This window comes from Callospermophilus lateralis, chromosome 10 (assembly GCF_048772815.1).
Source record: "Callospermophilus lateralis isolate mCalLat2 chromosome 10, mCalLat2.hap1, whole genome shotgun sequence".
NCBI classification, from domain to species: Eukaryota; Metazoa; Chordata; class Mammalia; order Rodentia; family Sciuridae; genus Callospermophilus; species Callospermophilus lateralis.
In genome coordinates, this window is record NC_135314.1 from 125,619,865 (window position 1) to 125,764,043 (window position 144,179).

Below are 144,179 nucleotides of genomic sequence, written 5' to 3' on the forward strand. Positions count from 1 at the left end.
ATTAGAAGGAAGAACATTCGAGGCACAAGGAACAGTAGTGCACAAGCCTTGAGTAAGGACCATGTATGGCATGTTGAAAGACCAGCAAGGAAGCTACTGTGGCTGGAGCTAAGTGAGAAAAAGAGATAAGTTGGAAGGGAGGAAAGAGAAGGGTGACAACTGCCTTAACACTGCAAGAATTTTGCCTTCTGTTCTAGATAAATAGAGGAGCCATTGGTTGCCTGAAAGCTGGCAAGTGACATGATTGTGCTGATGTTTAACAAGATGCTGTGCTGGAGAAAGACTGAAGGATTAAGAGAGAAAGCAGGCAGGACAAGGACCAGGCACCTGCAAATGACCAAAGGAGAGATCAGAGCTGAGCTTTTCCCAACTGAGTGGCCTGCATCAGAATCCTGGTGGGCTTTTTAAAGCAGATTATTGCCCACAGTTGCTACCACTGTTAGTCTGGGTTGGGGGTCCACAAATTTGCATTCTAAAGTTCCTGGGTGATGATGATACTGCTGGACTGGGAACCACAATTTAAGAACCAGGTAGGGAGCAAGGTGTGGTGGTGCATGCCTGTAATCTCATAACCTTGGCAGGCTGAGGCAGGAGGATTGGGAGTTCAAAGCCAGCCTCAGCGAAAGTGAGGTGCTAAGCAACTGAGTGAGACCCTGTCTCCAAACAAAATATAAAATAGGGCTGGGGATGTAGCTGAATGAGTGCCTCAGAGTTCAATCCCAGTAACCACACTACCACCACCCCAAACAAACCAGGCAAGGTAGTACATACCTGTAATTCCAGTAGTACTACCTTCAGGAGGATAGAAGCTCAGGGCCAGCTTGGGCAACTAGGCAAAACCCTGTCTCAAAATCAAAAAGGACTGGAGATGTCAATCCGCAGTACCCAAAAATACAAAACATAAAAACAAAGACCCACTAACTTTTCCTTTATAGAACCGATGCAGCATGTTATCACATGTCCTCAAGGAAGGACTTTGCTTACTCCTATGTCCCTGGGGCTAGTATGATACTGGGTATTGAATGTGTTTTGAGCTCAGACTCACAGGCCAGGCTTGGTGTTAGTGAATGAAGTTCTTGAGGATCCCTGGTTAGAACTCTTTGGAGGTAACTGGTGATGAGACTTTTACAGGAAGTGGTCATTAGAGGGAAGGGATTCATTATAATAATAACAGGTGTGCGAGCCACCTAGTGTCTGCCCAGGTGTTTTTTTTAATAGCTTCTTCAAATAAATCCTGTAAAAGCCCTTCAAGTCAGGCATTAGCACCCATGTTTTATGAATGAGAAAAACAAAGCTTGGAGACAATTTTCCCAAGAACACATGATTAATAAGTACCAGAATCTTGCCAGGCTTGACAGCTCTGTACTGTTAATATCACAGACTGCCTCAAGAAGTCACTGGGCAGAGGAAATCTAGAAGCATTAAAGAGCTTCTAGAAGAAAGAAGCTTCTTACTTGGGAGCTATTGGCCTTTCTCAAGAATGCAGGAAACATGCTATCCTTTTGAAAAATGCCTCCTGACTGAATGCAAAGCCCTATTCACACAGCAAATGCCCACTCTCAAGTCCCTCCTGGCGGAGTCCCTAATAGACAACAGTGTCCAGCTGTCTTTTGTGTGTTTTTTTAAATCATTCTTAAAGCACTTTTTCCTTTGTTTCTCTTTCTTTTTTTCCCTTCCCCTTTCCTCCTTCCTCCCCCCTTCCTTTTTCTCTCTTTCCATGTAGAACTGAACCCAGAGGTGCTTTACCACTGTCAGCTACACCCATAGCACTTTTTGGTTTGAGACAGGGTTCCACTAAGTAGCTGGAGCTACCTTGAACTTGAGATCCTCCTGCCTCAGCCTCTAGAGTCACTAAAATTACAGGGTTTTGCCACCACGCTTGGTGGCACACTTTTTCTTTGGTCCTTACCTCTTCTTAGCCTTCTTCTGTAGGAAAATGGGCATTGTACTCTGTTCCACAAATCAAGGCAGTTTATCTCCAAATGGAAGCCATCCCTCTCACTAAAGTCCGGGAAAGTCAATTGTCAGGACTTTCCTCTTCATCATCCTCCCTTTCCCCACCCTTCCCTAAGATTAAAAATAGCTATCTTGCAAGGCCACACTGTGGATGGAGCAACTGCTCACTGAAACTGAGCCCCGAGGGAGAGCAGCTGATCTCAGGAGGAAAGGTCTGGGGTCAGTGCATGCTGACTTGTCATCAGGGACCTCAGGGAGGAGGTGACCTCGTGCAGGGAAGAGCAGGGACACTTGGGAGACTATCTGAGTGACGGCTCCTGAAGCAAGTTTAACTGTCCTAGTGGGCCACTCACAAAAATATGTCACGGGGGAAGGGGGGCACTCAGAGGTGTATCAGTGTGTCCCCATCCCCACCCCAGGTACTGGGGACTGAACCCAGGGCCTCTCAGCACTGAGCCACACCCCCAGACTTTTATTTTATTTTGAAAAGACAGGGTCTCGATAAATTGCCCAGACAGGCTTGGAACTTGAAATCCTCCCGCCTATTTGAATAGCTGGAATTATAAGAGAGCACATCTGTAATTCTTAACCTTTTTTTTAGGTGTGTGTGTGTGTGTAAACTCCCTAGAACAAATAATGAAATACACGTACCACTTCTGTTGCTTAACCTAGACACACACACACACACACAATGTGCACAGACACAAGCACACACACTTTTGCACACTATTTAATATAATTGGGGGGTTGTCGAGACCTGTCACGCACCACAGAGCTAATTCCAGATGTAGGTTGATCACAGTAACATAGAACAAGGATAAGAAATAAAAATTTGTAACCCGTAAAAATAAGTTGCTAAAGTTTGCTAAGATCTTTCTGGAAAGTACAAAGATGTATATAGTATAAATCCATGAGGATAGACACGTAAATGTTGAAGTTGACCTCCGACGGTGGGATAACTAACGGGTTATTTCTATTTATCTGCATTTTCTCACTAAACAGAAACGCATGTTTCTCTTTCGCAACCAGAGCAGAGCAGCGCACGCACGCAGGCATTTCCGTGGTCCTGGGGCGCCCACTCGACTGCAGGCGTGGTCTGTCGCCTGCACTCTTGACAACCAAGGAGGCTTACAGACAGTGGACTAGCAAACCCCAGAAGCGGGGACAACGTAGGGCGGGAACCCGCTCTTCAAGTTAGGGCGTCCCAAGAACCCTTCGCTCAGCCGGGGCGCTTTAAACCCCTACGCCCATTGCCCCGCCGCGTCCCGCACCGAGCCGGCCGCGCGTGCGTACGCGCTCCCGGGGCGGCGGCGGCGCGCACGGATGCGCCTCCGCGAGCAGCCCCCCGAAGTGGACGATGCCGCGCGGCGGCGCGCTCCGGCAGTCTGAAGCGGTGGCTGGCTGCCACGGGCCGGCGGCGCGATGAGCTGGGCGGCCGCCCCCGGCTCGGGGCTGTGAGGGGCTCGGAGCCGGGGGTGGGCGACGGCGCGGCGGGCGGCCGAGGCTCTTTCTCGGCGGCGGCGGCGGCGGCGGCCATGCGCGGGGCGGCGCGGCTGGGGCTGCTGGGCCGGGGCCGCCTCCCGGGGGCCCGCGGCCTGAGGGCCCCGCCGCCGCCGCTGCTCCTGTTAGCGCTGCTGCCGCTACTGCCCGCGCCCGGTGCCGCCGCCGCCCCGGCCCCGCGGCCCCCCGCGCTGCCGTCTGTGGCCGCGGGGCCCAGCGTGAGCCTTTACCTGAGCGAGGATGAGGTGCGCCGGCTGATCGGTGAGTGGGGCCGCCCGGGCCGGGGTGGGCACGTCGCGCGGCTTCCGGTCCCCTCCCCGCCCCAGCGCTCGCTAGCCCCTGGCAGGGCCGGGGTCTCCTCGGGGTCCCGGGACCCCGGCCTCCGCCTGCCGTGCTGGCCTGGAGGTGTGGTCCCTTCCTGGCCCCCGCCGGGGCAACCTCCCGGCCTCCCCCTTCGCCTTTGCTGCTCGACCGCCCTGGGGACCCCGGGCTGCCGCCAGAGCCCCGGATCCAGCCCGTTCCATCCTCCTGCAGCCCTTCATTGCCCCTGGCTCTCTGGAGTCCGGCGTCGGAACGTCTTTTATTCCCGACCGAGCGAAGTTGCCTTAAAGTGTGTGTCACTCGAGGGCCCTGGAGTTCGGGATACTTGGAAGTTCGCTTTTCAGACCAAACTGGCAAACCATTGGCTTAGGTTTTGATATCCCAGTAGGCCACGCTGTTTGCTCATACTTTCTGCTAACATACTTTTACAAAATGAATAAATAAATGCATGGATAAATAAAAGGGAGGGGAAGGTGGCACGAAATATGTCAGCCTCCAAATCTTGAAACCGATAAGAATATTTTTAAAGAGTAGGTGAATCGCCAGGTAGCAGATCTTTTCGCTTCTGCAGTATCCTTTTGGTGTTGGGTTCATTGGAGTTTGGACTGATCTGCCTTTCCAGGCCACTCGCCTGCTTTGAATACTTTGAAGGGAAAGGAGAACTTGGCTTTGTGTCGATTGGTGATTTTATTTACCTACTTAGCTTTGTTGTTTGGGGAATTACTTTGGAAAAAAACTGATGCTGTTCTCCAGTTGAGACTTTGTAGATTCTAGAAATACCCCTTGGAGGAAGATCTGGCCCCCGATGGAGTATGATATTTGCAGATACCTAGACTTAGCTTTCTTTTGTGTGTTGTGGCAATCCCTTCAGTTTGTCTCTGGGTGTGGTGCTTCTGAGTGTTTGAGGGGAAAGTTTTAAGTATCCATTATCCGTCAGTTTTATTTTAGTGTTTTTTTTTTTGTTTTTTTTTTTTTTAAGGTTAGAGTACTTTCTTGAGGTCTGTTGAGATCAACTCAGAATTGAAATGAGGTTGCTTTTAGCAGATGGTTTAGACATTGTTACATGTATGGGTTTGTAGCCTTTAATCAAATAATAATTTTGTTCGGTTCTTAATCCTCATTTTAGTCCACCTGAACTAGCTAAATTTAGTCTAACTGAACTAAAACTGCAAATTCGGTTAGTCCTGGAACATGAGACTAAGGCTGAGGAAAAATAATGAATGCTTGTAAGTCAACTCATATCATATTAATTAAAAATATTAATGTTATGCGTGCTTTTGTAAAGCTTTTTTTTTTTTTTAAATAAAATATATAATTTGTGACTTACTTTACATGTGTTTCTTCTCCCCTCCCAACCAAGGATAGAGGTAGGGGACAGAAAACTAGAGGCTGACATTGATTGAGTGTTTATATGTATCTGCCTCTACATACTTTATTTAAGGAATTTAAATAACTTGCTCAAGGTAACACTGTTTGTTTTTTGTATGTGGGTGTAAAAAACTTAGGTGCAGATGAAGTTTTATTGAATGAAATGAAGATACACTTATATAGAAGTTTGTGGAATGGTGGAAAATAAATAATTGCTAATTAGTATTTGAAATGATATAAATTTGTAAACCCAATTTTTGTATTTGTAGCAGAGGAAGCTCCTGATTGATGAGTATCCAGTAGCAGTATTTTCTCTAGTGTAAATTGAACTGATCTGTTACAGTGTTTCTAAACTCTTCATCTTGTCAGATTTAGATCTCTTCTTTCTGTCCCCATCTCCTTCTTACAGTCTACCTTAAAATAATTTCTTGGCTCCTCTTTGACAGAGAAGAGCAAGTGAGATGTATATCTGATCTCCTGAGTTATCAGAATACATATAATATTTTTGTGCCATATTTTTGAATTGTTATGGGTTAAATGTCTTCTAAATACTGGTATGCAAACTACCCATGATTTTACAGTATTTCTAAGGAAATGAGTTTAGAATTCCAAATAAGAAACTTACAAGTTAGGTTGATAGTGACAGTTACCAGTTTGTAATTGAACTAATTGTACTTGGTATGAGAATAAGTTGTTTTAATCCAATTATTATGTGTACATAGGTTTCTAAAAAATCGAATTGAGGCTTAAAACAAAAACAATAATAATCTCTTGCCGTTGGCTTTTTTATCCTCCAGGCCCTACTTTCCAGTGGTTGCTGCCATCTTAGCTAGTTTTTGTTTATTTTTCCCTTGTTTTTTACTTTCATATTTCTAAATCAGTGTAGAGTAAGCATTTGACTTCCTAATATCATAACTGATTTCTTATACTCTTTTTACCCCTAAACTCTCCAGTGTAATTTTTTTGTAAAACCAGAAGTTAGTATATATGATTATGTACATATATATGTTGCTTACTTCTGAGTTAAATAGGGACTTATGATTCAGTTTTTCTGCATGTTGTTTTTACCCAGAGCAAGTTGTGTTTTAAACTTTCTGATTAGTGTTGTATATCTATGCATGAATTCCCTCAAGTACCCCAAGAAACATGCTAAATGCCTTTTGATCTCCCCTGCCCTCCTCCTAGGTAGGCACATCTAGACATCTGTTAGTTCCACTGGATTTATAGACTTCTTGGTCTGGAGCCTTCCATCCTCTTGCCTCAGTCTGGACAGAGGACTTCCTGTCCCTTCTCGCCTGTCTTGAACCTCCTGTCTTCCTTTTTCTTGGTTTGCTTTTTTTTTTTTGGCTAATATGTATTCTCAGTAGCATCCTAAGAAGGGGTACATGGGAGATAAATTATTTGAGGCCTTGAATGTCTGAAGGCGTTCATCTTATCCTCAGTTTTTAAACGATTTGGCCGAATTTAAAATATTAGGTTGAAAATAAATTTTCTTTACAATTTTATTCATATTTTCACTCTGTTTGCTGTCTTAAGTGTTTCACATAAAAAGTCTAAAGCCAGCCTTCCCCCCCACCCCCCACCCCCCCATGGTTTTTTGAAGTTCATGGTCTTTCTGGCTGGCATTCTAAAGTTTTGAAGCTTGCGTGTGGTTTGTGTGTTTCTTTTGTCTTTGTGGGTCTTTTAATCTGGACTCATATTCTTCAGTTTTCAGAAATACCTGTTCCTTGTTTTATAATCTACCTTTATCTGTTTTTCTTTTAGAGACTTCTCTTAGTTTGGTTATTGAATCCCCTAAAATCAAGCTTCCTTTCTGCCTATAATTTATTTCTTTATAATGAAAGGAGTGTACAGGGGAGGATTTCTCAATTTTATAAGTTTTCATTTTTAAAATGTTAATGATTGTATTTTCAAATTTAAGGCTTTTTGTTCTTTATTGCCATTTTGTTGCATCTTATTTTATGGGTGTATCACTTTTATTTATATCTGAGGTGTGTATGTATTGTTTTCCCTTTTTATCTTTATGCTTAATATACTTTTAGTATTTTTTTGCTTTCTCCACTGTGCCTGATCATTTTAGGGTATTTTTCTTTATTTGTGTAGATCACAAATAACTGGTGATTCTTGACTCTGTGTAATGAAGAATAAGATGTTGAGAAGTTGATTGGGAAAGAGAGCACATCTGTGCTGGTGATATGATGACTTCCTTTGGTGTGTGAATAGACTTTTCATTGGGAATCTGCCTCAATATCAGTACCTTTATCTTCTTTGGCATTAGTCAATTTCTGCAGAGAACAAACTGCCAGACTCCTGTATCTGATGTGCTTAGTGATACACTGGCTACCAGGGTTTCAGTTGGGTGTCATCCTTCAGATTGTAAACTTTTACTTTTGGTTATAGTTTTCCTGCCTCTGTGATTCAGCTTTCTCAGAAAACACTTCAGGTGTCCTGCTGAACCTGTGCATCCAACTTTTTTGAGTCCTTGCTGTGGCTCCTATCTTGTCAGGCCTGAGCTTCAGGTCATTCAGGTCAATCTTTGGGACTTACTCCCTTGGTGTCTCCATGGCTGAGCCCCCTTCTCAGGGGACCAGGGGCAGTGACCACTCTGTCTAACTTCTTTCCATCTTGCAAAGTTTGTTGAAATGTATGCCCAGTTGTCTCTCCTATTTGTCCTTGTGGTTTGATGTCATTGTGATTCCTTTACCATCATTTCAGAAGAGTTTTGGAAGGAAACAGGGTTAAAAGCTGTGGTCATTCTGCAGTGTGTAAAATGGCAGTTAAGCTTGGACTTTATTGATGAGAATGTGCAGCATTGTATTAAAAGTAGCAATGGTGTTTGCAGTAGTAGTTGACAGTGCTATTGATGTGTGGTAGTGTTTTGCCTGTGTCAGACATAAAACTAATCCTTGTGTTAGGTATACACTATTATTCCTATTTTCTAGATGAATGTCTGAGTTTGTGCCACTGTAACAAAATATCATAGAGTAAGAGGCTTTTAAACAATAGAATGTTGTGTCATGGTTCCCCCCCCCCCCCCCTTTGGAGGCTGCAAAGTCCAAGATCTAAGCCCTGGTAGATAAAGTACTGCTGAGGGCCTGCCTTCTTGTTCGTGGACAGCCCTTCTTGCTGTGTTCCTGACATAATGAAAGGGTCAGATGAGCCCCGTGGGGCCTTTTTTATAAGGGTACTCCTTTTGCTCATACTATCACTTGGGGAATTTTAGCATATGAATTTGAAGATCATACAAAGATTCAGATCATAGCAATGAGGAAACAGACTTCGAGTGGGTCTGTAACTAGCCTGATTCTTTGGTAGTAGGCCATGCAGTACTGATGGAAGTTCACCTATTTTGAAGACTTCTAGAACTTTAGGAACTTTTTTTTTTTTTTAATCTCTTAGTGACTTTCCTGTGTCCCTAGGCCCTGCTTTATTGCTGTTATTTACTGTTCTTAATGGATTGCAAAGTAGGTTTCCACTTAGCTATTTAATGATTCAGGGTCTTTTGGACAGTGGGTAGAGATCCAGACCTTGATTCAGTCTTGCCTGAGACTGAAATCCATACTGCTTCCTGGTCAGATCTGTAGGAACTATAGTTAACCAAAGACTCAAGGAGTTGGATCTGAAAGCTGCCACATGTGCTTATTTGTGGTCTTGATAATTATCTGGGTCTTCCCATGTTCTCTATCTAATTGATAATTTTGATACCGAGTTTCACCCTAGCTGGGACAATGCCAGAGATTTGGGAATAAAATGCTGGTGGGTGGGAGGTGTGACCTAAATTGGTCTTTGCAACCCTGGTGGTGATAATAGGGGATTTGTGGTTGATTGGGGTCAGGGAGACTTCTGGGAAGACTCCTCACCAGTTAGAAATTCACTTTGAGTGACTTGCATCTTCTTTTAAAAATAAGTATACCTTCTAAAAAAGTGAAGTTTGTTCACATCTATTTAAAATCAGCTCATATATCATTGCTCCCCATAACAGTACAGAAAAAATATTTGAAGCCAGATCATGTATCATTTGTGGTAGAAAATTATGATAAAATTAATAGTTTTCTTTTTGAGAATTTTGTAGGGGGTACCAATTGTTATATCTACATCTTTACACGGTGTTAAGAATTATATTGCTGATTGATAGAAATTTTAAATATTTTTGCAGGAATGATAACTTTTGAGAAAGGCAATGGAGGGAAGGTGTCGCAGAAAAGGAAACATTGAGAGGCAGAAGAGAGGAGCACTTCATGCCATGTAGAGGAAATGGCATGAACAAGGGCATAGAAGTAGGGAAGCAGATTTGTGAAGTCCAAGGAGTGAGATAAGAAAAATTTGCAAAGCCTGGGAGTGGCAGAATATAAAGCCACAAGTAAAACGTAAAGATAGATTGAGGTTGAATTAGGAATTTGAATTTTATCTAATAGGGAATGAGAAACTGTTGAAGAATTTAGAAAAGGAGAGTGCATTGGCAGTATTGAGTTATAGAATTGATAACTTTGGTCCAAGTGACATGGTGCCTTGGAGACCGAAAAGCTGGATGGGGAAATGGGATAGTCAGCCTTGAGATGGTAAATGGGATCAATTGGGGCAGTCAGAGCTAAAGACAAGGGAAGGGTCACAGAAGAATCCAGGTTTCAGATTTGAGCACCTGAACTAAAGGACTCTTTCCTCTTGGGAGAAATGGTCGAGAGAAAGAAAAATGAGATGAGCCATGTGTTCCTGTCCTCCCAGCACTTCTGTTTCTTCAGATATCAGGCCAAGTATTTGGTGAAGGAGGGAGTTCTCTCTGCTGGTGTACTGGCATAATCTGACATAGAACACAGATCCTAAAAGATGGGATGGGGGCATGTTGGTGGAAGTGGATTAGCACCCAGCAGCAAACCCTTAACCCTGGGCATTTTGGGTAGGACTGTTGGTATTGACGCAGTATTAATTTGAGTCCATGTGTTCTTCATTGGGAGAGTAGGGATGAGACATTGTGCAATTGTGGGTTTGAGGTTTTTTGATTTTTTTTTCTTTTTACACATGTGGGGGAGAATTCTATCCAATTGTGAATTATGGCTAAACCTGTCCCTTGTGAGTCACATCCTGAGTTGACAAATGAGTCAGTTTTGAAGGTCCTGCCTAAAATGCTGTCTGGGTTTTAAGGATCACTGGAGGAACAAATGAAATGTGTGTATTTATTCCAGCACTCCAAATTGGAAAGTTTTATGGCATTACTTTTAGGGATTTGATGCAGTTACGCCAGTGTTCTGAAAAATCTTTTCGAAGATATTTCCTAAAACAAAATAAAAACTTGTACATTAAACAGAACTGGTAGTTACTCTGAAATTATATTAAAAGGATACTTTTTTTGTGTTATTCATGTTAATGTAAATCAAGTGTAATATTTTCAAATCAAAATGTTACTAACCAGCTTTCATTTGTGTAGGATTGCTTAAAATGTTATGTGCCCAAACAAATGTATATTGCTGAATTACATAATAAATGCTTACTGAATTGTTAATTTGGTGTTCCCTCCAATGATACTGCTGAGTGAATTTCATAGGTGCTATTCTCATTCTTTTTTTTTAATTTTTAAATTTTTTATTCTGATTCGTTATATATGACAGGAATGCATTACAATTCATATTACACATATAGAGCACAATTTTTCATATTTCTGGTTGTACACAAAGTATATTTCACACCATTCGTGTCTTCATACATGTACTTTGGATAATGATGTCCATCTCATTCCACTATTATTTCTACCCCCATGCCCCCTCCCTTACTCTTCCATCCCTTTACCCTATCTAGAGTTCATCATGGTCTCCCTCCCTACCCCACTATGAAATAGCCTGATACTGGTTGTTTTAATGAATTATAGTAATAGCCATTATTTATCACGTGGTTAGTATGTGCCCAATACTTTTAAAACACTTCATGAACTAGATTTCTTTTTATAGTCATGTTTGTTGAGATATACTTTATATATGGTAAAATTTGCCCTATTTAGTTTTATAGTTATATGAATCTTGACAACACAAATATAAAAAATGACTCTCTCTATATAGGTATAGATATAGATATATAGTACTACAGTCAAGACACAGAACATGTTACCTTGGTCTCCTTTACTTCTTTTTTTTAAACAAATAAGATAAATTAATTGTAATATATTTTCATTTATCCCAATGCATTACCAACATAATTTGCAAAGAAAATAATTGTTAGTAAGATATTTCATGTTCATTTTGTTTGTCCTAGTAATTCTTTGGAATCTAATGACTGTTTAACACTTAGCACACCTCTATTTAGATTAGACACATTTCAAATACTCAGTAGCCTCATGTAACCAATGGCTGCCATATTGGCTCCTTTCTCCATCTTTTACCTTTTGGTGAGACATATGCTGTAGGTTGCATGATAAGTCCCCTTGTTATGTGGTTTCTTGTTGAGTTCTGTCGAAAGGGACACCAAAGAGATGAACTTAGAATATACAAGAGTAGAGTGAGGGGCTTTATTCCTCCCTATAAGATTCTATTAGACTGTGAGTTGGTTTCATCATGCTTTTGGTGGGAATAACTTCAGTTAGGTCACCTTCTCCTACAAGGTTTTCATAATGGCTTTCTCTTTTTTCACCTCCTACCTGTCCCAAGTCTACAGAAGGAAAGGTGCTTCACAAAATTTGTTGGTTTCCCTCAACCTTGCCCTTACCTTTATAATTACCTTATTAAACAATTTTTCCTGATTGATCTTTTTCATCCTTGAATAATATACATCATCTCATATCACAGGCAATATATATACACATACCAGGTTAATTATATATTAAAATATAACATATAAAATGCTAAAACTTTTAAGGAAAATATTTGTGTAACTTTATGAAGAGAAATGGAAAACAAAAAAAATACAAAATAAACAAAGACCTGAAAAATTAGATGACTTAGTAGTTAAATTTTTATGTGTAAAAATTTATCAAAAAGGGGTGAAAGACACATGAATTGTACTGCTGGTCATTTTTGTTTACTTTTGGTATTTAGCTTGACTTGGTTTCTACTTTGGTTGACTTTTCCTTTATTGTAGTTCTTCTCTTTGCATATTTTCATTGTTGTTTTTCATTTCCTCCTTGTGAAATATTTTGCCAAGAATGTTCTGTAGTGTAGGCTTTCTTACTGTAAATTCTTTTAGCTTTTGTTTATCATGGAAGGTTTTTATTTCATCATCAAATTTGAAGCTTAATTTTTGCTGGATATAAATTCTTGTTTGGCGTCCATTATCTTTTAGAGCTTGGTATATGTTGTTCCAGGATCTCCTGGCTTTGAGAGTCTGGGTTGAAAAAATCTGCTGAGATCCGTATTGGTCTTCCTTTATAGGTAATCTGATTTTTCTCTCTTGCAGCCTTTAAAATTCTATCCTTATTTTGTATTCTAGGCATTTTCATTATAATGTGTCTTGGTGTAGATCTTTTGTAATTTTATATATTTGGTGACATATAGACCTTTTGTATTTGATTTTCCCATTCATTCCTCATGCTTGGGAAATTTTCTGATATTATTTCATTGAAGAGATTGTGCATTTCTTTGATTTGAATCTCTGAATCTTCCTCTATCTCAATAAATCTTAAATTTGGTCTTTTGGAGGTATCCCATAATGCTTGGATATTCTGTTCATGGTTTCTTACCATCTTCACTGTGAGGTCAACTGTATTTTCAAGATTGTGTATTTTGTCTTCATTGTCTGAGGTCCTGACTTCCAAGTGATCTAGTCTGTTGGTGATGCTATCTATTGAGTTTTTTAGTTGGCTTATTGTTTCTTTCATTTTAAGGATTTCTGTTTTTTTTTTTTTTTTTCCCAGTATCTCTTTCTCTTTCTTGAAGTAATCTCTTGCAACCTGTATTCGTTCTCTTATCTCTTTGTTGGGGTGATTGATTTTTGCCTGTATCTGCTCACTTAATTCCCAAATCATTTTAGTTATGTATACTCTGAACTCCTTCTGACATTTCACCTACTGCGCTATCTATGGATTCTATTGTTGTAGTATCTTGTTTTGTTTGGTGCATTTTCCTCCCTTGTTTTTTCATGATGTCTTTGTGTCTTCCTCTCTTGCAGTGTAGATCTGACACTGTTGTCTTATAGTGTCCCTATAATTTACTCACTTTTAAGGGAGAAATCAATATTACAGCATTCAATGTACCCAACATGCAGCCCTGTATTAGTTAGCTTCTATTTTTACATTTACAGTTTTGTTACTATAATCAGAAAGGATGAGTTCGGTTATCTTCATATAGTCAATAGGTTTGTGTAATGGTTTACAGTTTCTAATGGTAGAAGCGGGACTAGGAGGTTGGCTGAGATGTTTTTGTGGTAGGATGTGAGAATATAGAGGTATTAGATTATATGACAAGTGAGAGGGTAATCAATAAGAAGTTGACTATTAGTAGGAGAAACAAGAGACTCCCTATTCTCATTCTTATATAAATCTTTTAAAACATTTTTTAGTTGTAGATGGACACAATATCTTTATTTTTATTTATTCATTTATTTAATGTGGTGCTGAGGATCGAACCCAGGGCCTGATGCATGTGAGGCAAGCTATCTACCACTGTGCTACAACCCCAGCCCCTTATATAAATCTTATGTAGTAATGGAAAGCACACAGGTCTCACCTGGTGTGGTAGCACAAGCCTATATACCAGTAACTCAGGAGGCTGAGGTAGGAGGATCACAAGTTCAATTTAGAGCAATTTAGGGGCTGGGGATATGGCTCAAGCGGTAGCGCGCTCGCCTGGCATGCGTGCGGCCCGGGTTTGATCCTCAGCATCACATATAAACAAAGATGTTGTGTCCCCTGAAAACTAAAAAATAAATATTAAATAGAGCAATTTAGGGAGACTCTGTTTTGAAATATAAAATAAAAAAGGGCTGGGATGTAGCTCAGTTGTAAAGCACCCCAGGTTCAATACCCAGTACAAAATAAAAACAAAAATAACCAAAGAACAACAAGCTCCCTTCCCACCATAGCTCTCTATTTAGGACTAAACACATTTTGCTATATACCAGGTATTTCATATGTATTCTTTTTTTTTTTTTTTTTAAATCAGCTGTAGGAAGTAGGTTTTATTTGTTTTACAGATAAAACTGAAGCACTGGCTGGGCGCTGTGGCGCATGCCTGTGATCCCAGTGGCTTGGGAGGCTGAGACAGGAGAATCACGAGTTCAAAACCAGCTTTAGCAATGGCAAACGCTAAGCAACTCAGTGAGACCCTGTCTCTAAATAAAATACAAAATAGGGCTGGGGATGTGACTTAGTGGTCGAGTGCCACTGAGGTCAATCCCTGGTACCAAGAAACAAACAAACAAACAAACAAACAAACAAAACCAAAACCAAAAAAATGGAAGCACTGAGAAATTATAGCAAATGCTGGCGGTCTCAGATGCATGGGACTATGTGACTTCAAAGTGCATGCTTTCTTACTGTGCTGTCTTTGAAGATTAATATTAGTCTTTTTTTTTTTTTTTTTTCGTGGTGCTGGGAATTGAAACCCAGGGCCTTATGCATGCGAGGCAACACTCTACCAACTGAGCTATATTCCCAGCCCCTTAATATTAGTCTTTACCAAACCAAAATCATGAGGAATTTAAGCAAAATACGAATTCTGGGGTGTAACTTGAACAATTTGTGTATTTGATTGGAGGTGGAACTTAATTAAATCAACCTTTTGAATGCCAGGCTTAATTTATTATAAGATAGTTTTTACACATTTTACACAGTTCTGAAATTGAACTTGTCTTATAATCAATGATGAATCATCAGTTAATTGACATCTTTTTTTTTTCTTTAGTGCCATAGAAATGATATACTTTAATTAAATGAAGGTAATATTGTAGCAGGACCTTTACACAATTTACCACCTTTTTATGTGTGTTTATGTATGCCTGTCAGAACTTTCTTTCAGTTGTAAAATTGACTAGAGGAATTTAATATTTGTTAATGATAAATGGCCGTGTAGTAACGTTCTTGCAGGGATGTCATTTGCTGTATGAGATAGTGTAATTAGGTTAATAGCTTTTTTTGTGTGAAAGCCTTGGGCCCTTTCCATAGACAATGGCATGGATAGCCACATGTGTTAAGTTATGCACACTGTACCAGTGCTTCTTAGACTTTCGGGACATTGCAGGAGAGACCCACAAAAGCTGGATCTGTCACGTTTTGTATTCTGACCTCCTACATGAATTTTTAGAAACTTGAGTCCATTGAGATTCAGTCTGTTGTAATACTGTTTGGGTTTTGACAAATGCATAAGGTACTGTATCTACCATGTTATCATCAGAGTAGCTTTACCTCCCTAAAAATGCCTGTATTTATAAATACCCACTTTATATTTTAAATAAGTTTGTTTTCAAAATGTATTTATTATGGAAAATTTCGAAGATTTCAGAAGTAGAATAGTATAATGAATCTGTAGGATCCATCATTCAGCTTCAATAATGGTCAACTCAAAGCCAACTTTATTTCATTCATCTGTACTACTCCCCTCACTTTGCCTTCACTCTCCTCATCCCTTGCTTAGATTATTTCAAATAAAACGAGACATATAATTTTGTTAAAAATTCTTTTCAGTATGGTATGTCTTAATGATAGGGACTTATAAATAATTTATAGTAACCATTATTATACCTAAGGAATGGAATAATAATTTATAAATATAAAATATTTAAAAGGTTCACATTTTCCTGATTTATAAATCAATGTCTATTTAGAGACTTTTACCTGTCATGTGGATCCTCTTTTATCCCTTTCCCCCCAGTACACTGCCTACCTGCTTAATTCCCTTGGAACCAAACTTCCTTATCATGTGGTCTGCATTAGATGCTTACTCTGCCTCACACGTTTTTCCCAAATCTTAACAGGGCTGGAGTCTTCTAGATCTCAACTTTAAATGTCACTACCTCTGAGAGCTTCATTTTCCCAGGGTTGACCTCAGTGCCACTCTGTTCTATAATACCTGATACTTCCTTCTTGTTGTTTGTGTCTCCCCAGTAGGGAAGTAAGTTCTGTTTGAGACCTTTTATGTTATTCCACTCTATATCTCTAGCACCTAAAACAGGACCTGGCCGTGTGGTAGGTGTTCTGTAAAAGTTGAATGAATTAATAAATGAAAAAATGATACTTTTAATTTTTTTCAATTTCCTACCCTGTGCTGGGCTCATCATTCTCTTGATCATTTCATTGCTTTCTAAGTTATCTTAAGTGGAAATTGGGCTGGAAATTAAATTATACATGTTAATAGAAGTTTAAATAGTTTTTGATAGCTTATTTTCCTTGAAGTTGCCTAATTTTCCTGTCTCTGTTCCATTGTACCCACCTTTCTGGGTGGGTAAGGTGCATCCCATGTTAGCTTCCATAGCTCCATATCCCGTGTAGGTGGACTTGTATTAGTGCATCCATCACATTCTCTCTCCCTAACTGTACTGAGGTCATCTCAAGACTTCACACATAATAATCTCAATAGACTGTTGGTCCACACTGTGACTGAAGAATATGAAGTACTGAAAAGTGATTCTGGCAAAAGCATTTTCTAGGGCCAGGGAAATAGCTCAATAGAGTGCTTGCCTCGCATGCACAAGGCCCTGGGTTCAGTCCCCTGCACTCCCCACCCTCCCCCCCAACACACACACACACACACACACACACACAAAAAAAAAAAAAAAAAAAGCAAGAAAAAAGAAAAAGCATTTTCTAATAATTAAAAGTTGAGAAATAGACTTTCCCATCTTGTTTTTCATAAAATACCTAGCCTGCTGTAAATCCTATCCCATGTATTTTTTTTTGTCTCATACATTTTCATCTTTAGAAATTTGATATATTCTGACCTCCTATATGAATTTTTTAGAAACTTGAGTCCATTAAGATTTACTTTGTTGTAATGTTATGTGGGTTTTGGTAAATGCATAGTGTCCTGTGTTTACCACATTTTCATGTGGTAATGTATAGAGCTACATGCCCAGCCCTTTTTATTTTGAAGCAGGGTCTCACTAAGTTGCCCAGGCTGGCTTTGAATTTGCTACCTTTCTGCCTGTCTCCCAAGTAGCTGGGATTGTAGACATGTGCCACTGTGCCTGACTTTGTTTCTTTTACTTACTATTCTTGGATAAGGTTTGGGAAGCATCTTTAACATCTCTGCAGTTGTGGTACAAATGTTGTCTTTAGTAATAACATTTATCCATTTATTATACAGTTATTTATTGTTTCTACTTAACTTTTTGACCATGTAGAGTACTTGTATTTGTTGTTTCAGAGTTTCCTTATTTATTCATTCTAACGTATTTCTCTCCATATATATGTGTTTTCTTATTTCTTTGCATACCTGGTAATTTTAGACTGGGTGGCAAGCCTTGTGAATTTTACCTTGCTGAGTGCTGGATATTTTTGTATTCCAATAAATATTCTTGGGTTTTGTTCTGGGATGCAGTTAAGTCACTTGGAAACAGTTCAGTTCTTTCAGGTCTTTCTTTTAAGACTTCTTGGATGGAACAGGAATAGTGCTCATTGTAGGGCTAATTATTTCTTGTTGCTGATTCAGGACCTTTCTGTGTACTTGCCTTAATGAACTCTGAAATGTGAAATCTTCTATTCTGGCTAATAAGAATAGTTCAGAATTCTATGTGACTGCTAGGCACAGTTACCTTTTTACCTTTTTCGTGTGTGTGTGTGTGTGTGTGTGTGTGTGTGTGTGTGTGTATTTTTTTAGTTGTAGATGGACACAGTACTTTTATTTATTTAATTTTATGTGGTGCTGAGGATTGAACCCAGGGCCTTATACATGCTAGGTGGGCGCTCTACCACTGGACCGCAACCCTTGCCCCTGCCTTTTTCTTTATTGAGTAGTTTCTTATATGCTTACTGTGATTAGTACTTAGCTGAATACTGGAGGGCAGCTCTCTGCAGATTGTGAATTTCTCTTCAGATCTTTTTTCTAGTTATTTGTGCTGATAATCTAGCTTTTCTTTCTTGACTTTCCCCTTTGTCTTCTTAACTCTTCTGTGTACCTCAGTTGTAGAACTCATCTATTTGTGATCCTCTCTTTTGGTATCAATCACTGTTTTCCATTGTTCTATGTTTTAAACAAGTATTTTATATGTTTTGTCTGTTTTTGGTTATTTCACATGATAGGATAAATCTGGTCTTTGTTATTTTATCTTATGAAGTAGTAGAAATGACCAGGAATTGTATTTTTATTGTTTACATCTTCCCTAAAATTGTTTAACTCCTTAAATTATTTATTGAAGGAGAGAACCCAGTCCAATCTAAAAAAAGTGTTTAGGTTTGTATATGTGCTTGCATGTACATATAACATTCATTGGGATATAATAGATAACATGATGTGGGAAAGTATTGGATTTAGAAATCTGTATGTTTGAGTTTTCATTCCATCTCCTTCAGTTGTGTGTGGGTAGACGCATCACAAATGTTTCTAAGTTTTATTTTCTTCATGTATTAGATGGGTTGTTTTTTAGCGTACAATAGGGTTGCTGTTAGCACAGATAGTAAGTATCTATGAGAGTGCTACATAATCCTCAAAACTATTTTAATCATTGGTGGAAATTTGCATATTTTTGGATTAAAAAATGAAATTACAGGTTGTTATGTCATTTAGGTATCATTATTTGATTGATTGCCTTTAATAACAACATTTATTCGCTTTTACAATTATTTATTGAATGTATGAGAGTTATTTTAGGAACTTGAGGTCAAGATGTCACCTTTGTGGAACTAACTTCTGGCAGAGAGCTGGGTGATTAGTCTTAGAAAATAATTCAGGTAGCTTTTGAACTGGATTCCCAAGATAGCACTTTATAGTACATCCTCTTGCTGTCAGAGAGAAGTGATGTTTGTGGATTATTCCTTATGCTTTGAGTTCTTGGACATAACAGCCAACTCTAACTAATGGCTGCTGAGACTGACTGGAGGAGAGAATGTACTCCCCTTAGGACTTGGTTATGAAAGAAGTTGAATGGTGACGATGTCAAACTGAGTAAATTACTCCATCTTTGTTACAGTGCTGTGGCACACGTATAAACTTATCAAATCATTTTCTTCTTTTAGGTCAGGGACCAATGACAAGTTGGAGAATTCTGGCACTTTGGCGGGGGATGCCTCATATTTTATATTGTAATGTTAGAGATTATGGGTTTTGTTCGTTCCCTCCCTCCCTCTCTCCCTTCCTTCCTTCCTTCACTGGGGATTGAACATGGGGTCATTCTACCACTGAACTACAAGCCCAGCCCTTTGTATTTTGAAGCAGGTTCTCACTAAGTTGCTCAGGCTGAACTTGAACTTGCCTTTGTCTCCCCAGTAGCTGGGATTGTAGGCATGTGCCACTGTGCCTGACTTTATGTTTCTTTTACTTACTATTCTTGGATAAGGTTTGGGAAGCATCTTGTTAAAAGATGCATCCCCCTGCATTTGTGGTACAAATCACTTTGGGGGAAACTTTTAGGAAACTTTTTTAGTTGACATATATGTTCTTTGGATGTGAAATTTTGTTCCCTGACTGTATGTTATTGTCCAGCTCTTTATAAATTCTTAGCTATCTGCTGTAGTATTTTTAGATTGGGGAAGATATCTGTATCTATTTGAGTTATCCATGTAAAAATCTAATGACTATATTCTTGCCTTGATTCAATATATCTTATTCCAAAGGTACTAGTGGAGGAAAACCTGAGCACAGCTTTTTTTTTTTAAATTTTTTTTTTAATATTTATTTTTTAGTTATCGGCGGTGAGCACAGCTTTTGTAATGGGTTGCTTTGCATTTTCATTTTCAGGGATCACAGAATTACAGTGAAAGTTAAGTTCTGAGGTGGAATCTCGGGAGGATGGAGGAGAGGAGACCTTTAGTAAGTGGATTTTTCTACCTTGTAGTTCAGAGCATTGCCAACTAAAATTCACACCAGTGATTTATTTTTAAGTGGATATTGATTTTGACCACACATATATATATATTTTTTTAAACCACATATTTTCTTCCTGAAGTGTCACTGAAGTTAGGAAAGATGCTCAGAGACTGAAGATGGGCCAGTTTTTCTTCAGAAGGTCAGGAGTTTGCTTTTATGTCTCCTTGTAACTGATTCCTGAGCCCCTTCTCAGTATCAAAAGGGTGAGCTTGACTTCTTTCCTTGGTGGAGGCCAGTCTTAATTGGAAAGGAGACCTATTGAAAGAAAGGGTGTAAAGAGTGGGGGCATGTTGATATTGTTGATCATGCATATCTTTTTTTTCTTAAAGGCTGTCTTTAATCTTTATATTCTCTGTGTACAAATATACACTGTCAACTCAGTTCTATCAAGACACTTAATGTTGCAGGAGAAATATAAGGAAAATGCTGAACGTGGCAGAGAGAAGTTAGTGAACAGATTATTTAATATGCAGGATTATTGCTTGAACAACCATGAGGGTTGAAGACTTATTTAGTTTTTTAATTGTGGAGAAAAAAATACCCTTATCCTGTAATTAACATTTTGTAATTCCCTGTTTTAAGACTTAGTTAAATATTAAGTCTCAGCTGATTTTTTAGGTAATTTGATTATAGCTTGATTAATTAGATTTTGATGAACAATCTATTATTTATTTATTTCAGCTTATTAGTTTCTATAAGTTAGAAACATTTGAAATAAAAGCCCCCTATTTGTTTTCTTTTAGCATCCATTAAAGTATATTCTATGGTTTAATATGTATTATATGATTTCTTCCCTCTGATTAATGCCTCCTTTACCAATATCCTTAGAACCTAGAAGATTGTCTTGCCTAAATGAATTTTTAAAGTTTTGACTGGCATGTGGAAACTGGATGATATCATAGAATGTTTTGTGTTTTGGCTGGCATTTAGAAACCATGCATGATATCATAGAATAATAGAATTTTGTGGTGGAGGGGAGAACATTAACATCATCTCTTCTAACTCCTTTGTTTTATAGTTGAGAAAATTGATGCCTAGAGAAGGTGGTTAAGTAATTGATTACCAAAGGTAACTCAGCTACTTAGAAAACTAGGAAGAGAAGTCAGAACCTTGAACTTCAGTTCTGTCTCAACACTATCACTCTTGTTTTTCTTGCCTTAACTGATTTCTGACATTTCCTTTAAAATCCATTTTTTTTTATATAGTCAGTTTTTATCAACAGCTAGCCATTCATGCATCATACATTCAGGTATCATTTGAGTAAGTACAAGTGTAATAAGACCCTAGCCCAGTGAGTGAGGTGTGCAAGGCAGTGGGAAGATAGACATGCTAAATACTATAAACATGACCCTTTACAAAGGTGGGGGGCAGTTTGCTGATTTGGCACTATTTAACTATAATTGCAGCCTTGGGGAAACCATAGCTGATTTTTAAAATCATCTGTAAAAAATGTTTGAATCATTGAATTACTAGCACGTGGGTTAGATAGGTCAGGTCATAAAGAATACAGGATTTGAATTGAAGTTTGGACTTTGGACTATATAGGGAAAATGGATTTTTCTTGATAGGTCTTGAGAGTTTTGCAGGAATACTAATGTTTCAGTGTGGAATTTGAGTTGTTTAAAAATAAAATTATGAACAAATGTTATACATTCTAATGAGAGCAACATTCTTACGTTCCTGGAATTGGCAGTGAGAACTTTATGTCTGGTTAATGTAATTAAGCAGCTGAAGTGTTTTTCATCCTAAGAATAAAAATATCCTGTGCATTCTAATATTAGCCTGCTACTTCTTCAGTGCATGGCTGTTTTCACCCTTGCACACCTTCCAGCAGAACCCATTCTACAATTTAACCGCTCTGCTTTGCTTTGTCTTTCTCTTCTGGTCCTTTCAGTTTTGTCTTCTGGAGCTCCTGTTCTGCTTTAAGGTCTCCTCTGACTCTTTTCATTGTATTTCTTTATTTCTTCAACTTAACTAAAACTTAGTTTTCTGGTGTGATGGTTTCCTTATAACCCTTTTCAGTACCTAGAAAACATTTTTTATTATGGTATCTTCCCCTTTGTGATGCAGGGATCAACTCACATTTTTTGTTTTTAAATGGCATTTCACTGTATTCCCCAGGCTGGCCTTGAACTCTTGGACTCAAGTGCTCCTCTTAGCCTCTCAAGTGCTGGGATTATAGCCATGCACTATAGTGCTCAGCTTTAATGGTAATATTTGTTGAGGTAAAATTCACATAACACAAATTAACCTTTTAAAAATGATGAGTTTAGTGACATTGCACACCACCTCTATCTAGTTTCAAGACATTTCTATCACTCCAAAATAAAACCCATTATCTATGAAGCAATTTCTTCTCATTTTTCTCTGCCCCAATCCCTGGTGACAAGCATTCTGTGTTCTGTCTCTATGGCTATATCTATTCTGGATATTTCATATAAATAGATTCATATAACATGTGCTTTGGTGTCTGGCTGTTTTTACTTAGCGTAATATATTGGAGGTTCTTCCAGATTATAGCATGTATCAGTACATCATTACTTTTTATGGCTGAATAATATTTCACTTAATGTATTTATATCACAGTTTATCCATTCATCATTTGGCCTGTGAACACATTTTGACTCTTACAAAAAATGTTGCTGTGAATACGCATATACATATACTTGGTTTGAGTACCAATTTTTTAATTTGAGTATATACCTAGAATAGAATTTTGGATCATATGGTCATAACTAGTTTAACTTTTGAGGAACCACCAAAATGCTTTTCCACAGTGTCAGAAACATTTTTGCATTCTTTCCAGCACTGTGCAAGGGTTCTAAATTTTATACATCCACACCAACATATGCTATTTTTGCTTATGGCTATCCTAGTGGGTATGAAGTGGTACCTCATTTTGATTTTGATTTGCATTTTCTTAGTGACAAATTAGATTGACCATCTTTTCATGTGTTTTTTGGTCATTTGTATATCTTTTGAGAAATATCCATGCAAGTCCTTTGCCCACTTTTTAATTGAATTAATTGTCTTTTTGTTGTTGAATGTTGTTATAGTTTGGATGTGAGGTATCCCCCAAAAGCTCATGTGTGAGACACTGTAAGAAGGTTCAGAGGAGAGATGATTGGGTTGTAAGAGTCTTAACCCAATCAGTGATTTAATCCCTGATAGGGATTAACTGAGTGGTAACTGAAATAGTAGGGTGTGGCTGGAGGAGGTGGGAATTGGGGCGTGGCTATGGAATATATATTCTGTGTCCAGAGTGGAGACTCTCTGCTTTCTGATCACCATGATGTGAGCTGTTTCCCTCCATCACCCTCTCTTACCATGATGTTCAGCCTCGCCTTGAGTCCCAAAGAATGGAGCCAGGCTTCTATAGACTAAGACTTCAGAAATTGTGAGCCTGCAAATAAACATTTCCTCCTCTAAAATTGTTCTGGTCAGATCTTTTAGTCACAGCAGTGAAAAAGCTGACTAAAACAAATATTAAAGGTTCTTTGTATATTCTGGCTACTTGGTGCTTATCAGATATATGATTTATAATATTTTCTTTCATTCTGTAAGTTGTCCTTACCTTCTTGATAATGGTTTTTGTTGTATAGAATTTTAAAATTTGTATGAAGTTCAATTATTTACTGTTTTTAAGTTGCTGCTTATGCTTTTGGTGTCATTGTAAGACTCTTTTGTCAAAACTAAGGTCATGAAAATTTACTCTTTTTCATCTAAGAATATTTTGTTTTTAGGTGTTAATATTTTGAGGTTGTTGTTTCATTTTGAATTATTTTTTGCATATGGATATCCAGTTGTTCCAGCACTGTTTGTTAGACTATTCTTTTTGCATTAAATGACCTTGGCACCCTTGTCAAAATTTTACTAGCCAGAAATATATAATTTTATTTTTTGGAATCTAAATTGTATTCCATTGGTCCACAGGACTATCATTATGCCAGTGCCACACTGTTTTGATTGAAACAGCTTTATAATGAATTTTGAAACTAGGAAGTATGAGTCTTCCAACTACGTTGTTTTAAAAGATTGTTTTGGCTATTTGGTGCTGCTTTGCAATTCCATATTTTAGGATCTTCTTTTCCACTTTTGCAAAAAAGGCAGTTAGAATTTTGATAGAGATTGCACTGAGTCTGTAAATTATCTGGAGTAATATTTAAATCCTAACAATATTAAGCCTTCCCAGGCATGAGTATGGATGTCTTTTTGTTTACTTAGACCTTCTTTAGTTTTTTCAATAATGTTTGTAGTTTTCAGTGTGTAAGTATTTCATTTCTTTGGTTACATTTATTCCTATGTATTTTATTCTTTTGGATCCTATTGTAAATGGAATCCTTCCTTCCTTTTTTCCTCCCTCCCTCCCAGGTCCTTGTGCATGCAAGGCAATCACTCTTCCAACTGAGCTATAGCCCTAGCCCCTTGGTTTCCTTTTTGATTGTTCACCATAGAACTGGCTTTTACCATATATTATATCTTCCCTTCTTTGGTTGTTTTGCTCCAGGATAGTGACTCAGTATCCTCTTCTCCTGATTTTTGTGATTCTTAGTTATATAACCTTGGACCTATTGGAATTGTAGGAGTCATCAGGTCTCTACAGATCCTCAGTTTCTTTACCTTCAGATTGACTTTCTTTATTTCCCTCCCTTTATTCCAAAGGGATATCAGAACCTACCCTGATTTTCTCTCAGCTGTTACTCCTGGGGCCATGCTGGTCTCAGTTCCCAGAAATCTTTCTCATAGAAGGCACTCATTGGAATGACCACTTTAGACTTGATTCTCTTCTAAGCCCTTGGAACTTCTTGTTTTAACTTTGGCACCCCCTCCCTTCCTTCACATTCACTGTCTGGAACTAGGCTCCATTTCTGGTTTCATATATGCTACTCCTGACTTGCTGAGTAACTGACTTAGTAAAGCCTTACTGAATAAATTATTTAACTCACTTCCTTTCTACAACCATTCTTCACTATTTTACTTCTATGATGCCTACCACAGCACTTCCTGCTGTCCACTACCCATGCATTCACTTTGCATTTAATTACTTTAATCTTATTTGGTGGACTAATAATTCATAACAATTAGAAAGGAATAGATTATGTAGATCTTATCTTACTGTCTTAAATTTTTTTCAGTGTATATTGAAGGAAAGAGAAAGGAAATTCAACTCAAATTAAGTATGATATTCTCTATTTTATATAACGCACAAAATAAATTTGATTAAAATTATTTTTATTGATTTTATTTCCTGGTTATAATATGAAACATACTCCTTATGATAACTTGGAACATGTATAAGACCATAAAGAAAAAGAAAAGTATCATACATTATTCAACCATGCATTGCCAATTTTTGGGAAATAATCTTTCCAATCATTTTTTCAAGGTTATTTTTTCTCTTGTTTAAATCTCTCGTAAGGATTAAGAGTATAGGTGACTCTTTGAGGTAGATTGCACGTCAGATTGTACTTCAGAATCTAAATGATATGTTTCCCCTTTGACTGCTTCCCATTGTGCTGTGGTCAGATTGGGGCCTACATATTTTCTGACTTAAGAAACTGGTTGTTGTGGAAGCTAGAGAGGAAAAAGGGAAAGGATGGAGATTTCATGAAAATCAAGGGAGATCGTTAGAGGAAAAGGACCAGCAGGTAGGTGAAGTGCTGGGGAGTGATATTGGCCGAATCATATTGTTATATTGTGTGCCGTGTACAAATCTGTAACAACAAATCCCACCATTGTGTATAACTAGTAATGCACCAATAAAAAAATGTGGGGGAAAACAAAAGGAATTGGTTGTGCTTTACTCTTATTTCAAAGAAGATGAATTTTCTACAGAGTACCATCTTGGTGTGTGTATTAATTATGGCCATATTAATTATGGATATATATATTCATATATCCTGTACAAACTAGTTTTGTACTATTACCATAATTGTACTTAGCATTAGGTTCTCTTTATAGTTCTGCTTTTTTCCCCTATGCTTTTTCTTTTGATTTAGAGCAATAAAAATTTATGATTATTATACTTTCATCATGAAATATACTTCTTAGTAGAAAAATCTCTATTCCCTGTTAAAAACAAAAGTTTAATTAGTCTCAGTATGTTTTACAGTAACTCTTTTGGGAAAGAATATGTGATTGGTATGTTTTTTGAGACCTTCTGAGACTTTTTTTTTTTTTGAACACCTGATAAGAATTTGTTGGTAATGGAATTCCTCAATTGCTCCCTGTTTCCTTGAAAATGATAGCTTTGTTCTTTCCTTGACATCTTTGGGGTTTTCCATGTTATTCTCATTTGGATAGTGAGAATGGGTAATCCAAGAATTTTCTCCTCATGTCAGCCCCTTTGCCAATGATGAATATGCAGATTCTTTTCAAATTTTGGTGTTCTCTTTTGGTCTTTCTTTTTATTTCATAGTATTTTCTCATATTTTGCTTTTTTATGTATCTGGATATTTTAAGAGCAAGTTGGAGGAAAGGGATTTTAGACATTTATCTTTTTTTTTTTAAATTATTGTTAGTGTTAACCTTGATATACCAAACATAATGCCTTTATAGACGTGATTTTTTAAAAATTGAATTTGGTTGTTGGAGGAGGGACTTTTTCTCTCTTACAGCCTTAATGTGTTTTTTTAGACAGTAATTGGATTTTGTTTTAGTGAATTGCTGTGACCTGTATGCATAATCCTTTAAACATTTTCTTGTAAACTTTTTTCTAGTTATATTTCATAGAAAACTTAAGAAAAAGAATAAAAGCATGTGATAAAAAAATCACTCATAATCTACAATTTATAATTAACTACTATTAACAGTTTTTGGTATTTCTTTTTTAAAAAATGGAGCACATGCAATGTGCATATTTATATATATTTAACTTTAATTCACTGGGGAGTTATTGAAAACTTGAAATAAACATTAATCATTTAGATGCTACATATTTTTAAAATTTGGTGCATATAGTTTGTATCTTGTGTTTTTTCATTTAACTGTTACATTCTAGGCAAAATCCAAATCATCAAAATTTACTTGTATCATCCTTATTCATGGCTTCATAGTCTTTTTTCAGTGTTTTTTGTCAGTTTTTGATCATTAAAACCTGTCTTCAAAAGAGGTACCATCATTTGATTGGAAGGCTATGTAATTTCTTAGAGTATCATCTATTTCCTTTTCCAAAGAAAGAAAAAATGTTGAAGAGCATAATTTTCTATAATGGATGTATTGTAGTCTATTAGTCATTGCCCCATTGCTGGTAATATATATTTTTATCATTCAAATGATAATTTTAACATTAGTGTCTGTACATAAAACATTTGTGTCTATCTTTGATTTCCTTAGGATGAGATTTTTAGTATTGGAGTTACTGGGTCAAAGAGTATAAATATTTATAAAACTTTATATGTAGTCATAAATTGCTTGCAGTATCCTGCTCGTATGCATAAACATTTCAGTTGTAATATCAAATGCACTCTTTAAAAATCTTCCAGATTGCTTATTCACTAAAAATAACAGGATTTATGGGAAAAATAAGGTAAAGGCAGACTGCTCAAGACCTCTGCAATTTTGAAACCAGAGTACTAACAGAAACATAATTGGTACCTTATGAGATAACTTGGGTAGCCCAGTCAAACCACTTAGTGTGGCCAAGGCTGCCTCAGAGGAAAGTTAAATCTATTAAAATTTAAGGGGCTGGAAATCACAGACCTATATGATCTAAGACAGTGTAGATAAAAGTAACTTTGTAAGCCTGTGGGACTGCCATATAGGTGGGCATACGTGGAAGTGGAGCTTGCTGTGGTTGTGGAACTGTGAGAGGCTGACTGTGCACCTGAGGAGGGAACTGTGGGTGCAGATGATCTTTTTTTTTTTTTTTTTTAAAGAGAGAGAGAGAGAGAGTGAGTGAGAGAGAGAGAGAGAGAGAGAGAGAGAGAGAGAGAGGGAATTTTTTAATATTTATTTTTTAGTTATCGGCGGACACAACATCTCCTTTTTGTATGTGGTGCTGAGGATCGAACCCGGGCCGCACGCGTGCCAGGCTAGCGCTACCGCTTGAGCCACATCCCCAGCCCCCAGATGATCATTTTTAATATTCTTGAAATAGAGCTAAAGGGTTCTTGCTTGGCAGTATCTGAACTGAGTGAGGGTTCTTTCCCACTGGAAGTTATAGTTTTCTACCTGCTCTTCCAGTTCCTCTTGCCTGGGGAAATTCATATGTGAAATGGCACATCTGCCATGTTATACTGGCACTATTATTTACTATGTGAATCAGTATTGTAGGAACACGTCTTAATGATAGGACAGACTATTTTCAAATTTGATAGGTGAAAATTTGAGTATAATTTGGATTCTTCCTTCCTTCTGTTGAACCCAGGGGAGCTCTACCACTGAGCTACATCCCTATCCCTTTTTAGTTTTGATTTTGAGACAGGATCTTGCTAAATTGCCAAGACTGGCCTGGAACTTGAGATCCTCCTGACTTGCTGGGATTACAGTCATGGGCCCTCAGCTTGAATGGTTTCATTGTATTCCAATTTAATATCTCCATCTATAGTAGTCAATTTCAAATTTTAAATTTATTTTGGTGATCAGTAGATGTTCATGGAGATTTGGATCACAGGCTCCAAACTTATCAGCCACTTATAAATGTTATTTCTTGATGACAGAAGCATCATTTTGTTGTAAGTCATTTGTAGCAGTGGCTTCATTCAGGCTTATACAGCATTTAGTTACAGCACCTAAAATGATAGGAGGTAGGGGAGTTGGTTCATGATTGGAGTGTTTTCTGAGTGAGGTATGTATGTTGACAAGCTGGGGGAAAAAGACGACCATGCTGGTGGAGAAGTAATGAAGTAGTTGGAAAGTAATTAAATAATTGAAATAGTTGTAAGGAGGTGAGGAAATGATTGGTATAATTGAATGGGAGAAATAAGAGGATTTTAGATACCTTAGGTGGTCTGAACTCAGAAAAGCTGTGAAAACAAAGAAATCAAAGAGCTACTAGATACTGAGATAATATAGTTCAAGAGTTTGGAGGTAGAGTAATTTGCATATTGCTGCAACCCAATAGAATGGTTTGTAATTTGCATATTGCTACATTCCATAAAAAATGGGTTATTTTGGTATGAATGAAGGTTGTTGGAGTTGAGGAATCAAAGGAGCATTGAAGGGCAGGTTGGGAATGAGTTGGTTTCAAGGAATTTGGGAGTTTGCCATGATGAGTCATAGGATAGGGATTTATAGAAGTTTATAGATGGGTGTGGTGCCTCATGCCTGTAATCCCAGCAATTTGGAAGGCTAAAGCCAGAGGATCGAAATTGCCAGGTCAGACCACACAATTTAGTGAGACCCTATCTCAAAAAATGCAAAAAGGGTTGGGGATGTTTTGGATCCTTCCTTCCTTCTGTTGAACCCAGGGGAGCTCTACCAGTGCTAGAACAACCCTGGGTTCAATTCCTAGTACTGCCCACCTCCCTTCCCCGATTTACAAATTAGTTCTAGAGTCCTCATTGAATGGGGGTAGCTGAGATATTGGGAAGGAAGGATAGAAGGTGTCACAATTGGATAGCATGATCCCACAGGAAACAAAACTTTTGACAAGAAGGCTCAGTAGTCATCCAAAGTGGTCATGGGGATCCAGAGCAATGCCCATGGAAGGTGGGAGAATGGGCTCTTTGGGTTCCACAAGGCCTAGAAAAAGTTTCACTTCAGTAATGTGAGGAGATTGGTAAACAGAGTACTTTCAGGGGATGACAGAACACAGAAAGGTTCTGTGATTCATTGAAGGGGAATCAAGGATGGATGGACAGGGTGTTAAGTGTGCCAGCACAAGTTAAGGTCTATGTAGACTTCAGAAGTCTGAAAAAGTTAGTTGACTATATTATTTACTATCTTTATTCAGTCTTCATTTGTAATTTTGTAGAGAAGTCACTCTGGTATCTGCCAGGAGAATGTTCTCTGCTTAGGAACCCGGTTTTTGTTGAAATATTTGATTTAATAAAACTGGAGAAACCAGGGGCAATGTAGGGAGGACTAATGGGAAGGGATTGACTATGTTCCTTAGTTTCATTTTATGAGATAAGAATTTAGAAAATTCTTAGTAGGACTAAACCACAAATTGTTAAGTGACAACATGTATGGCTTGAATTCATGCTTGTATTTTGTTCTTTATTTCTTGTCTAATTGTTAACAGCTATTTTTCATCTAGCTTTATATGGAGTTGAATTTGCAGAATCCCTAGATATTCTTGATATTTTGAACTGTGTTCTAGAAAACCTAAATACTCATACATTGTTTTTGCTATTATTACTAGTAATGACATTAGAAGTATTATTTATTAGGAACAGAGTTTCTTCCTTCTCTGTGAAAAATATTTGAAGTATAAATTTGGAAGTTGTTGATCATTTAAGGTTAATCTTTTTCCTAAAGCTTTTTATGTTAGTGCTACTGCTGTTCTAGGACTTTAAAGGTTTTTTCCCCTTTGTCTTGTTTTTGTGATTCTGGGGATTGAACCCAGGGCCCCTCTACTGCTGAGCTACATTTCTGGCCCTTTTTAGTTTTTATTTTGAGATATGTCCTCTGCTAAGTTTCCCAGACTGTCCTAGAACTTGGAATCCTCCTGCTTCAGCCTCTTGATTCATTAGAATGACAGGTATATGCCATTGACCAGCTGTCTTACAAAGTTTTTTGACATTTTAGAAGAGAGGTAAAACTTGAAAAAGTTTTTTTTTTTCTTTTTTCTTTCTTTTTTTTTTTAACTTCTCTTAAAAATATTAGGTAAACTTTACATTTAGATTTAAATGTCCTGTTCTTTGAGTTTTGAAAAAATGTATACACCTATGTAACCAGGACTCCAATCAGATTTCAAACATTGTTATCACTCCAAGAAATTCCTTGGTGCCTTTTTGTAATTCACCAGTCTCCCTTTCACCCCTTTCTCTTTTCATGCTACCTTAGATCTGAGTTTTATCACTGTAAATCAGTTTCATCTGTATCAGAACCTTATCTAAATAGAATTGTATAGTTTGTATTCTCATGTGTCTAGTTTCTTTCACTCTTAAGAAATTCCTCCTTGTTGTAGAGTCTTAGCAGTTGGTTTATTTTCACTGCTGAGTAGTATTCTGTTGTATGAACAATTGATTGTCTATTGGTGTATGCTGATGGACATTTGTGTTGTTTCCAGTTTTCACTATTATTAATAAAATATTTGTTAATATTTGTGCACAGGTCTTTCTGTGGACATAATGTTTTTAGTTCTTTTGTATAATTATCTGAGTGGAATTGCTAGTTCACAGAGTAGGTACACGTTTGGCTTTATAAGAAACTACTAGCTTTTAAAAGCAGTTGAACATTTTTACACTCCCAGCAATTATGAGTGTTGGAATTGTTTTATACCCTTGCCAACATTCAATTTTAGTTATACTCTTAGGTGCTTAATGGGTCTCACGTTTTAACCTGTTATAGTCCATCCTCCTATATATAGGACACCTATAAAAACCTAAACAGAACAATCTTTATGAGTGTCCTATAAAACTTCATAGGTTTTTATAGTTGACTTGTATATAGGATGAAGGGACATAATGGATTAATTTGTGTTTCTTTAATGACTAACTAATGAGGTTTATCACCCTTTTATAATATGCTTATTTGGCCAATTATATATCTTATTGTAAAATGTCTGCTCATATCTTTTGTCCATTTATTTAATTGTTATCTTTGAATTTTTTCTAGGTCTTGATGCAGAACTCTATTATGTGAGAAACGACCTTATTAGTCACTATGCCCTCTCCTTCAACCTATTAGTACCCAGTGAGACAAATTTCCTGCACTTCACTTGGCATGCAAAGTCCAAGGTAAGAGAGTGGTCAGCAGATGTTATGATAGGGTCACCCAGGACTCAGAGGCAAGGACTGTATTTGAGTAGTTAGGCTTTCATTTCTACAGAAGGGTTAGTGGGTGGTGCTGGATCTTTTTAGGTTTATATTTTAAATCTAGAGCCTATTCCTTTAAAATCTCTTAAATCCTTTACAGTGAAGGAGGCCATCATTTAGGTGATTATCATATGACAGACATTTGCATCCTTTCAGACTTTTCAAATGGGGTCTGCATCTAGCTTGAAAAGAGGACAGTTGGACCTGAAAATGACCTTGGTGTTATGGTGAAATGATATGTGTTGGGGCTAGGGTAGGTTGGGAATTAGGTCTTCTTGATGTGTTTGATAAAATGGGTGTCATTTTTTTATTCATGGTGAACATAGGGGATGGCAAGCATATGCCTGTGATCCCAGTGGCCCAGGAGGCTGAGGCAGAAGGATTGCTAGTTCAAAGCTAGTCTCAGCAAGTTAGGGAGACCCTTTCTCTAAGTAAAATACTTTTAACAAAGGGCAGGGGATGTGGCTCAGTGGTTAAGTACCCATGGGTTCAATCCCTAATACCACCCAAAAAAAAAAAGCTGTGGCAGACAACCCACCCATGTGTCTGTGGTAAGGCTGCTTAACATCAGGGGCTAAAAACCAAATACTTAAGAATCTCTTGACTGGCTCACTTATTGCTGAATTCTTCACATTTCCTCTGACTGCCTGGGTTCCTCAAATGTATGTTTTCCTTTAACTGGGAGACTGACTAAGTGTGGTTTCCCTCCCACCCACCAACCCACCCACCCACCCACCAAACAACCAACCAAACAACCAACCAACCAACCAACCAACCAACCAACCAACTTGAGTTTCTCTGATCAGCTTTCTGTATAGGCTTTTGAGTGGGATATTAGTTGAGGGAAAAAAAAAGTCTTACTATTAAAAATAAGTAAGAGGGGCTGGGGTTGTGGCGCTTGCCTACGTGAGAGGCCCTGGGTTCGATCCTCAGCACCACATAAACATAAATAAATAAAATAAAGATATTGTGTTCAACTACAGCTAAAAAAATAAATATTTAAAAAAAATAAGTAAGAATACCTATTATAGCAGTTTTTAAGAATTATAAGGTGATTATGCGTTCTGATATTTGCTACTGGTTGTTTAAATTTGCCTCACTTTAATATAGACTTTTAAAAATTTTTTTCTACGTAACAGTGCAATAATGCTTATTGGGGAAGTTCAAATATTACAGAAAATTGTTAAAAAGTAACAACTTTGTAGTTTTATACCTATAAGCAGTCATAGTTTATAGTTTGGTATAATTTCTTCAGGGTCCTCTTGTTCTTTCCTTTTAAGTAAAAAAAAAAAAAGATTTTATGATATGTCTGTTCAGCAGTGTTTTCTCCCACCTAGTAACAATATATCATGATGTCTTTCCATTTCTCTGTTTCACTCATTTTCTTTAATGATTTTATGATATTGAATGAATAGGTGATGTGTCATTATTAAGTGCCCCATTGATGGAACAGTTTTTTATTGGTATTTTACTATTTAAAATAATGCTTCCCTTTACTGTTACACAGTTTATTTCACTTCATTTGCTGGGCAAAAGCTAACGTAAAGGTATGGTGAAAACAATTGGTTATTCATCTTTTGTTGATAATTTACTTTACTATTTTAAATTTTTTAATTAAAAATTTTTCTGTCTTTGCTATAGATAAATATAGAAACAAAAATGTGCATATGTTTATAAATACATTAAGAACATCTTTATCAGAAAGCACTGTATGGCATTGTGTCTGAATAGTAAATTATCACTGAGAAGTGAAGTGGCTGGGTCCAGAAGTGTATGTTTATAATTTTGATACGTATTGCAAAAGTGTTTCTTCCAAGATTGTACCAGTGAATAAACATTCCTTACAAAGTGAATAAGGATACTTATTTTTTCTTTTCATTTCCAAACACTAGGCATTTTAAATATATTTGTTAGTGAGGTTAGTAAGAATGATTGTTATAAATATACATCTATTCATGTTATTATTATATAAACTCATATTCATATTATTATTAAATATACAAACACATACATTAAAATGTAGCTTGAGGAGTGATATGATTATAGTTAAGTTATCTTGGATCTTGGGTGCAGCTTGTGTGTATTGCTGTTGGGAACATCCCAGCTGTCCTACTATTGCCTCAGGGTATTCAGATATGGGGGGTGCTTTGCAGCAGTATAGAGATTACTGTCGGAAGCCATTCTCACACGTGACTGGGTGACTCCCGGTTAGGGTCTGAGGCGCTCTGGCTGTGTCGGAGCTTTCCCGGCCCTCTCCTGATGAGAGAACCTGTCCATGTGGGGGTGTAACTGACCACTGACCCCGGAGGCCCAATCACTGACCCTGACCTTGGAGTGCGGCTCCCTCTTCAACCTTCATTGGATGGAATTATCCCCTGAATTTCTTGCTCCCCAATAAAAGGCTACTCCCTGGCGTGCTCGCTCTCTCTCTCTCTCCTGCTAGCCCTGAGTAATCCTTGCTGCCCTGCCGGGCGGTTAGAGGAGGGAACCAGAGAGGGGAGCCGTCTCGGACCTGGTCATAGAAAAAGGTAACTGAGTCTGTGTGTTTATTTCGATCTCGCTAGCTAACTTTTATGCCAAGAACCTCATTAATGAAACCATTGCGCTGGCCGCATGGTAGAATTGGCGCCCACGAGGGGGGCATTCTAGATTAGCTAGATTGAGTGGGAGCGCGCGCTATAAAGATAAAGAAAAAAGTAAAGATAAAGGAAATAGTGACAATTTGGGTCACAAAAGGAAGTGGTGACAATTTGGGTCACAAAAGTACCTTAAGATATTGAAGGAAAGAGACGTTAAATTAATTAAAATGGGAAATTCAACTTCTACGGATAAGGAAATGTATCTGACTATTTTAGACAGTATAATTAATCAGAAAGGAAAACAGATAAAGAAAGCTCAGTTATTACAATTCTTAGAGATTGTAGGTAAATATTGTCCTTGGTTTTGTGAACAAGAGTCTCCAAATTTACTTACTTGGGAGAAATTAGGAAGAAAGTTACAAAAGGTCTGTCTTTCAAATGAATTACCTGGAGGCATAGATAATATTCAGAGAACCTGGACGGCCTTGGAAGTTTGTCTTTTTAAATATACGGGCCAGGATTCGTGGCCCCCTGAGGACCTGCTAAAAGACATTCAATGGGCTATCAAGTCTATTCAAATGGAAAATCCTATGTTAATTCCTTTTCCTTTAAGCCCCTTAAAAACGAAGGCCCTAGGGGCCAGGCCCAAAGTTAAAAATGTAAATTTAAACTTGCAAAATCAGGCTACTCCGCAGGAAGATTATGGAGAGCAATATCAGAGAGGAGATACCTCCAAGGTCCTAGAGAGCCCTCCAAGGGAGGTAGACGATCTTCCTGGAGAGGAAATTGCGGAAGAGATTCCTAGAGGGGCTCAGAGTTCCTCTCAGCCACGTGACTTAGAAGCCCAATTTCAAAATGGCGACAGCACAGAACCTTTACCAGCTAATCTATGGGGGAGAGATATTTTAACCAAAATGAGATTGTTATTAGTTACTCCTAACTCTATGAGATCAGTTGAGGAAGTTAGTCAGAGATATTTTCCTGGAGATGATAGGGAGACCCTTCAGGAAGAGTATCTGTTTACAAACCAGTCTCCACGACAAAGATTAGTAAATGCTCCAAGCCAAAATTTTTATTAGGGGCCCTGAGTACTTCCCCGATCCCTAAGACAGCTGAAAAAATCACTTGGCTCACAGAGGAGCCTATATGGATTTCTCAGTGGCCCATCTCAGGGGAAAAGCTTAAAATAATTCACAGACTAGTTGAGGAACAACTTCAGGCTGGTCATATAGAACCAACGCTTAGTCCTTGGAACACACCTATTTTTGTTATTAAGAAAAAGTCAGGAAATTGGAGATTGCTGCAGGATTTAAGGGCAATAAATCATGCAATTCAGCCTATGGGATCCTTACAGCCAGGACTTCCCTCTCCCACAGCCATTCCTTTAGATTATAGCTTGATGGTAATAGATTTAAAAGACTGTTTTTTCTCTATAAGGTTACATCCTGGAGATTGTGAGAGATTTGCTTTCACTGTCCCAACAATTAATTTTAAGGAACCTGTTAAAAGATATTGCTGGAAAGTACTCCCACAGGGAATGCGTAATAGTCCTACTCTGTGCCAAAAATACGTAGACCAGGCGATAGATCCCATAAGAAGTAGCTTTCCTGATGCATATATTATTCATTTTATGGATGATATATTATTGGCTCATGCTAATCCCGAGGTACTTTCAGAAATCTTTACTCAGTTAGAGACTTCGCTTGCAGCAATGGGTTTATGCATAGCTCCTCAAAAAATTCAAAAAGTGTCACCTTTTCAATATCTAGGTCAGATAATTCAAGGACGTACAATCCGTCCTCAAAATCTTCAGATAAGAATTAAGGAGTTACATACCCTTAATGATTTTCAAAAGCTATTAGGAGATATTAATTGGCTGAGGCCATCCTTAAAACTAACTACTTCTGAGTTAAGTCCTTTATTTCAGATATTACAAGGAAATCCTTCTCCAACCTCTCCACGTCAGCTAACTTTAGAGGCTAAAACAGCTTTAAGGAAAGTTGAAAATGCAATTAAAAATGCACAGCTTACTAGAGTTGATCCTAAGGAAATGGTGTATTTATTAATATTTCCAACTTACACCAACAGGAGCCATATGGCAAAAATTAGGAGTTATTGAATGGATTTATTTATCCCACTCCCCTCAAAAAACATTAATTCCTTTTCATGATTCTATAGCTCAATTAGTAATTAAGGGTAGAACTAGGATTTTACAATTAATTGGATCTGAACCTGATATCATAATTATTCCATTTTCTGTTCAACAGATTAATTGGCTTTTTCAAACTTCTAGCCCATGGCAAATAGCTTTTGCTGATTTTCCTGGCCAGATAGATAGTCACTATCCTCGTGATAAGATTATACAATTTGCATCATTAACGTCACTTATTTTTCCAAAGATTGTACGTGCCCATCCTATAGATGAAGCCTTATCAGTGTTCACTGATGGATCTAGTTCAGGTAAAGCAGGATTTTATAGTCGTGTTCACACAGAGGTAATACAAACTTCTTATACTTCTGCCCAAAGAGCAGAGCTTCAAGCTCTGATTTGTGCCTTAACTTACTTTGCAAATGAGCCTATTAATATTTATTCTGACAGCTTATATGCAGTCGGAGTTACTAAAAATATTGAAACTTCAGTTATTGGGTATACTTCATCACAAGAGTTATTTAAATTATTTCATAATTTACAAAAGGCAGTGCTAATGCAGAAATATCCATGTTTCATAGGACATATACGAGCTCATACTAATCTTCCAGGACCTTTAGCTTCAAGTAATAACAAAGTTGACAGACTCGTAGCTTTTTGTCAACAGATGTCTTCATATGACTGTGCACTAGCTTCCCATTCCTTATATCATCAAAATGCTTCTAGCTTACGTAAAAAATTTAATATTACTAGAGAACAAGCTCGTCAGATTGTAAGCCAATGCCCTAAGTGTGCTATTCACACTCCATCTCTGCCATCAGGGGTAAATCCCCGTGGATTAAAGCCAAATCAAATCTGGCAAATGGACGTAACTCATATTCCTCAATTTGGTAAGCAGTGTTATGTGCATGTCATAGTGGACACTTATTCTAGATTTATTTTTGCCACAGCACGTACTAAGGAAAATTCTCAAAATGTAATTTCTCATTGCCTAGCAGCTTTTTCTGTTTTAGGATGCCCTATGCAGATTAAAACAGATAATGCTCCAGCTTATGTGAGCTCTTCTTTTCAACAATTTTGTCAAGAGTTTAAAATTAATCATAAAACAGAAATTCCTTATAACCCCCAAGGTCAAGCCATTGTAGAACGAGCTCATTTATCTATTAAACTTCAATTACAAAAATTAAAAAGGGGGGATAAGCTTATGACTCCCCAAAATAGCCTTAATCATGCCTTGTTTGTTTTAAATTTTTTAAACTGTGACGCAGAAGGTCACACTGCTGCTGAGAGACAAATGTCTCCCTCAGTAACAGGCCCTTTAGGCAGAGTTTTGTGGAAAGATTTACAGACCGGTCAGTGGAAGGGCCCAGACCCGGTGATTATATGGGGCAGAGGGCATGCTTGTATTTTCCCAGAAAATTCTTCTCGTCCTATTTGGGTGCCTGAACATGCTATCAGACATGGAAGAGATAGAACCCAGATTCAAGCGACTGAGGATCGACCCAGAGGAGCCCCCATCCAGAGGAGGAGATATCGGAAAAGGATGAGGAAAGACCAGATTGACCCAGCCAAAAAGCTGATTTCATGAAAAGACGTGAAGAAGCTAACAACCCAGGCTTCCCGACTACTTCGAGACCTAGGAGAAAACAGGACCCCAATGATGATGGTAACAACAGTAATTGCCCTACTGGGCTGTCAGGTAAAGGGGGATCAAGTAGACACTTACTGGACATATTTCCCAGATCCACCCCTGGTACACCCAGCTGTGTGGACTGGAGAATCTATTCCAGTATTTACTAATGACTCATTCATGATGGGAGGATTTACAGATACTCATATTACTCCCAATCATGTGACTAGATTTAATTATTCTGGCTATAGTGCCCAATTACCCTTGTGTTGGTCCCATGATAAACATGCTGGCTGTCTGAAAGTATCATTCAAAAAAAAAGACAGCGATTGGTAGACCTAGACTGACAAATAATTCTATTTATGGAGATTTAAAACCTAATACTAGATCAGTAATTAAGATGGGACTTTCCCATAATAAGCCAGTCATTTCTGCAAAACCTCCACAGATACACCACTGTCCAAATAGTTCTACAATTGAGATTGGCACCTTTCCTAAATGGATGGATTGTATAAATCCCTTTCCTGTACAACATAAGGTGTCTAAAGATAGTGGGTATATTTTAGACTGGTCTCCAAAAATTGATAAGAGACAATTACGAAGAAATTCTGCTATGACACCTGCAGGATTTGTTAGTAATATTTTGACTTATAGTAAAGGTGGTGTTCAAAAAGATATTTGGCGTTTAATTGCTGCCTCAGAATTCTTACATTTTACTGACAAACCCTTACCAAGATTTATTGGCAAGAACTGTAAAGAGGGATCTTGCTATGGCTTACGAGCTTGTGTCCAATCTCCTTATGTTTTAATCATTGGAAATGTAAAAGTTAAATGGATAGATGACAGATATATTGTTACTTGTAATAAATGTAACCTAACCAATTGTATTACTAGGTATAATGGAGGAAAAGGAGTGCTGATACTTCATCAGCCCTCTTTCGTTTTATTACCTGCTAATATTTCAGAGCCATGGTATGCTGATGCTGGTTTACAAGTCTTACAGCAAATTCATGCCCAGCTGGCAAGACCTAAACGTGCTATTGGAGTTATAATTGTTGGTGTTTTGGCGCTAGTCTCTTTTATTGCATCAACTGTCTCTGCGTCTCTGACATTGTCTCAAAATATTCAGCATGCAAAATTTCTTAATAATTTAGCTCAAAATACTTCCAAGGCTCTGCGTAATCAAGTAAATATTGATGAAAAGATTGAAACTAAATTAAACGCCTTAGAGGCAACTGTTATTAACATAGGTAATGAACTTTCAGCCTTAAAATTTAAAGAAAGGCTTAAATGCCATGCTAATTATAAGTATGTGTGTGTTACAGCTGCCAAGTACAATGCTTCTCTCTGGGATTGGGAGAAGGTTAAAAACCATTTGTTAGGTATTTGACAAAATAGTAATAATAGCTTGGATATTCTGGAACTTCATCACCATATCCAAGACATTCAAAATAATAGAGCTGATTTTTCAGATCCTTCTTCTTTGGCTAACCAAATATTAAAGGAGTTAAATGGATTCAACCCTGGAAATATTCTCAAACACTCGGCCTGGTACATTATTGGATTATTCTCTTTGCTGCTAATTCTCTATTGCATTATAATTGTAGGATGGCAAGTCTTCAGAACAAGAATGCAAAAACTCCAGAGAGTGAACCGCCGCCTCATTTTTGCGAAAAGAAAGGGGGAATATGTCGGAAGCCATTCTCACACGTGACTGGGTGACTCCCGGTTAGGGTCTGAGGCGCTCTGGCTGTGTCGGAGCTTTCCCGGCCCTCTCCTGATGAGAGAACCTGTCCATGTGGGGGTGTAACTGACCACTGACCCCGGAGGCCCAATCACTGACCCTGACCTTGGAGTGCGGCTCCCTCTTCAACCTTCATTGGATGGAATTATCCCCTGAATTTCTTGCTCCCCAATAAAAGGCTACTCCCTGGCGTGCTCGCTCTCTCTCTCTCTCCTGCTAGCCCTGAGTAATCCTTGCTGCCCTGCCGGGCGGTTAGAGGAGGGAACCAGAGAGGGGAGCCGTCTCGGACCTGGTCATAGAAAAAGGTAACTGAGTCTGTGTGTTTATTTCGATCTCGCTAGCTAACTTTTATGCCAAGAACCTCATTAATGAAACCATTGCGCTGGCCGCATGGTAGAGATTACTTTAGGGTGAAAGCTGCAAAATTAGAAAATTCGTGTGAACTAATTAAGAACATTTAGTACGTGGTAAGCTGGGTATGTGAAGTACCAAAATAAATGGTATAGATAATTTGGAAAAGGTCAAGTGTCCAAAGATATTGAAACCAGATATGTCAGTTGCAGTGTTTGAGTACCTGAACTCTTAAAGGAAACTGAACTCAACACATTTTTTTTTTTTTTTTTTTAGTATTGTTACATAATATTGTGTGAACTTATTTTTTGGATAACTTGTCATTTTCATGTAACACACACACACACACACACACACACAATACACACACATACTTTCTCCCCTTAAACTCTTTGAAGGTGAGTCTCAAACATGTCCCTTTACTCCTAAATATATCAGTATTTTCTAAGAACATACATAACCAAATATAGTTATCAAAATCAGAAAATGTAAGTTATAATACTGTTACCTTATCAATGGTAATGACATTTCATAAGTAACCCCAATAATGTTGTTTATTATTATTTTTTCACTAGTTGGTGTTTGTTTAGTTTCTTATTAATCTGAAACAGTTCTATAGCCTTTCTTTGTGTTTTTTGACCTTACAGTTTTAAAACACACAAGCCAGTTATTTTATAGAATGCTCCTCAATTTGAATTGTCCAAGGTTTTCTCTTGATAAGATTGGAGAATGTTTCTATGGCAGTAATACCCACAGAAGGACTGTCCTTCGAGGCATGAGAGGTGTACACCTGATACCACTGTGTTCAGTGCTGGTTTTTGTTAACTCTGAATACTTGGATGACTAGATTTCTCCACAGTAAGGTGTATCCCTTTATAATGAATAAGTAATTTGTTGGGAGATAATTTGAAAGTATGTAAAAAATCTCCCATTCCTCATTGCTTTTTTCCACTAGGTTTTACCTTTGTTTAGAACTACGTTGCCCTTTTCACCAGTACTGAGGGTGATACATCCTCTCTTACCAGGGAGGTCAGATCTACACTGAATAGCCAAATGGTGGGGGATTGTAAAAGGAATTTAAGCATTTGCAGAGTGTCTGGTCTTGAATTTTAAGTTCCCTTGCATCTCTGAGACCCAGTGTATCTATGACATGTCTTTCAGGTAGAGAGGCTTCTTACTTTCTCCAAAACTTGATTGTAATTTTTTGTTATTGTTCCTATTTTTGATGTTGACAGTTATAAAAACAAAAAGTGCATTTTGAAATAGTGCAAAATGTAGTTATTCCTTTCAAAAGCTACGTCTGCTGACCTTGAGCAGAATGAAAATATTTCTGGGTACACTCAGGAAAAAAGGATGCTGATATGTCATAAGAGTGTTTGCTGGGCAGTATATGGGTTGTAATTTATGAATAAAAAAGGTAATGTAGGAAGTTAGATTTAAACAAAATGAAGCCTTTTGTTACTCATTCCTCTTTCAAAATGTACATACACTGATGTTTTTATTTGAAATGAGTTGCAGTGCTGTGATGTTGTTGTTGGTGGTTGCTTGGATCTTGGGGTCCTGTCACAGGAGGAAGTTAGAGTAGAAGATAGAAGGGTCTCTGATGAATCTCAGTGGCTGGGTACATTGTGAGTCAGGAGGAGCCATGGTATAGCTTTTTCCATATTGTTTATTTTATTTTGTGGAGCACAAATTTTAAAGTCCATGCTTAGCAGACATCAAATGATATCATTAGTGCATATTTGGACTGCTGCTGCTGATGGGAAGTGCCTGGTAAGTTGGGAGTTCCCTGACTTGTTGTGGAGCCATCAGTATCTATTTACACATGCAGGCCAAAAGCCTTATCTCCTTTTTCTGTACCTTCTAAATCTAAGAGGTTCTCTTTCATAATTATATCATTTTTTGTGGTGCTGGGGATCGAACCTGGGGCATTGTGGATGCTAGGCAAGTGCTCTGTCACGGAGCTACATCTCCAGCTCTTATAATTACATCTTAAATTTCTACCTCTCTGGAAACCTTCTGCCGTATCCTTAATTTTGGTCTTCATTATTTCTTCCAGGATATGGACAGTATTCTTAACTCAACTCCTTGCCTCAAATTGGCTTCTTCTTGTACCATCCCCATAGCCACAGTAGGGACTCTCTGTTGCCACCAGAATGAAGTTTGATTTCTTGAGAGACCTTCATTATTTTGTCCCTGCCTTTCTTTTCTGCCTCCTCTTCAGCCAATCATTAGTGCCATTGTTGTCTGTCTTGCAATTTCTTTTTCCTTTTTCTTTCTAATATGTGAGATTGAACCCAGGGGTGCATTACCACTGAGCTTACCCACCCTTTTTATTTATTATTCCCTAAGTTGCTTAGGGCCTCTCTGCTTGCCTCAAACTTGTGTTCCTCCTGCCTCAGCCTCCTGAGTTGCTGGGATTACAGTCATGCACCACCTTGCCTGACCTGTCTTGCAATTTCTTGATCTATCACTTTGATGCTGACTGCTCTGCTAGAAATATCTTTTATCCAGTCAGTTCTTTTTTACCTGATTCAGCTGGTGTCCCCTCTCCTCCAGCTGTAGCAGGTGCCTTTTCCTATCCTTAGTGCCCTTCTCCTCTCTCATAACCCTAGTCATACTCCCAAGAATATTGTAAGAGTTGATTTTCTTTTCTGTCTCCCTCCTAGCTGCAGAACACCTCAAGATCATCCCCTGTGCCTGGTGTAAGCACCTAGTACTGACTGCAGAAGAAACAGACAGGTAGCAGCCACAGGGCACAGCTCCACAAGGAGAACCTCTGAGGTGTTAGAGCTTTTCAGAGTTGCAATGTGCTGCTTTAGGAGAGGGGACTTTCCTGGTTCTGAAGTGTAAGGCAGGGTACATGAGACAGTAGGTAGACACATAGGATTTTTCAGGTATTTTACTCTGAAATTGAGTGAGATCAGTTTGGAAAAATGAATGGAATTTATAGATTGAATATGTAGTTGAACTTATTTGAAGAGTTCATCCGTACCAGGTATAAACATTTATGATAAAAAACTGGAATTTGTGTGTGTGAATCTAGTTTCAGGCTTCAGCCACCATCTCAGCTCCTAATTCCACTTCTGGGTCATCATGTGTGGTGATTTGAGCAGTTGATTAATTGCAGTTTGTTCATTTTAAAAATTAATTTTACAAGTAGGCAATGTATGGACATGGTACATATTCAAAAGTTATAAAAGGTATACAGTGAAAAATAAATTCCTTCCACTTTCCTAGTACCATCTCAAGCAATCCAGCCACCCCATCCCCCTTCTCTGGGTCACCCATTATTGCCTGATTCTTGTCTCCTAAAGATAGACCTTTATTTGTGTGTATATATGCAAGTGTATATGTCTATATATTTTAAACAACATACTCTATATTTTTCTGCAGTTTGCAGAGCGCTGAACAATGTGTCCTGGTAAAAGTGCTCTGCACCTTCATGTAGAGTTCCACTTTCTTTCACCTTCAGATGTCCATGTCACATTTTTTTATATGATTGTAGATTTTGGTTCATTGATCAGTTCCTAGGAGAGGAGATAAAGACCCATATTTGGGAGTGGCCTTGCTTAAAGTAGTAGCAGGGGCAGAAAGAGGCAGAGATGACTTGAAATGGGAAAGTCATCCAACATGATTCAGTGATAGGTTCTTCACCTGATATTTGGCTCTGAGATGCAGTCCTGAACTTTCAGAAGGAAGTCTGTAGCTCCTGAGCTCTAACACTATCACAAATTCAGTTCTTAACTTTTTAAGTCTTGCTAGAAGATGAAATATTTGCTTCCAAAGATCTCCAGACTTGCTGATATGGCAGAGATATTTTAACATTAGTTTTCACACATCAAAGCTTTCGCTAATAGTGTTATTCTCCAGTGTTTACATAACTGTTTTGTCTTGCCAGATAGATTGTGGTTTCCTCAGAGGCTGGAGCTGTGTGTATCTTATTCTTAACATGTATGTCACATATGCTTTAGTGAGTGAGTGGAAAAGACCATTGTGTAAATTGCATTTAGAGATGGGAGTAGAATCTGGTATCGTTTCTCTTTTACAAGGCCATGCAGTTTAATTTTTTTTTTTTTTAAAGCAGACTACTGTGTGTTTTAAACAGATATTTAGTTTCTTCTATATTCTAGAACATTCCCAAATGCATCTGTTAAGTGTCAGTAGATATTTTAGATAGCTAAAAAGCAAAATATAGTAAGATGTCGTGGAATACTTCCACCACCCCAAAGCTGTTCTTTGGTTTCAGGAATCCTTCCTCATTGTTGGGAGAGACTGTGTGAACTTGTCTGAGTTCCAGCAGCAGCCCCTGGGGGCGAAGCGAGCAAGCTGTGTCACCTGCAGAGTGAGGTTTCTATGACAAAGGCAGCTCTGGTAATTTCAGAGAAATTAAGAGGGCTGTTTGCTGTCTGGCAAGCATATTCACTTTAAATGTGTACTCTGTGGGTTCCAGAAGGAAATGGCTTTACTCATCAGCTGCCTATTTGCAATTGCCATTTGTTTCCAAGTAAGGGAAGATTACCAAAAATGTTTATTTTTTAGCTTATTCAAATATTTATATTTTCTCTAGCTTCTTTTCTGAAGTATTTTGGTTCATTTTTTCCCCCTGATAAACAACTGCTGTTCAAAATTTTTCATTCCAGTATATTATAAATTTAGTCTTTGAAAAGGTATTTCTTCAAAAGGTGTTTGGTAAGTGAGATTTCTTATAGATCAATACATGCCAAAGTACAGAAAATTGGACTTCAATAATTGGCAATTCTTCTCTGATCTTAGAAACTGCAATTTAAAAATTGACATCCTAAGGACTCATAGTCTTTCAAAAAGGAAGCCTTGGGCAGAAGGCAGGCTCCATGCTATTTTATACTCCTCCAGACTGTGGCGTGGGCAAAGAGGTCACTTTCTCAAACCTCCTGGCTAGCTCCTTGTCACCTCTTTCCATGCCCTAGTCTGCCTTACTCCATCAATTTCATCTCCTTCCCTCTCCCTTTCTCTCACCCTTACCACACTGAGGTGCTTTGGTGTTAGTCTTGTCCCTTACTCTCAGCACTGCAGTTAGGGCCTTTGATTCCTTTCCTTTTTGAGGGCTCAGGTTCCTGGTTAGCTGCTCTTCTGTTTGCAGGAAAAGAGCTAGAATAAAGCAGACTGAGTTTGGCTTTGAATCTCTTAAAATTGAGGGCCATAGGACCACTAGGTAGATGTGTTTAATAGGTAACTGTACATGTGGAAAGACTGAAGATAGACACTAGTTGATAATGAGATCACATTGTGGTAAAATTGGCTAGGACCTAGTATACTATGAGAGAAGGAATTTATCATTTAAAGAGGACAATGGACCTTTCCTTGGAACCGGGGTACAGAGGATGGATGGGCCCTCCAGCAGATCTGCTTGGTGCTGAAAAGAAAGCAAGATGGTTCCTCTGTTGGCTGAAGAGACAAGAGCATTATCTGAGAGTAAGGAAGAAGGGAGGGCAGTAGTGAATCCATAAGGCTCTGTGAGGTTTGGAGTGAAAAACAGTAGGGAGGAAAGGGACTGAAGAAGGGATTGCTGAGCAGGATAAAGGCAAACCCTAAGACTGGAGGTCATCCTGGTATAAGACCACCTTCTCTCCAGAATGTGATTGCTTGCAACAGGCTGGGCAACAGTAATAGAGTAAGGAACAGTCAGGATGCTGGCATTGCCTTCTAAGAGTGTAGAAGAGGAAGTAAACCAGTTCAGGTTGTCAATATCACTATGTCAGTAATGCCCTTTGGGAGGCACAGACTGTGGGAATGTGGAAATCAAGTGGTCTTTTCTGGGCTGGAGGAGAAGGAAGTAGTTTAGTTGGTCACTGTATCCCAGTTGTAAGCATAGCCCCTTGCTCATGTATGTGCCTCATAAATATTGACTGATTTCCAGTAGCAGAGATGAAGAGTTTTGTAGGAATCGGAGGTGGGTAGTCAGAGATAATAAGGGGATATTTGATACAATGGTGTTTTTGTATTTTCTTTGGTTTTGAAGATGGCAGGAAACAAATGAGTTAAAGGCCAAGGCCTCTGTAGAGTTCTATGTGTCATTGGTTTTAGCTGACGTGAAACCTAGCCATTAGGAGAAGTTGTGAACTTCAGAGCAGAGGGGGCTGTGCATATGAAAGAGATGTCTGGAAAGGACATATGATCCTGAAAGACACTCATCCCACTGCGAAGCCCCGCCCATTAGGTATTGTAGAAACTGAATGCTGGGTAAGAGAAGAGGTCACTTCTGAGGAAAGTCAGATTGGGGAAGAAGGTTAAGAGTCTGAGAGTGTGGGAGGCTGTTCAGAATAGTGAGGTTACCCAAATGGAGGGTAAAACAGGAAGACTGTGACTTGCTATCAGTAGCACAAGAGGGTTTGTGTCTGAATCCCTGGGTTTGGCAGTAGGTTGATGGGAAGTATAGCATGACTGTAGGAGAGCTACTCTGGAGTGACTGGGGTCTGCGTTTATCAGAGGGAATCTGCCAGTTTAACAGGTACATAATATAACAGGTGTGGTCTGTTATCCTGTTTGATTCTCATGTTGTATTCACATTCTGCAAAGCTTGAAAAGGGTGCTAATTTATGTAAGGGTCCCCTGGTACCATAGTTCCAAATCTATTTTTTCTGTGTTAATTTTTGTACCTTCCTTTGATAAGTGGTTCTCTTCAGAGATATCATGGTATAGTGATACAGTCAATGATAAATAGTATAGAACAGTAAATGCATTCTCTTCATGTTTTCGGGCTCATTCCTGGCCCTTGACTATAGCTCTGTATCACCCCCTGGTGGCAGCAATATTTTTGTGACTATTAACACTTCTAGCCAAGGTATCACTGATTCACTGATATGATGCAGGGAGAACATTTGTTTTGGGCTTTTTGTTTGTTTGTTTGTTTGTTTTTTCTCAAAGGTATTGTCATGTTTATTTAGGAATGTAGATAAATACTCTAGGGAGAATGAGATCAAGAGGGAGAGGCCTTTGGGGTGTGGCAAGGAATATACACTCAATGTGGGCTATCTCCAGAGGGAAAGATAGCCAGTATTCTTTTGTGGTCAATGTGCTACCAAATAAAGATTTTAACAGTTGTTTGTGTACCTACCTAAATAACAAAGGAGAGTTTGATATTCACATCTCTATGGTGTTTAGCTCAGGGACCCCCAGATAGTACGTGGAAGGAGAAATTCAAAGGGGGAACCAAATATACTGGGTTGATTGAGTTCCCCTTCTTATCCATGGGTGACAGCACCCACTGCCTTAGCTGATACCCAGGGGCTGATACTCTGGGATGATACTTTTCCTCTTTCATCTTTATTAGATACACCATTTCATTGACATTTTAAAATATAATATAAACATATTTATCTCCTTAAAAAGAAGATAGAAAAACTCTGGGACCCTCCTTTCCCACCTGTCTTCCATTCTTTCTAGTTAAGTTTTGTTTTTTAAAAATTTAAATTAAATTTATTTTAATTGATATATTTTTATATCAATATAAAAGTTGTACATATTTATAGAGTACCATGTGATGTTTCAATATGTGTATACATTGTATAATGTTTAAATCAGGGTAAACAATATCTGTCTCCTCAAACATTTATCATTTATTCATGGTGAAAACATTCAAATTTTTTCCTTCTAGGTTTTTGATGTATGTAGCACATTATTGTTATCTGTATCACTCCACCATGCAATAGCACTCCTGAAGTTTTTACTTCTGTCTGTCCCCCAACCTCCATTAATGACCTTTATGCTCTGAACTTCTATGAGATTTACTTTTTTAAATTCCACATATGAATGAGATCATGAAGTACTTGTCCTATGCCTGGCTTATTTCATGTAACATAGTTTCTAGTTCGTGTTGTTGCAAATCACAGGAGTTTACCCTTAAAAAACTTTTTTTAATGGCTGGATAATATTGCATTGAATATATATAGTACATTTTCTTTATACATTTATCAGTTAATGGACACTGAGGTGGTTTCCCAGTGAATATGAGAGTACAGATATCTTTTTTGTAAGCTTAACAATGGGTTCTTGCATTTTTTTCTTCACACTCTTTTTCCATCCCACTTCTTTATAGCTCTGCCAGTCATAGCTCTCCACCAAAACCACCCTATGACCGCTGAATGGGAGAAGGGCACTGTAGTTACAAAGATTCAAAGGCAGGACAAAGAATATATGAAATGTAAGACCTCATTGAATGGAAGGAGACCCTCAGGGTTATACAAAATTACATACAAGAGGAAGCGAGGGGAAAGGGAAAAATAATACAAGGGGGAGATATGAACTGCAGTAGAGGGGGTAGAGAGAGAAGAGGGGAGGGGAGGGGAGGGGAGGGGGGATAGTAAAGGATAGGAAAGGCAGCAGAATACAACAGACACTAGTATGGCAATATATAAATCAATGGAAGTGTAACTGAGGTGATTCTGCAATTTGTATACGGGGTAAAAATGGGAGTTCATAACCCACTTGAATCAAAGGGTGAAATATGATATATCAAGAACTATGTAATGTTTTGAACAACCAACAATAAAAAAAAAAAGAAAAAAAAAAAAGACCTCATTGAAGATCTTGAAGGTTGGAGCAGTTCAGAATTTCAGCTATTACTTTGCAATTTGAGCTGCTTTTCCCATGAATTCTGTATAGCAATAGGGCTATATTTATTGTTGTTAGTTGGTTCTATTAAGCCAGGCTGGTATGCCAGGTTTGATAGTTACTGGTGTTCCAGGGATGTCTTACTGGTCCCTTCTGGATTCTGAGTCACTTGAGAAATAGATCCAGAGATTAGATAGGGATTCCAAATATGAACTTTCTTAGCCATTGTTAGCTTTCCATTACTGTAACAAAATATCTGAGACAATAAACTTATAAAGAAATTAGGTTTGTTTCAGCTTATGTTTTTAAAGGTTTTTAGTCCTTGATTGAGGGCAATGTTGCTTTAGTTCTCTGATAGCATATCATGGAGGGACCCTGTGGTAGAACAGTTGCTTACCCCCTGGCCAGTAAGCAAAGAGGAAGAGGAAAGAGCCAGGATCCCACAATCCCTTTTCTGGGAATGTCCCCAGAGGACCTAGAGACCTCTCACTAGGCTCCACCTCCTTAAGGTTTTATTACCTTCCAGTAGTGCTACCCTGGGAACCAGACCTTTAAAACATGGGCCTTTGGTGGACTTGCAACATCTAAACTACAGCAGAAGGAAAAGCTGTACTAGAGAATATGGCTTAGATATTCCATGAGAATGCCATGCCTTGGAATCTGTCTGTTAGGTGAGTGTGTGTACAGAACAGACCTCCATCCACCAGGCACATAGGGGCCCTCAGAGCTTGACTTGTATCAACTAGACCAGGTGTTGGAAAATAGTTATGATCTGTAAATCATATGTCTCCACTCCTTGGTTCTTCATATCTTGCTCTCCAGGAGTTCTCTTTGATGACTACATAGTCTTCAGAAGGATTTCTGAATCCTAGATTGTAGGGTTTAGGGGAAAGGATTTTGGGGATACTATTCTGGACATCAGATAGAGATGACTGATTGGGTTGAATATTTATCTAACTGAAAATTCCCAGGACTGCTTCTGACTATTTAGATTTTTTTGATAGGTGAATTCTTTGTACATATGAAAAGCTCATGCATTGATTAATAAGCTAATTAATGAAATCAAACTATTGATGTCCTTTCTGTTATCATAGGTCTAGTGTGTTTGTTTCTTTCCATTTACAGGTTGAGTATAAGCTGGGATTCCAAATAGACAATTTTGTGGCTATGGACATGCCCCAGGTCAACATTTCTGCTCAAGGGGAAGTTCCACGCACTTTATCAGGTCAGTAAGTCTCAAAGGCTGCTTAGTATTCTGCCATGTCCTGCATCCCCCAAAAGACATTTTACTGATGTATATAGTGTGTCTTAGTTTGATAAATGTAGCACATATAAGTACTTTGAAAGCATATTTTGTGAGTACTTTTTTCCCACTGTGTTCTTAAGTTGTTCCCTCTTTTCCATCCTTCTAGAGCTATCTGTACTCAGATCTTCCCTCTTTTTCTGAATTGCTGGCACTGGCCCCCACATGTCTAGTCTTGCTTCTTTGTTTAATGCTTACATCTCACACTGTGGCCTGGATGGTCATTGCACACTCACATCTGACCACATATTGTCAAGCCCTCAATGCTACCTGCTCCCATCAAACAAATACATTCCAGACTCCCCAGCTTGTGTCCTGGATTGTTTATCCTCTGCCCCTGCCTGCTGCACTTGCCCAGGCATTCCAGCATTTACATACAGTTTTCCATCCTTGTTGCCAAGCCTTAAACCATCATTTCCTTTTTCCCCCCTGCTTCTACTTCTACAAGACTCAAAATCTGCACTGTTCTTTTTCTGCCTCCTTCTCTCCAACTGTTGAGTTTTTCTTCTGTTCTCCCTTACCGTAGAACCTTACATTCAATTGGTCTTGAACTGCTTATAGAATCTGACAGTTCCTAGGTGCCTAGCATAATAGCTGGTGCAGGATAGATGCTAAGTACGCTCAGCTGAATGAATCAAAAATGTGTCCTACTCATACCAATGTAACTGCTTTTGAGGTAACTTCTTAGAAAGGCTTTTGAAGATGTGAGGTTTTAAGGAATTGGAAATATTAAAAAATGGAAAGTATTGGCTACAGCAGTGTTGTGAAACTTTTTCTGGCCATCTTACTGTGATTAATGACATGCATTAATCTAAGCAGAGGAAGGCTGGTTAACTTTTATAGGTCTGTAAAGAAATTTCAAAATGCTTGAATTTATGGTATATTCTTTTAGATGGAAGAAGGATATATTCTAAATTTATAGGAAAAAAATCTTAAGCTGAAAGATTAAAAAAAAAAAAAGATGTACTAAAGTCTGTTATCCCATCGTTACAATTATTGGTTAAAGCCAGTTTCTAGAGCTCAGGCTGTAGCTCAGTGGCAGAGCACTTGCCTGTCATGCCTGAGGCCCCAAGTTCAATCCCTAGCACAGGGGTTGGGGAGCAATTGCTATTTAGAAAAGTGATCTTTTAAATTCACAGTTGAGAACTTATCAGATTTCTGTGTAAGTTTATATTTGATGTTTTCATTAGTAGGAATACATAATTGCATTTTGGAATTGAGTTGTCTTTACTTTTTATCATGTAATTTTTGTTGTTTCTGATGTTGATGTGAATGATAAAGTCAGCAGGGTTTGTCTTAAGATTCTGTAGTTTTTGTGTATTCAAATAGCAGAATTTATAAATCATGAGCTGGGGCAGTGGTGCACATCTGTAATCCCAGTGGGAGGCTGAGGCAGGAGGATCACAAGTTCCAGGCCAACCTCAGCAAATCAACAAGGCCCTAAGCAACTTAGTGAGACCCTGTCTCAAAATATAAAATAAAAAGGGATAGGGACATGGCTCAGTGGTTAAGCGCCCCTGGGTTTAGTCCCCAGTACCAAAAAACAAAACAAAACAAAACAAAACTCCTCCATGAACAAAAGTTAAAAGTAATTATCTCTTCATTTGTGTCTTGATTTGTTCTTCAGCATTAAGTTTTTTTTTTTTTTTTAAAGAATGAATAAAATAATGTCTTAGAACTGTGGGGGTCTCAAAGTTTCTATTTAATTTATTTAAAAATGTGTTATTTTTGTTTTATTGCAGCAAAAATACAATTCTAGAATGTTGATTTTTTTTTCTTTCTTATTTTTCTTAAGACAGTTAAAATAGTTTATTTTATTTCTTTAAACAGTGTTTCGGGTCGAGCTTTCCTGCACTGGCAAAGTAGATTCTGAAGTTATGATACTAATGCAGCTCAACTTGACAGTAAATTCTTCAAAAAATTTTACAGTCTTAAATTTTAAACGAAGGAAAATGTGCTACAAAAGTAAGGAATTTATTTTATGTATATGTGAAAAGGTCAATAAGAAACTTTGTTGTCTTTGTACACATTTAATTATGACCAAGTCTTAATTTTAGTTGCAAATGAGAAAAGAAAGTATACTAATACATATGAAATTCTGAGATAATCCCCAGATAATTTGTAGCCAGGATCTCATTTAGGCCCTACCTTGCTTTCTCAGAATCTTTTGTCAGAATTGCTAGGGTATTTTCCATTAGGAATATGAAATAGTATTCAAGTGTCTGAAGAGGTCAAGAAGTAAGATCAGTCTGACAGGAGCCTCCTAGTAGCTGAGTGTTACTTCTTTCCTTTACAATGTACTTTTATGTATGAGCAATGCTCTGAGCTTAGATAGACCTGGATTATAATGACAGCTCTGCTTCTTTTAGGATTTTGGGATAAGTTATTTAACCTTTCTAAGGTTCAGTTTTTTCATCTGCAAAATGGAAATAATACCTATTTCAGAGGATTTTTTTTTTTAATAAAAAGGTTATTTAAAGGTAACCTAATACATATAATATTGAATGTGGGTACTTATAAATGTTAGTTTTGATTTTGAATTATATTAGCTGTTATTCAGGAAATTACAGTAGGGTGGTACAAGTCTGTAATCCAGCTACCTGGGAAGCTGAGGCAGGACGATCGCAAATTTAAAACCATACCATCCTGGGCCAACTTCATGAGATACTGTATCAAAATAAAAAACAATAACAAAATAAAGGGCTGAGGCTGTAGCTCAGTGATAGAGTGCCACTTGATTCAATACCTAATATCACCCACCCACACACCCACACACACAAAATTATAGTAAATATGAAAGAGTTCCAGCATGCTAGGTCATAGATCAAAGAGTTGTCCTTAAATTTTATCTAGTCTAACCCACTCACTATAAGCTGCAAAAAGGTAAAGTGACCTGAATTTTCAGGGTCACAGTTGGTTAGCGTCTAAGATAATATCTAAACTACTGAATGCTTACTGTGTCTCACTTGCTTTATATTATATCCAACCCATTTAATCCTTAAAACAGCCCTAGGCAATTTGTTCTCCCATTACTTCCATTTTTAGAAGAGGAAGCTGGGAGTCAGAGAATTTGACTAACTTGTCAACATCAGACAGCTAAGTGGTACAGCTAGGAGGCACACCTGTGCTTTTAATCTCTTTGTTACATTGCCTATTATCAAATTTCCTATGAAATTAGTACTAAGTGTTTTAAACATCTGAAACCAGCAAGTGGGTTATAATGGCTGATTTTAAGATGCATTCCAATAAAAAAGTTGTACAGCATTAAAATAGACATTTTTGAAATAAAAAGCATCTTTAATTTTAATGTTAATATATTCAGTTGTAATGTACCTACATTCATGCAATTTTACAGTCAAAGGGGACTATAGACTTTCCAGTCTAAACTGGTTATTATATAATTGATATGAGAAAGCTGGGCCTTAGAGAGGCCACCTAGGTTTACATAGCTAGTTAGTAGGATGTTGAACGTCCAGTTCCTGATCCCCAGGTAGGTATGCAGTGACTCTATCATAGCGATTCATCTGTTCCTTTTAAAGACAGAATGATGGCTGAAAGTGGTGTGGTCTGTGGATCCCACCACTGCCAGTATCAGCTAAGGTTAATGATTCCATATGGGCGTAATTTTCTACTCTATTTTAAATTTAATATAATACCACTGTGTTATTTGGTGTTCATTCTTTTGGCCACTCCAACTATCCGATTCATGTTCATGAGTATTACTTATTATGTGATCTTGATGTGATATAGGTGTTACTCCCTAGAAAAGTTCCTTTATCATATGGGTGTGGTAGTAATGTATTTCTCAAATTTTGTTACTCCAAGAGTCCTTAGAGCCTCTATATTCTGCTGATGTGCTCTATGAACCCCCATAGAGACAATATAGGATGTGGCCAAGCTTCTTGACCATAAAAACACTTTTCATTGTGAGTGTATATGTAACACTGATATAGACTTTTTGATTGATGACTGTAATGATGATTATCAAATACTAAAGTATTCATTATTTTGCAATAAATACCCTTTTTTACTTAGTACAGGCAGTGTTTTGATAGAGCACAAAACTGTTGAGGAAATTCAGAAAATCTTAAAGTATTTAAGGATTACATGGAAAATAAAGAATCTCTAAACTATGTTTTATCTCCACCTTCAGAACTTGAAGAAGTAAAAACTTCAGCATTGGACAAAAACACTAGCAGAACTATTTGTAAGTGTTATTGTGTTATCTTTTCTCATTATCGGGGTGAAAAATTGTTGATTGCATATGAACATGATTGTACGAAGCCTTATGAGTTCCCAAAAGTTTGTCAAATTAATATTGCTATTTATTTTGCTGATGTTTATAAAGGTTAAATGAAACTGCTAGAATATTGAATATTTTGAGAAGCAAATTCATACCTATTTTATACAAGTTAGCCAAAAAGCGTTTAGAAGGAAGAATTTATATTGTGCCTTTTCAAGTGGTTATAATTAAAGAATGTATGTGAAAATATATCTAAGTTCTTTATCTATTAGGACATGATTGGAGATACGATGTGTGGACTAGACCTGAACTATAGCTAATTCCATCCAAGTAAAATGCAGGCTTAAGGATAGTGCATTATTTAAACCCACAGCAGAGACTTAATGTAGAGTTTTATTGTGGGTATTGGTTTTGTTTAGATGCTATAAGTTTGTTTATTTTTTTTCCTTTTTTTCTGATATAGACACCTCATCAAGTCTTATTTTTCCTGAGGTGGTGTTAATGGAAATATCTTTAAAGGGTACTAGATTTTTTTTCCATGAAAGTAGTCTTTAAAAAATTTTAAGTGGAAAATTTCAAATACACAAAAGTTCAGGGTATGCTCTGATGAACCTGTGTGCCCACCACCCAGTTTTAATAATGGTCAACATTTTGTTAGTGTCCTGCCTTTGATCACCTATTCCTAGGGATGGGTTAGAGTTTTTTTTTTTTTTTTAATTTATGGGTTAGAGTTTTTTAAAAGCACATCATAGGTATCATATCATTTTACTAATAAATATTTTAGTGTAGCTCTCTTAAAAAGGTCTTTAAAAAATAAACCCCCAAACCCAAATGACTTACTCATTTTAATTTATCACATGAAAAAGTTAATTCCTTGATGTCTTCTAATAGTCCATGTTCCAATTAAGAAGTGTCTCTCTCTCTCTCTCTCTCTCTCTCTCTCTCTCTCTCATGGTAGGGGGATTGAACTCAGTGCTTCACATATGCTAGACCAGAAATTATCTCTTCGTAATTTTTTCCTGAGTCAAGATCCAGATGAAGACTATACATACTGTGTTTGGTTGATATGTATTTTATATTTGTCAGAAAACACCTCCTGTCTCATATAGAGTTTCCTGGTGTATATATTTTTTTTTCTTTTTTTTACAACTGGTAGTTAGGTTTTATGTGTGACTAGGTTCAGGATGAACTCTTCTGGCAAGAATAGTTCATGGGTGGTTTTATGTTACTTGCTGTTTCATCTTTTCATCACCTCAGGATGCATGCGGTATCTGAATGTTCTAAAGTAGATCTTTTTCTAAGGTAAAATATGAGATTGTCTACCCATTAGAATGTTTCAAGAATATTTCATTTGAATTCATCTCTGAGAAGAGAGAAAACATTTTTTTTTTTTTTGAAAAAATGTTACTGCTTCCAAAGTTTACTTTTAAGATTCGAGTTATTTTACCCATTTTTTTTTTATGCAGGTAGGATGTTACTTCTTATGATAAGCAGTATTGCATCTTCTTGACCTGTTTCTGAATGTCTGTGTCTTCCTTGCGCATTCTCATCTTCCTTTGCATCTTACATAATTCATCCATTAAACGTTTACTGAGAAGCTAAGATGTACTTGGTTGTGTGACTGAGGTAGAGGATTATACTGTGAGCAAAACAGACCCTGCCCTTAAATGCTTACTGTATTGCAGTAGGCAGCAGTAATATCCCCATCCTATGGTGGGCTCTGTGGTAAGGTGAGCACTGAGGCCTTTGGGAACTCCAAGGAGGGGCACATAACTTCCTCCGAGGGACATCTTAGTGGGGAAAGTGACAGGAGACCTGAAGGGTAACAGGGTGGTTAAAAGTGAAGTGTCAAAGTGTGGGGATGAGAACAGTGCCTATGGGAGCCTGGGAAATTGGAGGTAGAGCAAGAAGTGTGTGGATGAATCTGCCCAGTAGAGCCATGTCCTCTGCTCTGCCCCAGGCAGAGTTTGGATAGCACTGCCAGCACATGCTGCAGGTCTCAAAATTGAACAGCCCTTCTGTGGCATACAGAAGTTCTTGAGGGGAGTTATACTTTCACTCAGACTACAGCCATGACCAGTTGTCCTAGAAGCCATTTGGTACTATTGCATTAATCTGTTTGGAGTTTTTATTTGTTGATTTAAAGTTAAGCTAGGCTGCAGTGGTGCATGCCTGTAATCCCTGCAGCTCAGGAGGCTGAGGCAGGAGGATTGCAAGTTCAAAGTCAGCCCCAGCAACTTATGGAGGTGCTAAGCAAGTTAGTGAGACCCTGTCTCAAAATTTTTTAAAAAAGGGCTGGGGATGTGGCTCAGCTATTAAGTACCATTGGGTTTAGTCCCTGGAAACACCCCCACTCCCAACAAAGTTAAAAATTTTGAAAGCACTTTTGTTTCCCTTATTTCTGTTTTTAAAAACTATAAATTTTATCTTTGTCCTGACCTATCCCAGAACTCTATACTTGTGTCTCAATTTGACGTTGCCACATAGATGTATTAGGTAATCTAACTAGGACAGTACAAATCTCTTGATTCTCACTTCTCCCAACCTGCTTCTTTTTATGTTTGTAAAGGCACCATTATCCAAGAAATGCCATTAGCCAAAACTTGGACTTTTCTTTGTTTCTTTAATATAATCTCTTAGCAAGGTCTTTTGACTCTGCTTCCCAATCTGTTCACTTCTCATCTTCACTGTGACTCTGGGCCAAGCCTCTGCTGTCTCTTAGAATTCTCTAGTAACCTTCTAACTTGTTTCCTGCACCTGCTCTTGCCCCTATAAACAGCATTCTTCATCCAGCATGCAGTCATCAATTTTTGTGTCATTCCTTTGCTTGAAACTTTGCAGTGATTTCCCATTGACATGAGCACTCATCAAAACTTACAAAAATCTCCAGTTTTTCTTGTTCATATGCCTTCACCTTTGGTGCCCATAATGCATGTATGTTTGTTTCTGTGTATTTTTTTTCAGTTTGCCTCTGTGTACAATATCTGTTATTAGATTATTTTTCCTATTGCTGAGCCTTCTTTATGTTTCTCTTGTTAAAACAATATAAAGCTGATTATAGTTTTATTTAATCAAGAGTCTTTAAAAACAGAAAAGCAAAATAATTTCTATTACTCCCAAAGGAACCGTGCTCTCCAGCATGGCAGCTACTAACCATATGTGACTTTTTAACTTTAAATTACTTAAAATGAAATAAAATTGAAACTTCAGTTCCTTAGTTGTTCTGGTAGCTACATTTTAATGCCACATAGCCACAGGTGGCCAATGGCTAGTATGTTGGAGAGCACACTTCATAACAGTTCTATCACTACAGAAAATTCTCTCAGCACTATGGTATATTTTATGACTGGTATATTTTATGTGTACCAATTGTGACTAGTGTACTTACTAGCCAGAAGTTGTATTTGAAATCTCTTAAAAACTACAACAAAGAAAGAAAAAAAATGTATGTCAATTTGACGTTGCCACATAGATGTATTAGGTACTCTAACTAGAACAGTACAAACCTCCTGATTCTCACTTCTCCCAACCTGCTTCTTTTTATGTTTGTAAAGGCACCATTATCCAAGTAATGCCATTAGCCAAAATTTTGACTCTTCTTTGTTTTTTTAGAATAATCTCTTAGCAAGGTTTTTTGATTCTTGGTACACTTTAGTTAGATGTAAACTTATACTAACCCACTACTGGTAACTGATCTTATCAAAGAACAAACACATGAAATGGAAATATACAAATAATAGATTATTCATTGTACATATCAGATCTCAGAGCAATCAGTTACATTGATTTTAAAAAGCTTAATGTGCTTTTCATTTTTATTTCAGATGATCCTGTACATGCAGCTCCAACCACTTCTACGCGTGTGTTTTATATCAGCGTAGGGGTTTGTTGTGCAGTAATATTTCTTGTAGCAATAATACTAGCTGTTTTGCACCTTCATAGTATGAAAAGGATTGAACTGGATGACAGGTATTGTATATATTTTGGGAAAGGAGAAAAATAAAAGCAGTTATTTGCATTGTGTAAGAGCCCCACACACTTAAGCACACGGGTAAAGGGGAGGGAGGGAAGATGATCAAGCCCTAGCTAAAGAAAAACCAAGATGTTCTAATCACTGTCTTTGTGATGTTTTCTGATTTTATTTTTTATCTTTTTATTTTTCTGAAGTCAGAAATCACAGTTTATTTCTTGCTGGGGAAGAGTAGAGATCAAATATGCTTTTCCCCATCCCCAGTAACATGATTCCACTCCAGTTTCCTTTTTCCTTAAATAAAATGCCCTGTTTCTTTCTTGTAGTTCCCCTCTCCATCATTCTCTATCCATCTGTCTATTGAAGACACACTTACTGAAAGTCTGCTGTGATTTTAACCAGAGTCATGGGGAATCTTTTGAATTAAACCAGTATTTAAGTCCTCCTTCCAGAGATTCTGATGCACTTGGTCTGGGGTAGTGTCTGGACATCAGTATTTTTCCTAAAGCTTCCTGGATGATTCTATTGTTAACCCAGTTTGTGGTGCACTTAGTTAGATGTTATGCTAAGTGTTGGGAATATAAAAATTAATGATGGTGTCAAGGATTTGAGCTTTGACATTAACCCATTATTATAAAAGAATAAATTTGATGATTGTGATGTGAATAATATAGTGTGAGAATACAAAAGTACTTGCTCCAGCCTGAGTGAGTCAGAGATGACAAGGAGGAGGACTTAATAGTCAGGACAGAGTGAGAGATAAAGATGGAATGGTAAACAGGCTTATTTCACAATCTATATTTCTCTTTTTCTTCCTCATTGATTTCCAGGTTCTGACTTAAGATATTTCTGGCTTCATGACTGGGCTTTGAACCTTTAAACTTTTCCTCTTCTTCTTACTGTGTCCTTTCTTGGCACTGTTCCTCAGTTTGCCCTGCACCTTGCCCTTCAGGACTTTTGAAGGGCTCCTTGTATTTGTGCAGTCCAGTCCAGACCCTCCATTCTTTAATTCTAGCTCCATTGCCATCTTTTTCATGAAATCTTTTATAAGCCTTTCTATCATCCATTCCCCTCTCCCACCTATGACAGTTGCTGTATCTTTTCCTCATGTAAGTTTTATGTACTTTTCTTATCCTTCGTACTAGAATATAAGCCCTCTATAAATAAGAGGGAAGACTGCCTTTCTGATTGCTGAATCCCCTGCCTTAACACAATGTCTTACATATAGTGGGATAAGTCTTACATTTAGTAAGCACATTCGTGGCATAAATAAGAACCTAAGGGACCAGGGAGCTGACTGGAGTTTGTACTCTCTGTCTCTATTGTGTTACTTTTCTTTCTTTTTTTCTTTTTTTTAATATTTATTTTTTAGTTATAGGTAGACACAATATAGTTATTTTATTTTTATGTGGTACTTAGGATCAAACCCAGGGCCTCACACATGCTAGGCGAGCGCTCTTCCTCTGAGCCACAACCCCAGCCCTTACTTTGCTTTCTTGAGTGGAGAAAGAAAAGAGAATAAGAGGGAAGTACACAAGTGATGTGTTTCAGAATGTTTTGTGTACATGTGGTTTTGAAGCTTAGATTTAGATTTTACAGAGGGGAAAACATGCATTAGGAATCAATTGAAGTAACTAACATTTTATATAGGACTTTGAGAGACGATGTAAGTGGATTTACCAGTCACTAAATAGCCATTTTGTTATACTAATAATTCTTTGCATTTTCAGTGCACATCGCCTGCTCATGTCGGAAGCAACTATCCTGTCTGGCTTATGTTTTCTGTTTCATGAAAGTATTCTTTTCTTTGTCATTGGTTGGTTGACTTAGTGTTTTCTGAACTCTCATTGGGGCTTTATTGGGCCTTCTTGGGGCTCATTGCACCAGGCACTGGCTGATGAGTAAACAGGTACTTTCCTGTCCCTGTAGAGTTTATATTGTCTCCTTCTATAGAGAGACAGACATTGAACATTCCCTACTGGAATGTAGGGTAGGAAGCTTTGTTATGTTCACTGCTGTATTGCCAACACCCAGCACAGTAGCCTGGCATATAGTAGACACTTATTAAATAATTATTGAATAAATAAATAAATAAGCAAACAGAAAAATAACAGAAAAGTACAAATTGTAATGTGTTTTGAAAGAAAATCTTGATATTTGCTTGAAGTTTTAGCTTTGTTCTAGAACAGAGTTAATATCTCCACAATATTTACAAATTAATTTGCTGGTGAAAATTAAATTTATCTAGACTGGTCTTAATTTAAATGTAAGCAAATATACATTTTCATCTCATTTTCCACCTGCTTTGATGCAGTTGTAAAGGTCTGAACTTTAACATATGTCAGGGGTAGGTCTCTAAACTGCTCCTTGCTTCTCTTGTAACAGTAAGTCTTGGGTCCCAAAGAAAGTTTTTCATCCACTTAGTAAAGTGCTTTGCTTATTGCTTGTTTGGTCCTCCCTTTCCATTTAACATCTGTCAAGCATACAAAAAATTGACTGATAAACCCATAACTCTCTGACTGTGCCCACAAGCCTCTCAGAGATTCTAAAGTGGCACAGGAGTGCCACCTACTGGTCAGTTTATGGGGGAAAAGGGGTTGTTCATTTATTCAGCCATCATTATTGGTTGCAGGTAATATACTGTGCTTTAACATACATAAATTTTAGCTTCACAAAAGTCCAATGAGATAGGTTTTCTTAATTCCATTTTATGGGTAAGTCATTTATTTGAGGATGGCAGTGCTTTTCTTCTCTCCCTGTTACTGAATACTGGATTTCTAACAACTTTGATTTCTGGTTTTATTCTTTAGTAGTACTTAGAACTGGAAAACACATGCCTTTATCATTCTAAGGAATGAGGATGCATAATATCCATAATAATAAAAACAGTAATAATATGAAATGTATGTCTGAAGGCCTCATGTAATCCTTTTAGCAATCTTATAGTATTATGCTCCTTTTATCCATGAGGATTTGAGGCTCCAGGAGGATCTAATAGTTTGCCTAAGTCATGCAGTTAGTATTGGTTGTACTGGCAGTTGTGATTTCAAGGTATATGCCCCATTTGTTTACTGCACTGCACCAAACCCACTGCATGTATAAACTCATATAGACCAATTCTTGAATAAGCTCCAGCCTTAAAAACTCTTACAGAACTCTGACTGGATGATGGCCTTGTGAATCCTTGTTATATTTTCAGAGTTGCTAAGTATTTTCAGCAAAGGTGCTGGGAAAACAGGGCTAACTGTAGCCCCAAGGAAGAAGCAGATAATCTGAAATGACGGGCATCTCAAGGGAAGGCATACTAAGGGGCATTTCATTAGGCAGACAGGCATTTTCAATACACAGTGTGCTGAGCAAAATGGCTTGTAGATGTGCTCTAAATGTTTATTGGGGGACATTCCTATCTTCATTTTTACTCTGTGACTTTTTAGGAGTATTTTAGTTATAATAGCAGATAATAGTAGATTGTATTATTGGTGATTAAAAAAACTACTTAGGTGCTCATTGTGTGGGTGTTATATATTTACATTTTTCAGACGTACATAAAAGCTCTCAAAATTGATAAGATACAAATTCGTGTATAAAAGTTGCAGATTATGTGGCAGCCCTTTGTCGTCATGTATTTTTTTAATTACCAGATTTTGAAAATACAGAGCTTTTGTGTAGAGAGTTAGCTTAGGAAGGTTGGAGCTTTTGTTGGGGCTCTACTGATTCTGTAGCTCAGATTTGTAAGGCCTATCCTGCCATCTGGTTTTACTCTTCATTCTTAATTTCTGTGCTTCACTTTTGCACTGCTGCAGAATTACAAGGATATTGAGACTAGAGTATGCCCAGGGGTGACCTGGGACAAGTTGCTTTACACTGAAAAGACAAAAGGACATGCTCGAAAACGTTAATTTGTAGTCTCAAACACGATTAGCAATTATTTGAGCCTTCTTCTTTTAGATCTTCTGTCTTATTTAGAGAATATGGAGTAATATAATACTTCAGGTTCTGGAAATTTCTGGGAACTTCCATAACATCTAAAAGAGTGGGATTGGGGAATAGCAGAAACAAATAAACATTCATGTGTTTATTCACATTCATGTAAATATGAGCCAGATTTCATCTTCCATCCCAAGCTTTGATGATGTTGGCATATTTTGTTTGGTTTGATATTCCCTTATATCTAGGCTGTTTGATTTAGGACCATCACTAAAAGAAACCTGTCTTTCTACTCCTCTCCTAAGAAGCAATTTACTTGAATGGCATGGGCTCTTTTCTTGCAAGATGAGCTATAGTTCTCTAATGTATCCTTTTGTGAGGTTCAGGACTACTGCTTGAGAACTAGTACCCACATTTCTGAATAATTTTAGTAAGAGTAACCTGCTCAATGAGTTTGGAGGTAGAAATGAAAGAAAAAAAAAATAGAGCTTTACATTGTGAGGCAGATTAAAATTTCAATATGGAATATGTTATAGAGATTTATGTGTATTATGATTGTCATCAGGATTTTAGGCTGGTTATAATGCTACAGGCATATTGTATGTATGAAAAATAAATTTTTCATTGAAGCTGACTTGTCAAATATTTCTCTTTTTAAAATGATTTCTAGCATCAGTGCCAGCAGTAGTTCCCAAGGGCTGTCTCAGCCATCCACGCAGACGACTCAGTATCTGAGAGCTGACACACCCAACAATGCAACGCCTATCACCAGTAAGAGTTAATATAATTCTAAAGCTGTTTCCAAAGTTTTCTGTAGTCTGTCTGTGTCAATAGTTCTTCATGATTAATATACTTGAGGGACATGTGTACCATGCTGTGCACATAGTGTCTACCTTGTATAAAATTAGATACGATTTTCAACCTTTGCTTTCTAGAGCATTGAATAAAACATTCTAAAATTGGAGTATTAAAAAACAAAGTTAAATTAATTGCTAGAATTAATTTTGCTTTGGGGAGCTTTCCATAGTAAAATCAACTCTATAGAAATTAAGAAGGAAGTTGTTTAAATATTTATATGGAATAAGTTATTCAGCTGTATACAGAGAAAACCTTTGGATTTTAATGAATTGTTCGATGTTCTTATGGGCCATGTAAAGACTTTACATTGTTTTTGTTGTTGGGCCAGTACCTGGCACATTCATGCACTCTACCATTGAGCTATGCATTATTTTCTAATTTTAATAGGCAGGTAGGTACCATTGGGAGTTGAGAGCATGGGATCTAATTTCCTTTTTATGAACAGTATTTTGATGAAAGTTTCACACACTTTAACATGTAGGTGTTTTGGGGAAAATAATTTTAAAAAATTGTTGAAAAAATTTTGTAAATATTAAATACAGTGTAATGTTATGATATATGTATATAATATGGAATAAAATAGTCATTCTTAGAGTATAAGACAAAATGAGGAATGGTTAACATGGAAATAAATAACAACATAATCATCAAGATAAAGAGTGGGCCAGAGAGCCACCTGTCTAGTTATGACTCAGAAGTGCCATTGATAAAGTAGGATCTTGTAGGCAATTAACTGTCTTCTTTATGGCTGGTATTTATACTTTAATAAGATTATCTGCCCTCCACCGTACCCTGTTGTGGTCTTGCAATACTGTTTCCAATTAAAAATAACCAGAATTCTTTGGAGAAGCGGCTGACTCCAGGTCTAGGTCAGGAAACAAATAAGATAAACCTAGGACATGTTGCTGAGCCAGATATCAAGAAAGCTGCTAAAGACTCAAAGAGTTCTCATTGGCCAAAGATGGAACCATTTGAACATCAAAGAGACAACAGGATTGAAAAATAAATTGTGTAAAAATCTATAAATTTATAATGCTTTTTAAAAAATGGATCATAATGAGAGGTAATTGAAGCTCCTGTAATATCTTACTCTGACAGTTGGCTGCATGAACTGTATTTCAGGGTCACCAGGTGGTACTGGTTGATGAGGGAAAAAGGCTTCTTTACAGGAGATTTCCCACTGATAAATGCAGAAGGAATGGTAGGATTAGAAAATCACATTTGCAACCCCTAACAATATATTTGATTCAGGAAAGCTCATCAGTGATTAAAACTCTAAAACAAAGGGAGAAATTTTTAAAATTGAGGGATCAGGTCACCACCTCAATCCACTGGTAAAACAATATTACTAAGAATGAGACAATCAGATAATTTTGTATAGCAGGAGATGGTGTGCCACCCATGGAATATTCTTGTCTTCCCTAAATCCTAAAAGTTAACCTGGACTTAATTAAGGCTATAGAATTGACTTGTAGTTTATAGGAAATTTAGGGTTAAGGAACAAATTATTTGATATTTGAAGAAGTAGATGCCAGATGTTCTCCAGGATAATTGGCCCACCTTTTTCAGTAGACAGTGCCCCCCCCCATTTTTTTTAGAATGTATTTGTCTAGATTAAAAGAAATTTAACAGAAACCATAACAGAAACCCTACTATCGACAAAAGAAATATATGCTTCTTAGGAAATACAGTCCTAGATGTGAAAGTAGTTCCAGCTATTCAAAAGAGGCATCCCTTAATGGGTAGATGGCAAGCTTTGCTTAGAGTTGATTCTTAATTATGGATATGACCTTAAGAATAGATAATTCATTGATGATAAGTGCTAAATGAGCCTTTTAAGTAAGAATAATGGAAATTCAATTATATATTTTAGAAAATTAAATTGTTGTTAATAGGATACTTGTGTTTAATAGTGCACATTACCTTAAGGAGCTAGGTAATTTATTATGTATACTAAAACAAAACACTTTATAAAAGGTCAATAGAAATATATTTGTTTTATGAATAAAAAAGGAGGCAGCAAAGCATTTAAAGACAGAATGACTGAGAAATTTCTCCAGAAAACAATATAACAGACCACATGTTCAAGAAAATAAGAATTTGAGGCAGGATTAAACATACACCGACACACTTATGCTCACACATCTGGACATACTGCCCTCAAACTGGTGATCAGTGGTCTCAGGTGTTGTCAGTCTATATCCATTATAAAGTTCCCCAGAGCCTTTCATGCAGTTCTTCTGGTGGCAATTGATGATCATTGGTTCATTAGTTTTTTTTAGAGGGGTTTTAGAGGAGTTTTGCCAAAGTTGATAAATCATTAGAAGATGCTATTGCAGTTTCTACTGGCTAACACAGGATCTGCTTTTTTTCTAACATTTTTTTTGGAGTGAAAACTTCAATTTATAGTTATAAATTTTGTTTTTACTCATTGTATTCAGAATAAATGAGAACAGGTTTGAACTTCACCCTGGTATCATCAGGCTGTGGGAATACCAGAGTCATTAAATTGATAATGCATCTTGTTAGAAAAGATGTTTCTCTTTATTTGAAATGTTCTTTTGCTATATAAATATATTAAAAAATCCTTTGGGAGAAGAACTGTCCATAAAAGGGATTAAATGAAATTCTGTAAGCCAAGCTTGTTTCATTTGACTGACAGACATTTGAAGTAATTGTAATATTATTTCTGGTGTTTCTTATTTTAATTATATATTTTAATATTTGGGGGTAGAATTGTGGTAGGTGGGAAAGCATTTCTTTACAAGTTGGTGTGCCTTTCATAATTAACTCACATATGTGCCTGTTTTCTTTTATGAATCTCGCATTCATTCATTCCTGTGACTGAGTCCTAAGGTTCTAACTAAACTATTTAACCCCAATACCTTAATAAGGGTATTTATATTGCTTGGTTTGGCTTTGTTGGCTCCTCAGGTTATCCTACCTTGAGGATAGAGAAGAACGACCTGAGAAGTGTCACTCTTTTAGAGGCCAAAGCCAAGGTGAAGGATATAGCAATATCCAGGGAGAGGATAACCCTAAAAGATGTACTCCAAGAAGGTATTTATTATCTTAAAATCTGTTTTTTTTTTTTTTTGAAAAATGGTTTTTATTTTCCTGTTTCTTAGGTTTTTTATTATGTCTTATATACCTTTACTGTAACTCTTGATTTTCAGGTATAATAAAGCATACATAGGTGTTCATTACCTTTAAGGTGTATTTTCTGTTTTGTTCTTATTTAAAATGATCATTACCTAGCAGGTCTCTTTGAAAATATTTTAAGTCATTTCTCTCTGACAAATAGTATGGAGGTTCTAGCAAATGGAATTGGGCTTTGAAATTAGACTTCATGTTCCAGTTCCAGGATATATTATATGTGTGACCAATTAATTACTTAATGTCTTAGATCTCCAGTTTCCTCTTCTGTAAATTTAGATTACACAGGTGTATAAATAGTAGTCTTCATAACTCTTAGACTAGTTATGAAGATTAGATGAAATGATATACATTACATGAATTAGCACATAATAGTATTTGATAGGTAGTAATATTGTTTCCTTCCCCTCTTGCTATCCTTGCTTTCTTTTTTGAGTTTTCAGGGAATTGGTTATAAAAATGCTGAAAGATGAAAGCAGAAATTAATAATAAAATATTGCATTGAGCTTTTCATGTTGCTGAAGAGAATTACTTTCTTTTCACTCCCACTGTAATTCAGTTCAGAAAGTTTTGCGAGCATGTAAGACCTTCTGTATTCATCTTTTGGCTGAATACTTGTAGGCTAGTCACAGCAAAGTGAAGGGTTAAGCTGCCCCCAATGGCAAATGGTAATTAATAGGAGCAGATTTGGGGGTGCCTGCTTTTCAGTGTATAAATGCCACTTCATATGGTTGTCTTTCTAAGCATAACTAGTTTTTAGATTTACCTGTTGACTAAAGGCAGTTAATAGACCAGATAGCGTTTCTTAAGGAATCACAGGAATTAAACCAGTGACTAAATGATATGTTTGTAGTTTCTTTGGTTCTATAAACAGGATAGAATAAGTCATCTATTGTGGTGGTATAAATTTGAGAAAAAGAGGAAATTTGTAATTATGTAATGGTTTCCTTGATGTTTTCAGGGCTGTAATAATTTGTCTTAAAAGTGTTTATTTCAGAAAAGAAAACAAGGCCAATTTTTTTTTTTTAAAAGAGAGAGAGAGAGAGAGAGAATTTTTTAATATTTATTTTTTTAGTTTTCGGCAGACACAACATCCCTTTTTTGTATGTGGTGCTGAGGATCGAACCCGGGCCTCATGCATGCCAGGCGAGCGCACTACCGCCTGAGCCACATCCCAGCCCCCAATTTTTAAAATTAACATTTTAAAAAGTGATCAGGTTCACTGGAAATCTGATAAATACAAATCAAACAACAGTTACATGCCATTTTTCATCTGTCACATTGAGAAAAATTAAAAAGATAACACCCAGACTGACAGGGCTATGAGGGGACAAGCTGAGGCAATATGAATCCCTGTGGCCTTGTGGTAGAGTGATATATGTTCAGATATACTTTAGTGCATGTTCCCACATCCATAATGGTTTTGTTTCTAAGCCTGTAAACCCATGTTTGGGAATATTTAAAATGGAACTAGGTATGAGGAAGAGAAGACGGAGTATGAATTTCTGCAGTGTTCACTTGAGAGAGCAAAGCTCAATCAAGCAAGGTCAGCTTGAGTGGGGATGGAAGGGCAGACCTTTGTGAGGAAGATTCTGGCAGGTCAAGGTGTTACCTCTGAGGGTGTATTGACGGAAATGTTTGAAAGTATTTACTCAACCTCTAAGCAAATTGCTTTGAATAAAGATTATCCAAAGGTTTTTTATTTTTTTTATTTTTATTTTTTTTACCTTAAGCATCCAAGTTACTCTGTGTCTCTGGGCTACAGTAAGACTTGATCTAGATGGGCACCAACAGCTTCAGCACTTAATGGTGAAAGGCTTTAAAGCCCACAAGTATGTGTAGTATCTGTAGTAAGGTTAAGGTGAAGCTATTTACAGGCATTTCTTTCTTTCTTTTTTTTTTTTTTTTCAATTTTATTTTAGTTTTAGATGGATACAATATCTTTATTTTATTTATTGATTTTTTTATGTGATGCTGAGGATCAAACCCAGTACTTCATTGTGTGAGGCAATTGCTCTATCACTGAGTCACAATCCCAGCCCCACAGGCATTTCTTTTTATTTGTGAAAGTAAGAAAGAGGAACATTTTCTTATGGAGAAGAGTGACTAATTTTCAATGATCATTTCCTCATTAGGAAATTTTTTTTTGATTAGCAGGTAGGAAATTACTAATAAAAAAACTATGGATTTTCATAGTTTATTTTTAACCATTGAGTAAAATGATTAACCCAAAGGTCATAACTTCTCTTTTTACCATAAAGTTTTTAGGAACACTTTTTTACTAATGATCTGAGAGGGCAAGTGACTTGTCTGAGACTGAAGTAGAGAGTGGTAGAAAGATTAGAACCCAGGATTGTCTAAATCTAGGACTTTGTACCCTGGCCTTCCTACATTTTTTAGCACCGCAGCAGCAGAGGGTCCATTTTTCTCCTTTTGTCACTGCTCTGAGGTGACCTAGAAACTCAAGTGTCTGAATTGATGCCCCATTACTGAGCTCCAGTGCTCCTGGCTATGGTATTATTTTATTTAGGATAATTCAGAAAAAAAAAAATTCTCATATATTTAGTGTAGATGTAGTGTTTCCCAAAAGTCAGTTAAGGTTATGAAGAACTTTAATAGCCATTAGATACCAACAATTTGGGCCTTTTTGCTCTGGGCTGAAGTAATGTTAATCATACATACCCTTGTCATGTTTACATTGCCAGAAAGTTTTTCTACTGTAAGGTTATTGTATAATCACATTAATTATTATTTTTCCTCTTAGGTACTTTTGGGCGTATTTTCCATGGGATTTTAGTAGATGAAAAAGATCCAAATAAAGAAAAACCAACGTTTGTAAAAACAGTTAAAGGTAGGGTTTTTTCTTGTACTATTTCCATACTATTTCTGGTATGGCTCATGCCAGCAAAATTCTGTTTCTCAGTGTGTGCTGGATCTTTTAAATTAGGCCATGTTAATTTAGCTCATATGAGGCTAACTTTTGAGGAGATTTGGGTTGTTAGGTATAGAAAATAGAAGACTTACAAATTAAGATATTAAACATTTATTAGATATTATTCTGATTTCTAGTTATATTGTATCCACTTGAATTCATTGTTATTATATCTAATTTTGTTTTTTCCTTAGGTTAAAACTGTTTGCTTTCATTTCCTTAGAAAACATTGTCATTAGTTTTTCCTCTTCCAATACTGAAGTCTATAAAGAAAAAATTACCATTACCTTCAGACCCATAGCACCCTACATGGTAGACACTGTTTATCTTTTACCCCTTATCTGTCACTTTTCTCTTGGATGCTGTATAATGTGCCAGAAAACGTCTGTTCCTATATGTATATGTATTTCTTGGTATACTTTTGTAGGTATAGTCACAGTTGGGATTGATGGACCAAAGAACGTATACATTTAAAATTTTGAGAGATATTGTTAGATTGTGCTCTAAAATGTAGCACTAATTTATATTTTCACGAACAGAATACCTATTTTCACATATTCTTATTTAGGGTTATTTTTTGAAATGTGATGCCTAATTTTTTGTTTGTTTATATAAATCATTCAACTAGAGATTTCCTATCAGAACACAATAATATTATTTGCGTATGTCTTATTCCCTAATTCTGGTAAATTAACAACACTTTTTAAGTGTTAGAATTTTAACTATTTAAATCTGATGTTTGTAAAAGCTTAAATAATACTTAATTTTTAATTTTCTGTGGTCCTGGGGATTCAACACAGGGCCTCATGCATGCTAGGCAAGTGCTCTCTACCACTGAACTGCATCCTCAGATAACTCTTACTTGCTCATTTTGAGAGTAAGAAAAATTTGGTAACATATGAGGTGCTCAGTGTCTCTCAGTATCTGATACAGGTTGAAATGACAGGATACTAGTTTCTAAAAAACAGATTTATCACTTTGTGGAGGTTGAGGGGAAAATTAAATTATTCAGTTTTATGAGTAGAAGGTGACAGAATTTTATGAAGTTCACAAAGTTAATTTATAATAACTTTCTAAATTAAAGGAATACTTGGAAAGTATGAAGGGTTTATGTTGATTGTTTCTAAAAAATATTTTTGGTTTGAAGAAAATTCTTTGGAATTTAATTGCCTATAATCTAGCAAATTGCTTGTTTAAAGCTATGATAAATAAGCACACTCATACACATACACACCTTTTATCTTTTTAAACAAATGGTTTAACTTACTATAATGTTTAGTATTTGTTTTTATTAACCCACTCATTCCCAGTCCCCAAAACAAAATTAAAGGTTTATATTTAAGTTAAATCCTGATAGGCTTTCTAATTAGATTTGAAGGATAGTTCTTACCTTTTTGTAAAGGTAAAATTTGAGCCATAAGTATAATAAAACAATTGTTTTTGGTTTTCCTGTTTTTTTAGGGGAACATTTCTTTTTAATTCTAACATTTCTTCTAGGGTTGTTAAATATTCTGTGGACCATTCAGAACTGAGCTATTATTTATTTGTTCTGAATGAATCCTGAATTAACGAAAGGGGTTTCTTTCTTTTTTCTTTTTTTTAAATTTGTTTTAATTAGTTACACATGACAGTACAATTATCTTGGCAAAAAGGGGTTTCTATACAGAATTGGGTTGATTTAAGGTTGGAAGCAGGAGAAAAGGAAATGAAAACAATAAAGAAGCACAATGTGGATACTAGGACTCTTTTACAAGATGAGATTTCTCTTTTCCGTGTGTGTGTGTGTGTGTGTGTGTGTGTGTGTGTGTGTGAGAGAGAGAGAGAGAGAGAGAGAGAGAGAGAGAGAGAGTATGTAAGTCACTTTGTTGTTTTTCTGCCTCACCACACTGTGTTCTCTCAGCTGATAAGAAATAAGAGAAAACACAGTGAGTCTTTAGTCAGCATATAGTCATAGTTTGCACAGGGGATGAAGAGGAAGTGTACTTGTCTCAAAATTGTTAAAGAGATAATTTCATTTGATTATCTCTGAGATTTATTCTTTTGGATGTTATTTTTATTTTTTAACTTAAGCTACATGGAGCTAACGAAGTTCTTCACAAATCTGTATGCTTTGTTACATGCTGTACAATTAGACATTCTGTGTGAAATGGAATGAAGTTTTTAAAGAGAATACCAATCTTTCCTTTAGGCATAAGCAGGAAATTAGCTTTTTTAAAAATTCATAATTTTGTGCAGAGACCCACTGGACAGTCAAATGCAAATTTCCAGAGATTGAAATTGGAAGCTTGAATCTTACATAATAGGATTGTGAAGTTGAATTCCATGAAATAAATGAATAAGTTGGGGTCATTGGAATTAAGACAGTATTTTTTTAATAGTTGCTAAATTTTTATAATTTTTGAAATGTCATGTTTAATATCATTTATGCTTCCTTGTAATTTTTAAACTGTAGATTTAATAGTACCCTTTTTATATGTATACATCTTGAAGATAGACCTTTTATTATTTAAAACAAAAAGACTGGAGAAGGAATTCATAAAAAATGACTTCTTTTTTTCAATTTAGAGTTTTAATTTTAATGCAGAAAAATAATTCCATCTGTGTGACAAAGTGGAATAATAGAAAAATAATAAAAACTGTAATGACATTAAGACAAAGCATAGAAATTTTTGATAATTGCTTAGTCAATATATTTTGCAAAATTTCTTTTTTTTTAATCATGTCTCTGTTTGTAAATAAGGTGTGTTGACACCAAATTCACATTTTCATACATGTATTTTGTGTAATGATGACCATCTCCTTCCACTATCCTTGCTATTCCCCTTCTCCCTCCCTTTCCCTCCCACCCCTAAAAAATGACTTCTTAATAAATGGATAAAATTATTTTTTTCCATTTAAAATTTTCTCAATTATTCAATGCATGTATTCCTGGCTTAATTGAACATGCTTATCAAAGTTAAGGACTTAAAAAAATAGTATATAAAATGACATCCTGACATTAACCTTTTGTGTACTTGAATCTTGCCAGTTGAAGGTAAATAAATGCTTACCAAGTAGGCTTTTTTCCAATTATTACTTATTTTCAGTCGTCAAAAGATCCGACCAGGCCCCAATAGTTCTGGCCATAATTTCATTAGAAATTATTTAGGTTATAGAAAGAGCATCATGGGCATTCCACCATTTTCAAAAGATCCTTTTAAGCAGTGTTTAGACAACTAGAGTTTATTCTAGTAGACATTAGTGGGAAGCTCCTTTTCCTAAAGAGTGGTTCAAGTTCTTGGCTTTTTGTGTCCCCATTCTACAATTCCTATTTAGGTCTTAACTCAGAGAAGTTATCTAGAAAGAGAATGTTAATAACAAGTAATGGGAGGGAATGAGGAAAGAAGTGAGATTCTGGTAGATTTGGAAACAAATGAAATTTGAGTTATCTGTTTTGACAGTTCTACTGTCAAAGTAGGATAATCTAGTGCCTGAGTTCAATGGACTGGGTTTTATGATAGGTTCAACATTTTACTGGGTGGGGCTAGAATGTATGGATCTTGACTTGTATTGATCAGAAACTTTATAAATATTTTTATTGTTCACATAAAACTTAGTTATTGATTTCTTTGGAAACGTTTTATTTATTTAAGTTGTTTTTTTTTTTTTTTTTTCCACTTAGAGGAGGGAGAATTTATTGGGGCTCACGGTTGGTTTCAGAGTTCCCCATCCACAGACAGTTGCCTCCATTGTTCCAAAATTCTCTCCTGTAGCTGCCCCAAGTGAGGCAGCCTGTCATGGGGGAAAAGCCCAGAGAAGGAAAGCTGCTGAGCTCATGGGGGAGTGAGAACAGAGAGACGGGGGAGTGGGGTGGGGACACAGGAAAAATGTACCCTTCCAGGGCAGCCCGCAGTGACCCACCTCCTATGGCCACATCCTACTTGCCTGCAGTTACCCCGTCAGTCCATTTAAACTAGGATGGGCTGGTAGGTTACAATTCTCATCACCTAATCATTTCACCTTGGGATATTTCTGCATTAACAGGAGTTTTTGGACCTCTCATGTCCAAATTGTAATATACATCAATCTTAAAATGACTCTGTACAATAAAAAGCATTTCTACGCACGTTAGCTACTATTATTATGCACATAGCACGGTGCCTGGGATACAGCCAAAGCTCAAAAAGTGTGGCTACTCATATGGGTTTCCATCCTTAACCTTGCAGAAGCCCCAACCTCAGAAAGTAATGAGGCTGTTGTTCCCGGTATTTAAGTTGTTGATGGACATTTATTTTATTCATTTATTTATATGCAGTGCTGATAACTGAACCCAGTGCCTCACACATGTGAGCAAGTGCTCTACCACTGAGCCACAACCCCAGCCCTCTTTAGAAGTGTATTTAAGGATATATTGTATTCATTTGGTTTTGATATTTTAAAACTTTTTTAAAAAGTTCAAATTCATTTTCAGTTTTATAGTGGAAATATACACTATAAATTTAAAGAAAATATTTTTTTCAAGTGGTGGCAAAAGTCCTCTATACTATTAAGATAGTGGTACCATAAGACAAAGAATCCTCATGGATTTGTGCAAATATTTATTTGATGGCTTCAAAATTCTTCTGATGGAAAGCTTTACTTTAACCAGTACCGAATATGATTGGTGAATTGCATTGTCATGTCTTTTGTTTCAAAGACATGGATTTTAAAGTCAGTTTTAGTTCTGTCTTGCTACTTTGGATCAAAAACCATGAGTTTAGAAGCTAAAAATAAAATGAAATAATCTTATCTTAATTTGATCATTATATTACTCTTTCACTAATTTAATATTAGCTTTGTTTGTTTTTAACCAGAAAGAGGTAAGAAGAAGAAAATAACAAAATACACTATAGTCTCTAATCAGAACTCTTGGGGTTATTTTACTGTAGTTGTAGGTTTGTAAGTTTATACACAAAGTGCAAACAGAACAGAAAGATATAAAATGTAAGATCTCCCATCTTTAAAAGTTACTACCAAAAATAGTTCTCTCTCCCAGTAGGATAGAAATGCTCCCCAATATATCTAACTTTTCAAGTAATTCTGTTTTTAAAATGTAACTGATCACACAAATAGATTTATCCCTTGCTTTTAAAATTTAATCTATATCTTCAAGATATCCCTGTGTCACTACATATAAATATCTCATTTTTAAAAAGGAGGCACAGAGTATTCTGGTGTACCCATGTAGCTAGTTTTCTGTTGATGGATACCTCAGTTGTTATGAGTTTTCTAGTGGGATTGATGATATAATGTGTGTGTTCATTTTGAAATTGTGTTACATGTTGCTTCTCCCACCTACCCAAGGTGCTATTGTTGAACCTGTTTTCACACAGTCTTGCCCAAACTGGCAGACTGAATTTTTGGTCTCTTTAGATCAGACGGGGAAAATCACATCTCCTAGTTTAATTTGCATTTCTTTATTTTGGAGTAAGCCTAAGAGTCATTTTGTAATTTTGTTGGTCATTTGTTTGTTTGTTTTTTTCTTTTCTCAGTAAACTATATATTTAATCCACAGCCTTATTTCAAAATTTTTTATACTGTATGAGCTATTTAAAGAGGAGAAAAAAAAGAAATTAGCCCTTTATATGCTGTATGTGTTGTAGTACTTTTCCAATTAGTTAAATAGCTTTTTTTTAACTTTTTTTATAACTTTCCTGAATCTCTCATTTTTTTTGTAAAAATTTCTCTGAAAGTTGACCTACTTAGTGAGACTGTACTGCAATAGAACTTTAGATCTATTTAGTTATACCCGTAACTTAAAATGAAAATTCACCTTGCAGTCCAAGGTAGTTATTTACTAATAGTAAAAAAGTATTAGTATAATATATATAGTATTAATTATAATTCAAGACAATTTTTTTTTTCTTTCTATAGATCAGGCTTCTGAAATTCAGGTGACAATGATGCTCACTGAAAGTTGCAAGCTGCGAGGTCTTCATCACAGGTGAGAGCAGAAGCTAACAACATTTCAGTGTTCAGTGTGTAGCCCCAGAGCTATGTTTTTATTTGAAGAACAGTTTATTGAATTCTGAATTGAAAACTTTGGGAATAGTTTTTTTTAAAAAAAAAATATATATATATAAAAGTATAATACATGCATCAAAGACATTTTACAAACAAAAAGTATGAAGAAGAAAATAGTATGTAAGCTCCTATGACTAATAATAGTTAAACTTTTCAGAAATTGTGTGTGTGTGCATATTTCACTTAAAAAATAGGACAATGGTATAATAGTTTAGAAAATGTTGTTTTAATATACAGAACACCAACGATAAGAATAATAAATACTAATAAACTAAATACTAATAAACCTACTTTCTAGGTCCAGTGAAATGATAGTTAACATTTCACCATATTTACTTTTTGTGATTGTATATGTGTGCTGTATTTCTGTCTAATCTCTAGATATTTCTGTTAATCTATCTATATGTTTCTCTGTGGAAATAATTTATAGTAAGTTAGCCATAAACACTTTTAGTATGTTTCCAGCATACTTTTCAGAAAAAGGATGTTTTCCTATACAATCACAACATCTTTTTTTTCTTTAATGAAGTTAACAACTTAGCAAGACCCTAAACAACTTAGTGAGGGCCTGCCTGAAAATAAAAAAGGGCTGGGGATGTGGCTGTGTGGTTGAGTGCTTCTGGGTTGATTCCCCAGTACTAAATAAATAAATAGGCTATATAGTGGTTCCTTAAATGGTAATACCATTTTTTATTTAACTAATCCCTTCTATATGATCATTAGGTCATAATATGATTTTTTAAAAATATTTATGGTTTTATGTGAAGAGCTCTTTTAAAAGCTTCACATTGGTCCTGTTCACAGAGCTATAATGAAAACTTCTACATTCTGAGGAGGACCTTAAATATAGTATCTTAGTGTGTGGCAGTATCAGTATCAAGGGAAGGTTTTTTTCTTCTGAAGCATTGTCAGAAGTTTAATTTATCTGCTGTCTGAAAATTTGTCTGCATGTTTAAAAAATAAAACTGAGACCATCCCTATTGGAAGATGTCTATGGACTTCTCAAAAAAGACATACAAAGTGATGTGTACAAGAGGCATCATGCATTTTAATTTTTGCAAACCTTGGGCAGTTACTTGAATTCTGTTAAAAAGTAAGATAAATGGTAATGAAAGTGAGTCCAGATTTTTGGCATTGTGGTGGAAAACAAAACAAGCCACCACTAAGTTGACAACTATTTTTCTGTGATTGAATATAAAATAACTATTAGCTTCTGGTCAACCAGAGGTAAATCTCAGTAGCAGAAGAGAAAGAAACAAAGTTGTTTAGGGAGGAAAAAAGCATTTTCCTAGTTTTGAAATTCCAAGATAGAAGTCTCATTAGGTTTATCATATACCATAGACATTGCCTTTTTAGTTTCATTAAAACTTTTAAAAAATAATTTTTTTAGGGAAAAAAATTAAACTCACAATATTGAGGGACAGTGAAGCTGTTCCTTTGAAGGGCTAAAGTCACATAGCTCAAAAATGTTGCCGTCCATTGGCCTGTTTCAGTCCAAGTACAGAACTCATCGTTTGTAGGAATGAATGGACAAATCATCCCTTAGGCCACATTTTTCTAAAAAACACATTTTGTTTCCTTTAGGCTTTTGACAAGAACTGGGAAATGATCGGTTGGAAAGTTCCTTTTTGGCAATGTTGGATGTGCGTGATGTTCTGTTATGCTGACTTTAGGGGAAGCGCCTAAAGTATTTCAATGTGTCATACTAACTTAATACTTCTCTGCCTAGCCAGTATTCTTAAACTGATGAAAGCAAGCTCTGTATGACAGTGTGTGGCATGGATAAATGTAAACAAAGCCGATATTTTCCCAAGAAGCAGTATTATATCCACTGTAGCCCTAAACATGCCTTGGCTGGAAATGTTCAGAGCAGGCATTTGCAGCCTTTCTCTCTCGCACCTTAAGTCTGTGAGACTTTGCAGCATCCTACCAGGATGGATTAGCAGTCTCAGGATGCCCTTAGGTAATGGCATGGATTGATATTCTGAATTGGGGTTGGTACTGGACAATTCAATGAGTGAGGAAAGGCTTGGTCAGGTTAATTGTTCATCTTGACTGTAAAGTGATAGCAGAACTCCTTGATAAAATAAACAAAGCACATTGTTAATATGTAGGAAACATTATTCTTTACATTCACTGTAGCAATTAATCCTCTCCTTTTTTTTTGTACTGGATTGAACCCAGAAGTGTTTAACCACTGAGCCACATCCCCAGCCTTTTTATTTATTTTTTATTTTGAGATAGGATCTCACTAAGTTGTTTAGGGCCTTGCTAATTGCTCAAGGCTTTGAACTGGCAATCCTCCTATCTCAGCCTCCCAAACTGCTGGGATTACAGGCATGCACCACCGTAACTGGCAGTTAATCTCATTTTTAAGGGGAGCCTACTACATTTTTCTTTTTGACCCCTGATGTTTATAGACTATTCATATTATAGGTTTTACCAACAAACTCAGTACATTCAGCAAGGAAGGTCACCTGGTTTCAGATTTTACTTTTTTAACTGGTTTTGATATGTAATTCCGAATGTTTGGACATTCTGTGATTGTACAAATACTAAAACACTAAAATATTTTTCACTTCTTTTTCTACTGGAATTTGTGAGAAGAATTTTTATCATAAGTTAAAATACCTGAATGGATAAAAGATAACAAGCTTTTAACAACTTCAGAGGGTGCCTTGTTTAAATGTACTCTTGAGCTCTTTCCCCTTGTGACTTGATTCCCCTGTGTTGTCCTGAGTACCTGATGGCAAGCACTTGTGAGGCATGAGTACCTCACAGCTCTCACTTAGCAGGTGCATTCAGCAAGCCTGAGAGCTGAAGGCAGTTCTTGTGTGTAAGCCCCATGGACTCTATATACCATTCCTCCACCTTCCCTGTATACCTCCCCTGCTCTTATCCACTCTTAGAGATTTTGGGCTTTCCCGTTTATCCTCTTTCTCTTTGTAAAATGGGCAGAATAAAGAGCAGCCATTTATACTTTGAAAGCTATTATCTTTTCCATGGTGATGGAATAAGATTTGACTTCTTCCAGCATAGATACAATGCTGTTGATTCTGCTAAATATATTTCAGTTACAAAGAAAGGAACAAAGAGGTACTCTTGGGGTTAAAGAGATGGGGCAACTCATCATATTCGTCCTAAATTATGTTGTACTCAGGTTAATCCTGAATGTAAACAAGTAGTCATTTCAGAGTTCATGGGAGCTAGTAGAAAGGAGGCTCTGTAGTCTTTCCTGTAGTCTTTTATCCCTGGGAGGAAATGTTCAGGGGAAAGCATAAGTTTTAGAATCAGCTGAAGACCTGAATTTCTTTTCTTCATTTATGCGATCTTTCTTGTTCTACAGGTTACCTAACCTCTTCTTCCCTGAAGTGGGTTTCTTTGCCAATGAAGTGGGCTAATGATTGCTGCCACTCTTCTGCTCTAATGTAAACAGAAGACTTTTTTAGAGGTCACCTCTTACAGGTCCACCCATCTCTGAGCCCTCATTTTCCCAGTTCCTCAGCATCAGTGCTTTCCCTCTTAGTAACTCCTAAAAATCCAAGTGGAACCCACAGCTTTGCCACTTGGTCACTAATGGTCATAACAGAATTTTATGACTGGTTTTAGAAGTGATGCATTCTAAATTGAGACAATTTTTAGGAAATAAAATTGAGGTAGAAATTGTCTATAGTTCTATAAGTGAAAGATAGCACCTTTTAACTTTTGGTGTATTTCTGCCCAGTTATTTTTTTCTCTATAGCTGTAATTATTCTTTAAACATGTGAATTTTGTTATCTTGTTTTCCTTTAAGCTTTTATTAATATTCTCATTATATCTCTTTGTGATCATTTTATTGTTACATGTTATCCTACTGTTTTTTCATTACTTTTGGGCATTCAAGTTGTGTTCAACTTTTTACTCCTACTATTTGTTCATGTAATTTTTTTATTCATGTATTTATTTTGCTTGATCTTATTATCAAACATCCTTAGAAACAGAATTTACTAAGTTAAGGAGTAGAAATGATTTTAAGGCTATTGTGTGTGTTTTTGTTTCAAATACTTACTAAACATCTGATTTATATGACACAGAATATAAAGCATTGAATATAAAAATTAAGATTCCACAATAGTTAATGCCTTTTAGGAATTTTCAGCTAATTATGTAAAAAAGTTTCATAGCCTTGGAAAAAATTAGCAATTATTTCCAGATACCAAAGAAGTACCATTGTGCAGTAGGATAAAACTTGTGTGTGTGTGTGTGTGTGTGTGTGTGTGTGTGTATGCCATAAAAATTAAAATAAGAACAAGATTATCTGCTCCATGCTTGGCTTTATTTTGCACATCAAAGCAACTATTTATGGTTGGTGGGGTTGCTGTGTTTTAAGAGTGAAAACTAAGGCAAAGAGAGAAGGAGAGAGTCCCTCCAGATAGTAAATGAGAAACCTGTTTTTCAGAAATCTAAGTCCCCTGTGATGCAGTAAGTTCTTGCATTTGTAGCAATTTCAGACTCTTAAATATCTTTCAGTTATTATATTCTTGTCCACAGTATGAATTGGGCCAAATGAGAAACCTGTTTTTCAGAAATCTAAGTCCCCTGTGATGCAGTAAGTTCTTGCATTTGTAGCAATTTCAGACTCTTAAATATCTTTCAGTTATTATATTCTTGTCCACAGTATGAATTGGGCCTTGTTTTTTTGTTTTTTCTTTTTTTAAGTGTGATGATGGAATAAGTGTAATATGATCAAAATATACTCATGGACAAATCATTTTTTAGGTGTCTTTGAGTATCCTTAGGGTAATGATTTAATGTGGCTAGAGTATGTCTTCAAAGAATCCAGTATATTGGAAACAACTAGAATTTATTTCTCTAACAAAAAGTGCATATATGGGGAATGTTTTAAGTCTGGTTGAAAAACATAGGGCTTTTGTAATTTTATGTTTTTAATGATAATCATGTTTCTAAATATATTTGGGATTTTGCTTTATTTTAGATGACCTTTATTACTTTTTATTTAAAATAAGCCCCTAAAGTTTAGATTTCATGTGTTTTTCTCCCAATTTCTTATTATTTTATAGAAATCTTCTTCCTATTACTCATGTGTGTATAGAAGAAGGAGAAAAGCCCATGGTGATACTACCTTACATGAATTGGGGGAATCTTAAATTGTTTTTACGGCAGTGCAAATTAGTAGAGGCCAATAACCCACAGGTGAGAAATTTGCCCGAATACTTACTACTTACCAGTAGTTTCTGATAATATCTTTGAAGGTAGATGTTAATATTCTTACACATAAGTTGTTTAAAGGCCTGCAAAGGGAAATTCAAAACGATATTTAAAATGTGTTGATTTAGATGATAATTCCTATCCTGAAGTGTATACTTGGCCGATGCTTATGTTTTTCTTTGTATTTTTGTTTTGTGTTTATTCATAATTACCTTGAACTCTCTGCAGCACCATCTCAGTCATTTTCCCAATAACTCTTTGAAGGCCCTGTCCTGAATCTCCCTTCTAGGAAAGGAAACAGAATTAACAGAGCCATTTTGGTCCATATTGTACCAAAAGTTGGTGATAACTAGAGGTCTTGATTATGGGATAAAATTAGGTATATTCTTAACACGATTGGCTGTAAGACATCAGTCATCTAAGAATTTCTTGTTATTGCTTATGTACTTAGCTGTGAAGCATTTGGTCAGATTCTAAACATAGTAGAAGTAGCAATAAAGCCTTTTAGTTTTGCTGTGTGCTGTGTTTTGTAGACTTATTAAGTTCGGTTTTAAGACATATAATAATTTAGTTAATTGCAATTGCTATGAGAAAATGGATTTTAAAACAGCATTTGAATATTTGGCTTAGTTTGTAAATTGATGGGATTAAAGCAGTGATTCCCAATTAAGTGGTTAGAGACTGGTTCAGCAGCATCACCTAAGGAAGAACTTCATTCCTCAGCCCATAATTCTGGCATACTAGAGAAGCATATCAGAAGAGAGTTGTAGACTTGTATTGTTTGAAAATGATCTCCAGGGGATAACATCCAAATTAAAACTGCTGTTTTAAAGAAAGAACAAATTCTTAAATAAAAGCATTTGCAATATTATCTTGAGAATCAACATTCATTGAACAGATGTTTACTGAGCAGCTACTGTATGTACTGGATGTCAGGGAGATAAATCTAACAGATGAGAGGAACCAGTTAAGTAAATGTTAAGTCATAAACAGAATAAGGACTGTTCTTGATATAAGCACATTATAGGGAGCTATATGAACATACTTTTGGTCAGGAAATTTTTTTAAAATTTTTTTTATTTATATATGACAGCAGAATGCATTATAATTCTTATTACACATATAGAGCACAATTTTTCATATCTCTGTTGTATACAAAGTATATTCACACCAATTCAGTTTTTAAAACTCATTGTATAGGTATAAAGAAGTATTTATGGGTGGAATAGGATTGTGGAATAAGCTGTGCACCTACCTTTTTAAGTTTTGTGCTATCTGCAAACCTTGTCATTTTTCTGTTCCTACAGGCAATTTCTCAACAAGACCTGGTACATATGGCTATTCAGATTGCCTGTGGCATGAGCTACCTGGCCAGAAGGGAAGTCATCCATAAAGATCTGGCTGCTAGAAATTGCGTGTAGGTGCCATGAACTCATCACTGTCACTTGATGAATAGTCCTCCCTGGATTTGGGATTCTCCTGGGAGTCACAGTGGGATTTATGTTTTATTTAAGGATAACAGCATTCAATACTTTTTAATTCCCTGATTACATTTGATGTTTGTGTTTTCACTTTTCAGCATTGATGACACGCTCCAAGTTAAGATCACAGACAATGCCCTCTCCAGAGACTTGTTCCCAATGGACTATCATTGCTTGGGGGACAATGAAAACAGGCCTGTTCGATGGATGGCTCTTGAAAGTCTGGTTAACAATGAGTTCTCTAGTGCTAGTGATGTGGTAAGTGTTGGGTACTTCCAGTTACCAATAAAATGGAGAAGACCCATTCTGTTTTACAGTGTTTTTTGTTTTTGTTTTTTTTAAATTGGGCTTACTGTATCATTGTCTCTTGTGTATCAAGATTTTTATTTTATGATGTAGGATTAGCCTTTTACTTCAGAGTTTTATATGCTTGAAGGATTTGTCTTTTTTAAAAAAAATTCAATTTATTTATTCTAATTTGTTATACATGACAGCAGAATACATTTCAATTCATAGTACACTTATAGAGCACAATTTTTCATGTTGTACACAAAGTAGAGTCACACCATTCATACATGTACTTAAGATAATGATGTCCATCTCATTCCACCGTCTTTCATACTCCCATTCCCCATCCTTTTCCCTCCCTCCCTTTTTCCCTGTCTAAAGTTTCTCCATTCCTCCCATGCTCCCCGCTCCGATCCCCATTTATGGATCAGCATCCATATATCAGAGAAAACATTTGGCATTTGGTTTTTTGGGATTGGCTTATTACACTTAGCATAATATTCTCCAACTCCATCCATTTACCTGCAAATGCCATAATTTTATTCTCTTTTAATGTTGAATAATATTCCATTGTGTATATATTCCACAGTTTCTTTATCAGTTCATCTGCTGAAGGGCATCTAGGTTGGTTCCACAATTTAGCTATTGTGAATTGTGCTCCTGTAAACATTGATGTGGCAATGTCACTGTGGTATGCTGTTTTTAAGTCCTTTGGGTATAAATCGGGGAGTGGAATAGCTGGGTCAAATGGTGGTTCCGTTTCAAGTTTTCCAAGGAATCTCCATATTGCTTTTCATATTGGTTGCACCAATTTACTGTGCCACCAGCAATATAGTGCGCCAACACTTATTGTTATTTGTATTCTTAATAGCTTCCATTCTAAGTGAAATGAAATCTTAGTTTTGATTTGTGTTTCTCTAAATGCCGTAGATGTTGAAATTTTTTTCATGTATTTGTTGATTAATTGTGTATCATTTTCTGAGAAGTATCTGTTCAGTTTCTTGGTCCATTTATTGATTGGGTTATTTGTTTTTTTGGTGGTGTTTTTGAGTTCTTTGTGTATCCTAGATCAGTGCTCTATCTGATGTGCGTGTGTTAAAAATTTGCTCCAATTCTGTAGGCTTCTCTATTCACCTCACTGATTGTTTCTTTTGCTAAGAAGCTTTTCAGTTTGAATCCATCCTATTTATTGATTCTTGATTTTATTTCTTGCGCTATAGGAGTCCTATTAAGGAAGTTGCAGACTAATCTGACATGATGAACATTAGGGCCTGCTTTTTCTTCTGTCAGGTGCAGGGTCTGTGGTTTAATTCCTAGGTCCTTAATACACTTTGAGTTGAGTTTTATGCATGGTGAGAGATAGGGGTTTAATTTCATTTTGTTGCATATGGATTTCCAGTTTTTCCAGCACCATTTGTTGAAGAAACTATCTTTTCTTCTATGTTTGTTTTTGGTGCCTTTGTCTAGTATGAGATAACTGGGTTTGTCTCTGTGTCCTCTATTCTGTACCATTGGTCTACAAGTCTGTTTTGGTGCCAATACCATGCTGTTTTTGTTACTGTTGCTCTGTAGTATAGTTTAAGGTCTGGTATAGTGATGCCACTTGCTTCACTCTTCTTACTAAAGATTGCCAGATGAATTTCACGATTGCTTTTTCTATGAGGAATGTCATTGGGATTTTGATTGGAATTGCATTAAATCTGTATAGTGCTTTTGGTAGTTTTCATTGTAGAAGTCTTTCACCTCTTTTGTTAATTCCCAAGTTTTTTTTTTCTTTTTAGGCTATTATAAATGGGGTAGTTTTCCTAGTTTCTCTTCGGAGGATTTTGACTGATGTACAGAAATGTCTTTAATTTATGGGTGTTGATTTTATATTCTGTTACTTTGCTGAATTCATTTATTAGTTGTATAGTTTTAGAAGTTTTCTTTCTTTTTTTTTTTTAAGTTCTTTTTAAAAAAATTTTTATTTTTTATTTTTTGGCAGTGCTAGGGATTGAACCCCAGGCCTTGTGCATGCAAGGCAAACACTCTACCAACTGAGCTAATATCCCCAGCCCCAGTTTTTTGCATCTTCTAGGTATAGAATCATGTCAACAAATAGTGATAGTATCAGTTCTTCTTTTCCTATCCATATTCCTTTAATTGCTTTCGTCTGTCTAATTGCTCTGGCCAGTGTTTCAAGAACCATGTTAAGTAGAAGTGGTGAAAGAGGGCCCCCCTGTCTTGTTCCAGTGTTTAGAAGGAATGCCTTCAGTTTTTCTCCATTTAGAATGATGTTGGCCTTGAGCTTAGCGTAGATAGATTTTACAATGTTGTGATATGTTCCTGTTATTCCTAGTTTTTCTAGTGTTTTGAACATGAAGGGGTGCTGCATTTTGTTGAATAAGGATTTATCTTTTAATGTATATTACTGAACACTGATTAATTAGTTACATAAATCAGTTTATACTTTTTTCCTCGGTGTATTAATTTTCCTGGCCTCTGTGACAAATTATCACAACCTTTGTGGCTTAAACAACAGAGATTTATTCTCCCGCTGTTCAGTTCTGGAGGCTGAACAGATGTAGGCAGGGACTGCCCCCAGAGACTCTGTACTTGTGTTCATTTTCTGTGCATGAATTATTTACTTAGTTTTTTCTGAACATTTTTTTCTGTTCATTAAGGTCTTTCATTGTTAATATCTTTAAAATACTTTGTTTTTACTTAATTTAAAACCAAGTATAGTCTAAAAAAACTTACCTGACACTTAAAGTGGGTAGAATAAATAAGAGTGATTAGGAGAAGGAATGTTACCTGCTTCGAGAAGCAGCTGCAGAGGTTAACATAAGATTGAAACCTGCTTCGTGTTGCCCACAGCCTCACCTAGCCAGCGGAGCACGAGGCATGTCAGGGAGTAGGAAGTAGTGTGGTGAGTAAATCTATCCCAGTTCTTAGATACTGAACCTTATTCAGCCTGTACAGTAGTGGGAAACTAATCCCCGTATGTTTTCCAGAGCTTTGGTAATAAAATAAAATTCTTTCTTAACATCTAGAAGTTAAAGTTTCAAGTAAATCAATATAGATGTCTAAAGAGAACCTGGGCTTTTTGGAGGCTGCTATACTTAATGACAGTAAGAACCAATTGTACTTTTTGATAAGGTACTTGTTTTTTGAGTTGCCAGGTCTTTCTTTAGAAATTCTGGAGTCTAGCTGAAATTGTTCACTAGTTACTATATTAAGCAAAGCTGTTTTCAATGTGAAAAATGGGTTTAAATTTGGTTTTAGAACCATTTTAAGATCAGTTGAATTAGAGCTGTGTGTTTTTCAAATCTATTTTAGTAGAAAAGCCTGCAACTAAACATTTTTTGAATGCAAAAAAAATTAAAAGAAACTTTTCTCAATGTTTACTTTAAAAATATCATTTCATACTTTATTTAAAACACAAATTTGCTCATCTCTTTAGAATGTTATTGTTTTTTCCAGTGGTTGATTTAAAAACGGTATGATTTTGTTACTCATTGAGTTATTGTATAGTTGCCTTAGTTTAAATGAGATGGCAGTTGTAGTGAACCCAAAACTCTTTGTTGGATAGGAAAAGAAGATATTTCTTAGATGACAAATTATAAGTGTTTCATATAATTTAAAGATGTAACTTCAGGAGATTGGGATTTTTTAAAAATTCTCTTAGAAAAAGGAATATTGGCAGCTAATATCTCAGAGGGGAATGGTAAGATGGCTAGGAGCACTGTTGGTTGCACAGTAGAGAATCCCAAAATATGTATTAATGTATATATGTTTTTTTCTGTGTACGTACTTCATTGTATAATTAAGCAGCAGTAGAATTTTTATGTGGTGCTAAGGATTGAACCCAGTGCCTCACACGTGCTAGGTGAGCCCTCTACCACTGATTCACAACCACAGTCCCAATAATAGGATTCTTAAATAACATATATGATCAAATATTTTCCAGGAACTTCCAAGTAAAAATTAAACTACATGATACCCTTTCAACAAATAAGACTAGAATTAATTATATCTGTCTAAGCAGAGGGGATAACATTTCTTAAGCTGGATATACTGTTCAGTTTTAGCTGGTATGTCCATATTGAGGATATGATTTAGTTAAGCTGAACCTTTCAAAATCATACTTAGAATTAGTTATTTTTATTGTAATATTTTAAAAATTTTATAAGAGTTCAAATGTTTTAATGTCAGAATCTGCCTTTGTAATAATGCAGTTATCTGAAAGGTTTTGTTGCTGCTTCTTTATTTGACAACTTTATTTTTAAAAACTTTATTTTTAAACATCACCATGAATTTACTGGTGAGCAACTTAACAGAATTCTTTAAACTCATAATTGCTTTCAGTATATCTTGGCTGAACTTACATGAAACTATGTGACCTAAATTTTTCTGAGCTGTATTTAGTTAGCACCTTATGGTAAGAATAACCCTTGATTTACATTTAATGTTGTTAACTCCTAAGGTTTTCAAATTTTTCCTTTTCAGATTTTTACAGATTCATTTCATGTACACAACCGATATCTCCTATAAATATTTTTTGCCTTGAATAATAGGGATTGAAAGGACTAGTTGGATCTTTCTGTTTCTATAACTATGATGTGATTGATTATTAGTATAAAAATTCTTCTCTTTCAGTTTTGGGGATTATATATTTTTGAATTCTTAATAGGTATAAAGCACAAATATTGAGGATTGCATTTTAATATTTGGATTGAAAATGTTAACATTTCAATGAACATAATCATTATTATTCTCATTGCCACTTCCTTTATGAGTTGGGTTTGGGATTTAAAAGCTGCATTTGGTATCCTTTTTTTGAGATGACCAACTTTTGCAGTCATATGCAAAATAAACTCCCACTAGAGTTTTTGGACATGTAAAATAGTTACTTTTAATGGTAAGTGTAGCATCCAACTAATGGTATTAGTGTCTTAGAGCATTTTCTAACTCCTTTAAAAGATCTGTAACATTTTAAAAATATTTTTTTAGTTGTCAATGGATCTTTTTATTTACTTATATGTGGTGCTGAGGATCCAACCCAGGGCTTCACACATGCCAGGCAAGTGCTCTACCACTGAGTCTCAACTCCAGCCCAAGATCTGTAACATTTTTGCATCTCTGTAGTTAAAAATTCTATGTGGTTTGTTCAGAAGTATGTTAATACTTTCTATCTTAAAAGTAATACTTTGCAGTTGGGAGACTGAGGCAGGAGTCCTGATAGCGAGTACAAAGCCATCCTCAGCAAAGGCGAGGCGCTAAGCAACTCAGTAAAACCCTGTCTCTAAATGAAATACAAAAAAAAAAAAATAGGACTGAGGATGTGGCTCAGTGGTGGAGTGCTCCTGAATTCAATCTAGTACCATACACACTGCCCCTACCCCCCACCCCCCCAAAACACCTTTGTGTCTCTGGGCTTTGTTTTCATATTTTTTACTAAAGGATTAAATATTTCAATTTGTCAAGATTCTCGTGATGTTAACATCAGCTTTTAACTGTTGAGCTTAGGAAATATGCACTGCTAGATTTGACTAGTTGTGAATGTCTTTCTAATATTATGCCAAGATATGACGCCATCATAGGCATTCTTAAGAATGTCTGGATATTGTTTTTATTCTGTTTTCGTCAGATGTAGGCACCACCATAGTTTTTTTAATGAGTTTCTTTTCCTTTATTAGAAAATAGATTTCTTGATTTATGTCTTCTTTGAATTATTCAGCTAATTATGGTAGTTAATATAATTCTGCCATTAACATACTACCTTCTATGAAGAGATTAAATGCAATCAGGAATGCACAGTTAAAAGTTCTTTCTTGTAGGTTTTCTTGTTTTTGTAGTGTTATATTGTGTTTTAAAAGCATTTTCATGGGAAAAACAAGTTAAGGAAATGGCTTTCATGCTAATCTTGACAGCATGCTTTATGGCAGTGAGGAGATCTTTTCTATTTAGGACATTTGAATAGTTTTTAGGGTTCAAAGCAAAATGTGCTTTTCATGCCTTTATTAATTTTGTGGATGTTAATGATTACCTATAAGGGGGACATCTGTAAAGTCATGCAGAATCTGCATCATATTATATGCATGTTGCTTCATTTTGTTCCTGTTTGCCCAGTGCTATGGAAAGTCATCATCTTGACCTGAGCAGACTTGATTGAGAGGCCTTCACATTTATAAAATACCCGTGAAGAGATGATAACTACTGTGGTGTCAAAGAGAAAGAGTTATCAGAGGATGCTTGTTATTTTTAAAAGTACAGAAACTTTTTATATTACTTCTTTATTAATTGTACAGCAATGCTTAGATTCCTAATAATTACCTGTTTCCTTTATGGTTGCAGGTTTTATGTGTCGACGATCTTAGACTGTAGTTTAAGTATGAAGTTCACATTAAGAAAAATTAATATAATATTAAAATTAGAGGAGGAAAGATCATTTCAGACCTTAGTTTAGGAAATATTTAAGATTTAACATTATTGGTATTAAGAAGAAATTGCTTTGTTTTTATTAACTAGTGTTATTTTCATCATCCTGATAATGAGGAATACATGAATTTTACTTCAGGAGTATTTAATATATTTTCAGAGGTGGACACTTGCTGTCTAGTGACCAAGAAGTTGCTCTGGGTATATTTTCAGTAATTGGTTCTGCTTCGGGATATTATAGGATCTTATAGACATCTCCCTCTCTCTCTCTCTTTTGTTCTTTTAGAACCTTCTCTTTATCATTCTGTTTGATGTTCCTGTCAGATAGCCCTCTGTTCTAATGGAACAATGGTTAAGCATCTATATAGTAGAGAGAAGTGTCATAAATAACTTATGTGGGTGATGTCCTGGTAGGCAGCCAAATATTGGCTTCTCTGTCTTTTCTAATCACAGATCCTAGGACAGATCCATAGCAGAAGTTATCTCTTTTTAGTCATGTATGATACCCTGTGCTTAAAGATTGAGGTACTGTCTTGGTGCATTCAGGTTGTCATAATAAGTTACCATAGACTGTGTGAGTTAAGCAACAAACATTTATTTCTCATAGTTTTAGAGTCTGGGAATTCCAAGATCTAGGCATCAGCAGATTAAGTGTCTGATAAGGGTTCCTTTCCAGGTTCAGAACATTTATTTTTTCTCTGTGTCCTTACGTGGCATAAGGAACAAGGGTTTGGGGTTTCTCTTATGGGAGTACTAACCTTATTCATGAGATCTCTACCTTTGTGACCTGATCTCTTCCTTCTGATTCCAGCTCCTAAATTCCATCATGTTGGGGTTAGTATTTAAAAGTATGAATTTGGTGGAGACATAAATATTCAGTCCATTATGTTATGTCACTGGCCCCCCAAAATTCATCTTTCTCACATGCAGAATGTACCTATCCCCACCCGCCAACAACCCTCAAAGTCTAAACTCATTCCAGCACCAGAACTGAAGTCTAAAATCCAAAGCCTCATTTAAGAATCATCTAAATTAGATATGAGTGAGCTTTAAGATCCAAATTATTCTGAGGCAGTTTCTTCCCTGGATCTGAACCTTTGAAGCCAAACAAGTTCAGGCTTCTGAAATATAGTGGTAGCACAGGTTAGGATAGACATATCCATCCCAAAAGGGAGAGATGGGTAACAGGTCCTAATAATTCAAAAACCGAACAGGGCTAAAAGCATAAACCTTATGATTTGAGAATATTTCTCTTGAGCTCAATACTTTGCTTTCTAGGTCCAGTGGGTGGCAACATCACCCCCCACCCCCTCAGCTGAGCAGGTAGGCTCCAGTGGCTCTCTGCCAGGGCCCCACAGGCAGGACAGGGCAGGAGGACATAATTCATCTTACTAATTTTCCTTTTAATGTTTTCACACCACAGTTGACCTGAAACCAAAAGAAAGTGAATCTGTGGGTAAGGGTGCTGTACTAAAATCAGCCTTGCGTTATAAGCTACTAAAGAAATAAAATGGAAATCTCTTAAATTCAGTAGCCCCAATTTTATTTAATACTACATCAAAAAGGAAAAAAGAATTTTTACTTTTAGATAAGCCACATTAATATATATTCTTAGTAGGAAAATATATTTTGTATCCTATATCTTAAGAAAGCTATAGAATAACTCAAATTGAGGGGAGAGGAATATGACAAATAAAACATTGCTATTCTGTAAGTGTTCTTTAAATGGACATAGCTGCAGACTCTCATAAAACTCTGGAAAAAGCAGCTTGACCTTATTTCCGCCATTCTAGCTACGTCAAACAGAAGTAAATTATAGAATAAGTCTGTCTACGTTTTAAATAATTTAGTTATCAAAAGATTTTAAAGAACAAGTTTTCCACAAATCATCCCTGTACCATTTGGTCTTGATTTTCCTTTTTTTTTAAAGGTTAGTTTGCCAGCATGTAATTAATCACTTTTATTGGTTTTTAAGAAAATGAAACTGCAGTGTACCCTTTGGCTTGATTTTTTTTTTTTTTAATGTTGTTTAAGTGTTGCAGTAAGTAATAGGAGAATATTAGGTGACTGTTTAGTGATAATAATGTGGTTAAAACATGTGAAAGAAGTAATTTATTAAAGTCAGCTTATCCATATCACATTCCTATGTATAAGTCCGGACCTCAGACCCCACTGGCATGACTGTCAGAGTCCCTGTTTGTTGGTAGAGCATTTATTTCCTGTGTACAAAGGGGCAGTTCTACTTTTCACCATTTCCCATCATTTCTTTCTCCAAAATCTGGTTTGAATTGTTTTTTTTTCCTTCCCTACAGTTCTTCCATAATCAGTGAATGAGAACAAACCTACCTTATCTCAGGAAGAAAGAATGGGAACACCCTTCCAGGCAGCTTCACTTCCTTGGGCTCTGTTCCATGTGTGTAGTACACTGCCTTCTCTGTGGAAATTGGACACTATTTTAACAATTAAGCATTATATTTACTAATCACCATCAGTATTAAGATTTCTTATAGAGATTTATTTATTTATTTTTGGTACCAGGGATTGAACCCAGAGGAACTTAACCACTGAGCCACATCCTAGCCCTTTTTATTTTTTATTTTGAGACAGGGTTTCACTAAGTTGGTTAAGGCCTCACTTAGCTGCTGGAGCTGACTTTGAACTTGTGATCCTCTTGCTTCAGCCTCTCGAGTTGTTGGGATTATAGGCATGTGCCACCACTCCCGTCTTGAGTAGGGTTCTTAAGATAGGTAAATATCTGGATGTGTGCAGGCTCTGCCATTTAATTTTTTTATTGACTCAAAATCACTTTTACATTTTGTGTGTGTGTTTGTGTGGTGTTGGGGATTGAACCCAGGGCCTTGTGAATGAGAAGCAAGCACTCTACCAACTGGGCTATACCCTAGCCCTTTTTACATTTTTAAGCAGATTAAGCAATGAAGGAAATTCTAATAGGCTCCAGGTCTCTATTGGAATTTTAAAACTGTCCATCTGTTTATACCTGTTCCTTAGGTACAGACCTTTTCCCAAAGTATAGATCTGAAGGCTGGGCCTTTATTCCACTTAAGGATCGCTATTAATGAAAAGGCTATCAGGTTCTAAAAGGCTGGATGGACCACTTTGGTTTTGGTACTTAAGGTACTATACTCTCAGAACCATTAGGAAGCATTTCTCCCTTCTCTCTTTCCTGAAAGTGGTTTTGTAGGATTGTGTAGTGAGTTAAATTCTGCCTTCACCACCCCAAGACATCTTGAAGTCCTAATTCCCAGTACCTCAGAATGTGACCTTATTGGAAGTAGGTTGCAGATGTAAGATGAGGTTATATTCAGTGTGGACTCTAGTCCAAAATGACTGTGTCCTTCTGAGAAGAACAGAGAGACAGACACACAGGAGGAGAGTGACATGTGAAGATAGGCAGAGGCTGATGTGTTGCACTGCAAACCAAGATTTTGGGATTGCTGGCAGCCACCAGAAGCTGGGGAGAGCAGGCATAAGTCCCTAACCACAACCCTCCAACAGGATTTGGAGGGCAAGGCCCTGCTAATACCTTAATTTTAGACGTCTAGTCTCCAGAAGTGTGCAACAATTAATTTTGTTGTTTAGGACTCTATTTTGTGCTACTCTGTTACGGCAATCCTAGGAAAGAAACTAATGCAGATTGGTATTGTTGTTTCTTTCAAATTTGGTAGAGTTCACCAGTGAAATGGGATGTGGAGTTTTCTTTGTAGAAAGGTTTTAAATTGTGAATTCTGTTTGCTCTTGTGTCTGTTTTGGTAATTTTATTTTAGGAAATTTGTTCATTTTGCCTAAATTATCGAATTTATTGGTATAAAATTGAGTTGTTTATGATATTTTTTGATGTCTTCAGAATCTGAAATGATACTTCTTTCATTCCTGATATTGTTATTTTTATTTGTCTAGCTCAGTGGTTCTCACCGGAGGAAACTGCCCCCCACCCTAACTAGGGGACATTTGCAATGTCTGGAGGCATTTTTGGTTGTCATATTTGGATAATGTTCTACTGGCATCTAATCAGTAGAGCCAAGGGATGTTACTAAATATCCTGTAATGCACAGGACAGACCCCTGTAAAAAATTCATAATGACAATATTGTTGAAGTTAAGACCTTTTCTAGGTTCCCAATGTATACCCTATGTGTTTAAAAAATATTGTACTGCTTCGTATTTCATGAAACCACCATTCAATATAATATTTCCACTCATCCCCTTTCATCCTTTACATTGTAGTAGACATGGATTTTACTTCTCTATAAATTATAAAGCCCACAATACAGTTTTTGCTGTTTTGTTTTAAACAGTTTGTTAAGGAAATTTTAAATTGAGAAAAAAAGTACTGTTATCATTGCTCATATGTTTTTCACCTTCCTCATTGTTTGAATAGATCTAAGTTTCCATCTGGCATATTTTTCTTCCACATAAAGAATATTTTCATGTGTTTTATAAAACAGGTCTGCTAGTGACATTCTCTCAACTTTTATTTGTCTTAAAAACTCTGTAAAGACTAAAGAGCAGAGTGCTTGCCTCACGTGCACAAGGCCCTGAGTTCAGTCCCTAGCACCCTGAAAAAAATATGGCAAATAACTGTAATTTTTCTTAATTCTTGAGGTGTATTTTAGTTTCATATAGATTTTCCCACAAATGGTTTAAAAAAATTTTTTTTTCAAATGTAGTTCCTTTGTTTTCTTGTTTGCATAGATTGTGGTAAGAAATATACTGTCATTAACTAATGCAGGTTGAGTATCCCTTAGCTGAAATGCTTGGGGCTGGAAGTGTTTTGGATTTGGGGGGAATTTTTTTGTCTATGCATAATGAGGTATATTAAGGATGAGAGCCAATTCTAAACATTGAGTTCATTTATATATCACACACACCTTTATATACAAACTCTGATGGCATTTTGTATTCTACACTATGCAAGACACTTAGTGTTCTTTTACATTTGTTGCTGGGTATTTTAAGATCTTTTCAAATGAGAGGTGTCTTCTCTCACTAAAGTTTCTCAATTTGTGTCCTATTAGTTATCTATTATCAATTTTCAGTTAGTTACCTTCCACCTGTCCATGACAAGTATAGAAAGTAAGCATGAGCATTTAGAAACTTTTATAGGAATTCACAGAGTAGCTTGACTTCTAATGGTAGTTTTATGCGATAACTTTACTATATTTTAACTATGATGCCATGTGAGGTCAGGGTGGAATTTTCCACTTATGGTGTCATGTTTGTGTTCAAAAAATGTTGGATTTTGGAACATTTTGGATTTGGGGATTAAGAATGCTTAACCTGTGTAAGGCTTTTTAAAAAATCTGTATGTTTCACAGAGTATTTCTAGACTTTGTTCTTAAAAATAATAACTGGAAGTTTAATGCACTGTGCTTATATTTTGCCAGCAGACTTATATTTGTCTTTTCTTCATGATTTTTTTCTTTTTACTCATTTAAAAAAAATGTATTCTTGGGCAAGGTACTAATGTGAGCCTCAGTTTACTCACATTGTAAAATTGAACAGCCAATGAATGATTATCAGAGTTTGCTGTGAAAATTAAACGTGAAAAATACCTAGAATATGTAGAAACTAACTCATAAACATTATAGATGCAACCCAGGTGTCCTCATCCAGCTTTCCTTGTGACCTTGGAGTTCACACATAAAACAGATCATTGAGGGTCCCCTGGTCTAAGCCCTTCCCAGCCACATGGCAGCAGCTCTGTGTGGACATGCTCTCTGTCCCCTATACACTCAGGAGTCACAGTGCATCTAGGGTTGGGCCAAAATGGAGAGGCCAGCTTAGTCCACAGATAGGCACTGTTGCCACTGCTTATGATTAATTTCTGCTTCTACTGATAGTTCACGTACTGATTTCTAATAAATCTGATCTTTTATTCAACAAAGTTAAAAGATATTTTTTCTGGGTATTTTCATATGTTAATTAAAACTTTTACCTATGGGGCTAGAGATACAGCTTAGGGTAAAGTAGAGCAAGTGCTTTGCAGGTAAAGGCCTTGAGTTCAATTCTTAGCACCAAAATAATAATAATAATAATAATAATAATAATAATGATAATAATAAATCCGTGATGTTTATATTTTATGTAATTTGCAAATTTCTCTTATTCAGAATATTGGTTTTTTTCATTTAGGCTAAAATATTTTCATTTTCTATTTTTCAGTTTTTCAGATTAGCTATAATATTTAAAGTTACAAATTTTCATATTAGGATAATCTTAGATGTAATTAATGGTTTGGGATGATATAGCTTATAATTAATAGTAAAAACTATTTCCAGTAGATCTAATAGATAATGCTAATATTCACATTAAAAGATACATTAATTGAAATGCCCTCTTTTTAATCTCAGCAAGAGAAACAGACTTGGTCAGATAGATTTCTCTTTATAAATAAAATCTTGCTTTCCTGCAGAGTTAGTTGAACTGCTCTTTCTGGTGTGCAGCTGGCCAAAGATAGAAGCACCCAAGTATCTGTTTCAAGCCTCTTCTCATTGTGCTGCTGCTTCTTTCCTAGTGGGCCTTTGGAGTAACTCTGTGGGAGCTCATGACTCTGGGCCAGACGCCCTACGTGGACATCGACCCCTTTGAGATGGCTGCATACCTGAAAGATGGTTACAGAATAGCCCAACCAATCAACTGTCCTGATGAACTGTGAGTTTTTTTGAACTGGGAGAAATGTGTTTCATTCCGTTTACTATTTTGTTATAAAAGAAAAAGAGCAAGTTTCCACATTCATTCAGAGCATTTCCTTTTGAAAATAATGGCTATAATGAGTATGGTCTCCAAAATTCCCTGGAGTCCAGAGCAAGGTAACACTGTTTCTCTAAATACAGGGTTCTTAGAGCTTAAGATGGAACCTCTGAATTCTTCCTCTCAGAATTTAAATACAGGATAACAAAGATTTATTTTTGACTTGAGTTTTATGTATTTACACGAATTCTGTGTTTGCTGTGATATTTTGATATGCTTCTATGAAGAAAATGTACACATACAATCCAAATAACTCATTTTAGCTGCTTCTTATTCTAGAGTTGCCAGTACATAGTAAAAATTGATAATTTTCAATATATTCTATTCTCGGTTTCCACAGAAAGCATATCTGGCATCAAATTGACCAAAAGGTAAAGGATACTGTATCATTTCTTGTCACATGTTCCATTGTCATTGCAGATTTGCTGTGATGGCCTGTTGCTGGGCCTTAGATCCAGAGGAGAGGCCCAAGTTCCAGCAACTAGTCCAGTGTCTCACAGAGTTTCATGCCGCCCTGGGTGCCTACGTCTGACTGCCCTCACAGTCTCTCAGCATCAGAAGGAAGTGCCTGTCGTGGACACTTCATACACAGCACAATGCCAGCAGAAGCACAGTTGTCTTCCAGAATGCCGTGCCTTAGGAATGCTTTAGGACCTGAACTTTTAAGACAGACTTAATGTGGACTATTTTCTAGATATCATTTTTAATAGATTAAACTGAAAGGGGTTTTATAATTTTTTTTGCCCAAAATTTTTAAAACAGTGACTTTGGACTAGAGGGTACATTTTAAAAAATAAAACAGTTTTTAAATTGTTTAGACACAAATATTTGGAATAGCTATTTTAGTGCCAACTGTTTTTTATTTTTTTACTTCATCAAGGTATTGTAGGTGACTCACCTTTAAAGTTATAATTTTATTTTTATCACTACTCTTGGGAATGGTTTGTTTTCAGATGCAGTTCTTTTAGGAAAGGAAAAATAGCAAAAAAGATTTCTGCTTTGCCTCGTACAAGAAAAGGCAGTGTTGGAAGAAGAAAACAAAAACTAGAGAGACAAAGGAATTTTTAAAGAATACTTATTGGAAACAAGCTGCCCTTTCATGGGAAATTGTTTATTTTTTAATGTTTTAGTGAAAAGGAGTTCTGCTTTCTTATCTTGGGGGAAGCAGGAACAGAGTTCATCACATCTTAAATTTGTCAGAAATTAACTTTTCCTGTGAGCCAGAAATGGGTTTAGGGCAGATTAGTAGGAAGCAATGGCAATTTTTATTTATTTTTACTCTCTGGGAAAGAAGATAATGCAGTTCCAGAAAGTGAATCATGTTTCGAAGGTTAAGATTTCCTTTTATTGCACCTAGAATAGTGCTATGCACAGAGCGGGTGCTCAAGTTGTTATTTTTTTTTTTAATTGTAAGCTGGTACATTTGTGCTTATCTTCAAGGCTGGCTTAAGTGTAATTTTTTTTTAAACACTTGAAAAATTAAAGGATTTGTTTTATATTATGACAGTATGGAAAATATTGTTTATAATTTGTGATTGGTTATTGTGTCTCCTGAGTCTGAACATGTAGCAGCTAGATGGTCATGTTTTATTTCATTAGTGTTTTTCTCAGGTTCCAAAACCCTAACACAATGACAACTGACTCTACTCAGCCTCCAGGTCCTAATAAGAAGTGGGAATCATTGTTACAAAGGAGTATTAGAACACTGAAATATTCTCCAGAGCCAGTAAATAAAAGGTATATACTTGGTTCTATTTAGCCTAAAGCAATTGAGTAGACCTACAATGTAGTGAGGCCTACAGGTTCCTGCTGCTACTTCCATTCTCACAGGTATATATGGGAGAATGTGTGGCAGTTGGAAGCTTTTTGCTGTTTTGAAATAAGCTTTCTGAATCAGCAACATACCTGGAGAAATAGCTCACACAGTACACAGTCAAGGGTATAAATTTCGGTACACTATTTATTAATACTGATGTTTTGGTTTTCTGAAATATTTAGCCTCCAAATGGCTTGTTTTTAAGAAGCTCCTCTGAATTATTGATAGATTTCCGATGTCTTTGTTTATAATCTGCATTCTTAGAAAGCATTCAGTCAACAAATACTTACTTAGTACTGACTACATATTAAGCACATGGATTGGTTCAACTCTTGTGTCCCTTCCAAATTATAGAGCATTCTTTTCTGTGTTCAAATGAGTACATTATTTAGAAATCACAGTTCTAGGTACAAGATCTCTTAAGAGAGAAAGTGCCGACATCTGACTTCCGTGCCTAGTTAAGAGGTATTCTCTGTTTGCTGGGATGGTATGTTACCTTCAACCTTACATTTTTGTATTTGTAAGCTCTTTTTTGTGTTTTTTGTTTTAGTAGATTTTTCTTTCTGAGCTACTTGGAAACATTGACATGGGAAGAAAGAATAGTTATAAGATTTTCTTGGCTGGTATGCTTCTTGTGGTTTTTGTTATAGATCTTGAATATTACTGGACAGATTTTGCAGAAAAAGTAATTTTTGTAGGAAAGACACAAACTGACAATATTTTGAGCTGGCCCGAATGATCTAGAAGTCTATTATGTTCTGTCCTTTCTTGTAACATTCTCATTATAAGAAAATTTAGAACACAAAGAGGATTGATCTACTCATTCAGTATGTATTTATTAAGTGCCCTTAGTATGCTCTGTTTTCAGACTGTACGGAACAAGACAAGTAAATAGTGTTTTGGTAAGTCCTGTGATAAAAATAATGGAGTGGTATTGGAATAACTTTAGATGTCATGGTTAACCAGTCTTCTTTGAGCAGGTAGCAATTGAGATCTGAATGACAAAAAGAAGTCAGTCATAAGAAGATCCAGGCAGAAGGGACATGATTGCAGAAGTCTTAAAGCAGAAGCAGGCTGGCCATCAGTCTCATCTCCTCCTATCCATCTTCCTGCTGCTGCCTTTGGAAGGAGAAAGGAGGCTAGTGTGGCTAGAATGTAGTGTAGGGAAAGGAGTGGTACTGGGTGGGGTCTGGGAAAAGCAGGAAGCAGCCAGTCAGTCCTTGTAAGCCTTGGGACACTTTTATATTTTATTCTAAATACAGTAGGAATACATTAAATGGTTTTTAAAATAAGTGACATGATCCAATTTGTTATTTCAGAAAGATTGTCCCAACTCTTATGAAGTTTGGATTGTAGGGAGACAGGTATGGACTCTTTAAGAAGCTGTTGCATAGTCTGGGAAAGAAAATAGCAATTTGAACAAATTTGGGTAGTGCAACTCCTCGTGGGCGTTAAAATTGGCAGATTGGAGATAGATTTTAAAGGTAACAGACAGCACCTGAATCCACTGGATATTGGCAGTGGAATAAAGAAGGGAGGGAGGGGGTCAAAGAAGACTAGTTGGTTTGGAGCCTAAACATGACCAAAGAATGTCCTGAGATCAGGGGGAAAAAAAAAAAAAAAAAAAAACAACTAGAATTTTGTTTTGGCAGGAGGAACCAGTAATTTGCCATAGACTGTGTTCAGTGTACCACTTAATTATCTAAGTGGACATTTAGAATTGATAACTGAGAGGCTGCATCTCAGGGAACAGGCCTCATTGAACATACAGATGTTAGAGTATGACACATGGACTATCTTTAATTCTTGGTGCAGGATGAGTTTGTCTAGAGGGAGAAGAGAGAGAGTATACTCTCTGGGACTGAGTCCTGAACCTTCCACCACTTAGGGGTCTAATGAAGGAAGAAGAGATAACAAAATGAAGACTGAGAAGAAACTACGGTATTTGATCAAAGCAGCAGCAAAAAGGAATATGAAGTATTGTGGGAACTCAGGGAGGAAGGTGTTCCAAGTGAAGAGACAAGGTTCTGTGGGACTTGGCGTCTATTAACAAAAACAGTAGGGATTGGAGCAAGTTGAAATGTGGGCACTAAGTGGGGAGTGGAGACCCCACTGTCATCAGCGCTGTCAAAAAATCAGCAGTGAAGAGGGAAATGGAGCAATGAGTAGAGGAGATCTAAGGTTTGGGGTGGGCAGGCACTGGGAAGAAAGTGGGTTCATTTTCCAGATGAAGATCTGGTATCAGAGAATGTTCACAGACAATGGGTTGAGTTAGCAGAAGAGAAAAATCCCTTTGAGATAAGGAGTAACTCTTCTTGCCATTTGGTACACAGATCTGAAAGCATCTCCACTCTGGCCCCCAATTCCTTTGCATTTTAGTCAGCTTTGTGTCACTGTGACCAAAATAACTAACAAGAACAACTTAGGGGAAAGCAAGTTTGTTTTGGTTTACAGTTTCAGAGGTCTCCTTGCATAGCCAACAGACTCGATTGCTATGGGCTTTAAGTGAGGCAGACATTATTGAAGAAGGGCATGGGGGAGGAAAGCTGCTTTCAGCTCATGGCAGCCAGAAAGCAGACACAAAGGGGTCAGGGACAGATAATTTCCAAGGTCACAACCACAGTGACCTAATTCCTCCAGCACACCCCACGTTGCCAGTATTCCCATTTGAATTAATTTATCAAGTGGGTTAATCCCTCATGAGGTTACAGCCCTCACGATCCAATCACTGCCTAAAATCCCCACCTCTGAACCTTGTCGCACTGGGGACCATGCTTTCAATACATGAGATTTTGGGGGGACATTCCAGATCTAGATCATAACACTTTGGTTGAGGTGAAGCTTGCATTTTTCCTGGGGGGAGAATGTGAGCAGATGAAGGGTGTAGTACACAAGTCTAACTTGTGTCAAAATTGACCTCTGTTGAATTGGTTTCCCCAGGACTTTAGGCCATCACTGTTGTCCTGTGTGCAGCCAGCGTCTTCTCACTGGGGTCGCCTTCCTAGCTGCTTCACTGGCCTCCATCCAACCAGTCAGCTACTGCCAAGTAACACTTCTAGAACTGAGCTGTCATAACTTAAACCTTTCACAGGTTCCTCAGGCCTTTGGGGACCTAAACTCCTGGGTACAGTCTCCTTTGGTCCTTCTGTCACCTCCTGCTGCTTCCCTGCCTCTTCCCTGCTTGAGTGCATCACACTTCTTCACTCATCTTTTCTTTGATTGTGCTGTACCGCCTTTTGGAATGCTGAGCTCTTCTCTGGACACAGTGCCCAGAAGATTCTTCCCACACCTGGTTCCACTCCTCCAGGCTTGTGGTTGCTTCTCAGCCTTGTTCCTCGGGCTTACACTCTGACAAAGGTAAGACGGGAGTTTATTTTTACACTTCACTGTGGGTGTTCTTTGAGGATAGAAACTTGTGGATAGAAGCTCCCTGAAGGTACTGTTCTTTAAAACATTAAATTAACTAGTCCCAGAGAACTTAAAGGGAGATGTCTTCAAACCTCAGTGATCCTGTGTTCTTGTTATACAGTGAAAAGCCTATGTAAAAAAGAAAAGGAAGAATCAATGACATTCAAAAGTATTCCTCTTTGAGTAAATATGCCATTTGTTCTTATCAGTTTATCAAAAAGAAATGAGTTTTTTAGTGATTTATATTTAAAGAGTTAAGGACTCCTCTAGAAATATATTGGAGAAACATGTATAAGTTGAAAGTAACTAACCTTAAAAAAAAGTAAATTAAGATTAAGTCATGGCACCTGAAGGTTACATTTGGAATGAAATTTTTCTTCAATCTGAGTCTGTTCTTCTGCTTTTTGCCTCCTTGGCTTCAAGAGTAAGTGTAGTAAGTATCATTTCTAGATTACTTAAAACACGTGGTATAAATTAGATGCTATGTAAACAGTTGTACTGTATTTTTAGGGCACAACGACAGGAAGTCTATCCGTAGTTAATAAAGACAGTTTTTTTTCCAATTTTTTTTTTTTTTTTTTTTTTACCTGAGGTTGGTTCAGTCTACAGATGCAGAAGCCCTGGATACTGAAGACTAGCTAACTGCACAGTTTTATTTTCCTCCCTTAACAGATCCAGAGAGAGAGGAGCTGGGGTGGGTTCAGTGATCACAGATCACATCCATTACCAGCTTCCTCCCTTTCTGCTGCTCTGCCATCTTTGGCATGCTGTTCTTCAAGACCCCCAAGGCCTTATTCTTGGTAGGACGGTAGAAAAGGCATGAGTTAGCTGGTCCTTTTTATGTAAAATCTACTAACTTGGCTCTGGTGTGTTTCTACCAACACCTTTCCAGAACTGAAAAACATGGGTACTGGGGCTGGGGATGTGGCTTAAGTGGTAGCGCGCTCGCCTGGCATGCGTGCGGCCCGGGTTCGATCCTCAGCACCACATACAAACAAAGATGTTGTGTCCGCCAACAACTAAAAATAAATAAATAAATAAATATTTAAAAAAAAAAAAGAAGAAAAACATGGGTACTGTCAGTTACGAGGCATCCCAGGAAATTAGATTTGGTTGTTTTTTGCTTTATTGAGACATAATTCATGTATCACCCATTTAAAGTGTACAGTTATTTTTGGTATAGTCATTGAGTTGCATAATCATCAGCCATAGTCTAATTTGATTTTATTACCCCTAAAAGAAACTCCATACCCATTTGTAATCACTCCTAATTCCTCTCCCTCAGTCCTAGGTGACCACTAATCTACTTAATGTCCAGATTTACCCATTCTGAACCTTTTGTGTAAATGGAATCATATAATATGTGGCTTTTCTTCTCTCACTTAACAAGGTTTTCGAGGTTCTGCCACGTTTTAGCATGATCATTAATTTCTTCATTCTTTTATACTTCTGAAAAATATTCCATTGTGTGAATATTCAACTGTTCATGTATCAGCTGATCCACAATTGAGAAAATTGAGCTTTTATTTGATCACATTCTTATCTGAACAAAACTAGTCCATTGGGTGGGGTGGCTGTTGGTGGACAATCAACAATGGCTGGCCCTATATAGAAATGGACTGGTACCTGAAAATTTATTTAGCATTTCAAAAGTTCTGACAGGTGTGTGAAGAAGTGCAGTGATTGTGAAGTCTTAGTGACCGTAAGGAGTGCCAGGTCAACTTGGTTTTACCTTGGTGAGTAATGTTACTAAAGAAAAAAGCCTGGTAGGAATTACTATATAATTAGCATGTAGGTCTTTGACCAGAGAACCGTGCTTTTTCATTGTGACTGCTATTTCTTTGGCCTCTGACCCTACTATTTTGCACCAATCCCTAATTCTGCCACCACTTCAGGGATATGGACTTGCAAAGTTATTTATGTTCTCCTCCATGCTTGACATGCAGTTATTTACCACAAGGCACCTTTGCTCTGGCTTCATATGGGTTGGACTATTACTTTCTTTTCAGGGATATTTATTACTTGTAATTAATTTACCCCTTACTTTGATAAGTAAGATTACAAAGGATCTAAGTAAAAAAACAAACAAACAAAAAAAACTCTTTAAATCCTGATCCTGGATGAAATAAATCTTCAGTAGATTCCATGGCTTTCAATCATTCTTGAATAATAAAGAGTGTTTATTATTATTCACGCCTCCAGTTCCTTTAGATTCGAGAATCTTGTAATGAAGATGACCAGCCCTGTGCAATTAGCAACACTCTAAACTCTGAAAGGCTGAAGCCCCACCACTCTGCCTCCCCAGCTCAAAGCTGCTGCAACCAGAAGAGTCTGCAGTGTGTTCAAGTCTTTCTACTTTTAGCATCTTCTGGATCGCCTGGCAAAGTGTGTTCTGGAAGTGATTTTAGAATGAATTCTCTGAGCTTCAGTTTTCTTATCTCCTAGAAGATTACCATCTGTACCACTTATTTCACAGGTCTCACTCCAGATAAGTTTTAAAATAAACTTGCCAAGTCCATATTAAAAGGCGTTGCTTATAACTACATTCACATATGTTGATTTGGGAAAAATTAACATTTATAATTTGGGACCAGAAACATGGTCAACCTCTCCATTTATTCAGGAATGCTTTCAGTAATTCCAGTAAAGTTCGATAAGTTTTCATGTAAGCGTTGCACATTTGTCAACATTTTTGTTCCTTGTGTGTATTATAATGGTTTATAAAGGTATTTTTAATATGAATTTTTCTAAAAAATAGGTATTCGGTTAGGTTATTATGGGCTTGTTGCAAAGCTAGTGATTTGGGGGAAATTTTCTATATAAGGTCTCTTGGTGATTATTTTTAAAGTAGTTTTAATAGGTTGTTGGTTTAATCTTTTAAACTTTCTGGCTATATTATAGAATCATACACAAATAATTACGATTTTTGCCTCTCCCCATGTTATTTCTTGTTCATGCCTTATTGTGCTGGTAGGGTGAACATTGTAGAGCAGTAGAAATGTAGTCCATAAAAAATTTCACCTTCCCTGTACAGAAATAAAGTGCTTAAAAAAAAAAAAAGAAAGAAAGAAATGGAGTCCAGCACCCAGGCCATGTCCTGGTTTTAATGGGGGTGTTTTAAATATTTTCTTACTAAATATGATGTTTGCAGTGGATTTCTGATAGGTGTCCTTAGGAAAGTTAAGTGTTTTTCTATGTCCTTAGGAATTCTCATCTTGCATTGGTGCTGAATTTTTCCAGTACTGTGTTTAGCATCAATCGAAGTAATAATATTTTGTCCCCTAGACTGACAATGTGGTATTACATTAATAAATGTAATGTTGACCCAACTGTTGTGCCCTTCTCATATTGACCCTTTTTGATTATACTATATTGGTCTTTTCTAAGAACCAGCTTTTAGAGGTGTTGTCTCTGTCTTACTGTTTTTATTTGTGTTGATTTATATATATATATATATATATATATATATATATATATATATATATATATAAATAAATTACCAGCCGATCCAAATTCTGATCCTGTATTATGAACCTCTACTAGAATTTTTAGATTCATTATCAAGCTTGGCTACATATTGGAATTATCTAGGAAACTTATAAAGTACTGATGCCTCAAATTCTGATTTAGTTGTTCTATATGGGGCCAGGGCACCTTGGGCATCTACAAACAGAAAGCTCTCTTGGGCTCTTCTAATGTGCAGCCAAGTTGGACAACCACTGTAAGGTGGCACTTAAAGATGTGATCTCCAGACCAATAGCATTGACCAGGAACTTGTTTAAAATGCCAGTTCTCAGGCTCTACCCTGGACCCACTGAGTCAGTAGCTCTGGAGTGGGGTCTGGGAGCCTGTGTCTTAACAAGCCTCTGGATGACTCAGATGCTTCCTCAAATTTGCAGACCATCGATCTAATAAGAAAACCAATGCAGGCCTGTGAAGAAAAGGTGAGACAGAGCAGGGTCTGAGACAAGTGGAGGGGCTGGCCTTTCTCAGACTGGGGTGCCTTCCCAGCCAAGCTGAATAAAAGGCAAAAAATGGTGAAAACAGGCACAGATGGGTTTGTAGATCTGGTGACATAAAGGACAAAGAAGTTTTCCTTCTGCTGTCTTCTGTACTTTCCAAAACCATAAGATAAGGTTGAAAGTAAGAAAAGGAGGAGGGCTGTAAGGGAAAGTTTGAGGAGAAAGAAGATAAAGTATAATGAAATTACCTAACAAATGTCAAGGCCAGTTTGAAGTTTGAGGTCTTGGATTAGATACGTAATTTTCTCCAGAGATGTTAATGGCTCATAGTAACTGTGAAACCAAGCCATAAAACAGCCACTTCCCTGTTCCTAGAAACTGTTCGGATGTTTTTCATGACGCAAGTGTAGAATCTGAGGACCTGACTTAACGTGACCTTGAGAGCCTGGCATGACCAGACGTCTCTAATGAGTGAATTCTGAGGAAGGAGAACAGGGCCTCATAGACTTAAATTAGAAGTAAGGACATGGTTATCAGGGTTGGCCTGTGTGTCCGGGCAGTGGCAGCCACCTGTGATTCTCTGAGGAGGCGGAGTCACCACAGTGCACAGCCTGCACGCATACTATGTCTTTGGAAACAAAAAAGGGGATGTTGACCAATCTCTGAGAGACTTGGACACTATCAGGCCATCCTTCAAGACAATCCCAGTGTAAAACCACAAGCTATGTCCACTCTGAGTCCAGCTACCCTACTTCCCAGCACCTCAGAGAAGCCTGTTCATGACTGTATACAAATAACAGAAGAAGTTTATTCAAGGAGACTGACCGACTGACTGATTAGCAACTGGAGGATCCAGTGTAGGAACTGTTACTACAGAAACAATTTCATGGACCAGGACCTCCGGAAGACTGGGTGTGTGATGGTAATTCATCAGGAAGTTTTGGAAGTAGATGCCTTCCTGCCAGGTGTGTTGGCTTAGATGGCAGAATTTATAACTTTAACAAGGGCCTTGCATCATGATTGAAAGTGAGAAGATAACCACTTATATTCACTCAAAGTGTCTTTTCAACAGTCCATGAACATAGAGCCCTATGGGGGAAAAAAGGTTTTATAACCTTGGGAAGGAAGGAAATCACATATACTGAGGAAATACTGAACTCTGTAATGTCCCAGGAAGTGGTCATGGTACACTGCATAGGTCACCAGAAGACTGGTACGAAGTAGCTAAGAGCAGTCCTTTGGCTACAAAACATGCTGCCAGGACAACAGAACATGAAGTGATGGTACTGCCACTTGCCCACACCTGGATCTCACTGAGTTTAGACCCTGATATTCTGTAATTGATTTAGACAGGGAAGATGAAGAGGGTTCTTCAGAGTTGCCAACAGGGAGTCCCTTCAGGCCCATAAAGAAGGATGGATTTATAATAAGTGGGGAATAGTATTAATCCTTGAGCACTTAATGGGAGAGAATATTAACTACACTCACCAAAGCGCTCACAGCAGAGATGCCACTTACGATTGGTTGCAAAGATTTATCATAGGGCCAAACATGCAAAAAAAAACTATGCAAAAGGTGGTCTGTCTTATCTGTGCTAAAAACAATGAGGACCAGATCACTGCCAATTATCCAGGGAGCTCAAACCAAGGAACACAGCTGGAAAAGATTAACAGGTTGGTTTTTACCACATGTCAAAAACTTGAGGACATTACAGGTACTTGCTGGGTTCTGTGGATATCTTTACTGGATGGGGTTGAGATCATTTCCTACAGTACACAGAGGGCATCAGAAGTAAAAAACCTTGTTTAAAAGAGACAGTCCCCTACTTCAGCTGGCCTTTATCAATATGGAGTAAGAACATAGAAACGTTCATAGCAAAGATAACCCAAGAGGTGCCTGGGACCTTGGGAAGTCTTTGGAAATTATATACATCCCAGAGGCCACTGGAGAAATTGAGAAAATCAGTCACACTTTGAAAAAGACTATTGCTAGGATATGCGAAGGAATAAACTGAATTTGGGATTGCAGTGGCCTAAAGCAGGAAGCAGGCTTGGCCCTGAGAGGCAGTGTGTTTAGCTCCCTTAAGGCTGCAATACCACCTTGCACACTTGGGTCTCAAGGAAGAGGTCAGGCCTCTAGAGGTGGGAGAGAGATGTCCAGTCCCCAAAACATGCTCATCAGCAAGCCTGCTACCACCTCCAAGCCATGACTTTCAGTGTGCTGGTATAATATCTGTCAGTTGAATGGAGTTCAAGCTACAAACAGTGTTCAGCAGGTCCAAATCATCCCTACCATCTGTCATAAATATTGCTAGTTGCTCTGCTTAGGGTAAGGGTGACCCCCAGAAGTAAACTTCAGTGGAGCCCACATGAAATGCTATATAGGGGACCTTCCTTAAACCTGAATTCAGCTCATTGCTTAAAACCTGGAAAACCATCACCTTGAGGACCAGCCATGACCCAATGGAATAGCCATGTGAGGTCTTACTGGAAACTTGAATGTCAATAAAACTAAAGGAGGTGAGGCTCTGGGCTCATTACACAAGGATAAAAATTATGCCCATGCAAAATCAGGACACACCCCCTACACACACTTCCCCGGCCATGTTCTGAGTAGGAGATAGAACCAGAAGACAAGGGTCAAGAGGACCAACCACCCAAATACTAAATGGTGATGGAAAACTGAAATTGATGTTTATTCTTGTGAACCATTAACTGATCTTAAATTGCTCTTAAAGAAAAAGAGTGTAAAGCAGCCCACCCCTGTGCCCATCAACTTAAGATGAAAGTTTTTGTTTGGGATCCTTTTCTCTTTATAAAGTCAGCATCCCTGAGAAATGGAAGGAAAATGCTATGGTCAAAACAATTCAATTCCTCAAACCCCAATCTATGCCTATAACCAGCAGGAAATAGCTACAGTGTTCATTGTCCCTCTTCCCTCAAGAGTGAGGAATACATAACTAGGTAAATTGAACTATGTGATAAAATAGTAACTTCCCTGTTCCTAAAAACTATTCAAGCTGTTTTTCGGAACCCGAGACCTTACTTATAGTAGCCTTGAGAGCCCAGAGGAGCCAGAATCTCTGACAAGCAGAACCTTAAGAATTTGAGAAGAGGGCCTCACTAACCTAGATTAGGATGCCATCAACTGTGGCAGAACAGATCAGGATTATCCACAAGTCCTACCTTGTCCCATGTGCCAGGTGTGGGACTATTTTACCAAGATTTCAAGTTACAGCCAGTCAACCCTCTCTTTCCCTACCCCTGAGTTTCTTAAATTCCTTGCTATTGGCCCAAGGGGAGACACAGATTTGAGCAGGCTGAGCATCTTCTTGTCTATCAACCTTCAATAAAGCTCTTTTTTTTTTTTTTTAAATAAAAACTGTTGCCACAGTACTGGTTTCAGTGCACATCAGGCATCAGGCAGGAAGCCCTTGCTCTACCTAGTACAGAGAAGGCAGCCATTTGGATTCACCAGAAATGTGATTTGGCCAGATGAATATTTATAAAAGATGGAGAAGTGAGAGAGTTGAGAATATCTGCAATGGAGTGAGGGATTAAAACTGATCAAAGTGGAAAGAAAGAGAAGCCTAAACAGATAAAGAGACCATCTGACAGGAGATTTGAGAAGGGTGTGGATAGAAAAGGTCAGAGTCATCCAGGGGTTTAAAGTAGCACAAGAAGAGTTCCATCTTAGTGAAAGGATGGATTTGGATAAATAATCCATCCTTGGCAAAGAGAGGCAAGGAAATTTGTTTTGACCTGGTCTGTTGATCAGTAAGTCTCCCATGAGAATTAGTAATTACAGGATTGGAGTTTAAACTTTAAAAACTGTGTGGTCGTGGTCCACATAGCTACCGCTGGTATATTAGCATTAGAAGTAGAATGCTGGGTTGGTTACTCCCCCTGAGAGAAAATGCAAAACCCACCTGGAGGCACATGTTCTATCCAGACCTCATAGAATTTTGACAAATAAGGCCGGGAGATTATGAAGTCACAATTCAGATTTGTAGACTGCAAGAGAAAAGAAGCCACAATGAATGTCAGCAAAAGCACAAACACCTTTAGACTTCTAGGAACCTCAAAAAATGGCATTAACAGTATAGATTTTTTTTTTCTTTTTTCGTACCGGAGATTAAACTCCGGGGCACTTGACCACTGAGCCACATCCCCAGCCCTATTTTGTTTTTTATTTAGATACAAGGTCTAACTGAGTTGCTGTGGCTGGGCTTTGAACTCAAGATCCTCCTGCCTCAGCCTCCCAGTCTGCTGGGATTACAGACATGTGCCACCGTGCCCATCCCAGATAGATTTTTTTTAAAAAGTGTGTAAACTAGGAGCAGTGACACACACCTGTAGTTCCAGCTACTTGGGACTGAGGCAGAAAGATCACAAGTTTGAGTCCAGCCTGGATAATGTAATGGGATCCTGTCTCAAAAATGAAGAAGGTTTGGGGATGAAGCTTAATGGTAGACCATCCCTAGTACAATCTCTAGTACCACAACACAACCATATATACATACATAAACATTTTTAAAAGTTTAAGACATGTTTACAATGATTTTAAAATTCCACAAAACATAAACAACCACTAAGATAAAAAGATACATTTTAAAGAAAAAAAACTTATTAATTAAAAATATAACCACTGAACTTTAAAGGTATTAAGAAGAAGAGCCTTAACTGCAAAAAAAAAAAAAAAAAAAGACAAAGCAGAAGGTAGGTTACAGTGGCCCAAATGCAGAATAGAAAGTTAAAAAGAGGAACAATATTAAAGAGAGGTTGAGAGACATGGAAGATAGAACAGGAAAGAGCAATATATATAGCTTTCAAAAAATATTTTATTCTCCCTCTTCTTGTTAGGTTTTGTTAACCCACCAATAAACTGATCTTTTCCACATAGCCTGGCATTTTCTCACAGACAATGGAAGTGAATCAAATGCTTATTGTAGCAGGTACATTAGGTTATAAAAATAATTTTTCCTTAGACCTTTAAAAACATTTTTTAAGTTTTTTAAAAAATTAATTTACAAATGAAGAGTTTACAAGCTTAAGAAATAAGAAATATATTAATTCTATTTAAGAATAACCAGTGATATTTTCAAAAAAGAAATAATTTTTATGTTTACAAAAACAAGTTTTTGTTTAAACTGGAAATTAGCACACAGATTTGACTAAGAATATATAGGTAACTTTTAAAGTAGTTATAAGTTGCTTATTAAAATGTAAAAGTAAAATTGTACCCTCTCTAAAACAGTGGGTATAATTGTAGCTAGTTCCCTCAAGTAATACTGAAGCACTATTACATTTACTATTAAAGTAAAATTTAATTAAGGTTGCATTTAAATATCATAGTTTTTATTGATTTTATTTAATGGAATCAAACTATAAAGTTTTTTTCTTAGCAAAAGAAACAATCTGTGAGGTGAACAGAGAGCCTACATCCTGGGAGCAAATCTTTACCTCACTCATCAGATAGAGCACTAATCTCTAGGGTATATAAAGAACTCAAAAAGCTAAGCATAAAAAAAAAAAAAAAAACAAATAATCCAATCAACAAATAGGCCAAGGACCCGAACAGACACTTCTCAGAAGAGGATATATAATCAATCAACAAATATATGAAAAAATGTTCATCATCTCTAGCAATTAGAGAAATGCAAATCAAAACTACTCTAAGATATCATCTCACTCCTGTCAGAATGGCAGCTATTATGAAGACAAACAACAATAAATGTTGGTGAGGATGTGGGGAAAAAGGCACACTCATACATTGCTGGTGGGACTGCAAATTGGTGCAGCCAATATGGAAAGCAGTATGGAGATTCCCTGGAAATCTGGGAATGGAACCACCATTTGACCCAACTATCCCTCTCCTCAGACTATACCCAAAGGACTTAAAAACAGCATACCACAGGGACACAGCCACATCAATGTTTATAGCAGCACAATTCACAATAACTAAACTGTGGAGCCAACCTAGATGCCCTTCAGTGGATGAATGGATAAAAAAAAAAATGTAATATATATACACAATGGAATTTTACTCAGCAATAAAAGAGAATAAAATCATGGCATTTAAAAACAATTTTAAGGCAACTTCCTAGTATCCTGTGCTTAGACAAGAAAGTATATTTGTAACAAATGTATTGTGTATTTTCTAATTTCACTACAAAAAAATTTTTTTTAAAAAATCAAGGAACCTAGCTTTTACGGTGGGGAAAAGTGAGAGAATTCCATTTGTTATAAAATCATCTTGGCAGGTGTGAGTGCCTCCCTTTCATGGTAGGTCAGTCAACAGTATCAACTCTAGAATGACATTCTAGATGATGTTCCTGCTGGTGAATTGGAACAGGGAGTTGAGATCTGGGTTAAGGGTCATCTCCTTAGTGATTCATGGCCACAGGGTGCAGCCCAACCCCAGCACTCACCCTGTGTTTCAGGTCTGAGTTCAGAGGTTGGCCATTGGACTGAAGTTGTTACCTCTACTAGTAAATCAGCTCCTGAGACTCTGGCTGACTTGTGTAGTAAGTCAGTTGAGTAAATAAGTGAACATTATGAGCCAGACCCTGTGCAATACCACGAGGACACAGCTGTGGGAAAGGCACTCCATCTGCGGGCCTTATGTAAACACCCCCTCCACGTGGCTGTCTCACTCTACAGGTCCACATTAAGGATAAGTCCATCTTGCTCTGTTCTTTTAAGAGTGTCTAGAAACCAGCCCTGTCTCTGGCATACCTTTCTTTAAACTTTTCAAATTTATTTATTCTTTTTTTTTTCCCCTGCCAGTACAAATTCTTGGAATAATGAATCCTGTGTGTGTATGTTTGTCAGTGGGAAGGAGTAGGATTACTTTTAATTGGTCAGCAGAATTACTTTCATGCTCCAACTAATCATATTTAATAAATCCCAAGTGCTGAAGGAAATTACACAGAGGAGCTGGAATGACTGACCCTTCTTTTCTTGGGGGAGATGACAGTGGAATAGATGAGAAAATCTTCAGGTCTCTGTTACATGATTCTATTTGATCCTACTTGTTGAAGGGAAATTTTATAATGACAGATTTTTCAGAGCTTGAGTGATAATCAGAACAGGAAGGGGCAGGTCAAGAATGTAACTCTGACAGCCAGTGAAGTACTGAGGAAAAAATGGGGACAGGAGGCCCCCAAAGGATGTTATTACCAAAGTCTGGGAAGGGAGCTAGGAGAGGCTGGCCCCATTGACCCCGGTGGGCTTGCCAGAGACCCCAAGTTCTGTCCCTGAATGACTTGAGAAGAACCACAACAGGGGTAAAGGTGGCTCCCTGGGGTGGGCTCTGGTGCCTCTGGTGGTGGGCTGAGAAGGGAGAGAGTTTAGTGTTGGCTGTGTTGGGATCCATGAGTGACATTTTTCAAGGGTGGGGGGAAGGGGGACGTCTAGATGGTCCTGTGGGGTCTTGGACACAGAGCACATATCTGAATGTAGGCAAGATCATTGAGAAAACTGCGATAGGAACTTTGGGAGCTTCTTACATTTTGGGGAGGGGGAGAGAGATAGAAGCCTGTGCAGAAGCCTTGAAAAGCCCCAAGAGAGAACCGCTGAAGGAAGAGAGGGTTTCAAGCAAGGTGATGTGGCCAGTAGGGTCAAGAGGATGACTGACTGAGTGAAGGCCACAGAAACTGGCAGCGAGGAGTATGAGGCCTACAGAAAGAGCCTCCCAGAAATAAGGACAGGGCGCTGGCTGAGCGCGCATGGGACAACCACAGTGTGTGTTCTCTAAGCCTGGGAAGCTCAGTGAAGACAGCAGATGAGAGGTCAAGGTAAGCAGGCCCTCTGAATGGCAGGAGAGGAGCTTCACGTCTAGTCTCCACAGGGCCATGGAGCCCAACTCTGGGGAGGCTATGGGAGGCCAGGCCTGGCTTTGGGAGCAACCAGGCCAGACTCCTCTCTCCAGCCTGAGACAAGAAATCCACCCTCTTGACCTAATTTGACACAGTTCTCCAAAGATGGACATTTTTCGGTATTTATCTCTGGGAAAGAGAATATTTGTTTTCCAACAGATTCTCTGATAAAAAGGACCAAGTTTGCAAATAAAAGTTTTAATAAAAATAGGGGAGGCAGAACAGAGGGAGAAAGCCAACTGATTCCAGTTGATGCCACAAGCAATTTCCTTCTCTTAGTCACACCCTAATTAGAAAAGCAAACTCTAGGACAGAAGTGACAGCCACTCAGATAACTCCCATCCTGTGGGTATTGGCTCCAGCAGTTCTCCATTGGAGCAGGGTACCACTGCCCCTCCAGGGGTCACTTATGTCCATAGAGATGTGCTTCCCGGCTCTTCTGCTTCCTAGGCTTTCCCAAGACATGGCTTCAGAGCCCTCCTCCTCGGCACTTTGGCTGGTCATGTGCCCCGCCACCACCACCACCAGACTATGAGAACAGCATGTCCTCCTTGGCTTCTCCACTCAGGTGGTGGCAGAACTTCTCAGCTGTTCCAGTTGAATATCAAACCAGTGACAGAATCCTCAAGTAGCAGATCAAACCTTTCAGACACACTCAAAAGTTACTATTTTGAGTAATGAGGAGAAAGAGCCAACTTGTTCTCAAAACCCCTCCTCCACCTAAGCCCTGGGCAGAAAGATAAAAACAGTGATGCAATTATATTGTTCCCTGTGCCTCTGCACCCACGGGGTCACAGCCTCACCACTGAATCCACAGTGAGACCAGCCTGTCTACCTGCTCTGTCGCCCTGCATGTGACCTGAACAGCCAATGGAAACTAAGACCCAGGCCAGCTATGGTCTGGTGTGAAGAGATGAAATGAGTGAGACCAATGAGATTGCCTGACTTGGGGACTTATATAAAAACAAAGCAACTGCCTGGTAGCAGCAGATAATGTAGTGCATACGAAGTGGGTTAGAAAGGCCCACGCTGGCCACGGGTAAGCTTATGTTATGAGCTGTAGATAAGCAGAGAAAAAAGCAGTAGAGGAGAATTTAAGAAGCTAGAGATTGAGAACAGCCTTCAAAGAAGTGGGTTTTTCAGGTGAGGGGGATACCTAGGTTGATAAATAGAGGAGAGTACATGTGAAGGCACAAGCTGTCTGGGTGTGAGGGGGTGAAGTGTGAGGGAAACTGCCAGGGCCCGAGGATGCTATAGTTTGAATCAGAGTGTCCCTTAAAGACCCATGTGTTAAAGGTGTGGTTCCTAGGGCTACATGGGGACATGTCCTTGAAGGGGATCTTGCGACCTCGGTGCCTCATGTCTCTGTCTTTGCTTCCTAGCTGCCCTGAGGCAAGTGACTTACTCCACCTGTTCTCCCTACCATAACTGCCTTGTCACAAGCCCAAATGATCATGGATGGAAACCTCCTAAACTGTGAGCAAAAAGAAACCTGTCTCTTTCTAAAGTTGATTATCTCAGGTTATGTGTTAACAGTAGGGAAAAGCTAATACAGATGGTGACGGATATTGTGTGCTAAGGTGGGTATTCTGCCCACCCTCATCTCTGTGACTGCCTCTACTTTGGAAATCTCTACTTGCTGTGTCAATCTCCCAAACCTTAGCTCCACCAAAGGTCTTGTCATCTTCCAGAACTAAGCCACAGCAAGACTTCTACTCTGATCCCATACTAGCCGCAAGCCACTAACTCCCATTCTAACTACTTTCTGCCCTAGTCCCACTCTACTCTGCAATCTCCTTGGCTCAAGGCTGCCAGCTCCTCAGCTCCTCACCAACACCAGAAACTGAACCCTAATCCTCAGCTAATCCCACAGTGAACCTTTTCTGTGGTCCCAGACTGCTAACAGGCACCCTTATCTATTCTCCAGATAAAAACAGTTACAGAATTTTATTTGGAAACATGGGTGCCTAGCTACGCACATTACCCAGCATCCTGCAGCTGGTGCCTAAGTTCTTGCCGATGGGATTGGAGAAAAAGTAACGAAAAAGTGACTTCTCTATCACTTACCTAAAAGAAAATTATTTGCTTTTCATGTTGAGTCTTGCCCTCTTCTAGAAACTGGACTGTTGATGTAGGAGAGACCCAGCATTGGCCATGCAGCCACATGAACATGGCCAATGGGATGGTAGTACAAGATAAAACTGCCCCCTCAAGGGCTTCACCCCCACCAATGTGGGCCACCTTACTCCCTTTGGAGTGAAATGTGAAAAAAAAAAAAAAAACAACATTTATTTAATTCACTCTTTGTTATAGCAGATTCTACTATAGCCAAATTCATGGTGAAAAACAACATAACTAGCCAAGGCAGCTGAGTCCCACTTCCACTTGTTTTTGGTCACCTTCTTTTCAGATTTCCCTAAGGCTACAAACTCTCATGCTGTTTACAGGTGTCTGCCCACCCGCTCAATCTCGACCAACAGCGCTGTTTTCTTGAGTCATTACCAATGTTGAGAGCAGCAGGCAGGGTTTCCTGGTATGTCTTGCTTCCCCTGCAAACCTTTCTCTTCCTCCCAGTGGTACAGATGGTGTTCTCTCAGTACTCTGTTTAGACTACCTGGATTAAATTCACAGCTCCACTGTGTCCTCCCTGTGGAACCTATTCAACTGCAAAATGGAAATAAGATGATTTCACAAGGTTGCTGAGATTATGTGAGATAATTCATGTAATTAGCACAGTGCCTGGTGTGTAGTAAGCAATAGCCACCTTCTGTTAATACTGCTAACACAGATATGACCACATCACGACCTGATGTAAGCCTCTTAATCTCCATCACCTCCAGAACAGTCTAAACTTCTTTATGTCAGGCCCTTATGGCACAAATACTATTTACTCCTTGAATCTTTACTCCTGCTACTCTGCCTCAAATACTGGGCTCCAATAATATCAGACTACAGACCTAATAAATAAATAAATAAGCTAGGTGTGTGGTGCACACTTGTAATCCCATTAGATTAGGAGGCTGAGGCAGAAGGATCACAAGCTCAAAGCCAGCCTCAGCAATTTAGCAAGGCTCCAAGCAACTCAGTGAGACCCTGTCTCCAAATAAAATATTTTTTAAAAGGGCTAGGGATGTGGCTCGATGGTTAAGCACTCCTGGGTTCAATTCCTGGTACCAAAAAATAAATAATAATAACAATTTTAAAAATAAATGGAAATCAGGCTGGGGCTGTAGCTCAGCGGTAGAACACTTGCCTAGCACATGTGAGACACTGGATTCAACTCTCAGCAGTACATAAAAATAAATAAAATAAAGGTATTGTGTCTATCTGTTACTGAAAATATATATTTTGAAAAGTTAAAAAAAATAGGAATCAACTTTTAATCATTTGACAGATAAATATCACTAACAGTGTCAGTCACTCTAATAAATGAATTTCCCTTTCCTGGAAAAGCACATCCACTTCTATAACATACCAAAATAAGAAGGAGTCTACTTTCCATCTGTGTCTAGGAAGTGATACTGACTTTGGTTTCCTTATTTATAAAATAATAAGAGTTAGGTTGCCATCTTTTCATCTCCAAATGCAATGTTGTGCTGAGGTGGTTATGGAACAAAACCAATATATCTTCTTTTAAATCTTAAATCATTTAAAGGTACTTGAAGTGTCACATCCTGTGGAAAGGGAACAAAGTTCCTTTAAGAAGGACATGCCACACAGGAGCCAGACAGTAAGGCTGCCAACTAAGGCGAGCTGAAGAATGCAAAGAAGTCCAGGGTGGCCAGGGAGAGCGGAGCTGGGGAAGCCCCTGGGTGTGGAACAAGGCCAGGTTTCCACAGCGCCCGCAGGCCAGGCTCCTGCCTCTTCCTTTTCCTGCCTTCCCAGAAGAGGCGAGAAGGACCCCAAGGAGTACTGTGAATGCCGGTCAGGTTGAAGAAAGCCGCCCCTGTCCTTTCAGCTAAGTCATCTGTGGGTCTTTGATGGGGGAGAACAAAGACCAGAAGGACACTGCCTAGAGATTCCAACACAAAACTCAAACACAGATGTGTCAAGAATTGCACTTCCCGATGAAGACATTATGGTCAGGACAAACCCATCCTGGCTTGAGCCAAGGTGGGGCCAGCGGAACTTTATTCAGAATATTACCTCTTGTGCTCCACTGGAGCAAGCATCCATGGCCAGTTCCTCCTGGAGTCCCCCAAAGTTCCCAGCCAGTAGCTTGTTCTCTAGTTATGCAGACAACTTCTGAAAGGTTCTTTAGATATGTATTAAGCAATGCTGTTACCAAGCAGTGTCAATTCAAAAACAAACCTCATATGAATAAAAACATGTCTAAATAAAGGCATGTAAGTCTAACACATTCATGGGATAGATCATTAAATAAATGTTTAAGCTTATTTAATAAAAATTTCTATGCAGGGGATATTAGCTTAGTGGTACAGTGCTTGCCTCATATGAATAAGGCCCCGGATTCAGTCCCCAGCACCCCCACTGAAAAAAAGAAAAAAAAAAGAATTTCTATGAAGACATGTAGTCAGGCCCTGGCTTACCTCCAAAGGCCCTAGGCAATCAGACAATGAAGTCAGAGCAAAGGTGCCTAGTGGTGAACACTGAGGAAATGTCCATTGTTATATGTGATTATTTGTATTGAGATAAATTGGAAAGTTTATGGAGATGGGGGTTTGGATCCCTTGACACCATCAAGACCAGCCTGAGGCTGGGAAGGTGGCTTGATGCAGAAAAAGTCTGATCCTAACTCCCCACTGGCTCTGGGACCTTGAACAAATCCCACAACCACCGGAAGTGTTCTTATTGGGAGAATGGTGGTGCCAACCATCTGGATTATTGACTGCATTCAGTATGATGGTATTAAATAGCACTCTCAAACTTTTCCTTAAAAGTAGCACAAAAGGGTGAACCCTGGAGACAGAGACATATATGCTCGTTTTTAAAAAAGTAATTTTTAATTTGCTTTTTTGGGGGTGGGGGATACCAGAGATTGAACTCAGGGGCACTCAACCACAGAGCCACATCCCCAAGCCTATTTTATATTATATTTAGAGACAGGGTCTCGCTGAGTTTCTTAGTACCTAGCTTTTTGTAGAGGCTGCCTTTGAACTCGCGATCCTCAGCCTCCCGAGCCCCTGGGATTACAGGCATGTGCCACTGTGCCTGGATAATTTGCTTTTAATTTGCTATGATTTATTATAATATTTTCCTGTCATGTTATAAAATAGACTAATGTGCCACAAAATATGACTAAGTGACATAAAATGTGAAAATCCCTTTGTAAACTGTGAGGTATGGTTAATTTATACCATTTTGCTATTCTAATCAGATACTTATAGAAGTACTTTACTCTGGAGATTATTTGGCTTTTAATAATATTTTCTAAATTATAGGAGAAACAGACATTTTGGATTTTGTCTCCTCCATCCTATTTTATTCCCCACATGCTAGTAAGTCTCTTTTAGGCCTCTGTTATTGTTCTCGATCATAAAGGACATATTCTATTTAAAAAATTCTTTGGTTTTTTAAAATAAACATGGCAGTAGAGTGTATTTTGACATATTATACATACATGAAGTACAACTTCCCATTCTTGTGGTTGTACAGATGTGGAGTTACACTGGTTGTGTATTCACAGACATATATGCTCTTTTTGGGGGGTGTACCAGGGATTGAACCCAGGGGCACTCAACCACTGAGCCACATCCCCAGCCCTATTTTGAATTTTACTTGGAGACAGGGTCTCACTGAGTTGCTTAGTGCCTCACCATTGCTGAGGCTGGCTTTGAATTTGCAATCCTCCTGCCTCAGCTTCCAGAGCTGCTGGGATTACAGGCATGCTCCATCAGCCCAGCTGATATATATGCTCTTAAGAGTCTTTGGCCAGCCTGAGAATTCTCAAAGTCTCCTGTTTTATTTAAATTTGAGAAAGTTTGCTTTTATTTTATATCTGTGCTGAATATAAAAATGTTATATGTCTCCTTGTAGCTTCCCTCCCAAATATTTGAGCAAAAGCAAATGCCAAATTAAAAGAGCCCTGAGCATAGGTAGGGCAGGGCCCTGGAGTGTGAGCAGCCCAGTCCAGGAACCTGAGGGATGGGAGGGGCCTTGGTAAGCCATAAAACATATGCATGTTGCTGACTGTTTTATTGCCACAACTCAGAGGAGAGAAGACGTGAGCATGAGAAAGTGGCCAGGTCTCACCTGAGAGGTGGAACAAATGCCCAGAGGGGCAGATCAGCAAGGCTTCCAAAGGTGGCATGGCCAGGCCTCAAAGGATGACACAGAGTTCCTCTTGCCTCCAGGTCTCCCCAGAGCAACCTCACCAGACCAGGCCTGCAGGGCAGCCTGGCAGTCCTAGTGATAAGAATGTTATGTCACATCTATTAGCACAAGCCCCGAAACTGTGGTGCGCCCAGCGGGAGCAACAGCCTGGCTCCATGTGGCCTAGGGGCACTGAGCTAGGTTCATGGGAGCTCATGCAGTTCAACCTGAAGGGGGTATTGGCCCGGTGGCACAGGGCCCAGTTAGGTACTAGAATCTTGGACTAGTTCCTCCCAAGCCCTGTGCGCTATAAAGTCTGTGACCTGTGGTAGGACACATAAGAGACACCTGAAATTATTGTTTCTTCCAGAAAAGTACCAAAGAACCCCAATACAAGGGGTTCCCCCTTTATTCACCAGGTCTTTCTACAAGCCTCCTAATTGACAGTTGGCCTATTTACTGTGGGGAAGCAGATTGGGAATCTATGGATCATGCAACACCTTAAGGTGATGGTACCAGTGTGAGCAATGATGACAGCCAAATTGATACAGAGCTAGAGGGAAGGTAGGGATGGTAAGAAGAAGGAGTGTCTGTAGGACATGCATGGGGTTCATTGAATGAAGGAGGACAGAATGCTGAAAAACCTCTCTTCTCACGCACTGTTGCCTAGGGGGTTTTCATAGTAATCTTGAAAATATTGCACATCAAATATCACTTTAATGTTCTTCCAAGAGCCGATCAGAAGCATTAACTTTGCAATGTACAACTTGTTTCTTCACTTGGAATCCAATTTCTCATCCTATGCTCAGCACCCTGGCTCTAGCAGGGTAATATAGGTCTCTCTGGGTTTCTTTGTCCCAGCTCTGTGACCTTGATGGACCCAGACATATTCTTTCCCAAGGGTAGAGACTTCCCCACTGTATCACCACCAAACACCTGCCCTCACTGGCCTGTACTCCCATAACCTGTGCCACTCTTAATCATTGGCATCAAATTGTCTCCTTCATTTTTTTTTTTAAAGAGAGAGAGAGAGAGAAATTTTTTTTTAATATTTATTTTTTAGTTTTCGGCGGACACAACATCTTTTGTTTGTATGTGGTGCTGAGGATCGAACCCGGGCTGCACGCATGCCAGGCAAGCGCACTACCACTTGAGCCACATCCCCAGCCCAAATTGTCTCCTTCATTACTTCATTAATTACTCATCCACCACTATCATTTCTACCAACCTCCTCCTACTCCCTGTCTTCACCATCACTCTCATCCCCATCTCCATGGACCACTTTTCAACCATGGCCTCCAATGGCTATTCTCTACCATCTTGCCTATTTTAGAATGCTCTGCCTCTTGTTGGTCCAGGGCTCTTCCTGGAAGCCCGCATTTGTCCCTTGATTCCAAAAGTGGGAAATTTCCATAGTGCCTAGATTCCCCCACCAATTTTAGGAAGAGGTAAGAATATTCCAAATGCACAACAAGTTGCCTATTTGATTGGAATGGGAAACAACTGGTTTCACAGGTTTCTTTGCAAATTGCCTCTGCACGCCTTGCTGACCAGAGTCTGCCCCACTTTCACTGTCTTTCTAATAGCTATCAGTAACTTGCCACACATTTTGAGCAGGAGTTTTGCCCAGAGAATGAATTAGTTTTAAATCAGTTACTCAAAGGCTACCTGGTGGTATCTGCCTCCCTTTGTGGAGGGCTCACTTTAACCCCTGAGGTGAAGAGGAAAGAGGCGTCTCCCAATGTCCTGGACATGGCCACACTCCTCATAGAGGCTGAGTCATAGGGCCCAGGGAAAAGCCAGCAAGAAGGAATTTCAGGGTTCTCACCTCAGTCTTCGAATGTTTCCAGGAACAGGGCCAGTTCCTTGAAATGCTGTTTACATTTGCAGAAGTGTTCACGTGGGATGACAGGGCTCTGCCTTTAAACAGACTGGCTGCCACCCAATAAGTTATTGCAGTGTGGCCTTGATCTCCCCATTATCCATTACCATTGTGCTTTGTTTAGTCTTCTTGCCCTGGGCTTGATCATTCACATTCTACTATACATTGGGGACCTCTCTATCTCCAAGGTATTGTGAAACTTACATTCAGCCAGTGTGTTGAGGGGAGGGCATAGAAGTGTCTCACTGCAATTACTGACAAGGTCAAGCACCTTTATTCATCTCTGTATTCATCCTCCGGATATCCTGTTTTAAATTCCTCTTCACCCTTTTGCTCATTTTTTCTGTTGTTTGTTTGCCTTTTTGTTAACGAATTATAGGAATTCTTTGTCTACCAGGTGTGCAAAACCTTTGACAGGATTTACAAATGTTTTACAAATGTTTTTTGTCACTATGTTTGCCTTTTCTTTTCTTTCTTTTTTTTGTACCAGGGATTGAACTCAGGGACACTTGACCACTGAACCACAACCTGAGCCCTATTTTGAATTTTATTTAGAGACTGAGAAGCCAGGAGAACAAAACATAGAACCCATAAACATCTAAGCAAACCAGGTTCAAGACAAAGATGGCCCTCTGCAGAACAATAAAGAATGATGGTCTTTTCTGGTAAATTACTCTGGAATTATAAAACAGCCATATGAAATACAAGTGAAATTGAACTCCTATATCAACTCATGTGCAAAAATCAATTCCAGGTGGACTGTGGACCTAAATGTGAACTATAAAACAATAAAGAAGATAATGAAGATAATGAAGAAAAATATTTTATAATCATAGATGAAGCTTCTATTTGAAAATGAGGCACATAAAGCACTACTGTAAGCCAGGTGTGGGTGAGTCCCAGCTACCTGGAAGGCTGAGGCAAGAGAATCACTTGAGCCCAGGCATTCAAGGCCAGCCTAGGCCTCATAGCAAGACTGTCTCAAAACAAAAAGCACAACCACAGGGGCAAAGGCTGACACATTTGACTACATTAAAGAAAAGAATTTGTTCATTCAAAGATGTCATCAAGGCAATAAAAAGGCAAACATGCTGGGCATGGTGGAGCATGCCTGAAATCCCAGCGGCTCGGGAGACAGGAGGATCGCAAGTTCAAAGCCAGCCTCAGCCATGATGAGGTTCTAAGCAATTCAGTGAGACCCTGTCTCTAAATAAAATACAAAATAGGGCTTGGGATGTGGCTCAGTGGTTGAGTGCCCCTGATTCAATCCCTGGTACTAAATCAACAATGACAACAACAAAAAAAAAACTTTTGGGGTACATTTTGATTGGTAATACATTAATCTTGAATCTAGAGATTGAAAGAGAGGGAATAACCTTCTACTTCAAATATTTCTTTTGTTCCTTTCTCTTCTCTTTCTTGTGTTTCTATTATATATATTTACACTTTTTGTAATTGTCCCACAAAATGGGGATATTCTATTCCATTTTCTCCTCTTTGATTTTCAGCTTGGGACACTTCTTTTTCTTTTCTTTCTCTGTAGTGCTGGATTGAACCCAGGGCCTTATGCATGGGAGGCAAGCACGCTACCAACTGAGCTATATCCCCAGCCCCAAGCTTGGGACGTTTCTTTTGACCCATTTTGAAGTTCATTGTTCATGGCCCATGACCATGTCCATGCTACTGCTGAGCCTATTAAGGCCATTCTTCATTTCTGTTACAGTGTTTTTCTTTCCTTCTATTTTTTTTTCCAGCACCAAGGATTGAATGTAGGACTTGCGAGGTAAGCATTTTCCCTCAGAGCCACATCCCCAGCCCAGTGGTTTTGATTTCAAGCTATTCCTTTTGATACTGTCTTAAGAGTTTCTATCTTTTTGCTTATATCACACATCTGCTTTGGCATGCCATCCCTTTTTCCCCATTAGGATCCTTAGTTTATTAATCATGGTTATTTTTAATTCCTGGTATGATAATTCCAATCTCTGTCCTATCTGAGCCTAGTTCTGATTCTTTTTCTGTCTCTTTAAACTGGCTTTTTTGTTGTTGTTTTTGTTTGTTTTGTTTTTTGTTTTTGCCTTTTAGTATAACTCGGAATTTTGTTCTGAACTAGAGTAATGAATTATGAGAAGGAAGCAGGTAGATAGGGTATGAGGTTTTGTGTTTATTTAATTAAGACTTAGGCTGTTTGCTGTTTGCCATACCTATGTTGTAAGAGGTGAGCATTTCATTTCCTCCAGTATTGTTTTTTGCCTTCCCGGTTATCTCTGGATTTTCCCAGAGGCTCCTCCTTAGCTAGGCTGAGGGTGTCATGAGCATCATGTGGCTGTAATCCCTTGTTATTGTACAGGAGTCCTGTCGAGGTGGTGGTGAAGTGGGGAGGAAGGGGAAGCATTCTCCAAAGCTTACATCTCAGGCTTGTAGTGGGCCTGTGTCCCTGGACTGTGACTTTCCCAAATGCTTTTCAGATCCCCACTCCTTACAGGGAGGCTGTGAGTCTAGAGTTGAAGATTTCCCTTTTCTGGGGTTTGTTAGGGTCTGGTAAAACCCACGTCAGATTCTGGTAAGACAGTTTCCTTTGGGAACAAGCCTTGTTGAAACAGACAGGTCTGGGTATATTCCAAATTAATTACTTTGACCCTCCAGCTCTTGCTGGAAGTACCATTAAATCTTTTTCCAATCTTCACATTCGAACCTGGCAAACAGTATGGAAGATCCCCCCACCGACCTGCCAGAGTTTTTTTTTTAATATTTGTTTTAGTTGTTGATGGACACAACACCTTTATTTTGTTTATTTCTGTGTGTTGCCAGGGATCAAACCCAGTGCCTCATGCATATTAGGCAAGTGCTCTACCACTGAGCCATAACCCTGTCCCCTGCCCAGAGTTTTTTACTCTTCAGCTAGTTCACACGGAGCCTCCAGCAACTTGGTCATCTAAAAATTTCTAGCAGTGCTGGCTCTGGCCAGGGCCTCTGCTACTGTGCTTCTCCTGTAGGTTTCTGTATCTGCTTGACCATCTTCCCAGTTTTCCGAGCAACAGTTTGCCCTGTGACCTCAATTTTCTGAGGAATTCAAGTAGACTTGTTGATTTTCAGTTTATTCATTTTCTTTCTTGTGTAAGGATGGGAATAACAGCTTCCAAGATCTTTATATGCCAAACCAGAAACTGGAGGACCATTCTTTTAATGTACGTTTTCCAGTCAGTGAACATAGCATTTCTTTTTGGGTCTTCTGGAAATTACTTTTTAAAAGTCTTATCATTTTCTCTAGAGAGGTTTGAAAACTTCCTGGTAGATTTATTTCTAAATATTTAATATTAGCTCATGATACTGTAAATGGAGCTTCTTTATAATTTAATTTTATATCTTTTGCTGACATACAGACATCAATTTATATTTGTGTACTATAAAGTTCAGTTATTCAAAGTATATAATTTTTGATACATTTACAGAATTTTGCAGCCATTAGAATCATCTAATATTAAAGATTTTCATTGTCCCAGAAAGAACTCTTGTACCCATATCAAAGATAAACAAAGCCAGAAAAACTAAATTTTATAACTGAAGAACTAAAGCTTGTTTCACTTCTTTAAAAAAAAGGGGGGGGTCTTTATGAATATAAAAGAAAGAAAATAAAAATATTTAAAAAGCTGGACACTGTTGAAGTATTAAGGACAAGGTTTAAGCACTAATGAACTACATTGTGTGAACTGAACTCAACTGTAACCAGGTGACCAGACATTTTAAGGGAAAATGAGAGACAGGAAGGGGGTGTGTGAAGTAGAACCAGGGAAGGAAAAATTTATAAAAAGTGGGAAAGAGGGGTTGGTTCCTGTGAAACTCCATCAGTTTTGCTAAGTGGCGCTTAATAAAGTTAGACTCCCACTTCCCAGAGAGGCCATGAGGCAAGGACCCCATCTCCAGCCATTGGTGAGAACAAACAGTAGATTCTTTGGCAGCCTTGCGTTTTCTCAGTCATCCAAGGGATGGAGCTTGGAGCTATAGAAACTACATTAGTGTTTACTCAAGTCTTTACAGAGTAATGTTGAGGCCTAGTTGAAAAGCGGGCTTGGAGAAGACTAGTTAGCATGTGGTAAAGGAAAGAATCTTTGTCACCTAACTAGCAATCCCCAATCTGCCCCCTTTCCCACAGGCAGCCACTGGTCTACTCTTTGTCTCTACAGATTTGCCCATTTCATATAAATAAGATCATACAATATTCATCTGGCTTATTTCATTTAGCAAAATGCTTTACTTTTGTTGTGGCATATATTAATACTTCATTCCTTTTTAACTGAATAATATGCCTTTGTATGGATGTACCACGTTTTGTTTATCCATTCATCATTTGATGGACATTTTGGTTGCTTGTACTTTGGGGCTGTTATGAATAATGTTACTCTAAGTATTTTAGTCAGCTTTTTACCACTGTGACTAGAAGATCTTACCAGAACAATTGTAGAGGAGGAACAGTTTATTTGAGGGCTCATAGTTTCATAGGTTCCATAGAAGGTCAGCTCCATTCCTCAGGGCTGGAGGTGAGGCTGAACATCATGGCAGAAGAGTGTGGCAGAGGGAAGCGGCTCATATGATGATCAGGAAGCAGAGAGAGACTCCACTCAGCAGATACAAAATATATACTCAAAGCCGTGCCCCAATTCCCCCACCCCTTCAGTTACCACTCAGTTAATCTCTATAGGGGGATTAATTCATTGATTGGGTTAAGACTCTTAGAACCCAACCATCTCTCCACTGAACCTTCTTGCGTGTTCTCACACATGAGCTTTTGGGGGACAGCTCACATCCAAACTGTAGCACTAAGTATTTATGTACAAGTTTTTGTGTGGATATATGTTTTCATTCCTTTTCACTAGATCCCTAGGAGTAGAATTGCTGGATCATGTGACAACTCTTGGTTTAGCATTTTGAGGAACTTCCAAACCATTTCTGAAAGTGGCTGCACCATTTTGCATTCTTACCAGCAAGTCTGAGAGTTTCAATTTCTTCACATCTTTGCCAATGTGTATTATTTTCTTTTTATCATAGCCACATGAATAGGATGAAGTAATATCTTACTATGGTTTTGATGTACATTTTCCCAATGGCTAATAAAGATATCATTTTTTTTCACGTGTTTATTAGCCATTTGTATATCTCTTTTCAAGAAATATTTCTTCAAGTACTTTGCCTGTCTTATTTTTGGGGGGATGGGTTCCAGGGATTGAATTCAGGGACACTTAACCACTAAGCCATATCCCCAGCCCTATTTTGATTTTGTTTAGAGACAGAGACTTGCTGAGTTGCTTAGGGCCTTGTTAAGTTGCTGAGGCTGGCTTTGAACTTGCAGTCCTCTTTGAACTTGCAGTCCTCTTGCCTCAGCCTCCTGAGCTGTTGGGATTACAGGCATGCACCACCATACCATGTTCTTTGCTTGTTTTTAAATTGGTTTGTTTATTTATTATTAATTTGAAGAATTGTTTATATATTCTAGACCTTACACTTTTATCAGATGGATTTGCAAATATTTTTCCCAGTCTGTGGTTGCCTTTTCTTTTATTGATAATGTTTTTTGAAGACAAAAGTTTTCAATTTTGATGAAGTCCAGATTATCAATCTTCTATATCATTGATTGTGATTATGTATTGTGTATAAGAAATCATTGCCTACTTATGATTGCAGAGTTAGTTCTGTGCTTCCTTCTAAGAATTTTATAGTTTTAATTCTTTTTTTTTAGTTTTAGTTTTAGTTTTTTTTTTCTTTTTAAATTCTAATTTGTTATATATGACAGGAGAATACATTAAAATTCATATTGCACATATAGAGCACAATTTTTCATGTCTCTAGTTGTTCACAAAGTAGAATCACACCATTCATGTCTTCATACATGTACTTAGGGTAATGATGTTCATCTCATTCTACCATCTTTCCTACTCCCATGTCCCCTCCTTTCCTCTCCCACCCATCTGCCCTATCTAGTGTTCATCTATTCCTCCCATGCCCCCCACAACTCCATTATGAATCATCCTTCTTATATCAGAGAAAACATTCGGCATTTGGTTTTATGGGATTGGCTAACTTCACTTAGCATTATCTTCTCTAACTTCAGTTTTAATTCTTAGTATTTACTTCTATGACCTCTTGCAGTTCATTTTTATATATGATCTGAAGTAGGAGTCCAGATTTATTGTTTTGCATGTGTATATCTAGTTGTTTCTAAACCATTTGTTGAAAAGAATATTATTTCTCTAATTTGATTATCTTGACTTTTTGTCAAAAATCAATTATCTATAAATGTTAGGACTTATGTATGGACTCTCAATTCTACTTCATTGATCTGTATGTCTATCCTTATGCCAACACCACACTAATTTGATTATTGTAGTAAGTTTGGAAACCAGAGAGTGTGAGTCCTCCAACTTCATTCTTCTTTTTCAAGATTGAGGTAATATTTTGGGTTCCTTGCATTTCTATATAAATTTTAGGATCAGCTTGTCAATTATTGGGTAAAAAGCTTAGCTAGGATTTTGCTTGTGATCATGTTGAATCTGTAGGTCAATTTGGTATTATCATCTAAACAAAAGTAAGCCTTCCAATTAATGAGCATAGAATAATGTTTTGTTTATTTTGAGCTTTTACAGTTTATTTCAACAATGTCTTGTAGTTTTCAGTGTCAAAACTTGTACTTCTTCTGTTAAATTTATTTCTAAGTATTTTCTTCTTTCTGACACTATTGTAATTGCTATTGTAATTATCTTGTTAATTTCATTTTCAGATTGTTCATTGCTAGTGTCTAGATATACAATTGATTTTTGTACATTGATTTTGTATCTAGCAACCTTGCTGAAGAAATGTGATTTTTTAAAAATATTAAATTTGTACCCAGAAAATTTTTTAAACTCTTAATTCTATTACTTTTCTCATGAATTCTACAAGATTTTCTTTTTTTTTAATTTTTTTTTTATTGGTTATTCAAAACATTACAAAGATTGCAGAATCACATCGGTTACACATCCACATTTTTACATAATGCCATAATAGTAACTGTTGTATTCTGCTACCTTTCCTATCCTCTACTATTCCCCCTCTCCTCCCCTCCCATCTTCTCTCTCTACCCCATCTACTGTAATTCATTTCTCTCCTTATTTTTTTCCCATTCCCCTCACAACCTCTTATATGTAATTTTGTATAACAATGAGGGTCTCCTTCCATTTCCATGCAATTTCCCTTTTCTTTCCCTTTCCCTCCCACCTCATGACTCTGTTTAATGTTAATCTTTTCCTCCTGCTCTTCCTCCCTGCTCTGTTCTTAGTTGCTCTCATTATATCAAAGAAGACATTTGGCATTTGTTTTTTAGGGATTGGCTAGCTTCACTTAGCATAATCTGCTCTAGTGCCATCCATTTCCCTGCAAATTCCATGATTTTGTCATTTCTTAGTGCTGCGTATTACTCCATTGTGTATAAATGCCACATTTTTTTTATCCATTCATCTATTGAGGGGCATCTGGGTTGGTTCCACAGTCTAGCTATTGTGAATTGTGCTGCTATGAACATCGATGTGGCAGTATCCTTGTAGTACGCTCTTTTAAGGTAAGATTTTTTATATAGGAACAATAATATCATTTACAAATAATGACATTTGTTTCACCCGTTCCATCAAAATATTTCATTTTTTATTGTGGCAAAATATTCATAAAATTTACCATTTTAGCCAGTTTTAATTTAGTGCTATGTCATTAATTAAATACATTCATGCTATTGTACACTGGCACTGTCACCCACCTCCAGAAGTCTTTTAAAAAAAATCTTGTAAAACTGAAATTCCGTGCCCATTAAATAATAACTCCTTCCTCATTCTCTCTTTCCCTAGCTTCTGGCAACCACCATTCTACTTTCTGTCTCTATAATTTTGATAGAAGTTATAGTTAAGTTTTGAAACCAGAAACCAGAAAGTAGATACCTTGTAAAAATGGATGCAGGGTTTGGCTTTTTGTGACTGGCTTATTTTACTTCTCATGGTGTCCTCAAGGTTTATACATGTAGTAGAAGATGATAGAATTTTCTTTCTTTTTATGGTAATAATAATATTCCTCTGTGTGTGTGCACCAACTTTTGCTTCTGCATAAATACTGAATCACCTCCACGTTTCAGCTGTCATGAATAGATCTGCTGTGTACATAGGTGTACAAATATCTCATCAAGGTTCTGCTTTCAATTCTTTTGTGCATATGTCCAAAAGTGGGATTGTTGAATCATGGTAATTACATTTCAGATGTTTTATGGGACCATCACACTGTTCTTCACAGCAGCTGTAATATTTTGTATTCCTACCAAGAGTGCATAAGCATTCCAAGTTCTCCACGTCTATGCCAACACTTGTTGATTTCTTTCTTTTTTTTTTTTTTTAATGATATCCATTCTAAGGAGTGTGGGGCCCATCAATACATGTTTGGCCCTTGTTGATTTTGGGTTTTCCCAGATACCCCTTCCTTCTTAGAACCTGAGGCCTGTGGCTCTTTTCAGCAGCAATACCTTGTTACTATGTAGGAGTTCTAATGATGTGGGTGAAAGGGAAGCATTATTTATTCTTATGTTTAGGTCTCTTTCTTTCAGCGGGGGCCTGTGCTCCCTTAGACCTTCACAAGTTCTTCTCAGTTCCCTTTCCTCTCATTGGATGATCCAGAAAAGCTAGAAGGGCTAGAGTTGGAAATTTTCCTTCCTCCCTGTCAGTTGAGTTCTGGAAAAACCCATGTTATTTAGGCTTTTATAAATATCTTTTCTTTTTCTATTCTCTGGAAGAGTTCACATGGGATTAGAATTATTTCTCGATTAATTGTGAATACTTTTGAAGCAATTTGCGTCTAAAGTTCTTTGTGGCAATATCTTTGCTTACTGATTCATTTTTTGGAGGGGTAGGAATACTCTAGTGTTGTATTTATCCTTCAGTTATATTTCTTCCCTAGGAACTACTCTGTAACATATAAAATTTCCAATTTACATAAAATTTTTATAATTTTTTAAGTATCTATAACATTGGTAGTTATTTCATCATTTGTATTAATTTTATTGGATTCTTGTGCCTTCTATTTTTTCTGATGGATCCTAGCAAAGTTCATCAATTTTCAAAATCTTTTCAAATAATAATCTTAGCTTCATTGATCCTCTCTATTGAATCTTTTTTATGTTTTCATAAATTCTTTTGTTGCTTTGGATTTTTTGGTACCTTTTCTACATTCAAAATGTTTATTTATTTTTTGATTTTTTCTTTTCTATTATGTATACATATTGTAATCACGGTCTTCTTTTTTTATTTTTTTAGTTTTCGGCGGACACAACATCTTTGTTTATATGTGGTGCTGAGGATCGAATGCATGCCAGGTGAGTGCGCTACCGCTTGAGCCACATCCCCAGCTCGTAATCACTTTCTTCTAAATGTTAAATTAGTTAAATCCCTTGAGTTTTTCTACTTTATCATTTTCATTGCTATTCAATATAGTTTCTAATTTCCACTGTGATTATTTAACCTATTAGTTCATGAGTGCATTCAATATTATCTAAATACATTAAAAAATTCTAGTTACATTTTGTTACTGATGTTTGAAATAGTTGCGTAGCAGACACAGAATATTCTCTGTATGTTTCTATACACTTGAAATTTGTTAGTTTTTTTTTTTATGGCTTCCTGGTACATTTTTGTAAATGTTCTATACATGCATGAAAAGAATTTGTACCTGCAATTGTTAGTTTCAGCAAAACATGACCATTAGGTCAAGTCTGTCAATAGCCTTGCTCAAATCTGTCCTGGAATAATGCAGATTTTAATGCATTTGTTCTATTAGTTACAAATAGGTACAGATTGGCCAAGCCACTTTTAGTTAATATTTTCACAACATGTTTTCTTCCTTTTCACTTTCAATGTTCCTGCTTCCTTGCTTATAAATAGCCTCGGTTGTGGATTTTTGTTTTCATTTTACAGTCTAACAATTAATTGCCAATATATTCCAATTTAATTCACATCTACATGTTTACTCTTTGTCTTATACATTCCATATTTCTTTTTCCTTTCTCGTTTTTGGCTAGACATATGTTTTAATAATTTCATTTCCCCTTGACTGGCTTCTAAGTTATACACTATTTTTATTGTTAGTAGTTACTCAGGAAATTACAACATTCATTTTGATTACCAAAGATTAATGTTAATCAATACCTTCACCCACTTCCTGGACAATGAAATTACCTTAGAACACTTTAATTCCATTTATTTCTTTTCCATTGTTTTCAAATACAGTCTATTTCACTACAGTACATTTCTCTCATGAGAATTAGTTCATGATTGATAAACAATGATGTCAGTAGAATTAACAGATGCTGCTAGTTTGGGCATGATTTTTCCCAAGCACATGAGTATTTTAAAGCCATGAAAGGCAGGTTTCCTATAATTAAAGACAAAGTCTTAGTGATATGTGAAGACCTTTAGAAAAAAAAAAAAAAACAACTAAATATCCTGTAGCAGTGCCTAACTTTAGCACAAGAAGAGGTTGATTTTTAGAGATTTCAAAAACCTCTAACATGTTTGGTAACTTTAAGCTCTTTGGGAGATGAGCTTACAGCTAAAGAAGCTTCAAAGATACTTCCTTTGACATTAAAATAATGTTTGATTGACAATGAGGTCTACTCCTGAATTGTGTTTTTAAATTTTATTCTTATTTTTTGTTACTTTTTTTTTTTGTGTGTGTGTGTGTGTGTGTGTGTGTGTATTGTCCCATGGACTATAGCACAAACCTACATTTTTGTGATCACGTACAGAGTCAGGATAGAGGACAGTTCTTCTCTTTGACCGCTTCCAAGATGTTGCTCTACCTCCCCAGGTCTCTTTGGTTTTTGATACACAATCCAGTCATTTTGTTCTTTGTTCCTATGTTAGAAATAATGCATCAGCTTTTTTTTTTTTCCTTCTGATTGTTTTCAAGATTTTTTTTCCTTTATCTTTAGATTTCAACAGTTGAATTATGATGTGTTTGATGAAGTGATTTATTTGTTTTGTTCTCATTCAGGTTTAATGAGCTTCAATAACTAAGTTTATGTCTTTCACCAAGTTTCAAAAGACTTCAGCCTTTTCTCTTCATGTATTTTTTCCTGCACTATAATTTTCCCCATTCACCTGCAACTTTGATGACACAAATGCCTGACCTTTGGGGATTACCCTGCAGCCTTGCAGACTCTGTTCTTTTTTTAAATTTGTTTTCAAGTTTTGAAATTTTTCTTCTAATTCATAGCCATTTCTCTGTCATCTCCATTCTGTTTCCTAGCCCATCTAAAGAGGTTTTATTGTAGTTATTATATTGTTATTTTGTTCTAACATTTCCGTCTTCATTATTTTTGGTGAGACTTTCTGTCTTTCTGATCATTTTAAGAGTGTTCAGGGGCTGGGGATATAGCTCAGTGGGTAGAGTGCTTGCCTAGCATGCACAAGGCCTTGGATTCAAACCTCAGCACCCCCCCCCAAAAAAAAAAAAAGTTAAAAGTGTTCATGCTGGGTGTGGTGGTGCACCCTATAAGCCCAGCAACTCAGGAAGCTGAGGTGGGAGGATCACAAGTTTGAGGCTAGCCTTAGCAATTTAGTGAAGCCCTAAGCCACTTAGCCAGATCTTGTCTGAAAATAAAAAAAATTTAAAAAGGGCTGGGCATGTAGCTCAGTGATTAAGCACCTCTAAGCTCCATCCCTATTGAAAAAATGTTCATCTTTATTTTTACAGCATTTTAGGACAGCTGTTTTATTAAAGTCTTTGTCAAATGATCTCACTATTTATGTCATATTTATGCTTGCATCTATTGTCTAAATTTACCCATATGAGTTAAGATTTTCCTAGGTTTTTGTGTGTGCCAGGTAATTCTGGATTGTGTTCTGGCCATTTGAATATGACATTATGGGATTCTAAGTCTTGCTTAAATTCTCTGGAAAATGTTTCATACTTTGTTTTTAGAGGCAATTCACTCACTAATCCAGGTTCAGGTTGCAAGTTCTGATCAGCCTTCTGTAGTCTGTGACTTTTAAGAGTTCTATTTTCAGAACTTTTGTAGTGTTGGTCAAATCTGTCCTGCATGTATGCCACCCAGTGGCCAGTCTGGAGGAAATGGTCTCCCACCTCAGACTCTTTGGTGTGCTTTTAGGATCAAATTTGTGCATGGACAGTTAGAAGTGAGCCCAGGATTTCATAAACAACTTTATAAGGTTCCTTTCCCAGGCTCCTTCCTCGCTGCAAACTTTCTCATTCTTTGTTTCCCTGGGATTCCCCATTTTGGATCTCTGGCAAGGACAATACAGCTAGAGCTTTAGTTAATCCTCCTTCCCACAACCGAGCCGCAGTCTTGGGCCAAGTGGCAGAAGAACAGAAAGAAAAGGGCAACAACAATAAGAGGGGATTTTTCTCACCCTCCTGGGACACTTTTGATACCACAATATTCTGTTTAAAGAGTAAGATGCCCCTCCTTCAAAGTTTTAGGCCATTTGAATATCTTTCCTGAGCATCGTTTGTTCATAGCATTTGCCTGTTTTCCCATTGGGTGACTGGCTGAATCTTTTTCTCTTCTTTTCACTTTAGTTCACAATATATTCTGGATATTACTTATTGTCTGAAATGTACGAGGCAAATATTTTCTCCCAGTCTCTAACTAATTTTTTATTATTATTTTCATTTTGGTATGGTCAAATTTATCTGTTTTTTTCCTTTTGTAGTATTTTTGTATTGAGAACTTTCTTATCTGCTAATTATAAGCACATTTGCCAAAATTTCTTCCTAGTACTTTTTAAAAAAAAATATTTTGTCTTACTTGTAGTTGGACACAATACTTTTTTTTATTTTTAATTGATTTTATTTTTTAAATACATGACAGCAGAATTCATTACAATTCTTATTACACATATAAGCTCAATTTTTAATATCTCTGTTTGTATGTAAAGTATGTTGACATTAATTCATGTCTTCATACATGTACTTTGGATAATGATGTCCATCACATTCTACCATCATTGCTAATCCCCTGCCCCCTCACATCCCCTCCTAACCCTCTGCCCTATCTAGATTTCCTCTGTTCCTCCCATGCTCCCCCTCCCTACTCCAGTATGAGTCAGCTCCTTATATCAGAGAAAACATTCACCATTTTTCTTTTTTGAGATTGGCTAACTTCACTTAGCATTTTCTCTCCAACTCCATCCATTTACCTGTAAATGCCATGATTTTATTCTCTTTTATTGCTGAGTAATATTCCATATATGCCACATTTTTTAATCCATTCATCTATTGAGGGGCATCTAAGTTGGTTCCACAGTTTAGCTATTGTGAATTGTGCTGCTATAAACATTGATGTATCTGTGTCCCTGGAGTATGCTGCTTTTAAGTCCTTTGGATATAGTCTGAGGAGAGGGTTAGTTGGTCAAATGGTGGTTCCATTTCCAGTTTTCCAAGGAATCTCCATACTGCTTTCCATATTGGCTGCACCAATTTCCAGTCCCACCAGCAATGTATGAGTGTGCCTTTTCCCCTATATCCTCGCCAACACTTACTGTTGTTTGTCTTCATAATAGCTGCCATTCTGAGTGGAGTGAGATGAAATCTTAGAGTAGTTTTGATTTGCATTTCTCTAATTGCTAGAGATGATGAACATTTTTTTCATATTGTTGTTGATTGTATATCCTCTTCTGAGAATTAAAACCAAGAATCAATAAATGGGATGAGCTCAAACTAAAAAGTTTCTTCTAGGCAAAAGAAACAATCTGTGAGGTGAATAGAGAGCCTATATCTTGGGAACAAATTTTTACCCCTCAAACATCAGATAGAGCAGTAATCTCTAGGGTATATAAAGAAATCAAAAAGCTAAGCACCAAAAAAACCAAATATCCCAATCAATAAATGGGCCAAGGACCTTTATTTTATTTTTAATGTGGTGCTGAGGATCGAACCCAGGGCCTCACATGTGCTAGGCAAGCACTCTAGCACTGATCCACAACCCCAACCACTCTTCCTAGTACTTTTATAGATTTTTTTTTGTTTTATTTTTCACTTTAAAATCTACCCAGAATTTATTTTTATGAAGTTATAATGTAGATTTATTCTGTTTCCACCTTCTACAATAAATAACTGATTGTTGCCAAATTATTGGTTAATATTCCATCCTTTAAAACTGTATTTGCAATGCTGCCTTTAACATACCCAATTCCCTTAATATCTTAGTTTCTTTCTATATTTGGTTTAAACATCACCTTATACTTGAATTAATATCATATAGCTATAATTATCTCTTCATAGCATTTAAAAAATATTATAAGATTTCTTTCTTTTGGTGGTGCTGGGGATTGAACCCTGGGCCTGTGCTATCTAATATCTAAGCACATGGTCTACCACTGAGATACACTCCAGCCTATGACGTTTTCTTTTATTTTCAAATAATCTTGCTTATTCTTGGATTTTTAAACCTTTCGGATGAATTTTGGAATCTCTTATGAAAACTTTTAAGCATTCACATTGTAATTGTAGTTAATGCAGTTAGCCCTCTGTATCCATGTGTTCTACATTCATGGATTCAACCTTCCTTGGTGGAGAGCCTTTTCCTCCCTTAAACAATAGAGTATAAATAAAAACTATTTACATAGCATTTACATTATATCGGCCATTACGAATTATCTAGAGATAATTTAAAGTATACTGGAGAATATGTGTGGGTTATATACAAATACTATGCCATTTTACATAAGGGACGTTGTGCACCCAGGGATTTGGGGATCAGGGGTAGGGGAGAATTCTGGAACCAAGCTCCAGATAACTGAGGCATGATTGACATGTTAACAGCTAGTATCATCCTATTCAGTATCAGGGCATATTTTACCATTGTAATTAATTGCTTTTTATATCTTCCAAAATTTTATGGGTTTGCTTTTTTTCTTTGAGATAGGGTCTTGCAAAGTTATATGGGCCAAACTCAAACTCAAGAACCTCCCGTTTCAAACCTCACAAGTAGCTAGGGTGACAGACGTGCACCATCAAGCCCAGCTGTCGTTTACTCTATATGGAACTTTCACAAGTACAAATTTTATTATTATTATTATTATTGAATAATATATGATAAACCTAAAAATAGAAGATTTTTAGATTTTTTTTTTTTTACAAACTGAATGGGGTTTTTCTATTATAACTCTAAAATTGTATTTGTGAGCATAGAAGAAATTTACTGACCTTCTTTCTGTTTGATACCAGGCTGACTCACCAGACTATTACTTTTTCTGACAATTTGTCAGTTGGTTTTAGGGAAGTTTCTATGTATAGGGTTATATTGCCAACAAATAACAGGCAATTTTGTGTTTTGTCTAAATTTATATATTATTTTTTTTCTTTTTGGCAAAATCCTTCAGGACAATCTTCAATATGAACAGTGATAATTTTTTAACCCTTGCCTTGCTGTTTACGTTACAGGGAACACTTCCAGAGTCATACCATTTACTATGAAGTCTTAGCTTTTTAAGTGCTTTTTATTCTCCCCATTTAAGCATTTTTAATATGGTGAAGTTTCTATGTGAAACAGATTTCAAATTTTTAAAATGAGCTTGCAGCAAGCATGTGTTGCGAAGATCATCTTTTTCTTTCTTAATCTAATAATATAATGAATTTATTTTTAAACTATTTAATATTAAACCATCTGTATATTTCTATAGTGACTAGTTTGGTCATAAAGTATTATTCTTGTAATATAATCCAGGATCTAATTTTCTAATCATTAAAAAATTAAAGCTGGGCTGGGGATGTGGCTCAAGAGGAGCGTGCTGGCCTGGAATGCACGGGGCGCTGGGTTCAATCCTCAGCACCACATAAAAATAAAATAAAGATGTTGTGTCCACCGAAAACTAAAAAATAAATATTAAAAATTTCTCTCTCTTTCTCTCTCTTTAAAAAAAAAGAACTGGATATTGTAGGAAATCTTTAAAAAAAAATTAAAGCTAAGTTTGTCAACATACTTAGTTCACCCTCTGATTCTGTCATGCTACTCTTCTGTTTTGGTTTTAGGGTGAGTAGATGTTTGCAATTTTATATTACCTTGGCATTCATCCTGAGCATGTGTTTAACTTTGTCATATCCAAGGCAGGGATCAGTCACACTTGACACAGTTTGCAGCTCCATGCCACACCAGAATGGCTCAAGCGAGTGGCCAGAGATAAAGACTTGAGATATCTCTCTCGCTGCTTCCTTTAAAGGACTATTTATTTTTCCAGGAACTTAAAGTGACCCCCACCCTATTCGCCTGTAGTATAATACTGTTAGTTGCCTGCAAATCTTTCTGCCTGACACTTTATTTCAGCCTCATGTGCCCAGAGAAAGAGGACTGCTGTCCTGACTCATTACATCCTCCTTGCCCAGGATTTATAAGTAACAAATCTTTGAACTTGTTTTCTATGTATTAAATTTGCTCCTTCTTTTGGAAGAATTAGTCTTCCAGAGGCTGGATTTTCCCTGGAATGCTAGGAGACACCACATCAGGCTTCCAGAAGTGATAGGAAAGCATAAACTGCACACATCAGACAAGAGGCAACCAGGGGTTCTGGCAGTAGGTATAGCTTTTCTGTGTGAAGCACCCCATGGTCATGGGTCAGACAACCAGACATTAGGCTGTCAGGTAAAGAAGTAGTCCATGAAAGCACCTGTGAAAACCCATGCCCCGTTTCTCGTCCCTTCCTCATAGGATGGGGTTGCTAGTTGCTCTGGTATTGGGGCCCCAGCTGAGGGTTCCAAAAACACCAGCTTAGGTTGAGAAATTTTCTATAAATTACCAGGTTTATGGTTATTGCCACCTGTTTTTTTTTTTTTTGAGAGTTTTGTATATTTTCTTTGCATAGGGTATGATCCCATTGGTTTTTTTTTTTAATTTTTTAGTTTTAGGTGGACACAATATCTTTAATTTACATTTATGTATGCTGAGTATCAAATCCAGTGCCTCACGCATGCCAGGTGAGCACTGTACCACTGAGCCACATCCCAGCCCCAATCCCAGTGTTTATTGCAGAGGGACATCATTGAAGGCCAAGAAGTTTGTATTACTTATATTTTTAAAATTAAATTATAACTTATATGCAATAAAACAAACAGATCTTAAGGGCTTATTTTGATGACCTTTAATAATTATATAAATTTTTGTAATCAGCACCCAAAATATTTTCCAAGAAACTTACCTATATATTCAGATTTTCATTGATTTTGATATGTGATCATACTTAGAATATTTTCATGATTAAAAATGTTCATTTTCACAAATGATACCCAGTTTTTTTGTTCTTCATTTTGTTTAAGGTCTTCTCTTACTTTTTCTCCTTGATCAAACTTGCCAAAAATTTGTCTGTTTTACTGGTTTCTTTAAATAACCAGTTTTTAGTTTTATTGATCATTTCTACTTTCAAACTTTCTCTTTTTAATTAGTTTTTGTTTGCATTGACTTTAACACATCCCTTTTATTATCTTTGAGTTTATATTGTTATTTATTTTTAGCTCATTGAATTTAGAGCCTCTCATTTATTAATTTTTAATCTTTTTAATAAATGCACTTAAGGCTACAAATTTTTCTGTACGTGTACATTTGGTTGCAAATCACGTTTTGAAATGTAATAATCTCATTTTTATCCTTTTTGTAAATACTTTTTTATTGTGGTAAAAAAAAAACATAAAATTGACTATATTAGCCATTTTCAAAGGTACATTTCAGTCAAGTTAAGTACATCCACAACATTGTGAAACATGTCTCCAGAACTTTCCACGGTATAAATTGGAAACTATATTCACTAAACAGCTCAACTTTCTCCTACCTCATGACTCCAGATAACCACCTTCTACTTTCTTTGTCTTTGAATTTGACCACAATATATACTTCATATAATATTTGTCTTTTTCTGGCTGACTTATTTCACTCTGTGTAATGTCCTCAAGGTTCATCCATGTTTTAACATATGACATAATTTTCTTCATTTATAAGACTGAATAACATTGTATATAAGCATCATGTTGGTTTGTTTTTTTATTGGTTCTTTTTAGTTATAAATGACAATAGAATATACTACTACATAATTATAAAAGCATGGACTATACTTTGTTTAATTCACATTGGTTTATCTATTCCTTTGTTGATGGACTTTTGGGTTGCTTCTCCATCTTGACTATTGTGAATAGTAGGTTATGAGGATGGATGTGTAAATATTTTTTTCAGCCAGGTGCGGTGGCACATGCCTGTAATCCCAGCAGCTCAGGAGGTGGAGGCAGGAGGATCACAAGTTCAAAGCCAGCCTCATCAATTTAGCAAGGCGCTAAGCAACTCAGTGAGACTCTGTCTCTAAATAAAATACAAAAGAAGGGACTGGGGATGTAGCTCAGTGGTTAAATGCCCCTGAGCTAAAAAAAAAAAAAAAAATCCCCAGTACCCCCCCCCCCCCCAAAAAATTGTTCTTTCCTGTGGTTTTGATAGTTGCCAATCTCATGGGTATAAAGTGATATCTCATGGTGTTTTACTTATTTTCCTTTTGTCATTTTAAAGTGTTTAATTATCAAATAAAGATGGAATATATTCAAGGTGTCTAGTGTGATTTGGTAAAAATATACATTGTATGATTATCATGATCCAATTAATGAACACATCCATCACTGTGCATGCTGTACATTAGATCCCCACAACTGGTCACCTTATATAACTGAAAGGCTGTACTCTTTAGTCAACTTCTCCTCACTTCCTATACCCTGACAACCACTGTTCTGTTTCTTGTTTCTATGAGTTAAAAGGATTTTTTAAATTTTAGAATCTGCATATAAATAAGATTATATAGTCCTTGTCTTTTGATGTCTGGTTTCTTTTACTTAGCATACCATCCTCCAGGTTCACTGGTGTCATAAATGATAGGATCCCCCCTTTAATAGCTGAGTACCATTCAATTGTATGTATATTCCATATTTTCCCCTACATTTTTTATTGGTGCACCATAGTTGTACATAATGATGGGATTTGTTGTTACATATTTGTACATGCACATGATATAGCAATGTATTTTGGCCAATATCACTCCCCAGCACTCCCTCCCTCCCTTCCTGCCACTATTCCCTTTCCTCTACTGATCTCCCTTTGATTTTCATGAAATTCTTACCACCCCACATCTTTATTTTCCTTTTTCCTCTCTAGCTTCCACATATGAGAGAAAACATACCACCCTCAAACTTCTGAGTTTGACTTATTTCATTTAACATAATGGTCTCTAGTTCCACCCATTTTCCTGCAAATGACAGAATTTCATTTTTCTTTATGGTTGAACAAAACTCCATTGTGTATATATAACACATTTTCTTTATCCATTCATCTGCTGATGAACACCTAGGCTGGTTCCATAGTTTGGCTGTTGTGAATTGAGCTGCTGTAAACATGAGTATTTTTATGAGTATGCTTGAATCACTATAGTATGATGACTAATTCTTTAGATAAATACTGAGGGATAGTATAGTTGGATCATATGGTGGTTCCATTCCTAGACTTTTGAGGTTTCTTCATACTGATTTCTACAGTGATTGTACTAATTTACAATCCCACCAACAGTGTAAAAGTGTTCCTTTTCTTCCACATCCTCTCCAACATTTATTATTATTTGTATTCTTGATAACTGTCATTCTGACTGGTGTGAGATGAAATCTTAGTGTAGTTTTGACTTGCATTAGCAATTTGCTAATGATGTTGAACATCTTTTCATGTACTTGTTGATCATTTGTGTATCTTTTTTTGAAGTGTCTGTTTAATCATTTGCCCATTTATTAATTGGGGTATTTGTGCAAAGTTTTTTGAAGTTCTTTATATAATCTGGATATTAACTCTTTGTCAGAAGAGTAGCTAGCAAAGATTTTCCCTCATTCTGAAAGTTCTCTCTTCACAGTCTTGTTTTATTTGTTGTGCAGAAGCTCTTTAACTTGATGTCATCCATTTTTAAACTCTTGGCATTATTTCCTGAACTTTAGGGGTCCTATTGAGGAAGTTATTGTCTGTGCCCCAAAGCTACAGTGTTGACCCTACATTTTCTTCTAGGAGTTTCTAATTTCTAAATTTCTAATTTCTAGGTCTTGGATCCATTTTGAGTTGACTTTTGTGCAGTGTGAAAGATAAAGGTCTAGTTTCATTCTTCTGCATATGGATAATCAGTTGTCCCAGCACCATTTGTTAAAAAAAGTCTGTCTTTTTTACAATGTATGTTTTTGGCACCTTTGTTAAAGATAGGGTAATTATATCTGTGTGGATTCATCTCTGTGTTTTCTGTTCTGTTCCACTGGTCTACACACCTGTTTTTATACTAGTACTATGCAGTTTTTGATACTATAGCTCTGTAGTATAATTTGAAGTCAAGTATTATTAAGCCTCTAGCATTGCTTTTTTTTTTTTTTTTTTTTTGCTTAAGATTTCTTTGGTATTCTGGGCCTTTCATTCTTCCATAGGAATTTTAGGACTATTTGTTTCTAGTTCTGTGAAGAATGTCACTGGTATTTTGATGGGGATTGATTGTATTGAATCTGTATATTGGGTAGTGTGACCATTTTAACAATATTAATTCTACCTATCCCTGAACATGGGAGGTCTTTCCATTTTCTTATGTATTCCTTAATTTCTTTCTTCTGTATTCTATAGTTTCTATAGTTTTTATTGTAGAGGTCTTTTACCTCCTTGGTTAGATTTATTTCTAGGTTTTTGTTTTGTTTTGTTTGAGGCTATTGTGAATGAAATTATTTTCCTGGTTTATTTCTCAGCAGATTCATTGTTGGTATATAGGAAAGCTATTGATTTTTTGTATGTTGATTTTGTAACCTGCTACTTTGCCAGATTTGTTTATTAACTCTAGCAGTCTTTTTAAAAAAATCTTCTATAGGATCATGTTATTTGTAAATAGTGATAATTTGACTTCTTCCTTTCCTATTTTTATCCCTTGTATTTACTTCTTCTGCCTAATTGCTCTGGCTAGAATTTCTAGCAGTATATTAAATAGGAGTGGTGAGAGTGGACATCCTTGTCTTGTTTCAGATTTTAAAAGAAATGCTTTTATGGGCTGGGATTGTGGCTCAATAGTAGAGTGCTTGCCTAGCATGTGTGAAGCCCTGGGTTTGATTCTCAACACCACTTATTTAAAAAAAAAAAAGTCCATTGACAACAAAAAAATATTTTAAAAAAGAAATGCTTTCAGTTTTTCATATATATGTCATCTTCTTTCATATATATATATATATATATATATATATATATATATATATATATTATATATAGCTTTTATGATGTTGAGGTAGATATACCATAATTTTTATCTATGCATTCATTGATGGAAACTTAGGTTATTTCTTTATCTTGGCTATTGAGATTAATGATGCAGTGAACACGCACATGTAGATATCTCTTCAAGAGACCTTGATTTAATTTCCTTTGGGTATACACCCACAAGTAGGATTGATGGGCTTTAGAGTAGTTCTATTTTTAATTTCTTTGAAGAAGGTTTTCCATAACATCGGTACTGTCATACATTCCCATCAACCACATACAAGGATTTTAATAACTCTGAACCATTGCCAACGCTTGTTATCTCTTGTCTTTTTTGATAATAGCCATCCTAACAGGTGTGAGATGATATCTTGTCATGGCTTTGATTTGCATTTCTCTGATGAATACTCATGTTGAGCACCTTTTAATACCTGTTGGCCATTTACATGATATATATTTTGGTTGTAGATAAATGCAATACCTTTATTTATTTTATGTGGTGCTAAGGATCAAACCCAGTGCCTCATATGTGCAAGGAAAGTGCTCCACCACTGAGCTACAGCCCCAACCCTACATGTCTTCTTTGGAACTAAAATATCTCTTTAGGTCCTTTGAACACTTTTTAATACAATTTTTTGTTTTCTTGCTACTGAGTTATATGAATTTCCTTACATATTTTGTATATTAACCCATTATCAGATGATTTGCACATATTTTATCCAGTTTACTAGGGTGTCTTTTCACTATGTTGGTGTCTTTTGTTGCACAAAAGTTTTAAAGTTTGATGTAGTAGCACTTGTCGATTTTTGTTTTGTTGTCTGTGCTTTTGTTGTCATATCCAAGAAATTGTTTTCAAGTCAAATGTCATGAAATTTTCTGTATATGTTTTCTTCTAGGAGTTTTATAGTTTAAGGCCTTATGTTTGGTGTTTTAATCCAGTTGAATGAATTTTTATATGGTGTGTGATAAGGATCCAGTTTTATCCCTTTGCATGTGAATGTCAAGTTTTCCTAACAGTATTTGCTGAAGAGACCATTCTTCTTCCATTGAGGGGCTTGGCACACTTGTTGAAGACCATTTGAACAGATATGCAAAGGTTTGTTTCTAAGATCTCTGTTCTGCTCATTTATTTGTTTATGGCAATACCACACTTTAAAAAAAATACTATAACTTTGTGATATAGTTTGAATTCAGGAAGTGTACAGTCTCCATTTTTATTTTTTTTCTTTTCAAAATTGTTTTAGCTATGCAGAGTCCATTAAGATTCTGTATGAATTTTAGAAGAAAATATTATTTGGATTTACAGAGGGTTCATATTGAATCTGTAGATCCCTTTAGGTAGGGTGGTCATTTTAAGATTAAGTTTTGTAACCTAAGGACATTGATTGGTGTCTTATTTAATTTCTTCTTCTTATTATTTTTTGTAGTGCTGGGGATTGAACCCAGGGCCTTGTGCATATGAGGCAAGCATTCTACCAACGGAGCTATATCTCCAGCCCTTCTTTAATTTCTCTCAGCAATGATTTCTAGTTTTCAGTGTGCAAGTCTTTTGTTTCCTTGGTTAAGGTTCTTCCTAAGTATTTTATTCTTCTGGATGCCATTGTAAATGAAATTATTTTCCTCAATGTCCTTTTTGGACTGTTCATTATTAGTGAATAGAAACACAACTGATTTTTTTGCTTGTTGATTTTTTCTTAGCAAATTTGCTGAATAAGTTTGTAAACTCTAACAGTTTCTTTTTTTCTTTTTTTGGAGGGGGAGGCAGAATCTTTATGGTTTTCTACATATAAGATCATGTCATCTGCTAATAGGAACAATTTAACTTCTTTCTTTCCAACTTGGATGCCTTTTATTTCTCTGGCTAATACTTTCAATACTGTGCCATATTCAACAGAAGTGAGGAGAGTGGGCAAACTTGTCTTGTTTTGATCTTAGAGGAAGTGTTCTCAGTTTTTTCCTACAAGGTATGATGTTTACTCTGGGGTTTTCATAAAATGTCTTTATTTCATAGAGATA

At 37.1% G+C, this 144,179-nt stretch overlaps 1 protein-coding gene across 2 annotated transcripts; it reads left to right on the top strand.

The window, feature by feature from the left end:
* The first annotated feature begins 3,491 nt into the window (after nucleotides 1-3,491).
* Ryk (receptor like tyrosine kinase) lies at nucleotides 3,492-97,635 on the top strand. 2 transcript variants are annotated; one of them, XM_076867503.2, is made up of 15 exons: nucleotides 3,492-3,717; nucleotides 31,806-31,927; nucleotides 50,176-50,275; nucleotides 52,184-52,318; nucleotides 54,507-54,560; nucleotides 58,421-58,565; nucleotides 63,164-63,264; nucleotides 66,277-66,411; nucleotides 69,272-69,358; nucleotides 75,332-75,401; nucleotides 80,542-80,674; nucleotides 81,997-82,106; nucleotides 82,269-82,428; nucleotides 95,413-95,549; nucleotides 96,069-97,635. In XM_076867503.2, the coding sequence occupies exons 1-15, from the start codon at nucleotides 3,492-3,494 to the stop codon at nucleotides 96,178-96,180; spliced, it is 1,827 nt and encodes a 608-aa protein (XP_076723618.1). In that variant the 3' UTR covers nucleotides 96,181-97,635. The 2 variants fall into 2 exon arrangements, with proteins under 2 accessions (XP_076723618.1, XP_076723619.1); XM_076867504.2 differs by having other exon boundaries at nucleotides 66,286-66,411; nucleotides 96,069-97,634.
* The last annotated feature ends 46,544 nt before the right edge of the window (nucleotides 97,636-144,179 follow it).

What these genes read in the sequence shown, in the direction of transcription:
- Ryk (XM_076867503.2), top strand. Translation starts at nt 3,492, where the DNA reads ATGCGCGGGGCGGCGCGGCTGGGGCTGCTGGGCCGGGGCCGCCTCCCG. An exon ending in CTTGGCATGCAAAGTCCAAG is followed by an intron (nt 31,928 to 50,175) that starts GTAAGAGAGTGG and finishes TTCCATTTACAG; the next exon opens with GTTGAGTATAAGCTGGGATT. An exon ending in CTGCGAGGTCTTCATCACAG is followed by an intron (nt 75,402 to 80,541) that starts GTGAGAGCAGAA and finishes ATTATTTTATAG; the next exon opens with AAATCTTCTTCCTATTACTC.